Consider the following 139,261-nt stretch of genomic DNA (forward strand, 5'->3'; position numbering starts at 1 on the left):
CCTCTTACCCCCCTTGGGCCTTCACCTGAGTCCCACTCCCTGCCCTCCCCTTGAGTGCCCGGCCCTCCCCACACTCCACTCAGCAGGTGGGGGGATGGGCACATATCCAGACTGAGGCCTGAGAACGGGGGGGCAGGGCTGAGCTTCATCCTTGGCTGGGGTTCCAGGGACGTTGCCTGAATGAGGGAGCTAACTGGAATTAAATGACCGCATCGGTTCTGGAAGGCGGCCCAAGGGCGTGCGCGGTGCCGCATTCGGCTCGGAGGCCAGGCTTCCGAGTGTCTGCAGGCTTCGCTCACTTGTTGGCATGCAGACCGCTCAGAAATTGGATTCCAAAGCTAATTTCTAGAGAGATAATCCTATCAGGGGCTTCCGTGATTCAGAGGCTTCCACGGAGCAAAGGCCGTCTGGAAGGCTGCTCCCCTCCAGGGCTCTGAGCCCCCGAGGACCCCTGTGCACCCACATCCCACGTGGCGCCCAGCACCCCCCCCCTCCCTGGCCGCCACACCTCCCACAGGGCCTGTTCCCCGGCTCTCCCCCTCCCCCCCGCCCCGTGCCCCATCCAGAAGTCTGCCCTCTCTCCCGTCCTGACCTTCCTGCAGTGCACCCAGGAGCGTCGAACCACCCTGAACTCCCTGGCTCCAGTGGCATTCCGTCCTGCACCGCGTCAGTGGGGTCACGGGAGCCAGGACAAACTCTCCAGTCTCCACAGTCCCACGTTTAATAGGCACATGGCTGCCCAGCCACCGGTGACATTTCATGGTCTTTCTTACAGGGACCCTTGACCCAGTTACCCTGTGACTCAGTGTTGGCCAACGGGACAAAAGCAGAAAGGGATGAGCACTGCTTTGGCAAAGATCTTCAAACCAGTGCACACGAGCTCCTTTTGCCCTCTTCCTCCTTCCAGATAGCCGAGATGCAGATGTGATGGCAGGGGCTGGTGCAGCCACTCTGTGCCCACTCTTAGAAGCCACGTTGAGCTGGTGCAGTCACCCCACCAGCCCGGCACTGCCTACCTTGGGACAGATTCTGTGTTACCCCAGATTTGATGGTGCCATATGGCCCGTGGGTACAGTGAGCCGGGGTCAGTAACACCCTGGCAGCCACTCAGGTTTCCGCCCTGACATCTCTAAGGGGCAAGACACAGACAGCACCCTGAGGTGCCGGTGGAGCACCATTTGCACCACCACCCTTCCCTCTCATACACACACACAAGTGTGACTGCCCACACTGCAGCCCCCAGGACACCAGTGGACTCCCTGTACGAGTGCGTGTCACTGGCGATGTGGGGTCCGCTCCTTGTCCTCTGCCCTCTGCTGCCTCGGGCAGCAGCCCAGCTCCGTTCAGAGAGAAGGAGGGAGAATGCAGAGGACACCAGGTCACCACATGCAAAGATGGAGGTGCTGTGTCCTTGTGGTCACCTTCGGTTGGCAGCAACTGGCCCCGCGTCCCCAGGCCCTGGAGGTGTGGGCTGGGGAATGTGGGACCACTTGACCCTTCGGGGGGCCCTGTGTGACCCCTGAGTTTCTGGGAGAAAGCGACCCTCTCCACGTGAGTATCACAGCCTCCACTGCGTCTCCGGTGGAGTTGCCTGACGTGGAAAATCACAGGAGGGAACCGCTGCACACTCACTGGGCGGCCCTGACGTGACAAAGGTCATTTGCTGACAGGAAACCAGAATGGAGAAAGCACTTCCAGGGCAAGTGAGACGCTTCCCAGAACGTAGAGGCGGACCAGCCCCCCGTGGCGGGCGCAGCGGCCACCCTGGGAGTCGCGGGAAGAGGTGGAATTAAAGTGAGCCACAGATTGGTGAAGATGTTGGCACATTGGGCCATGCGGAGTTTTTACAATCCTGCACTTTGGACAAAAGGGAAAATTACATAATGGTTATCATTAGCTGAATGGTTGTTCCTACACCCAATTAGCGAATGTTGAGCACTGGTCTAAAAAGCCATCTGCAGGGTCCTCGAGTCACCCCTCAGTCTGGCTCTGCCCGGTGACGAGCTCGGTGGCCCACGCGCGTCCCCACCTTGAGCCTCTGTTCTGGTCGGACGACAGAACCTGGTGCCACCCCTCTTCCCCCCAAAGTGGCCTTCTCCTCTCCACCCCCTGCTCCCTGCCAGCCCCCGCCCCAGGCCTCCCCACAAGGCCCCCTTTGTCGAGCTCTCTGCCCCTCTCTCCTGCCCAGGGCCGCCTTGCCGCCCCTCTGCCCGTGGGACCCAGCCTCCTGGTGTCCACCTCACTGCTGGCGAGGATGGCTTTGCCCTGTCAGCTGTCCCGTGACCTCGAGCAAATGATCCATCTGTGCGACAGGCCGGCCCCAGCTCTCAGGCTCCATTGATTATGTTCCCTGGAAATGACCCCCTAGCCAGGGGCCTTGGCCTTCGGGGTGTCCGTGTCCCAGCTTAGCTCTGGGACGTGGGGACGGTACAGTGACAAGTGCACGGGCACGTGGGAGGGAGGGCGAGCTCAGGGGGTGGGCGGGCAGGCGGGCTGGTGTGAGGGGAGCTGCGGGCTGGGGCTGCGTGGCGGCCGAGACAAAGGGCCACACGCCAGCTCGGGGAGCAGCAGTCCAAGAGCGAGTGCGGTGGCAGGGCCGCGCTCCCTCGCCCCAGCTCCCTGCCTGCGCCGCTCCCCGCCGCCCCAGGGCTCCTCCAGCTTCCACCTCCGTGTGGCCTCCACCCTCCGAGTCCGCCTCCTCTCCCCTCGCTGGGAAGGACGCCCACGGGGGGCTGTAGTGCTCCCCGACCCAGGGTGACCCCGAGATCCTAGTCACACCTGCCAAGACCCTTTTCCAGAGGATGTCATGCCCACAGTCCCATCCCCCCCCCCCATCAGAGCCCCTGTCAACCCCAGAAAGGAAGGACCGAGAGGCAAGTCCAGGCCGGTGCAGAGTCTGTGAAAGAGCGCGGAGACGTGGCCCTGCGGGGTGGCCCTGTGGGGTGGCCCTGCGGGGTGGCGGGCCGCTGACCAGGCCCATTAGCATGTGCTGCTGGGCAGTTTAATGGAATGAGCGTTCCGGTCCAGCTTCACTGGTTACGGCAGCTTTTCCATTGTTTTGTCATGGAAATTCCTAGTGGAGTCAGCAGAATCCGGGGGCGCACCGAGCAGCTGCTGTGAAGAGCACCATTACCCTCAGCCATTTGCCCAGGGGATCGCCTGCCACTCGGGGATGAGGCCTGGGGCCAGCCTGTGGCTGCGGATGCCGGTCACCGAGCTCTTCCCGGGCAGAAGGCTTTCTCACCCGGAGCTGAGCACAGGTGTGGATGGAAAGAGACTGCCACCCCAGGACCCGGGTGCCGGGGCGGGCGGGGGAATGCACACTGCCCCCCATCCTCTCCCAGCCCCCCCACCTCCTCGCAGGGCCCCCGCCTGCTCTGGGTGAACCCCAAAGACAGAGAGGAGCCAGGAGGCATTGAGACCACCCATGGGGTCCCACAGCGATGCGTCACAATCACCACACATTGTCCAAACCCACGGGAGGCGCGAGCCCAGGAGGGACCCCCGAGGAGAACGATGGCTTTGCTGATGGCAGTTCACTGTGACAAATGCCTTGCTCCGGTGGGGAGGATGCGGATAACTGGGGAGGCTGTGCCTGTGGCGGGGGGATCTCCACTTTCCACTGAACTTTGCGGTAACCCTAAAGCTGCTCTGAAAAGATGAAATCAAGAAGAGGAGGAGGGGAGAGTGAGCGGGGGCAGGAGGGGAAAGGTGAACTGGGTGGAAGAGCTGGAGACCCCACTGCGAAACCGGCCCAGGCAGCGCTGGCCCCCGAAGGCCCCTGGCGCAGCCCCAGCTGGAACCCAGGGCCGCAGCGAGCGTGCAGACGAAGCCCTTGGTGGTTTACCGGTAAACCCGGACGTGCGGTCGGTGCCAGCGGAGGCCTGCTCCCGAGCCTGGCGTCTGCAGCGCCCGTAATGACTCGTAAATCTCCTAATCCTGTGTCTTCAATCTGGCAGAATCGAATGCCCAGCTACTTGCAAAGCAAATGCTTAAAACAAACGAGAGAACTGTCCCCAGGTGGAACTGTCCCAAGGCTGAAGCTGGGGGCGCGGGTCCACTGAGCAGCTCCTCCTCCTGCCCTGCCTGCTTCCAGGGCAGCTGGTGGCTCTGAACTCGAAAGTGACGGGAGTGCCCAGGCCCCTCTGTGACACGTCCCCCCTGAGCCCCGCACCTCCTTGGGAGGATGGGGGAGGGGAGGGTGAGGCTGGCTCCCCCAGGCCCTCTTGGGGTGGGTGGGGTTCTGGGGGTGGGCAGAGGCACAGTCAGATGCTGGGAGCACTCCAGCTGCGACACCATGGTGCCCGGGAGAAGATAAACGGTCAGTGACTTCCCACCCTGCTGCCCTCGGCGCCCACTGAGGAGGGAGATTCTGGGATGCAGAGCCGGAGAGAGGCCTGCAGACTGAGCTCTGGGCGCAGCTGGAGGACAGGGCGGGTCCGAGGCTCCCTGAGGGACAGGACGGGAACCAGGCCCAGCCTCGCGTCTCCTGTGACAGCTTCTGATGCAGACTCGGGCATTGGTGCAGGGCGTGTGCAGGCACTTGTGCAGGAGGCCACAGCCTCAGAATCTACCACAGGGGACCGGCCTCCAGGGCGGGAGCCGAGCCCGGGGCACCTGGTCTTCCTCAGCGGTGGAGGGAGCGAGGGGGGAGACGGAGCGGACCCGCCGAGGACTGAACAGAGGCAGTTAAAGGGCCGGCAGTGGGAGGTGTTCACAGCCGGAGGCGCCAGGGGCAGAACCCCGTGGGTGCCACGCTTGCTCAGAAAGGGGCGGTGCCCCCGACGGCAAAGGGCCCCTCGCAGTCCCAGAGTTCCGACACGGATTGTGCGGACCCCCCTTCTGGCCACAGAAACCATGAGTTTGCAAGTATCGTTGAAAACCCATTGGGACCCAAACACCACCCGACTCAGTACAATCGGGGGTAACCGTGAAATCGTACGAAAGGATGAGGGACTTCCAGCAGAAGGAGAATGAACACAGCACCTTCCGGGGAGGGGGGCGGGGGGGCTGCTGGAGCAGCCCGAGGGGTCGGAGGTCTAAACTGTAGAGCCGCGCCCCCAAGGCGGGAAGGCCAGAAACCAGCAACCTGCAGCCGCTCGCCGCCTCGGGGGAGGAAAGGGTGGTGAGGGTGAGTTTCGGAAGCCGTGTGCCGAGGGCGCGAGCGCAGACAGAGGCTGGGTGTTTGTGAATGTCCACGGGCCCCGGCCGAGGCCCAGACGAAGGGAGAGGCCGGGTGGAGCAGACGACCCTCGGCGGCACGGAGTCCAGCGAGGCCCGGAACAGGCGGGAGCCGTGGCCCCTCTCGCGGGGCGGAAGCAGTTAAGCGACCTGTCTCTCCATCTGGAACACACTGGATTTTACACAACCCCTGGGTGCGGAAACGACTCCTGCCCCGAGCGTTTCGTGACGTCAGCGGGTGGGTTTCTAAGTGTGCCTGTTGCTCGACCGTTCACAGCCCCCCGTCAGCCAGGCAGAGGGCGAGCGTGCGGTGGGCGCAGGGCTGCTTGGCTCAATGGCTGACCTTCGAGACCTGCCTGCTGGCCACAGCCGGGTGTCCCAGCCCCTTGCACATCTGCGGCCAACATTTCTCCCCTGGTCCAGGTGTGCAGGGCGATGTTTGGTTCTTTTTCAGTCACGGTCTGGGGTCGCCCCCCAACCCCATGTGCCCCGGCCACGGGCTTCGTTTCGAAAGCCCGTTCCATTGCCTGNAAATCGTACGAAAGGATGAGGGACTTCCAGCAGAAGGAGAATGAACACAGCACCTTCCGGGGAGGGGGGCGGGGGGGCTGCTGGAGCAGCCCGAGGGGTCGGAGGTCTAAACTGTAGAGCCGCGCCCCCAAGGCGGGAAGGCCGGAAACCAGGAACCTGCAGCCGCTCGCCGCCTCGGGGGAGGAAAGGGTGGTGAGGGTGAGTTTCCGAAGCCGTGCGCCGAGGGCGCGAGCGCAGACAGAGGCTGGGTGTTTGTGAATGTCCACGGGGCCCGGCCGAGGCCCAGACGAAGGGAGAGGCCGGGTGGAGCAGACGACCCTCGGCGGCACGGAGCCCAGCGAGGCCCGGAACTGGCGGGAGCCGTGGCCCCTCTCGCGGGGCGGAAGCAGTTAAGCGACCTGTCTCTCCATCTGGAACACACTGGATTTTACACAACCCCTGGGTGCGGAAACGACTCCCGCCCCGAGCGTTTCGTGTTGTCAGCGGGTGGGTCTCTAAGTGTGCCTGTTGCTCGACCATTCACAGCCCCCCGTCAGCCAGGCAGAGGGGCGAGTGTGCGGTGGGCGCAGGGCTGCTTGGCTCAATGGCTGACCTTTGAGACCTGCCTGCTGGCCACAGCCGGGTGTCCCAGCCCCTTGCACATCTGCGGCCGACATTTCTCCCCTGGTCCAGGTGTGCAGGGCGATGTTTGGTTCTTTTTCAGTCAGGGTCTGGGGTCTCCCCCCAACCCCATGTGCCCCGGCCACGGGCTTCGTTTCGAAAGCCCGTTCCATTGCCTGTCTCCCCTACATCGACTACAGTCGTGAGGTCTGTGTCCACGAAACTGGGGTGCGTCGGCGGCATTCCGGTGTGGGAAGGAGCATGCTGTGTGGAATGAACAGGGGAAGGCGGGGGAAACGAGGCCGGAGGGGAGTCCGCGTTCCCGAGCCCTGGAGTGGCAGGGAGGAGGGGAGGACAGAGTCCTCAGGGGGACTGTCCATTCCCCAGGGGGTCACCGCAGCCACAAACGCAGCCCCGGGAAGCACGGAGGCAAGCAGGTCGGTCCTGCCTGGGAGAATGCGGGGGAGGTGTCTGTGTGGGGGGTGGGGGAAGCTGGAGAGGTGGGGAAAGGCAGGAGGGCTTCCTGGCAGCGTGAACAGCAAAGGGAGCAAAGGATCCCAGGGAGAAACGGACAGGAAGTGGGAAAGATGAGAACACAGAGGGAGAAGGGGACTGTGTAACAGGCTGGCTCCGAGCTCCAGGAAGGAAAAACAAGGACAGGGACCCCCCAATGTGAAAGATGACACCCCCTCCTGGGGATGTGAGGAGCAGGTCCAGGAGGGTCTTGGGGGATGTGGGATCACCAGGGGCTCAGGGGCCTAGGTCTCACTACTCTTACTTCCTCACTGTATTTTCCTCAGGGTCCATAGAGCTGCCAGTGTGCCAACCATTGCATCTGCTTTCCCAGAAGAGGGGACTTCCCAGAGTCCCACTCTGCACTCTGGCTGTGCCTGCCTGCAGAGTCTGCTGGGAAATGCCGGCCTGGAGAGCAGTGCCTGTCCACCCTACATGAACCCAAAGCTCCCTAAGGAAGAAAAGGATGGGGGGCTGGGAACACCAAGGAGCAGCCTCTCCTCACCAGAGATCCGATCCTGGGGGCCACAAGAGAGAAGGTCCACTTTCCAGGAGAAACCCTCTGGAGACCACCCCCCGGGGCCGCTGCCCACTTCCATGGGCCGAGGACTGTGCCAGTGACCTGAGGGTCCTGGGGTTCAGTAGGCATGTGCCCTCCGGGAGCTGGATTGCTCTCTGAAACGCCCCCTCCCCCCTCCCCCCCGGGGGATGTCAGACGCAGCACCAGATCCTGCCTCCACCCCCGGAAGTGGCAGGCAAACTGCTGGGCTGCGAAACACATTTCCTCAGCGTCTCTGGCTCATTTGGGTTAGGCTCAGGCTGCTGCAGAGTGGAGAGTGCTGAGGCATTTCTGGCCACAGGCAGGACCGCCCTGACCCAGGCAGGTCCGAGGACTCTCAGTGGGCCTGGCCTCCCGCCCGCCTGCAGGGGACGAGCCTGCCTGCCCCTCCTCGCTGTGTCCCAGAGCAGAGCAAAGCCCCCTCGCACGGGAAACTCTCTCATCGATGAGGAACGGTGCCTGCCCGGTGACCGCGAGTCCGTGTGAAGTGCTGACAGGCACGAACTCTCTGGACCGTCTGTGCAGCGAACCAGCTGAACCTGAGGCCAACAGCCCGAGGGGCGTGTGGGGCTGAGAATTTTTCTAGGCAACAGGGTGATTAAAAGTAACAAAGAGCCACGGGAAACCCTGGCAGGTGAAGCACCCGGTTCCTGCAGCTGACCAGCTGTCTTGCTCCCACGCTCACAGCCTGCAGGGCGCTATCACCTCCCGCTCACGCCAGGGCGACCAGGGTGCCGGGGGCAGAGGACTTGCACCTCCAGGTGCAGCTGAGGCTGGCAGGGGGCGGTGCGGGGTCTGCACCCCTGAGGCCCGCCTTCTCTCTGCTCCCGGTGTCCCCTGCGGGGTGGACACACCTGTGGCTTCCGGGGGAAGCCTCAATCCAGGAGGGTCCCAGTGGGTGGAGGAGTGTCCATGGGCATGAAATGCCCTCAACGCTTCAAAGATTGATACTAAAAAAGAAGGTGGAGCAGCTCCAGTGTCATTCTTAGAATTGGTGACATGTGGCAGGGATACAAACCGGGTAATTGGAGCTGAAATGAGAAAATCGGGTAATTGGATGAAATGGGAAGATGATGAAAACATCGGTATGTCACCTGTTTGTTTCACCGCACGGGTGTGACCAGCGGGGAACCCTGAATGACACGGCTGGCTCGAGTTGCGTTCCCCGTGCACAGCTCGCTGGAGTCCCATCCAAGGACACGTGGGGCTCACTCCTATCCCAGTCGCTGTGGAACTCAGCTCTGCTGGCCCCGGCTGGGCACCCCGACACCCGAGTGCCCCTCCCACAGCCATGACAAAGGACCAGGCGCACCAGCCCGCCGTCTCCATCTCCAGGGGAAGGACGCCGAGCACCTGGATGTGTCCCAGGGGCTGTGGAGTGCAGCGCCCTCCCCTGCCCTCCCGAAGGGCCTGGCAGGAGAGCTGGCGGGGTGGCCCTGCCCCGGTGAACTCGGCACAGGTGTGGAGTGCGTCTCCGCGTGGCCCCCTGTGAGTGCCCTTGGGGATGGAGCGAGGAGGGGGCCGATCCGGGTGCAGTGTGCACCACACAGTGTCTCCCAGCGGCCCCCGCCCTGGCGGTCCTGCAGCAGCTCTGGCCCCAGCTCTCACACACGGGGGGCCAGCAGCCCCCCCCAGCCTGCTCCTGGACCTCGATGTCCTCCCCTCTGGCCTCTCCTGCTCGCCCTGAGCCCCGACAACTGGCTCTTCGCAGCGTTTGCCCAATCCCATCGTCAGAAGCCTCTCAAGTGTGTTAGAGGCCCTCCCTGGCAGCTCTGGACTCGGCAGTGAGTCTCCCCGTGTCCATCTGTCCACCTAGACGACGCCCTTCACTGAGGAGGGCGCTTACGGCTGCTCTGCTCACCTCAGAAACAGGGTTCTTTCACAGAGTCACGGGGGACGCACACTGGGGACCGTGTGCAGGAGGGTGCCCAGCGTCCTGGCCAAGGTTATTGGAGCAGAAACAAAGGGGCCTGGTGTCTGTCTGAGACAGAGGGGGGTTGGGGGCGGGGCTCAGCTTGGCCTGGCCGCAGAAGCCCAGCCTCCGGGGCCACACCACGCCCAGGACAGGGGCCACAGAGCTGCTGGGTTGTCACCCCAGCATTGGCCTCAGGACCCCAGCAATCCAGCTGGTCCCGCTCCCAGCTACGTTCTGCCTGCAGGCTCCGAGCACAGGGTTCTCAGCGCTTCGCTCTTCCAGGCGCTGTTGCTGGTGTTACTGAGGACTGTCTGCCGTCCTTGCCTCCCTCCAGTAGGCCAGCACTAGGTGGGCTTTGGAACGTGACAGCGGACATTGCTCAGGGGACATTGCAGGGAAGAGAGAGAGAGAGAGAGAGAAATAGATATCTCTGCATCTGTCTGTCTATCCATCTGTGCATTCATGTATCCGCTCATCCTCCATCCACCATCCATCCATCCATCCGTTTATCCATCCTTCTCTCCATCCACCCACCCATCATCCGTCCATAGGGATGTTCAGCCTCCTGGTCACTAGTGAGGCGGAAGTGGCCCTCTGAGCGCCACACCTTCCTGTCCCGACTCCGTGACAACCGTGCCGAAGGAGGTGAGGTCCCTCGGGATCCCTTCACAGAAGTCCCCATCGGGGCCCTCTGTGTCCGTGAAAATAAAGACACAGAATCACCTCTAAAATCAGGGGGAAGGAAATAAGAAAGATGGATGGTTGCCAGTTCATGTTTAAAGATAGAAAACAACTCAACTGTTAATTTTAAAATAAATTACAGAAACCAGAAAACGCCATCTCCCGGAACTAAGGGACCCGACCGCTGTTTCAGAGATGCTGCCTCCTTGCCCATGGGCAGTTCCATTCCTGGTTGCGCGACTGAGTCGGGAGATTTATCAGCGTCTCTAGGAGGTGTTTCCCTCGCATCTCGGAACAGAGATGCGTCAGACATGCTCACTTACTGCCGTTGTTTCCACGTTGCTTGTGTTTTGTCTTACTCTGTGATGGATGACGTTGCTTTTCTTGCGATTCCGCTCTCCGCACTTGCTGTTGGACCGTGGCAGGCACGGGAAAGTGCCTCCCCGTCTGGGACCCACAGTCGCCTCCCTGCCCCGACTGGGAGGCGTCCCCGGAGGCCACGCTGGGAGGGGCTGGGGTGGGGGGAAGGCAGAGGTGCAGGAATGAGGCTGCCTGAGGGCCTCTGTGGAGAAGAGAGACGGCCAGCAGGCCGGTCCACAGTAGCGTCCATTGCAGCCAACACGCTGGCTTGTGGGACAGACGGCCCAGCAGGTTGGCTGGGAGGCGGGAGCAGATGTGGGCAAGGGGTGCACAGTCACGGGGGGACTCAGTGCAGCTCGGTTCCAGGGCAGCACTGATACACACACCCCAGTGTTGTGTGCAGACAAGTGCATGAGTGTGATCACGTGTGTGCACACACACAGGTGAGCAGACACACATGTGTGCACATGGATGGCCAGACAGTTACCTCCAAGGGAGGCAGCCCAAAGTCTGACAGTTTCCCTCGGAGACCCGGTTGCCCCCGCCGGCCCCTCCCCACCACGGGGCCCAGGGCTGGAGTGTGAGGACAGCAGTGGCCTGTCCCCTTCCAGACCAGCCTGGCATCCAGCGCCCTGGCCCAGGACCCAAGGCTGTCTCTCCTGGATCCTACGGTGGCCCAAGCCAGGCTGCCACACGACCCTCAGCCGAGCCGCAGGCCTCCCCGGATGCTTCCAGGGAGGAGCAGGGTCCCCGCTCCGCTGTGGTGCCCCTCTCCTGTATCCGAGCCAGCACCTGCCCTGGGGCCCTGGCTTTGAGTTGTCGGCCCCCAAAGTCCTGCCAGGGACCCAGCGGGGGTGAGCGATGGGACAGAAGCCTGCCCTTGCCTGCGTGGCACTGCCCCTCCTTCCAGAGCGCCCGTCTTGCTCGCCGGAGAAGCCCCGTTACCCAGGGGCCCCGGCAGGCACTCTCAGGGCGGGACCACGTGGCCGAGGGAGCGTGCCCAGGAGGGGCCATCGGCTCGATCTCTTTGCTGGAGTCGTGACTGTCTTATTTTTGTGAAAATGACATACACGCATTGAAAAAATTACATACGGAAAGAGGAAATCACCCCCGAACCTCCTCATCGGAAAGGAGCTTATCTTCCTGAGACAGAAACGTCCCCAGGGAGCCCCAGGCAGGTGGGTGGGAGCCAGGCAGGAGGGCGGAGCAGAAGGCATTCCATACATACCTTTCCAGTTAGGTAATTTAACTTCAATTATAGTTAATACAGAAAAACAATTTGAAGCGAAACAAAGGGAATTGCTCATCTACGATTCTTTACCGTAGAAATGTTAGTTCCTGAAGATCTTTTTTAGGAAAAAATACAAGAAGCAATGATGAATTTGAGAGGCTAATACCTGCATGTGTGAGCATGTGCGTGCGTGTGCCTTAGTGTGCACACCTGGGTGCCTTAGTGTGTGAGTGTGCAAGTGAGTATGAGCGTGTGCACCTGGGCACATGAGTGCGTGCGAGTGAGTGTGTGGGGGTGAGTGTGGGTGCTTGCACGTCTCCCTTGTTTTCTGCTGCCCGGGCTGCTCTGGATTGGGGTCGGCGCGCCCCCCTCCCCCAGCACCTGCTCTGCCTCCACGGGAGACTTGCCACCTCCGTTTATGTGATTTTCAGCTCGGTGGCCCCAAGGCCATTGCATCTTCATCCCGAACTTGAATGCATGTTAATCCACACGGACGGGCACACCGGGGCTTTCTGCGGTACCTCCTCCCTCACCGTCCATCTGTTCGTGCGAGGCGCGCTGGGCGGTGCCGCTCAACACTGCTTCCGCAGGGGCTTAGTCTCCTGAGCTTTCTCTTAGGTGGGAGATCATTCCTCTACATACGTAAAATGTTAACCCTGTTTGCCTGTCTGCGTGAAAGAATCCCAGCGGGCTATCGCCGGGTGCGGTCCAGGGCCCCTCCCCCCTACCACACGTCCCTCCATGTCTCCTGATGGCAGCAGCCGCTGCCCGCACACACGCTCACACTCAGGCCTCTGGTCCCAGGCCACCCACCACAGCACATGCGCTGGAACCTTCTGGAAGCTTTCCCGCCACGCGTGCAGTACCCACCGCTTGGAGGGCAGCCGCATGCCCTCAGGGTAGAGCTGGCTCCTGTGCGTGTGTGTGTCCTTTGTCTGCTGGTCCTTGAGCCCTGCCCTCCTGCGGACATTCTGGGGACCCTCCTCCTGAACCTCAATGTCAGAGCAGCCAGTTCCCTTTGGGGTCGGGGGGCAAGTGAGGCAGCGCCCCTGCTGAGCGGCTATGTCCACCGGACTGAGGTTCCTGGTCAAGGCTTGGGACAGGGGGCTCCAACCACACACACGCTCAAACCCGTTCTGGTCCTTCCCCCACCTCATCACTCACTCAAAAACTCTTACTTCAATTTCCTTCCAATTGATCTATTGCCCAACAGTCCCCTAACTTACATTACAAAAATAATTCCCGCCATCGCCATCCATCACGAACGAACGCGCAGCTGGGACGGTGAGCGTGGCCGTGGCAGCGGTCAGATCAGACGGATGGACTCTAATCACCGCGCCTCCGTCACTGTCACGGCTGTCAGCAGCTGCACGCCCCCCGCGGGCTCCAGGATGGGTGGCCCGCCCAGCACCCCCGGCAGGGCCTGGGCACTGGAGTCCTGTCCCCCATCTCTGCCCGGTCCCCGCCAACCCACAACTTGCAGCGGTCATCCCCTTTTCAACCTGTGGCTCTGCTGGGGTCCCCTGGGTGCCTGTCCTGTCCCTGCAGCATCCATGGGAGGGACATTCTACTCCGGAGGCCCCCCCTTCTGTGGGTCCGAGATGGAGTGGACCACTTCCCACACTTGGCCCCAAGGACGGCCTGCCCGCGCTGTCCAGACAAATGGCTCCTTTGGGCAGAGAGACAGCATGGTTCTTGGCTGCTGCCGTGGGGCCCCAGGCTGAGGCGGCCGTGCCAGCAGCTGGTCCAGCTGCGGTGGCCCCACTGTCCTCCCCCCCAGTCGGTTGGCTGGCACTCGAATGAGGAGAGCCACAGTGGAAGCCACACCCCTTCTTTCCTCTGCCCTTCCCCCGGGCCTTCCTGGTGCTCCCAGGGGAGGGGGTGCCCCAGGCAGGCCCACAGCCACGCGCGCCCTCTGCTGAGCGCGAAGTCCCAGCTCCTGACTGGCCGATGGACAGTGGCGGGTCGTTTTGGGGATTGTGCTCTGCTTTTCTTTCTGCAGCAGGTCCTAGCCTAGGTGGGCTGTGGGCTGTGTGTCCAGTGGGCCCGGTGCCAGCAGAACTCCCCCCCCCCCCCCGACGCAGCGATGGGCAGGTGGTGAAAGGCACCAGGCAAGACCACAGGCCCTCAGAGGCTGCCAGGGTGCCCCATCTGTGCACCAGAGCTCTGGGTTCCCGCGCAGCCGGGGGACATCTCCCTGGGTGCTGTCATGGAGATGAGCTCCTGGGTCAGGTGATCTGGGGCAGGGGCGGAGGGGGCGGGAAGTGCAGTTCCACCTGGGAGGAGGCCTTTCTCCGCCCTGCGCAGGCTGTCCCCCCAGGGCACAGGAGGAGTGGGCCAGGGGTCGGGGACCAGCCTTGGCCGCCAGCTCCCTCAGGAGGGGAAACCCTCCCGGGAGGCTTGGTGGCTGCCCTGCTCCCCTGGCGTCTCAGACACAATGACAAGAAGAAGGGACACATCGATTTCTGCGGGAAGAGCATCGGGCTTATTGACCAGAGCTCTCCACCGACACCCGGCAGCAAGGTCAGAGGCCCCCTTGGTGCGAGCGGCCGCGCGTCCGCGGAGTGGAGTCAATATTCGCTCTCCCGGGCTGTCACTCAGTGGCCGGCCGCCACCGTCCACCCTCAAGGTTAATCCAGTCACCCAGGCAGGAGGGCAGAGTCTGGGAGGGGACAGCGCCTGCGGCCGCAGCCATAGCCACACCCAGAAAGCCGGACACCCTGGCCTGCGGCCCAAGGGCAGCCCAAGGTCAGACACTCTGCTGTGGGCAAGTCCAGCTTCCTTCTTAACTCAGAGAAGCCCCTTCCTGGAACCCAGGGCTCCGCCCCTCACTCCCCGCCTTCTGGTCTTTCACCCCATCCGCCCCCACCTCCTGTCTTTCCCAAATGTCCCCACACTGCTGCTTCCCACGGCTGCTCCAGGCCACAGCCCGGCGGGGAGGCACAGGGCCCCCGCGCAGCGCCTGGTGCATTCCTGCAGCCCTGCGCCCTCCCCACTGGCCTGTCCTTCCAGCAGATAGCCTCGCCTGGCCTGGGCGCTGAGGGCCGGCCTGGGTCAGCGCAGGGGCCCGGGGGAGCCTGCCCCTGGCTTTCCCACTGGCATTGTCTGGACGACGCTGACCCTGGTCACAGCGGCTGAGGGTTTCCATCTGCCTGAAGCTCGCGTCTCCCCAGACGGACTGCATCTCGTCATGGCCGTGGTCTCTGCGAATCCATTTCCTGGTGACACACGGACCAGGGACATGGAGGAAGAGGAAAACCACCCCGGGGCGGGACACGTTCCGGACCCCTGAGGTGTGGCCAGGGCAGGTATTGGGGGCCAGGAGGGGCTGGGATCTAAGAGTGCCAGCTGGGGACCTCAGGCTGAGACACGGTGCTGACATAGCCGGGTCCCAAAGTACTTACGGCACTTATGGGAGGGAGGGAGGGAGGAAGGGAGGGTGCGGGTGGCCAGAGCTAGGAGCCACCCTGCTGGGCGCTGTCCACCAGGATGGAGTGAGCGGGGACCTCAGGGGTCTCCCAGGACCCCGGCCCCACCCCACCCTCACGAGGAGTCACGCTAACGCTCTGGTCGTCTGACTGAATTTCGGAACTGGGAATATTTGAGTCAATCAAGAAATTCAGTTAGCTGCATGTCCCCCGGGGCTGCACAACCAGGCGGTACTTGTCCCGGCTTTCAGGGACACCGTTGGTGGGTTCATGAACTGAAACTCGATGTTCATTGACTACGGGGCGACAGGAGCGAAGGATCCACTAAAATACTCTCCTCAGGACAACATTTTTACTCAGCCTGCTGCCCCGTGTGTCCTCTCTGGACGCGTGTCCTTCTGGGGGCCCAGTGGGCCTGGACACAGGCAGCCAGGCTGCGGGTGCCGCTGCAGCTTGGCCTCCGTTCTGAGAAATGGGTGACGGCTGGCGGTCCCCACCACTGCAAGGGCCCTGGGCCCTGTCACAGATAGACTGTCCTGCTCGGGGGTGGGGCCTCGCTCTCCCTGGGCTGGAGGCCCGGCTACAGGAAGAGGCCCCCCAGCTGTACCGAGGGCCACCTGCAGGCTCCCGGAGAGAAGGGGGCCAGGCAGGGAACGGCAGAGTGGACCCCCGGGTGCAACCCTCCAGTTCCGTGGTGAGTGGGCTCTGGTGTCTGATGTCACCTGCGGTGACGCCAGGTGACAGTGTGGGGTCCCGGCAGGCTGCTGAGAGTGTGGGTGGTAAGTGTTCTCAGTGTACGCACACACACACTTACACACTCATCAACTCACAAACTCACACACGCCCACACCTTCATTCGGTTGGGCACATACACTTTTGCACACACGTGCACACCCATATACCTACACTCCCTGCACGTTTGCACACACACACATTCAAGTCTTACACATTTACACACACACACACCCCAACCCTGATGCACCAGAGCCCTGGCTGGGCCCCCAGGGCCCCTGGCCCCCAGAGGCACAGTGGGGGGCCAGCACTGGCTCGGTTTTAAATGTCCTAGGAGCCACGTTCAGAAAAATGGAAAGGAACAGGTGAAGAGGGTTTTTAGCATACGTCCCTGAAGCTGATACGTCCCACACTGGGCTGAGGGGCGCCCAGGACAGCGTGCAGAGGGAGCGAGGGAGCGAGCGAACGGGGAAGAGACCACACGTGCTCGGCCACCGCAGCTCAGGATGCCCGGGGGCCGAGGTGCTGGGTGTGCTGACCTGGAATGCAGAGGCCTGGGCCTCACCCGGGCGCTTGTGGCGGGGTCTCCTGGACACGTGCACCTGAGCGGCCCGGGCACAGCAGTGACAGAAGGGCAGGGAGGTGGCCCCTGGTGGCCAGGCCCCAGCCCTCAGGGCCTTGAGCAGTGGAGCGTGGGTCCTGGAGCCTGAAGGGCCCGGCACGGTGGCTGGGGGCAGGGAGCTTCTCTGGGAGGCCCTTCCTGTGAGGCCAGGGCTTGGGCCCCCGAGGGCCGCCCCCCGTGCCCTGGCCCCAGCACTGAGCAGTGCAGACAGCTGGGGGCCCCTTGGGTCTCGGGGCGCTGAAACCTGGCTGGCAGTCGCCGTCTCCAAGGGTGACGGCAGCAAGAGCCCCTGAGGCTACAGCGGGACCCGGGGCAGTGGGGGCTGGGCACTCCGTATTCCAGAAAAATGGGGGGTGATGGGCGCTCAGAGCTAAAGGGGCCTGGCAGCCGGTTCAATGGCCAGAGGCCCCAGGCGGCCTCCCTGGGCGGAGACACCAAGTGGGACTGTGTGGGGTCGTGGTGTGCAAGGGCCAGCTGTGTCCTGGCTCCTGCCCCTTGGCTGCCTCTCCTGTGACCAACCAAAGGCTGGTGCCCAGCCTGAGGGCCCGGAGCCCCTAACACTGTCCCCAGGTGTCCCCAGGTGTGCGGGCAGGGAGTGTGCGCCCCTACCTGGATCCTACAAGCTCAGCTCGCAGACTAGGGAGCCGGGGCCCACCTGCAGACACAGCCTGGGGCCCCAGATCTGCCCCCACCCCTGTCCTAGTTACGTCCCCCCGTCCCAGTGAGGCTTCCCCTAGACCCCAGGGGGCCCACAGAGGAAGGAGTCTTTGCAAGAAATCTAATTTTGGGCCCAAACAAGGCCTGTGTAGAAAGCTGCTCCAGGACAGGGTGTGACAACGCACAGCAGCTGGTTTCGGGGACAAGGGAGGCAGGGTCTCGTCCACACACCAACAAAGAGGGAAAACGCCAAGGAGTCGAATGTAACAGAAAAGTGCCAGGGGCTGGGCGAGAACGAGGTGAAGACAGTCACGGCGGAAAGTGGATTTGAGCCGATGGAACGCTCAGCAGAACGGTCTCGTGAAGACTGTGGTTTTACGTGAATTTGTAAGCTCAGCACAGTCACACTAGAAAATGCAGAGGGATTAGAAGAGGTGACAAAAACTTCTGTGTGTGCACCACATGTGTGTGCACAGATGTGTGCAGGTGCACACCTGCATTGTGCACGTACACATGTGCCACGGTGCTGTGCACGTGTGTATACTGGCAAGGTGTGTGTGTGCTGTGCATGCGTGCACATATGTCTTTGCTGTTTTGCGTATGTTGTGTTGTATGTGTTGCTTGAATTGTGTGCATGCATGTCTGCATCATGTGTGTGCTGTGTGCACATGTCCCAGACTGTTCCTGGGCTATAGGGAAGCGGGCCCACCAGCTTCCATTTTTCCCCAGAACCGGACTTTCTCTCAGGCTCCGGGAAATCACCTGTCCCAACAGGAGGCTCTGGCAGAAGCCACCTCCCATGGCCCTCCACCTGCCACCCCCAGCACTCTGTGGGTGACAGATGCTCCCTGCTGTCACGGGTTCCTGGGGGCCGTGAGCCCTGTCACAGAGAGACCATGTCTGTGGCCCAGCAGCTGCCGGCAACGTGCCATCCGGTCACTGGTTCCACAGGAGCCGCAGGAACGAGCCCGGACACCCTGGGCAGCCCCTCCGTGCCGCGTGAAGGACCAGGGCGTGCTGCTTGGGGATGCTCAGGCGGGACAGGAAGCTCAGGGTTCCCACTATCCACCCAGAGCCCCGGGACACCTCCCCGAGACAGCCTGGAGCCCCGGTCAGGACTGAGGGCGGTGGTGGCCAGGGCACAGGGAGGACATGGGAGGGCAGACCGAGCTCAGCCCCGCAGTGCAGGGTCCGGCTCTGCCCTCGTCTTGGATGAGGCCCCGTGACCTGTTGTCTGGGCCCCACCCCCCGGCGAGTGCACATCTGTGCCTGCGCCAGATTGGACAGACGTGTGGGCAGCTGCGGCCGTGGCGTGAGGAGCCACAGCCTCCAAGTCATGAAAAGTTTTGTTTTAATACATGGAAAAGGTGCCGGAGCCCACGATGCACCCAGCCAGGTCCCCAGGCCACAGGGCTGTCACAGTGCCTGGGTGGCTGTTGATAGTCTGTGGGACCTGCTTGGTAGGTGGGAAGCTCTGTCCAAGTCTGTCCGTGTGGTTAGAGCCCGGCCTGGTGGGTGGGACAGGCTTGCAGCCGTCTGGGACACCGCCCCCAGGCAGGCCGCCACGGCCTGCGAATCGCTGTGTAGACGCCTGGCTGCAGAGACAGCACCAGCAGGCTGTGACCGGACAGTGGCCAGCTGTGCCTCCGGGCCTTGGGCGGCCAGCCGGTCAGGTCTCAAAAAGGCAGGCAGAGACCTGCCGAGTGTGGCTCCGGCCCTGAGGGAGGGCAAGCCCATCACACTCGGTCACACACTCAGCTGTTGGGCACCGGGCACGGCGGGGGGGGGGGGGGATGGGGGCGGCTGCCAGATAGGTGGCAGGAAGCAGGCTGGGGCCTGTCCATTCCTGGGGCTGCAGCGTGGGAACGAAGCCCCCGTTTCAGCCTGTGCCAGACCACGGTTTCGGCGCGCTCTCAAGGTGTGTGACCATCTCCTCGCCCTAGTCCCAAACACCTCACCCCTGAAGGCCACCGTGCCCAAGGCTGGCACTCCACCCCCGGCCCCCATGCCTGCTTTCTCTCCTGGGGGCTTCCTGGAAGCTCCACGTGAGTGGGGTGAGACCGCATGGGGCCGTGGGGTCAGGGGCTTTCACCGGGGGTGGGCTGGGGGTTCCTTCTTGCCACCACCTACGCCAGCACTGGGTTTGCTCCTGCCAGAAACCACCCCATCACCCGGGCGGGCCACCTCTGCCCCTTCTCTCCCTGGTGCTCCCCGCCCCCACTCTAGAAGGGGCTGTGTGGTTCCCGAGACCACGCAGTAACTTCCCTATTCTTCATGGAGTGCTCACGTCTCTTCTGAGAATGACCATCGTGGCCACTGGCGGTCTGACCCGCTGACCGCACGGCGCCTTCGCTGATGGTCTGACGCTGGGCCTGCTGACCGCTTGCCGGTCTGACCATCACAGACAAGGCAGAGGCCAGCCAGTTCGGAGCTGATTCCTGGCATCTCTCTTCATACATTTTTAGAACAAAGTTCTGGAAATGAAATTTCTAGGTCACTTCCTGCCCGTCTCTGGGATTTGGGATGACTTGTTGAAGTGCCCTCGAGCACAGGGGAGGCAGCTTGCGTCCGTCCCCCACGGCTGTGCGCGTGAGTCCCTGCAGAAGGGTGCGCTTGCCTGTGAGGCTGCACAGCCGGGAGCCACGGGGTCCTCTGGGAGGCGCCCACACGGCTTTGCACGTGTCCTGCCCGCCAGTGGCCACGGTGGCTCACACAGACCCCGGAGCTCGCGGGGGGTGGGGGGCGCGTCTAATGCAGCGGGAGCAGACTCCCGTCTCCTGCAGGAGGGAGAGGACGACGGAGGGGGACGGGCGTGGGAGTAGGGGCGGTGAAGGAGCCAGCACCCAAGGGGGTCGCCCTGGGGGTGAGCACGGGAGCCCACAGGATGCCCCGCCCCCTCCGGACCTGTTGCGGGTTCTGGGCCCTCTGCCTCCCCTCCTCTCCTGTTTTTCTCCTAATATTTATTTCTGTGCTTCTTCTAACACAGCCCAAGCAAAGTCGTTCGTCTCTGCCTAAAACTGCCCTAAGCGAGCTGCTCCCCAGGTGCTGGCACAGCCTGCCCTGAGGCGGGTCTGTGACCCAGCTGCAGGGTGTCTCCCGGGACACACTTCCAGAAGGAGCTAGGTGGGTGCAGGATGCCCAGGACGGGCGGAGGAAGGAGGGAAGCCACGCGGTTCGACACAGACAGGCCCAGGGCTGCAGACTGCCGGCCCCACACCACCCCCACCTCCCCCACGGGCTCTGGGCTCCCGCAGCATGTGCCGCCGGGCCCCGGCAGAGCCGTCCCTGTCCCTCAGAGGGGACCGTAGGCCCAGGGCAGACCCCCTGGCGGGTGGGGACAGGCCGGGCAGGAGGCCAGTGTGCAGCGTGGTGGAGACTCCCGCAGCTGGGAGACCCCGGGCCTCCCAGGACACAGGCCCTTCCCCGGGCAGACGAGGCAGCAGGAAGCACTGGGGGTGTCAGGGGCGGGGGCAGGGGCGTCCCGGCAGGCTCTACCAGGCGCCTGGGGGAAATGCTGACTCCGCACCCCCGAGGTTGCTGTGGGGACTGGCCCAGGAATCTGCATTCTACCGGGACCCTGTGAGTCCCCCGAGTGGCCGCCATGCACGTGACCCCAAAGCCAGGGAGAAAACGACAGAGGTTTATTCGCTCCGCCCAGAGCCCAGACTGGGAACCGAGGTGTGCGGGGCCCCGCGTTCCTTCCTGCCTTGTCCAGGGCCCAGGGCCCCAGCTGCCCCTGGCCTGGGGGGCATCCCCTCTTCACCCGCTGTCCTCTTGTGTTGCCTCTGATGAGACACGCATCACTGGGGAGAGGGCCCCCACCCAGGCAGGACGGCCTTACCCAAGAGCCTTTGCTGACCTGAGCAGACTTGAACTTGAACGGATGTGAGGTCACCAGTCACAAGTGTTGGGTCAGGATGCAGACACACCTTTCGGGACTGCTGTTCAGCATACTACATGCCTCCCTGAGCCGGGAGCTGAGTGAACGTGGCTGACTGGGGTGGCTGTCACCGAGCACAGCTGGACCACGGGGGTGGGTGGGATTCAACACAGGGGCAGATCTTGGGGACACACGTGCTCCAGACCCCACAGTGCTGGGTGGAGACTCCCCCCCAGGGAGGCGAGGTGGTCAGAGATGGGGGCCCTGGGGTGGCGCTTGGGCACCGCCGGCCACAGGGGACACTGTGCCAGCTCCATGGGGGGTCCTGGGATAAGCTGGGCATGGCCACCAAAGCAGGGGGACAGGAGGTGTGAGAAGGAAGTGGTGACAGCAGGTGTGGGTAGGGCCCCCTGACACAAGTGACAGCCCCGTACTTCGCCTCCCGGTCCTCACATGCACGCTATAGGACAGCATGCCCCTCCCCGACCCGTCACCAGAGTCCCCTAGGGCCTCTCGGGCAGCACTGTGCGGGGGGACCCCTCACTCTCCCTGTTGCCTCGGTGGCTCCGGTCACAGGGGAGCCCGGCGGCCCCCTCAGCCCTTCACGCACTCACCCCTGACGGAGTCTGTCCCTGTTCACGGAGAACGAGGAATTCCCAGCTAATATCCCGGAGGAGGGACAAGGCTTTGAGAACACGTTTCCACAGTCGTTGATCTCCCTCCGTCTTCGGGAAGGAAGGGCTGATGCGTGGAAAGGCCTCCGACTGGCTGCTGCGTTCCACAGCTAGACACACTTCTCGCCTCGGCCCACTGTGACGAGGGCCCTGCCCGCTGGTGGGGACCGAGTCCACCAGGACACCGCACACAGCTGGGGGCCTCAGTCTCCTCACTGCCTCGTGCAGGGGGGACCAAACGCCCCCGAAGGAAGAGGCCTCAGCCACACAGCCTGTCCTGTGTGACCACGAGGGCCGTGTGACAGCATCCAGGCAACGGTGTGAGCAGACACAGCCGTAAAACGGGAGCGGGGGCGGGGGGCGAGCGTGACCTGCAGTTTATCACACAGGTGCTGGTGGACGAAAGGTAATTAAGATGCACCCAAGCCTCTGTGTTACTTCACCGGGATTTACTGAAGGCGTGTTTTATACGTTATGTGCATTTCATGTGTTTTCATATCAGTGTGTCTGAGAATGATGACACCCAACATTTGTCAATGAGACTGTAAATAGCTGCAAAAATGTCACGTTCATGGTATTCCATGTATTAAAACAAAACTCTACATCATTGTCTAACATTATGCAACGGGATCTAAATATACAGCGATCGCCTAAATTTTTAAAGCATCAGTAAATTCTTGATTTACAGCTGAAATTGAAACTGAGCATGCATTTTTTTTACCTTTTATATTTCCAGTCTGGTTCTCCACGAAACCTTGGCCTAATAATAATATACAGGGCAAAAGTCAGTTTATAGTTGTGCACACGCAAAACACAGAGTTTACGCTCATATCGCAATTTATTAATTACTGTATTATTTTCCACAGGACAACTGTAATCCCACTTCCGCCCACCGGGTAGTTTTGCTTCGAGGGCTTTGCTAGCGCTCGCGCAGTTCCCCTCACAACGTGGATAAATGTGGACGCGAGTCGATGCTTCCAGCACCCGTGGGCTTCAACCACTGGAAGTTGTCCTCGGGTGAACTGTCGTTACCACTTCTGTTAGCAACACGAGGTTAAAAGCTCGCGGAACTATCACGCATCTGACAAAGAATCAGTGAACATGAAGAGTCATTTTCCAAAACCTTGCATCCCATCGCACGACGTCCGCGGCCCTAGCCCGACCCCTCCGCAATCAGGCCCACGCGGCGCAGCGTTTTTATCCCTTCCTCATTTTTATTATTATTTTCTAATCTGAAGGCCGCAGGATGTGCTCCTGCGCAGAAGACGCGAGCAGAGGGCACGTGGTCATTACCTGTGCCCCGGCCCGGGAAGTGCAGCAGCAGCGACCGGCCCGCCTGCCACAGCGCCCCGCCCCGCGCCGGGTCCCTGAGTGACAGCCTGCCCTCCCGCAGGCTCCCTTCCCTGGCGCCGCCGCCTGCCTGGGCTCTGGGGCTGCCGAGGCTGAGACACAGCGGCAACGTAAACCTCCTCCTACCTGGGGGGATGGCCGGTACCCCAAGCCCAGAGGCCCACAGTGTTGCCCTGGAAGTGGAGGGTTCGACCGCAGCCCCGCGAGGTCCAGCCCAGCACTGGCATCACGCCTCGGCCCGTGAGCCACCCCGAGTGGCCCAGTCACCCGTGAGGGGCAACAGTAGCTTGGCTGCGGTTGTCCAAAGCCACTAGTGCTCAGGACTTGTGTGACACAGTGGGGACTGTGCACCACCCTGCGGGAGAAGGATGAGGACCCCTGCTACAGGGGCTCCAGGCGGCTCCCTGGGCTCGGACTTAAAGACGAGGAGCCTCGCCCCCAAGGCTGCCCCGGCGACTCTCCCCAACCTCGTCCGGGGGCAGCGGGCCCTGAGTGGTCCGCCTGCACGGGGTCCTGCAACAGGGCAGCCCGGATGGAGGAGTCCCTGGATCCGTCTCAACCAATAGGACTGAGGCTTTCCCCATCCAATCAGAGCTGTGGCACTCTACCCCGCCCCCAACATCTCCAGCAACCAATCATAGCTGTGCTGCTATAGCCCCCATCTTCACCCACCAATCAGAGAGACTTCATTCTGACCAATTAGGACAATTATTTTTGGACCAGTCGAATTGCAAGGATTTGGAGCCCTCATTTGCATGAAGATGGCCCCGCCAGGGCGGGGACTTCTGTCTGTATAAGCCAGCTGCCCTTGGGCTCCAAGAACACAGTTTCTTTTTTCTATCCGTGTGTATCTGTGTTCTCCAGCTGGAGCTGAGCCCGGGAATGTGCGGTGGCAGCAGGGCCCACCAGGGCTGGCGCGGGGAAGGCAGCCCGCGGCAGACAAGAGCAGACCACAGTGGTTTCGCCAAAGCGGGGCGTCTGCGGAGCCTCCCCATCGCCACGCTGCACCCCCATTGAGCTGTTCGCAGGGAGTAATTTCTTTCTGTGCCGCGTTCCTCTTGGGGACCCCTGTGGACAGGCTGTATAATCAGACATTATAGCTTAAAAAGTAAGATCGATTTATCGTTAAATTATTAAAACTAAGTTGTTACTAGAATGACTTGAAGTTTCAGTAATGGATGTGATAGTTTAGTGTGAAGGGAAAAATTTAGAACCTGCCCGAAGGTGCAGTCACTTGTTAGCCAGTCGGGAGAAACCGGAGTCCGCGTTCTCACTTGAGCCTTCGCTGTAGAACGAAGCTTCGGACGCTTCCGCCTGGGGCCGCGCGCGGCCTGCGGTTCGTGCTGAGACTTTTTCCCTCGCACGGCCCGTTAGCTGGGAATGAATTTCTGGGGGTCGTGCCAACAGCAAACATGGCACGGAGGCAGTGTGCGGCCGCAGAGCCGTGGCGGGGACCACCTGGCCCTGGGAAGACGCATCCCTGCTACCGGACAGCCTTTCCCAGCACAGGAGGTACATTCCCCGCCTTCATCCGAAAACGTCTCATCTCTGCTTTTCTCCTGGACGCTGGTTATAAAATTATGGATGGACACACCTTTCCTTCGGGCCTCAGGGGTGTCCTTCCACCGTGTCCCCTTGCTTCTGCTGCCCTCCCCCGCCACCCCAAGAAATCTGATTGGCGCAGTCACCCTGCTTTGTGGGGGGATTCGTCTTTGTCCCTGGCTCCTTTCCAATTCTGGTCCTGTGGTGGCTCTTCCCAGATTCTCTCCGTGGGGGCCCTGTTTCCACCCTGCTGTGCTCCAGGATGGCCCCCCGTTCTCAGCCTGCAACTGGCGCGGGGCCTGGGCATCTGTCCCCACGTCCCTCCCCACCTGGGGGGAAACCCAGGCAGCTCTGGCTTCCATTTTTGCTGATTCTTTCTAAAAAAAATGCAATTTTTTAAAATGAAGCCTCCATTTTTTTGGTTCTTTTCACAAATTCTTGATGCCATCTCAGCAGTTTTCCAGATCCGTGCTAGGTTGCTGGTGGCCTTTTCTGTTCTTGTTTAAACGTCCCAAACACGTGCTTTTTGTAGGCGCCGTGCCCCCCATCTCCCAGCTCGCCTGTGCCACCTGTGTCCCCAGGGGTCCTCAGGGCAGCGTGCGGCCTGTGGTGCTCTGTCTCTGGGGCCCGGGAGCTGGTGTCCTGTTGGCTGATCTGGCCCACGCTCGACCTGGGTGGAGAGGGGCTCTCGGGGACACTCGAGTTTGCTGCAGCAGGTGCCCATGGCACTGGGTGTCGAGAGGCCTTCTCACCTCATTTTTTGTCATTTCGGTTTTGCCAGTAGGGTGTGCGGCTCAGCTGGCAGTGCCGGTGGGTGTCTCTCCCCTCCCTCTCCACGCCCACCCTGGCTGCACTCTCAGCCTTCACCACACTCCCCACCTGGGGCGGGGCGGGGCAGGGAGGGGGCGCTCAGCTGATCCTTAACTGATCGTTCGGAGCCTGACATAGCGCTGCTCATACGGAACTGGAGGTGCAGAGTGCAGGAGGACTTGGGGGGCAAAGCTGCTATCGGGCCGGCGACCTGTACAGAAATGGAAGCAACTGCCTCCCTTCAAAGAAGCCCACAGGGAGCAGGCTAGTGTGTCTGTCAGTCTGTCTGTCTGTTGGGCAGGGGGATGGGAGGGTCAGCGGATGTGCGCCTCTGCTCTGAAAGCCCACTGGGCACACTGGGTGGAACTCCGGGTGCTCTTGTCGCCCGTCACGAAGGCGCTGCATGGGGGTTGGGACCTTCCGATAATTTTAATCTCCTGAAAGCGTATCTGCATGGTAATTTTTAATTTCAGGGAGTGCTGGAATCCACTTTGTGCTCTGGAGACTGGCAGTGATCTTGCTGCCCCCACTCCCCTGACCGTGTGAGGCCCTTGGGGGTGTCACAGGACCAGAGTGGCGGGATTTGCAGTGATGTAACTTCAGACTCACACACCGGATGCCCTGACTTTCTGGGGGGGTCGGTGCCTGAGGTTTGGCTCCCCAGCTGGTCCCTGCACTGCTGGTCATGCCCTGTCTGCCTCCAGCCAGGTCCTGTCCCCACCCTGCTTCCGAGTGGCTGTGGCCAGCCCTTGTCACCAGGCACCTTGGTGATGTTGGCTTTGCAGCGGACACTTGGCCTCACCTCTGGCTGGGCCCCAGCTGCGTTCAGTTGTGGCTTCTGGGCCGTGTCCTTGACCCTCACGACGAAGAATCCGGAAGCAGAGTCTGTTCACAGCCCCTGAAGAGGTCACTGGAAGCCCCTGGGAGCGTTGAGGGGTCCACAGGCTGGACCTGCCTTGGTGGTAGAGAGAGGTGGGTCTTGGGTGAAGTTGGCTACCTCAACCGTCACTGTGAGAAGTGGCAAGGGACCTGACTCAGTGAGGCCTCTGGGTGCTGGCGGGCGGTTTCACAGGGGGGTGCCCACAGGGCTGCTCCCCTCCCTGAGGTGCTCCTCCTCTCCTGCATGGCTGTCCCCTCCCCAGACTCCGCCCTGTCCATGGGGACGCTGCAGGCTCCAGGCTTCGTAAGCCAGGACCAGGCCGTGACGGCACGTGAGGCTCAGGTGTCCTGGCAGCTGAGCCTCGTGCTCAGGGAGGTCTGTCCCGGCCCCGTGGAGGAAAACGCACCCCACTCCGGCCAAAGCACAGGGCCCCTCCTTGGACTTGGCAGGTGGGCTCAGGGGCCGGCGGAATGAGTCCCGTGAAGTCAGACCCACAGAAGAAGGGTTTGTGAGAAACAGTAAATTTCCATGTTTAAGCCACAAAGTTTGCTGGTCGTTTGTCCCCAAACAGAAAGAGCGTGAGAGACGCCCCCCACCTGGGGCTTCGAGCCTACTGCCTGGACCCCTGCAGGGACATGCAGGGAGACCCCGGAGCAGGGAAGATGCTGGACTCCAGCCTCCATCCGACAGCAGCAAGGAGGGGGCATGAGGGGCTGTGCCCCACTCCACAGAGCTTGGGGGCAGGGGAGCGCCACGGTGGCCTGCGGCTGGAGGAGAGGAAGGCAGGGAGGGCCCGAGGGCCCCGGGGGGTGACAGGGCCCAGCAGAGTGCCCCGGCACCTGCCCCCACCCCAGGCGGGGACCCCCCCCACGTTCCCCCTCATGTCTGCCATTCGCCTTCATAATAGGAGCTGACAGAATGCAAATGAGTTTCTAAAGGAACCAGCAAAAGTGGCAATTTTTCTCGTTTAATCTTCAGATGAGCTGTCGGTCTCTGCGAGCACAGCCTCATTAGAATTCAGAGACTAATTCCGTCCATCAGCACGAGATCACAGGTTCGAGGGGGGTCGGGGGGTTCTCTCCGCACCCACATGGGGAGAAGCGAGGGCGGAGACAGCCAGCCACAACCCTCGGTGCCCAGAGACCGTGGGGCATCCTGAGAGGGGGCAGCGTCAGTCCTGCCTGGCTGAACCAGCCCATGCACCGCGCTCCCGGCAGCCTTGTAAGGCCCGGCAGAGCCTGGTCTGTGAGCTGCCCAAGAAAGGGTGCCCCATCCTGGGGGTCGCAGTGACCCTCCAACAAGCAACAAGGAGGGGTCCCACCCCGTGGACGGACCCCTCAGCCCCGGCCAGAGTCCGGCACGCCGCCCAGGCATTTCACTTGGCCTCCACAGGCCAGCACTCTGGCACTGACCCCCTTGCACACGGAGGACGTGACCACTCTGGCAGGGGTGGCTTCTCCAAGGTGCCGGGCCCTCCGTCCCGTGGCAGGGAGGGGCTCGACCCCTGAGTCCTTGTGACTCTAGAATCTGCGTCCTGGTCTCCATGGCCAGGGCCTCTCAGCGTCCACACAGAGTGTCCAGGGGCTCCTGGGCAGGTTTCTCTGCTCAGGTCTGATGGGCCCAGCGGAGCCTCCGCCTGCTGGTGCCCCACTGGTCCCCTGGCCTCCTCATGCCTGCTTGCTGGCCCGTCCACCTTAGGTGGGGGGCTGCCCAAGGGGCCGCACTGAGGCACGGGAGGGCTGCTGGCAACCAGGTTTGGGAAATCCCAAAGACCTCCAGAAGGCGGAAGTCAGTGGGAGACACACGCAAGCGGAAGGCGGAGGCGGGCAGGCGGGCTCGGGGCCGCCCCCCGCTGCCTGGGTGCCACGCTCCGAGGCCCCCACTAGGGAAGGCGCCCCTGCGCCTCTCACTCCCCCGCCCTGATTCCACAAGGTGCCGTTGCTGGCAGCTCGAGGCTGCGCGGAGAGCGCTGATGGGTGTCCATGGCGTCTCAAGGAGAAGGCAATCTTTTAACGTTCCCGAGAGGCCTGTGCCGAAACCCTCCGGTGTTGACGTGTCGGAGGAGGCGGCTCCCTGCACGTCCGCCTGCAGACAGCGTTCAATTGGCTGGCGAGAAAAGGGCTCCGGGGGGAGGCCCAGCACAGCCACACCTGGCTTTGGGTGGGGGGAGTAGGGGGCAGGCCAGCTTAATGAAGGGCTGGGGTTCCCACACCCAGGCAGCTCTCGGGGGCCTGATGACACAGGCTAGGGCCCGCCTTCGAAGACAGATGAGAACCCAGGCTGTGCCCCGGGCCCCCAAGGCAGGCCCCGACCCAGGCAGGGTGGTGGGTCCTCCCGGGACAGTCAGGGCTCCTGGCTCTGAACTGGGGACTTGAGTTTCAGAAGCTCGTGCCCCCCACCCAGGCTTCGGCCCATGTCGGCCAGCGTCCGGATGGCCCCCTGCACCCTGTGGCCAGGTGGAACCTGCCCCCGGCTGGAAGCTGGCCCAGCCCTGAGCGCAGCCGGAAGGCACATGCAGCCATTGGACGTCACTCTGGAGGGGCGGTGCTGACCTGGCCGCACCTGAGACCTGTGACCCTCCCCTGACCTGGCCGCCCTTGTGAGCGTGGGGTCCATCCCCGCGTGTGAGGCCACTGCCTCCCGTTCATCCAGCCCTGTGAAGTCCACAGGGACCAGTGGGCCCCCAGGATGGCAGAGCCCTGGTCGGAACTGCTGGACAGACCGAGCCCCATAGTCCCTGGTCCCGTCCCCGCTGGGGGTGGAGAAGATGGTGTCCCCCAGGTGAGACCCCACACAAGCACCCAGGCCCCTCTGCCCACTCCTGGCTGCCCATAGCTGCGGTGTCTGCTGGTCCCCTGTCCCCACCAGTGGTCAGCTGTGGCCACATGGGAGAAGCCATGGTCTCAGCCGTCCTGCCTGGGGCGTGGCACCATTTCCGTGTGCCTTCCTGGGGGCCGTGTCCAAGCCTGCCAGTCACTCGTGTGGACGAGGAAAGCACCCCCACCCCAGGCCAGGGACAAAGTCCCCTCTGGGCGTGTCTCCCGACCCAAGGTCCCCACTGAACAGGGTCTGTCAGCCTGCTTAGCTCCCAGGGGGCCCATGCAGCCCTCCCGGAGTGTCCTGGGGTCATCCTGCCCCCAGGCAGCCCTGTGGGAAGGGCCCCCTGTCCCCTGGGATGCAGTCGCCCATGTGGCCTGCTGGCTCCGGCCATGACTGTCAACTGTCCTGTAGGCCCCTCCCAGGGACCCCTGTCCTCTGGGCAGACGCGGAGGTCATGCGGCTGCTGTTGGTCAGGGACCGGGTGGAGGCCCTGCCCCCTTTCGACCCAGGAAGGCGCCTGCCTGACCTCTCCGGGGGTCGGGTTTGGGGAGAGGGTGGCTGGACAGACGCTGACTCTCCAATGCATCTGCTCCGCGGGCTCCGCTGGCCCCCGCAGGGGCTCGGGGTGAGGCAGCTCTGCCCCTTCTCCTTGCTCCTCGGTTACCACGGGTTACCGGGAGACTTCTGCCTGCACATCCAAGCCGCCCCCCGGCAGGCTGGGCTCAGCCCCTCGGGGCTGCCCATCGCTTCTCTGAGGTCAGAGCCCCGAGTCCATCCCCAGGGCTCCCAGCAGGGGTGCTGTGCCCTCTCACTGAGTCCCTCCTGCCGGCCCTCCACCCCCATCCCCGCAGCCTCACCCTCTGCTTCTCGGTGAGCTTTAGGCTTGGGCGAGCCTTCCCACCTTCCTTCCCCCTGTTTATGACTTCATAGTGTGGGACAGGCCTGCCCTCTTCCCAGTAGACGCCCCGATCCCAGGCTGCCTCGTTCCCCCCGAGCTCCCTGAGAGCCCCCAGCACCCTCCCTGAGCGGGGCAGCCGTGGAGAAAGGGTCACCGGAAGTGGTAGAGACGTTCCAGCTGCCTTGGGCGTGGAACCTGCATCTCTCAGCATGGTGCCACCTGGGGACCCCACACCCTGTCCAGGGGACCCCCAGTCAGCTGGCCTGTGGCCCCAGCCTAGGTCACAGATTTCAGGGTTGACATTGTCCCTCGGCAGAGCTCCCCACCCCTCACTGTCGCTCTGCCTGGCACTGTGTCCCTCCCCATGACACCATGCTGTCCACGCTGGCTCCCTGTCCACTGTCTGTGGGCCCTACCATGGCTCCACGGCTTCTTCCGCTCCCCGAGTCGTCAGAACCACGGACAGCGCCACCAACCCTGGGGGGACGGGGCGGGCCAACACAGGGAGTTCAGGGAGGGAGGGCCTTGTCCCCCCAGGGTGGCCACCTGCTTTGGTGAGGGAGGCAGCCTGCGCCCTGCATCTCGTTGACCTTGTGCAGGTTGGGTGACCCCCTGGGGTGCAAGTGTGGTAAACCAGCTGCCTCCTGCTCACAGGTGCGCCATTCCCACGGCCCCACCGAAGGTTAGTTCTGCAAGTTCTTGAACTTGGCAAACACAGACAGGGCTGCTCGCAGGTGGGAGATGAGCACATTTATTGCCCCACGAAACCTCACGCAGCCCAGGGGACAGCAGTGGAGTCCCTTGTGGCCCAGACTCAGCGATGGCCAAAGGGAAGGTCACGGGCAGGAGGGCTGGGACGGGATCGTGGCAAAGACAACTCAGGAAATTCTCAGGGTGACCGAAGGCCCATGTGCCAGGCAGGCGGCCCCCTCGGGAGGACGGACACGCCCATGACGGAGCTACAGCAGCGCGGCTGCCGCGCAGGGTGGCACCAGCGTCCCACAGGGGCCCAGGCTGGACCTTGCAGGAGCCAGAGTCTGCATGGGGCATACTGTCAGGGTGTGGTCACCGCAGTCTACGTGATGTTCAGCTTGGCTCCCACAGACCCTGGGCCCCTTCCTGGTGTCAGATTCAAAGCTGGGGTCCAGAAATCGGGTGTCAGGGACATCTTCCTACAGGATGGGGGTGGGGCAGCTCTGGGTGGGGTGCAATGTGCTCAGTCCCCTGGTGTGGCCTGGGGACGGAGGAGGAGCGTCTCGTCTGGTGAAGACGCCTCCTCGGAGTCGGAGACAGGACAGGTCCGTCCTCTCCCCATCAGGACAATGCATTCGTTCCCCACACTCAGCCTCTGGAACCCAGAGCCCCAGCCCCTTATCCTGTCCCTCCCCGCCCCCGAGCCCACGCAGATGGTCATGCACACTCTCGGTCGCCTGTGGAGCCGCCCTGCCCCCAAACACACTGCACCTCACTCCTCACGTCCTGGGGGTTGGCAGATGCGACCCTCCTGACAGTCTTGGGACCAGAAGTGCCCCTGAGGGTGTTGCTCTGATTTCAATGTTTCGAATCAAACTGTGTCCCCAGAATTCACATGTTGAGGTGCAGCTGGACTCAGAGACAGGAGGGAGGTGGCCACGGGCCAAGAAATGCCGGGACTGCCGGACAGTGAGTAGGGGTCCTGCCCCAGAGTGTCGTAGGGTAGCTGGTCCGCTGACACCTGGGTTCCGGGCTCCAGCCTTCACCCCGAGCGGGTTAGGCTTCCCCAGCCAGTCACGGCAGCCCCCCATTTATGACACTAAACAGGATTGCACGTAATCCGACAGCTGTGCCCCTGCGGAGACAGACATTCAGCGGAAACATGGAGATCGGTGACCACAGGTTCCAAGGAGGTCCCGCCCCTGAGCCCTGGAGTGACTGTCGGCAGGGCAGAGTCCATTGGGTCCTGCGGAGGGGACTCCCGCCACGCCCAGCACGGCGGCGCCTTTCCCAGAGACCGACTGCACGGAGGACAGGAAGCCGGACCCTGGAGGAAGATGCTGTCCAGGTCCCCTCCGTCACGGATCTGCGAATACTGCTTCTCCAGGGGGCCCTCTGCCACCTGGGAGGCGGCCACGGGGAGCCAGCGTTGTGCTGGAAATACCCCACGCTGTGACCTGGTTGACGAGGGTCACGTGGGAGTGTCCGCAGATGCAGCAGACCACACCCCCGAGGCGTGTCCGTTCTGAGGAGCTGTGCTCACAGGAAGCGCTCCCACCCTGCGGAAAAGCAGAAAGCCATCCTGGGCTGGCCTCCGCCCTCACCTTGCTGCCTGCCGGGGCCCCTGAGGGGCCGAGGCCTCTGGCCCTGCCGCCTAAAATTCCGGCCTGAGTGTGGAGAGAAAATGGGAAGCGGGACTTGCTTCTCCTGGAAGCCGCTCTGCGAACATCCCTTATGGCCCTGGAAAGCTGAGCCGCGTGCTGGAGGAAAGTGTTCGCCAAATAGTATCGGGTAAAGAACTTCTGACCAACATGGACAAAGAATTTTTAAAACTCACCAATGAGAAATCACCCCATTTAAAAAGTGGGCCAAGGACATGGGCTAAAAACCTCGGGGCTGAGGGTGTCAGCAGGACAAAGGGGATGGGACAGTGTGTGAGCCTGTCCTCTGTGGGGCAAACGACTTTCCCTGGGGGGTGGGCTGCCCCCTGACCTGCGGGACATGCAGGTGACTGGGCGATCCAGCGAAGGCAGGCGGGTGGGGGCAGCGTCTCCCTGTCCGGCGGGAGGTCCGGCCGGCCAGGGAACGAGAGGTGGAGACGTCGGTGGGGACTCACGGGGTCCCCGATCTGGACACGAGGGGCATGTGTGGAGGGGTGCACGCTGGCTGTGCCACACCCTGTTCCTTCACCCTGTGAGCTGAGAAGAGCTGGCAGGAGCGGGGGCCCTGCAGCACCGAGCCCCTCGTAGTCGGGGTGTCTGACCGCTCCCCCTGGTGGGACACCGGGCTCCTCCAGCCCTGGGCAGATTCAGGGACTAGGAAGGACAGACCACGTGGGGCAGCCCGCAGTGCCAGCCGGAAGCGGGAAAGAACCCAAGAGGCAAAGAAACACAGCGATGGGCGCTCAGGGACCCCGGAGCCCCCCTCTGTGTGGCCGAGGCTGGAACGAGGGGCCACAAAGTCAGTTAGTGTGTGGCTGTGGCCAAGACCCTAAAAAAAACCCTATGAATCCAAGCCATACAAGTAACTGGCAGAGCAACTGATGAGGGAGAAGAGACAGAACTCCCGGGAAAAACAATTATGAGTCATGACTCCTGTCCTTGACCGTGGCCCTGCCGAGGGACTCCCTGCCAAAGAGGACAGGTGCAGAGGAGAAACCTGGGGAGTGCTCAGGGCGGCAGCTTGGCGGGCCCCCCCAGCTCGGTGACCCGGGTCCAGTTCACGGTGATAAATCATGCTGACAGCCCGGGCCCTGGGGGGCTCCCTCCGAAGCAGTGACGACGCCAGACACGTCCACGCACAAACCCTGCCAGCTCTCCCCGAGCTGCCAAGGCCTATGAGGAAGGTCTCAGACAGTGTCACCCCCAGGCAGAGCCCAGGACCCATGCCACCAAATGTCACGTTGGACCCGACGCAGGGGCCTGGCACAGATAAAATCCAAGGAGTGCTGAGTAAACCACAGGCTTCAGGTAGCAGGCTTGTCGGCATGGGTTCATTAATCGTTCTAATTGCATTAGGCTTGTGCAGGCCATTAACGAGAAACTGCTGCACCGTACGTGGGGACCGCCTGGGCACTGTTCACAGTTGTCCTGTGAATCTAAAACTGCTCAAAAAACAAAGCTCCTTTCAAAAAAAAAAAATCAAAGCCAACCTCCATGGTAACAGCCCCCCGTCTACAGTGGCCGTTGGTCCGGTGGGAGCTGGGAGAGGCTCCCCGCGCAGGGCGGAGCTGGCATGGCCGTGGCCCCGTCCGGCCCGGGTCTGGCGCACGGCTCCCGTCCTGTNCGTTCTAATTGCATTAGGCTTGTGCAGGCCATTAACGAGAAACTGCTGCACCGTACGTGGGGACCGCCTGGGCACTGTTCACAGTTGTCCTGTGAATCTAAAACTGCTCAAAAAACAAAGCTCCTTTCAAAAAAAAAAAATCAAAGCCAACCTCCATGGTAACAGCCCCCGTCTACAGTGGCCGTTGGTCCGGTGGGAGCTGGGAGAGGCTCCCCGCGCAGGGCGGAGCTGGCGGCCCCTCCCGTCCTGTTCGCTGGGTGTTATGTTATCTGAGTTTCCTGGCTTCAGAGCGCTCTCTCGCCTCTGTGCTGTTCCTCATGCTGGTCCCTGCTTCGAGAATTCCCATCACCACCCCGCTCTGGACTCTGGCCTGCGCTCCCGAGGCCTGGTGAGTACTGGGCAGCTCCCGCAGCCTCTCGGGGTGCCTCTCCAAGATCATGGCCGCCAGGGTGGCCTCTGGGTCCAGGGTGAGGTCTTCTCTGCAGGGTCTGCCCAGGGCCAGCCCCCAGCTGGCAGTTTCTTCTCGTCAGGAGTGTGGGCCAGGCAGCCACGGCGGTGAGGGTCTGGACACCATGTCCTGTGGGGACATCAGGGGAACCTGGGGGGTGAAGAGAGACCACTTCCAAAGGAGGGGACTCTGCAGCCAGGTCCCCGGGGATGGAGCCTGGGGGTCTTGTGCTGCCAACACAGACAGAAGGGAACTGTGAGCAGCAGGCTCGTTGTCTGACGCTCCAGAGCCTGTGACCCCAAGAGTCTCACTCTGGCTATGGGCATGCGTGGCACCTGGGAGTCCAGGTGTCTCTCAGCTCCTGGAGGACCCGGCACTGTCAGGGTCCGCCAGTGGCTGGGGAGCACCGTCCATCTGCAGGATGTGGGTCCCACAGGAGAGCAGAGGGGCTGTGTCCCCCCAAGTGCCGACCCCGAGCCCCACACTCCACAGTTCCCTGCAGAACAGCCCCCATGGAAGGCACAGTGCCCGCCTCCCTGCACTGAGGTGCCGGGATGTCTTTGTGTCCTGTAAGCCCGGGGCCCTCCCGTCCCAGCCCCAGGCACAGTCTCCGGGCGGCCAGGCTCGCCTGGCTCACCTGCTCCTCGCCCACACAGCTCCTGCTTCCTGCCTGGCCTCCCTTTTCCCGGGGCCTCCACCCTGGGCCCCCACAGTGTGTGTGCATGTCCCCTGCCCTTGTCCTGCCATCAGCGCTGGCCCCGTGGGCTCCTCATCCACAGTGTCCCAGCAACACCTGTGCAGGTAGACAGCCCACGGCTCTGAACACGTCACAGCACCTGCCACAGTGTGCCCCCAGGAGCCAAGTGGCAGCCTCTCCCACTCCCCCCATTGCACATGGGGAGGACCCTCCTTCCCCCTCAGACGGTGAAGGGCACACAGCCTGCACACACAGTGTGAGGGTGGCCTGGGCACCTCGGTGTCAGTGGCAGGGACCCTGCACCTTCCCAGAGCAGAGCAGGACCTGCCCCCTGTACCACGTACTTGCTGAGGCCCCGGGCTGCTGCCCTCACAGACAGGAAACTGCAGCCAGCCTCACCGAGGGAGGGTAGTGGGTGCTGCCCAGGGCTGCGACTCAGACCGGCTTTAGCTCTGGCTCCGGGTCCAGCTGTGGGTGGGCCAGGGAGCCAGGGGCCGGGCGGAGGGACTGGCTGTGGGTCTGGGATGCAGGAGGTAGCCTGTGTGTGCCCACCCCCCGTGAGAATGCTCCCCAGAACACGGGCCCTCCATGGAGCCAGCTGCTTCGGGGGCACCCCACACAATCCAGGAGACCCCGAAGTCCGCCAGGCCAGGGAGAATCGCACCCCACTCTCATTCCTTCAGGAGGAGGGGGCGGGCCCAGGACGCAGCTTGCCAGCGTGGCGCACACACTGGGCCAGGAGGTACACGTCACCTGAGGTCGCCAGCATCACTGGGCTAGAGGGCGGCAGGAGAGCCGGGAGGAAGGGGGAGCCGCTGTGCAGAGAGGAAGGAGGCAGAGGAGGGAGCCCAGTGCGCTCCCTGCCCCGCTGTTCCTGCTCCCCAACCCCCGCCCTCGGCCTGGCCTGGACCTGGGGGGTGGGGCGGGCCACTCCAGAGGGCCTGGGTTTGACCCCTGGAGGTCAGCCACCACGGGAGCCACCGCCCCCCCGCAGGGTGGGCAGGGGGGTGCAGCCGCAGGTGCCAGACGCAGAGGACCACCCTGGCCTCGCAGCCATCAGGAATCAGCACGGGGGCCGGCACGCGAGACCCTCCTGGCACTCTGTCCCTGTCACGAGATGTCAGAATCCCAGCGCACCTGAGCCCCTCATGTGGGAAACGCTTGTTCTCCCGGGGGAATCTGTCTACTGGTGCACGGGGCTCGCGAAGCCTTGGTTGGAGCAGAGCCCCCGGAACCTGGACACCCATTCCCAGAGCCTGGTCCGAGACCGTGGTGGTGGTCACAGCAGTGGTCTTGGCCCCTCCGGGATGTGGCCTTTGGATGGTCCCTCCAGGAGCAGGTCCTCTGCCAGAGGCCCGAGGACGTGGCCGGGCCAAGAAGGATGGGCCCAGAGACAGGAGGGAAGGACCCGGTCCTCCGGGACCTGTGGGTGTGACCTGCCACCTGAGCCAGGGGCGAGTTTTGTGAACAGACGACGCATTACATCGCTGGGGCTGTTGTGTTTTTAATTCTGGAATTAACGACCCGAGAGTCTTCTACCTAATTTACGAGAAGCCCCATCCCTGCTGAGTCCCAGGTGACTCATCAGAAAGTGACATCTGTAACACAGAGTGACTTAGTCCGAAGGGAGTGCGACGGGGCCTGCGGCCGGTGAGGCTCTGATGGCTGGTTGGGGCGAGCTGACCTTGGGGGCGGCTCAGGGTGGTGGGTGGTCTTGGGGAAGCTTTGGAGAGGGTGCGCTGGCAGGGGCGACGCCCGGAAGGTGCCCGTGTGGCCCTGCCGGTCGGGAGGTGGCCTGCACCCAGACGCTGTGCCTGGCTCACGTCTAGCCGGGGTGGCAGCCATGGCCGTGGGCATCGCAGGGCCGTGGGCGCTGTTGGCATCGTGGCCCCGAGCTATTCCCTCCGGAGGCCATTCTTGGCACCGAGCGCTGGGGTAGGATGGGGCTCCGCCCCCACCACAGAGGCACGTCAGCGGCAGGCGCACAGGGAAGCAGGGTCTGCGGGCAGCCCGGTGTCTGTGGCCTGCCGGTTCAGCTTTCAGAGGCTGCCGCTGAGCCCCAGGGCTGGGGGTGGAGCCCGCCATCCTTCGGCCTGGAGCTGATAGGGACGGCGAGGAGAGAGGACGCACCTGGGGGCCAGCGAGCCCTGGGGAGCCGACATGTGCTGATGTCCAGTTGAATCTTAAATAAGTTGCTCAGAGAATTTTGCAAAGTCCAAGGTTACAAGAAAATAAAGGCAAATGGCCCATTTTATGATTTCCCATCGGCCGCCACCCCATGTAGGCGGGCACCTCAGTGCAGGGACGCTTCTCCCCCCGTCCACCTCCGTGCCGGCCTGGGAGCAGTGCCCACACTTGCCCTCGAGGTCAGTTCCCTGCGGGTGGGGCCGGCGTCCCTGGCCCAGTGGGGAGAGGAGGCCCCATCTGAGGAACAGTCCTGGGCCCCTGCTGGTCCAGCTGGGACCCCGCTCTGCTCCCTGCTGCCCAGCGTCTTCCCAAGTGCAGGCCCCTCAGCGGCCAGCGACCTGCGACCCCCGAGGCAGGGCACCCGCTCGTCTGCCCAGCCCCACCCGGTCCCCAGCACCCACCTCCCACCTGGTCTTCCACCCCCTCCAGGCCCCTGCACACATCCACTCCCGTTTCCCAGCTGACCTGAGCCCAGGAGGCTCCTTGATCCTCAGGCCTGTGCACCTGTCCCCTCCCAGCTGTCCCCACATCTCCTCCGTCACCCCTAACCATTGGGAGGCCTCCCAGGTCGCACTCGGCATCGTGCTCCGACCCTGCCTACTCCTGTTGGTTCTGTTCCCCATGGTGCCTTCGTCCCCCACCGCAATGCTGTCCGCGCGGGGGCAAGCGGGCCTGAGGCCCCGGATCGATGCTCCTCCCTCAGGGCCCAGGACAGAGGCGGACAGAGCCGTCCCCCGTACTTGCTGCCCCAGCGCCCGGTCCCAGGAGTCCCCCTCCGAGATGCATCGAAACCTGTTAGAACATCTTGTACCACGAGTTGCTATGTGGCGGCTGCCTTCTCCGGCGATGCAGGCGACAGCCAGGGGCCTGAAAACAAGTGACTTTACAGGGAAAGTGTCACACTCGCCAGGGGCCCGCCTGCGCCCCGCACGCCGGCCGAGTCGGTGACAGCAAAGTCCTGGAACCGCAGGCAGATGGACAGACTCCCCGCTGAACTGCAGGACGGTAACCATGGCTTGGGCAGGGAGTCCGGGCGTCTCTGGGAGCGTCTAAAATACACGCGTCACAGACCCATCACCAGGAAACCGATGGCAGGTCTCCGCCTCCCGGGTCTTCCCCACGTGTGCAGGGAACACACGTGGAAACCGGCCGGGACCAGGCTGCACGTCAGACCTCCACACGTCCCGGAACCAACAATTTTACCACGACACGGAGTGCACTTTGTGAACGCGACTCTGTGACCATCAGTGACAGAGAGAGAACTCCAAACAGCCGCGTGGCCCACCGTCCACCCACGCCACTCAGCCGAGGGAGGGGCCGTGCACAGGCTCCCATACCCAGCAGCGTGCGAGGCCCTCCAGGGAAGCGCGAGACGCCAAAGCCCGCCCCCAAGGTTGTGCACTGCCCGGTGTCTGCAGGTGACGACTTGGGGAAAACTGAGGGAGGGTCAGCGTTTGCCAGCGGCTGGAGGTGGGGGCAGGGGGGCGGTGAGAAAAGGTGCCGGCGGCAGGCTCCGAAAGCTGAACTGGCAGGCCACAGTCGGGAGAGCAAGGCTGGGGGGCGCGGACGCCTTGCTCTCTTGGCTGTGCCGTTGGGGACATGGACCTGCGGGGGGGGGCATGATATTGCAGAGAGTGCAGTGTGTGCACACACACACCACATGCACCACACACATCACTCACACACACCACACACACACAACACACATCACCCACATACATCACCCACACATAACACACACACACCACACATCATCCACACGCACCACACATCACTCACACCCGAACACCCACACGGAGTACAGGGAAGCAAGGACTCTGACTGGGGGGAGGGGCAGTGTCTGGGGGTTGGAGGGGCCAGGAGGAGCCCAGCAGCCCCCACCCCCCGTCTGTCTTCAGAGATGGCGAGATTTTGCCCCCCACACGCCATCTACCTCTGAAATCTCCCTGACCCTCCACTCACAAGACAGCAGAGCATTTTTTAATCGGTGATCTTTTCAAAAAACAGAAAAAGGTATAAAGAAAAGGAACAAAATTTCTGAATCCAAGAAACAGGCTAATGAACGACAGCTAATTGAGCGGTTCTAAGAAAGCTGGATCCCCGGTGACCATCGGGAATGCGGAGAACCGGCGGCACTGCAGAGTTCCCAGGGGCTGAGGGAAAGGGGGAGGAAAGGGGGGGCGCGGGGTGCCCGTCAGGGAGGAAGGAGGGTGCCCAGGGGCGGTGCCTCTGCCTGGGAGCTGAAACCGGGAGCCAGCGACTCCCTCAATCCCCGCAGGACCCACTGTTCGTCTCCGCCCCACACCCTCCCCCCCCTGCACCAGCCGGGAGATGTGTTTCCAGTAGACGGCCGAACGGAGACCAGTACGACGCGTGTGCCGCGTGAAACACTGACACGCGGCTGGAAGGCACACCTTCCTCTTAGGCAGGGAACGGGGGAGACGGCGCTTGGGGGAGGGGCGGCCCAGGAGGAGAGGCTGGGAGAACTGACAGGGGCGTTCCCAGGAATGGCGTGTTCCACTCTCCTTGTAGTGAAGTTCACGGTCGGGGAGATCCGCCGGTGTGACCTTCAGACTCTGCCTCTTCACCAGGAGCTGTCCATCGGTCACTGATGTCCCCCACAGAGAGGACAGAGGTCAGAACAGCATCCCAGCAGTGTCATCCGGGGGAAACGGGGCCTCACAGGCAGTGGGAGCCTCGGGAGGGCATCAAATCCCCCAATAAGGAAGAAAAAGACACCCCGGCTGGTGTGACTCAGTGGACTGAGCACCAGCCTGAGAACCAAAGGGTCTTGGGTTCTATTCCCGGTCAGGACACGTGCCTGAGTTTGGGCCAGGTCCCCAGCAGGGGGCGCTCGAGCAGCAACCACACACTGATGTTTCTTCCCCTCTCTTCCTCCCTCCCTCCCCTCCGTCTAAAATAAATAAAACGGTTTAAAGAAGAAAAAGACCGAAATGAAACCGGAGCCCGAAGCCGCCCACAAGACAAGGGGCGGGTGGAGAACAGCACAGCAGCTGTGGGGAGTTAGAAGCGCGTCCGCCAGAAAGCAAAGCTCGGCAGAGATTCTGCAAGCCTGTGTGAGGCAAGAAGTTAGCAACGCTGAAGACGAGATAAAAAAAAAAAACCAAAGAAAAATGAGAACACCAGCCCTGCAGGTCTGGTATCCAGATTCTAGAAGTTGTGGAAGGGATCAAACCATCCAAAAATTCAGGAATTACTGAACTCAGGAATGCATCAAAAAATCTCAGAACTAAGGGACAGAAGTCCATGGATTAGAAGGAGCCCCCACCCGGGGGCTCACATGAATGGGGGCCAGTCCGCACGCAGGCTCGTCACTCGGGCCCTGGGCCCCAGGATCCTGCTCCCAGTGAAAGGTCACAGGTCAGAGGGACGGTGGGTCACGGGGGCCTCGACCCCCTGCAGCAGCTCGGACCTCGAGAAACCAGTGGGCAACGCCAACCTCAGAGGAAGAGGTTTCCAACCAGACTTCTTGATCCAAACCCTTGAGTGTGGTTTAACACTCAACAGGCAGAGAGGAAGGCGCGTGGGCCGCCGTCCCACTCTGCGAGGCGGGGCCCTGGTGTCTTGCATCCCACGGACTCCTCCTCAAGCAGCTCCGGTGGCTGGGCCTCAGCCAGTAGCAAACAGGGCAATGCGGGCCCGACGCAGGGGGCTGGTGAAGGGACGCCTATGCAGACAGGTGACCCCAGTGCGCAGGTAGCCCCCTGACCCCTGGCACACCTGGTCCCTGTCCGTTTCTGTGCTGGACGGGCCCTGTGCTCTGGTCTGCCTCCCCGCATCCTGGGCGGTTCAGAGCAGCCGGTCTGTCCCCCACCCTGCAGGGGACGGTGTGCCCTGGGTACCCACCACGCACCACACAAGGCCCTTGGGCTGCGCACCTCCACCTGCAGAGCAGCTGGGTGCCCTTCCCTCACCGAGCCAGCTCTGTCCTTCGTGCTCAGCTTCTAAACCTAAATGACACAGTGTTTCGGGTGCATTCTGATTCCGGAGCACTCTAAGAGAGGTACGAAGATGACTCCGTATACCAAGTCCCGGCCACCCTGAGTCTGGGGAGAGAGAACGGGAAGAGAAAGTTGGGGGGAGGGTGTGGGGGTTCGGAAGGGGCTGCTGGGGACCAAGACTTTAGCACGTTGATGCCGCCGGCCCATGACGCAGCTGTCCTGGGGCAGCCAGGACCCCACACCTATGCCCAGACCTCCTGTGAGGGCACCCGGCGTCCCACCTGCTGGGCTCGGTAAGGCATCGCACCACGGATGGGTCCCGGAACCAGGGGCAGTGGGGCCCCCGGAGCTGAACAGGTGTCAAAGGGCCTGACTCTGGACAGACCCCACCGGGCCACAGCCCTGTCACTCAGGGGCAGAGAGCACCTGCCCCCCACCCCCATCCCCACCCCGGGATGGGAAGGGAAGGGCTTCCCGTCGATCCGGCTTCACAGCCGACCTGTGGCTGCACGCCGACGTCCCCAAAGCCTGGGACTGTCAGACGGCTGTCGCCACTCTGGGGGCTTCACAGTGAGCCTCCTCTTCTGCCCCCCACGGGCTCGGCACTAGTCATGTCACCTCCGAGGAACGAGAGCGGTCCCCTCTCCTTCGTAATCCCAGAGGCGGGGCAGGCTCTGGAGCAAGGGCTGCTTTGTGGAGCTCAATGTGGGGGGCCGGCCAGCGCCCCTGCACCGGATCCGCGTCCAGCCCTCCGAGCCACGGACGGGAGGCAGGGCCCAGGCTCTGAGCCGCTGGCTCTGCCCAGGGCTGGAAATCCAGGGCCCTTGGGGCTCGACGCTTCCAGCAAACACAGCGAAGGGCCTGCGCACAGCAGGTACACAGTGTCTGGGAACAGTCCTGCAGTGTCCCCTGCCTCCCTGTGGCCGCCACCCCTGGGGCGAGGACAGGGCAGTGCCCAGCAGCCACAGAATGGGTACCCTGGTGAAGTTCATTGCCGTGGGGAGACAGCGAGTCGTCAGGCAGGCAAAGGAGACCTGAAACGGAGGCTCCAGGACATGTGGTCATGGGGAGGGTGGGCTGCGGCCCCGTCTGTGAAGAGGGCCCAGGTGGGTCCTGTGCCGAGATGAGGTCCGGCCCTGGGCCTCCCTCCCTCCCCGCTGCCCCTCCTCGCTCTGGGCCCACTTCCTCCCTCCCCCATGCACCTGCTCCCATCTCTCGCCTGTACCCACCTCCCCTTGTCTCTCTGCCTCTCTGTCCGAGTGGCTGTGGCTAGCCACGCGAGCTCCGCGCTGTCCCCGCCGCCGGCCACACCTGCCTCGGCCCCTCTCCCCAGACACCGCGGCCAGCGAACAGAAGCCATGCTTATCAAAGGGTTTTTTCCTTTATTTTCATAATTTAGCTGAATCAACACAAAATCAAATACTGTAAAACAAGAAAAGAAATGGCTGTAACACCTTAAATCTCCCGGCCTCTGCCCTTGAAGGTGCCTACGCTCCCTGTCTGACGAAGCAGGTCGGGGGGAGGTGGTGACGACCGGGCGGACCGGGCGGAGACATCTGGGCAGCAGCCACCTCGGAGGGCCTCCGGCCCGTGGCGGGGGACAGCGCCCCGGGCGGATGCACCACGGCCTCTGTGCCAAGAAACCCTCTCCTCTGCCGGAGCCTTCACCCCAAGACACATGCCAAAGTCTGTGGTGGCTGAAAGGTAAATGAGATACTCATGGACGCGGGGACGGGTCTTACATAAATGGGTTTCTGTCCTGTTTAGTCTACAGGTGGCGGGGGTTGTTGCTATATAGTTGCTTCCCCCCTTTTTTAGTAGCAGAGAACTAACATAATGTTCCTGTTAACTGGACTCTTAGGTAGTATACTTCACCGGAACTCGGGGGAACGGAGGGGCCTGGCAGAGGGGGGCCGGGGGAGCAGGAGACACGACTGTCCCCTCGTTGGGCCTGGTGGCCCTGCCTCCCAGGGGGCCAAGAGACGGCAGGGTGCCTGCCGTTCTGCACACCCAGGCCCAGGCCCCGGCCCTGACCTCCTGCGGTGAAGACCGAGGACAATCCGGGCGTCTGAGCAGACAGGGAGGGGAGGACGGCACGCTGCCCTCCAGGTCATGACAAGCTACACAGGACGTGACCCACCAGGAGAGGTGACGTCCAAGCACTGTACGTGCAGTGGCCACCTAGATGGAGGCCGAGGGGACAGGCTCTGCACGGAAGCCAGGCGCAGGGACTCGGCCTCTCTCCGGCGCCCCCGCCCCCGCCCGCCTGTGGGCAATGGCGCCGCTCTGGCCCTCTGCTCGCTGCCCTCCACATCCTGCCCGCTGCGCCCGCTCCCAGGTCTAGGGGCTGCTCCCCCGTGCCCACCCGACGCTCCGGGGGACGCGTGGACTCGGCCAGGGCTGCCACGTGGACTGTTAAATAGGATTTTCTACAAATATACAACATATAAAAACTGTTAAATATATAACTTTAGGCTTTGCAAAATACATTTAATGATCTCTTTCAAACGAGTGTTACTTCAGTTTCCTTTAATTGGCTTTCGGGAGCTAAATGGTGCATCGGATGAGACAGCAGTCGCGGGAGACGGACCCAACATGCTCGTGGCGAGTACCGGATTATCCCACTATCGGAAATGGAGCGTGGAGGCGTGTCTAACTGGTTAAAACAGTGAGTTTAGTACGGTCAGGTCCATCTACGTACAGAGGAGCCGGCCGGCCCGCCATCCGTGTCCTGGGGCGGCACGCAGGCTCCGTGCAGGGTCGTCGCCCCGTGTTCCTTCCGCAGGGCGGCGCCGTCCTCCCGCGGCTCGGCCCCCCTCGGGGCACACCGCAGTGTCCGGGTGCTGGGGGCCTCTGTCAGGGCCGCCCTCTCCGCCCTGTGGGCGCCACCAGTGTGTCTCTGCCCTGGTGCCCCCAGTCGGACCCGGGGACTCGGGCGTGGGGGGCGCGTCCACGTTAAAATAGATTTGCTCTTTGGTCTATTGAGTATGTACTGAAAGGGTAAGAAAATAAACGTGATTCGGACAGTCTGGGGCACAAGGAGAGGCCGCTTCTGCGCCCGCGAGTCAGTCCCCCGGACCGGCGCTGTCCTCGCCTCTCCGGGCTGCTGCCCCGCTGGCCGCCGCCACCTCCTCCTGTTTGTCCACGTCGTCCTCCGCCGTGGGGGGTACAGCCAATGTCCAGCCAGGGAGGGCAGGCGAGTTGGGACTCCCGGGGACCCGGGGCGCCCCCTGCATCCCAGGCCGACTCCTTCTGCAGCTGGACGGACTCAGCGCAGGCAGCCCAGGGCGCGGGCTGTCCGTGTCGGGCTGTGAGGAAACGGCGGGCGGGCGGATGGCCCAGAGTGGGGAGCGTCTGTGGCAGGAGGGCCTCGCCCCGGTGTGGCCTCTCCGGGCAGCCAAGGCCCCTCATGGGCCCCTCTGGGGCTGCGTGTGTCAGGAGACCTGAGAGGCAAGAGAAGACAACAGTCAGCCCCCCGGACACGCAGGGTCCTCGTCAGGAAGGTCCCCGGGCCAGCCCGGCTGGCACAGAGCCCTGGACAGCTGCCGGCTGACCTCCTCGAGGTCAGGACCAGGACACCAGACTAGATGGAGACTTGCCTGCCTTTGTGCCCTGGGTGTGGGTGTGGTCCCCTCCACAGGTTTCCTTCACGGGCCCCCCACTGCCCCCTCCACTGCAGGCTCTGCAAGCCCCACAGAGCAGGGGGAGGTGTGGTAGTGCCCCTGGAAGGCAGTGGAACTGGGGAGGCGGGCATGTCCCTGGCCCGTGAGGCGCCCGGCATCCCAGAGTCTGGGGACCGCAGTGGACTGAGATGACAGTCCCGTGTCACGGCTCTGAGACAGCAGAAATACCTTCAATGGGAGAGACAGAAAGCCACAGTCCTCCAGAGCTCTGTGCCTGGCACCCTCCCACCCGTGTCCCTGCTGGGCTGCTGGCTCCCAGGGCTGCTGGCCCTCCTGGTCCGGGGGGCCACGTGACTGGGCCATTGAGGCGCCGCCCATCCCTGACCCAGGCCCAAAGCTCCAGGCTTATGTGCCAAGGAGCAGGGCCAGTGCCAGTCGGGAGCCCCCATACCCAGAAGGACCGGATGAGCCTGTGGCGCCAGCACAACCCCCGAGGTTCCTCCTGGACTCGGCATTTGTCCCCTGCTACGGCCCTGGCCAGCAGAGGACAGCATGACAGGGGGCGATGTGGAAGGTGACCGACCACCCCGACAGCCGCACCGGTCCCTACAGACTGGGGTGGGGCAGGAGGGGTGGGGGTCCCGGGTGGAGCTGTCAGACCCCAGAATGCACGGTGGGGGGCACAGTGGGGGCTCTAGAAATCCAGCAGTTGCCCCCCCCCCCCACGTTCCTTCTCCGGCAGCACCTGCTGTCAGGAAAACCGCAGTCCGATCAAGAGGCTTCACGGTGGCCCCTAGGCCCGCCGCTCCGTCTCCGCTCTCGAGCAGCGGGTGTGCCGGTGGTCCTGGAGCCTGGACGCGCAGGCCCATCCCTGGAGCAGCCGGTGTGAGGTGCAGCCCCTGCGGCGGGTGGCCTAGCACCCCTGCGAGAGGCCCTCCTGTGAGCGTGTCCGTGGGACAGACCCAGCTCCTGGCTCAGGTCCCACAGCGAGTCTTGGTGAGGGTGGGGGTTGCCCGGCAGGAGCCCCCGGGAGCCTGCAGGGCTGTGAACGCTCCGTCTGCCCAGGGAGGGGCCGGGGCCTGGGGAGGGTGCGGCGCGTGGAGCTGCCCACTGAGGACATGCGCTTCCCAGTCCAGAGCTCCCCCTACCCGTGTTTACGACAGGGACATCCAGGGCGGGTCCTGGCTCCCCTCCAACCACAGTAAGCCCCTCCCCAAACCAGCCTGGAACCCCAGGCTCACGGCCAAGTCCTTGCTCAGTCTCAGGGTTTCAGGGGATGGCCCCCTAGCGGGTCTCCTGCATGACGACAGCCCTCCCCTTCACAGAGGGCCCTTCCACAGCCCCTCTGCTCGAGAAGGAACCCCCCGCTCGGCACAGAGCAGGTGGGTGGGGGCCCTTGGCTGGGCTCCATCTACTCTGCAGGTGGGGCCAGGTGGCCGGTCCCTGGGCTCGGTCTCACGCCACCCACGCAGGACGAGAGCAGGAGCAGCCCCCAGCCCCTCAGAGTTCACGCTCAGAGCAGCTCAGCCCTGCCCATGACCTTGGTGGGGGGCCTGGCAGGGACCCGAAGTGTCTTCATGCCTCTCAGCTGCCACGCCCCACAGGGACGCCACCAGCCCAGCCCCACCCGCCAGGCCACCTCCCCAGAGCCTCGCTCCTTCCTGGAACCGCCGGCTGTCCGGGCAGCGGGTGTTGCCAGGTGCAGCACGGGCCCCGCAGCCTTGCAGTCACGTCCTCTTTGTCCCTTGGCTAAGCTCCCCAGGCAGCCTGGCCTTTGCAGTCCTGTCCCAGCCCGCACTGATTGCCGCAGCTCCCCCAGCAGCCCCGGGGGACCATGGCCGTGGTCACTGTGGCTCGAGGCGGACTCCTGTCCCCAGGCACAGGCAGCGAGATCAGGGGACGTGGAGGTGCCAGAGCCCACGGGAGGCGTGGGAACGCTGGGTCACAGGTGACTCTGGGCTCAACTTTCTACACAACTGTCGCTGTTCCCTGCTGGAGGGGGGCGCAGGCACATTCTCTGGCTCTCCCAACGGACGTCGGCCGGCTGAGCACTTTCCACCAAGGTCGGCGAAGCCACGTTCTGACCAGCAGCCTCGGGAGGAAGTTAAAGCCGCTGCTGAGCCAGACGACGGGCCCCCGGCCGAGTTTCAGCCAGACTCCTGGCAGGGCCTCTCGCCACGCTCCTGGTGGCTGTCCCATATTGAGTTTTAGGAACTCTCAGCCTACTCCGCCAGGTGCCCCCCTGTGGCGATGCAGACGTGGGGGAGCGGCGGGTACAGCCTCAGGCCGGGCAGCCGCCACCTGCCCCCACCCACTGCGCCCTCCCCAGCCGGAGGCGGGAGCTACCACGGGCTCTCGGGGTATTTCATGTCCTGCCGCTGCTGTTCGCGGTGCTCTGTCCTCTCCCGTCTGCTCACTTCGATTTTACATAAAACCGCTGGAGGCGCCGCGCACACCTCCCCGGGAGTAAGAAGGCTGCCCGCCGGCTTTGGTCCGTGGCGTCTGTGTGGGGCTCCACGGGTGGGTGGAGGTGTCTGCACGGCCCGCAGCCTTGGCGGGTGGACTCTCACTCATCCCGTGCGGGGTTGGCAGACACGCGCCGGGAGGGGTCGCGCCGTGTGCACTGCGCCTTTGTGGGCCGTGATGTCCCTCCTGCCAGGACTCCGCTCTGTCACGACCGTGTGGACTGGTCCCTAACGGCAGATATGTGAACGAGCAAGGCTGCCTGCCAATAAAACTTTATTTACACCGACGGGTAGGGGTGGATTTGCTGGCCTCCAGTCTGGGCCGCGGCTTGTCCACAGCTGTGGAACTTGAAGCCAAATGTCAGCACAGACCCATCCGGGACCCTGACCGGTCCCACTCTGTCAACTCCACCATCACCTCCCCGGGCACCTAGGCGGGCTCTCCAGGCAGCGGCACCTGCGTAGCTCGTCTGTAAATAGTGACGGTCGAATTCCTCACCCGCACATTCATGTCGTGGCCTTGCCAGAGTGGCCAAATGTGGGCGTTCACGGGGGCAGCCGCAGGCCCGCAGGCACCAGGTGGGCTCAGGTCTAGGGGGGTGCCGGGCTCCCAGGGTCTGCTGGGGGCGCTGCTCTCGCTCGGTGATGTTTCCTGGGGGTGAGTCTGATGTCCACCTGCGACTTCTCCTGGGTTCGGACACACTTAATTTCCCTCCTGAGAGAGCCCGTCCTCCTGCCGATTCTGAAACATCGACACGCGCTTTTGTCTCTCACATCCCGACCACCACAGGGCAGCGGTTTTGCTCTTCCAAGGACAGCAGGGTGCCTGCCACGGGCTGTGGCTTTACGCAGGCACAGGTGACCAGTGTCCCTGCCACCTCTGCCACGGGGGGGGGCACATTCCAGGGGGTGGGGCCCCCAGATGCACGAGCAAAGCCCTGAACTGCCAGGTGCGTGGACCTCACGGGCCCTGGGCCGGGTGACGTTTGCCTGGCCCACGGCACAGACTCATGGTCTTTGCCGAACGAGGCGAGTTCGCCAAGAACTTGTGTGTTCTGGGGGACCTGGCCTCTGGGCTTCACTCCTCCCTAAAGAGAATGGGTGGATTTTCCAGTATTTTGGGAAAAGATACCTACAGTCAACATTTCTAAGCACATGCCTGTTAAACCCAAGTCTGGAATTCCTACTGGAGAATGGTAACGTTTTTCTACTTTCTTAGTTATTTTTGCTAATTTCCCCCCAGAAAGTCACCCATTTAATCAAAGTGTCCAGACACAGCGATGGATACACACTGTGCACACGCCCTCTTGGACTGCTCCAGACCCCAGCACACGCCTGTGTCTGCCTTCCTCTCCAGTTCATTCTCTCACTTAAAAGAGTGTGCACAGCAGAGCTCACTTCTTAGAGCTCATGCTGTCTCTGTTCTGTGTCCCGGTTCCGTCTCCCTTTCGTAGGGTGCGCTTTTCCACCCCCTCTGAGGGCGTCTGCCCACGTGGGCGCAGCGGCAGGTCCGTCTCTCAGGGGCCCCGCACTTGGCTGGTGCGCCCCCTCACGGCCTCCGCGCTCTGCTCTCACCCGGGTCGGCTGTGGGTGCTCTTACAGGGCTGCACGTATTTGGCTATTTTAAAACTCTATTTAAAAAAAAAACACATAGAGAACAAAACGTGGAAAAAAGACGACGAACAAGACGAACATGAACCCCACTCGACAGCCTCTGCCTTTTGGGACAGAAGGCTCACCCACGCACACCGCCGTCACTGCGGGCAGCGAATCCTGCCACGGATGGCAGGTTCCGGCGGAGCCCTGGTTCCTTTCTCTGCCCCACGCCCACGGCCACAGTGTCCCCGCATTTCCTCCCACTGCAGTGCAGGAGAAACCCGGTCCTCCTGCTAGTGGTGGCTGTACGTGACCTTCACAGTGAGGCCGCTCCTGCCCCAGCCGCTGTCCCACGGTGGCCTCTAGTCCACGACGCGACGTGGCAGGAAGTGGCTCTTCCCCCGCAGCAGCCCCGTCCCAGGCTTCGGTAATCTAACCAGAGGCTGCGGGTTGGGTCACGGTCACACCCAAGGATGCTCCGCAGCACAGAGTCCTGGGACCCGCAGCCGGGTCTGTGCCGGACGCCCACCTCTTCCACGAGGCCCCTCCCGCCGTCCACGGCAGAGTGACATTTCTCTGATGGCCTCAAGCGTCCCCTTCACTCACCTTCAGGGAAGGGGTGCAGGTGGACTCTTTCTAAATGCCTGCCGTCTGCCCACCGTCCTGTCTACGCCCTTTGCCCCGACAGTGACATCAGGGGGGACTGTCCCTGCACCCGGGCCCTGCTCGGGGCCCTCCGTCCGTCCTGTCTCGGGGCCTCCGTGGGTTCGAGGGTGGCCTGGCCCGCCGTGCCCTCGTGGGACCTGCACTCTGTCCTCCTGTCCTCACCTGCTCCCTCCGCCAGCACCTGCCAACCTACGGCTTTGTTCCCCAACCCCAACTTCTGGGTACGGGATGCCAAGGTCTGCCCCGATTTTCTATTTTTTAAATCGGGATTTTCTTCAGTCCCCAAAGTTTCTCCCCACCGCTCCGTTCTGACCCTAATCTCATCGTTCTCCCTGGCCCTGCTATCATGGTTTCCAGGACCTTATCTCTCAGGAGAGGTGCCCATCCCCGGCCCCCAGGCCCACCTCCCACCTCCTCCTCTCTCCGGCTCCGTTTCCGTGCCCCTCCCCCCCCAACAGTCCCCAGGGTGGAGGCTGGCCCTGGTCACGGTGCTGACTCCCAGCAGGGATGTCTCCTCCGCTGGCAGCTTCCAGCGCCATCTCACATTCCAGGCATCTCCACACACCTGCCCTCCTTTGCCTGCAGCCGGCCGGCTGTCTCTGCTCTGCCTGGTGCTCTTTCCCTTCTGGTTCCTGGGTCCCGTGTCCCAGAGGCTGCAGCCTCAAGTTTCCCCTGCCATCAGCGAGCACAGGCCCACACGTGTTTCCTGTCTCAGGGCTGACCCACCTTCCCAGCGGCTGCCCCTCTCTGTGGACAGTGCCAACGCGTCCAGATCGAGCCGTGAGCCTGCTGCTAAAGGTGAGTGACCGTGGGAGCTGGACGGAGGCTGTGGCCCCGTGTGTCCTGGGAGCGTGGCCACTGCTCTTGGTCATGGACTTGGTGCTGGAGCCTTCCTCTCCCCCGCGGTGGCTGGGGCTGCCACGCGGAGAGGGCGGAACTCGGAGACGTCAACTTGGGGACAGGCTGGGAGAGACCGGACCCTGGGCGCTCGGGCTGCCGACAGACCAGGGGGTCCAGGCACCTCTGGGCTGCACGAGGCTGGACTTTCCTCTGCCCGTGTGCCCTTCTCCCCGCTGCGCTTAGGGGACAGTGCGGTTCGCCCTCGCCCCTGTGAGACGATACACTGCGCGTGACACCCTCCACAGAAGGACAAGGACGTCGTCACCAGCAGCAGGAGACCAGCCTTCCAGTCCTGCTGGAACTTCTGTCCGCCAGGCTCCCGACGCCTGAAGCCGGAGATCGGCATTAACTCGGGGGCCAGCTGGGAATCCAGGGTCCCTTGGAGCTGTGAGTCCTTACAGCTCGGGATCTCAGGGGACCCCTGGCTCCGGCCCCTCGGTGAAGGCCAGGATGGGGAGGTGGCCAGCCCTGGACACGCCCATGGCCCCTGGTGGGCAGGCCGCAGGGTGCCAGCCGCGTGTCTGGGATGGACGTCCGGCCCATTTGGCAGCTGGTTCTCGGCGCTTCCTCTACGGCTGAGTCCGGTGGCCACGGCAGGGCTCAGCCTTCCCTTCCACTGCTGACTCGGGGGAACAGCCACGGCACCAGGGCACCCAGCCTGCACTGCCCCACCCAGTGTTTCTTTCCATTTCCTCAGCAAACACTCTCACCTTCCTGTTCTCAGCAAGGAGCCCAGCTCTGGGGCCATTGTTCTGGCCCATCTGCCCCCAATGGAGGCCCGGCCAGGCTTCCTGGGGGTGCTGTGGGTTCCCGCCCAACACCCAGTGTGGGGTCCAACGGGGGTTGTGGGGGTGGGGGCAGGCAGCCCAGGTGGCTGGTCTCCTGGGCACGCCACCTTCCTCTCCGTGGCATCGGGACCTCCGCCCTGTGGCGATGACGAGCTCCCTGAGGTTGCCGGCTCCTCTCCTGGGCACAGGCTGCCTCCGGGTGGACCACTCTCCACTCTCAGAGCGACTCAAACCACCACCGTTGGGAGACACATCCAGACGGGCACCGCCGGCACCGCCTCCAGTCGCTGAATCGGCCAAAGGCACCCGCGAAGGGGCACGGGCTGGGCCGGACCCGGGTGTGTGGGTGTCTGGGCCCCTTTCTGCTCAGAGGACGAAGACTGTCCCACTCACAACAGGGTCGCGGACGCACCGGCCAGACGCACTCCGTTTGCACTCTGGAGCCTCCAGGCCGCTGCTGGTACTACAGAGATGTGGGGCGGGGTCTTGGGGAGCACCGGAGGACGGCAGGGGAGTCTTCCGGTGTCACCTCTCCCCCCGAGGGTCCGGGGAGCCTTTCCGTCCTGGGCTCTGGGCCTGCGCCCCACGCCGCGAGGCCCTGGGGGCGGGGGCTCTGTCCACTCGTTCCACCCGTGGCGAGTGTGCTCACGTGGACACGCATGCCTTTGAGTCCTGGGAATTTCTGCAGAAAACCTCTCGGAAAGCTTCTTCTGTTTTTCTTTCCTTCTGGACATTCTCCAGGCCCTCTGCACTGATCTTCCATTTCTCCCCTTTCCTGTTTCCTGATTCCTTAGAGAAATTCTATTCTGCGGCTACTGGAATTTCAACAAACTCTGTTACATTCACATGTTCACATCGGTGTATCCTCTGCATGCAAACACGTATGTGTGTGTGTGTGCATCTATGTGCTCTTTGCAAAAGTGTGTTTTAAATACCAAATTGCAGTTAGCCCCTGCGTGGGGGGCACCTTTGGGATCCCCCAATACGGTGCCCTCCTGCTGCAGCTGGCCTCCTGACCTGCAGACCAGACAGCAGTCTGTGGGTACAGGTGGGGGTTGGGGAAAGGGTCGACATCAGGCCGTTGGCCAGGCCACGGCGGCCCCTCCCGGTGTCTAATGGAGACCCCTGGATGGCCCGCCCACGTCACACCTGGCTGCACCCGGAGACTCTGAGGCTGGGGCAGAACTCGGACATCCCGGGGGCCTACGTGACTGGGGACCGCTGCTGCCTCGCAGCCCGGCGGTGGCTCTGCTCCGGGAGGTGTGTTTCGGTGGTGGCGACTCCCCTGAAGCCCCGTTCTGTTATCCCGGGAACTCTCCGGGCCCCCACCGGGGTCCTCTCCCACGCAGCACAGAATCCAAATGCGGTGCCTATAGCTGCCTTGAAAACGGACTTCAGTCTGGTGGTTTACTCAGGTTTAGGGCACTTTACGCGGTAAAGTGTGTTTGCAGAGAGCACTGATTAGAATATCCCGGAATGCCAACACCTGGCACATTCGGCAGCTGACATCCGTGGGGAGGGGCGCCCGGCTGGCGGGAGGAGGTTCCGCTCCCCGCGTGGCCCTGAGTCCCAGCTTCCTTCCCTCCTCCCAGGCAGGGGGCCTCCCGCGCCTGTGGCCGGGAGGGGACGCTGCTCTTGACCGTGGGCGCAACCTGCACAGTCCACCTGGGCTGTCCTGCCCGACACAGACGAAGGTCCATGCAGCAGAGGGGAGAGAAGCCGGAGCCTGAACCAGCAGCAGAGACCAGGGGCGCATGTACCCCCGCAGCTGCGCGGAGACCACGTGCCTCTCGGAGCGGGGCCCCACCCTCTGACGCACGACGTGCTGCGGCGCTCTCGCCCCGCCTCTTCCTCCTCCTCCAACCTGGCTGTGATCCGCTACATTAACCCCAGGACCACGAAGGGTGACGGCTGCCCATTGAAGAGCGGTGGCTGGGTAGATGCAAACGTCCGCGCATGTCTGGGCCCACACCACGTCGATCAATGCATCGATCCATCCATCGCACACATCTGGGGGGCCCGGGCATCAGGGTCCGGAAGCGGGACCCCTGAGGCCCCGAGTCTGCCCCCTAGCGGCTCAGTCTGGGGGCGCAGAGGAGTGGGCAGCCGCTGTCCCCATGGACAAGGATGACAAGGTGGAGACAGGGGCTGTCCCCTGCAGGCGTGGCTGTGGCTGGAGGGCAGAGCTGGACGGAGCACTCGGCCACAGGGATGGAACTGGCAGCCAGAAGGCCGAGCCACCACGAGGTCCCCGATAGCCCATCTTCCAGAAAACCAGTTTACGTTGATGAGAAACCCCCGGTTCTGATCCTCCACCTGACAGTTGGACGCGGGTCTGAAAGCAGGACTGCTTGCTCCAGTGGGGAGGTGTTGGGGCCAAGAGCTCAACCCGCCTTTCCAGAGATCTTTGGAAGCATGAGGCCCCCCGCCAGGGCCAGGGGTTCCCCTGGAGCCACAGGCCCCTCCCAGACCCTTGAGGAGAAACTGAGCACACTGGTCCCCTTGTGTCACCCCACCGCCACTCCCTGCTCCTGGGAGACAGGCAGTCCAGCTTGGCCAAGCTCACTGTGCCCAGGAGAGGGGGGCGGTGCCTCCCAGGGCGAGCAGTGTCCCCTCTGGGGCGTCGAGGACCCTGAGAGTGAGCGCCTCCCCCTGACTTGCCCAGGTGTGGCAGGTGTCCATCCTGCACCTGGGCCATTGGCTTCTCCTGCTGCCAAGGGTTGGGGGCTGCAGGGCCAGGCAGACCCGGCAGATGGACACCCAGCTCCAGGGCCCACCAACCACAGGCTATCTGGGGTTGCCCGCCCCTCCCAGGTGCACAGTCCATGGCTGTGAGCCCTGAGGCCTGTGCAGCCAAGGGGGATGAGCATGTTCTAGTCTTGGCAGGTGATTGGAGTGAAGGAAGGGCCTCAGAGGTGTTCCCATGGGGAGGGGCCGGGCCTGCCAAGGGGCTGTGCGTGGTGGCTGGGTGCCCCTGCCCCCACCCTCTGCAGGCAGCCAAGCCCCAGGACCTCCGTGGGGCTGGGGCACAGACCTTGGGGAGCAAGGCAGAGCTTGGGGCCAGAGAGGCAAAGCCTCAGTTCACTGGGGAGAACATGGAGGGGTGCAGCCAGGGGCCCACCCAAGCCTCACTACAGGCCTGCCCCCTGTGGCCATGCCCCCAGGCCCTTGACGGCCCCAGGCCATCTGGAGCCTCGGCTCTGAGCCTCACCTCCTCCAGGCGTTCACTCAGAGGCCCCTGTCCCTGCTAGCTCTCCTGGTCTGGGGCTTCCCTGGACCCCTGGATGTCCCCACACGAACGTGCTTGTGGGGCCCCTGGATCTGAGGATGGTGGCCATGCAGCACAGGGTCTGCTCGTCTCCAGGTCCTTGACCTTCAGTGGCAGAGCACAGAGGGGACCCCAGGTCCAGGTGTGCCCCAGAAGCCCAGATGGTGGGCCCGGCACACCTGGCAGGTGTGGGGACAGAATTGCTCCCCTCTGCCTCGAACACCGAAAAGCACAGGTGCGAGGCTCCAAGGTGCTGGCCCAGCACTTTCTATGGCCACTGCACTCCAGCAGGTCACCCCAGCCGCCCGCGGTGCCAAGGACCCAAAGCCCCACAAACACCAGAGACCTCCGGCCAGTGAGGGTCCAACAGAGCGTGGCCTGGCCCGGGTGCACCCTGGGCCAAGGCCCCAACACCACAGCCGGTCCTCAGAAGGGGTCTGGGGCTCGGGGGCTCTCCCGGGGCGGCCGCACCCAGCCAGTCTCTTGACCAGACTGTAAAAACAGCCCGAAACAATTCAGGCCCAGAAGGGGCAGATGTTCCCCTTGTCCTGTGCACTCCCTGCGGAGACCCTCTGCAGGGCCCAGGTCTCCTGATCCCTTTGGGGTCTCTTCCTCTGTCCTAAGTGCCACCATGCAGAGCCTGGGCAGGAGGACACGCCTGGACAGTAACCCCAAGCCTCCCCAGTCCTCTCTTTAAAGGACCCTTCTCCCTGGGGGCGGGTCCCTGAAGCCCCTCTGTGGGGCGGGGGGACCTGGGAGCGCTCTGACATCTCCTCCAGAAACCAGACGACGCCCACCAGTGATCTTTCCCGGGGAAGCACAGACCGCACTTCTGTCTGGCAAGCCTGGAGGGCCGTTCTGTCCAGCCCCGCGCAGTGACCATCTGACAGGACTAGGACAGCTGGGGACGGACTGACGCGGCCCCGCAGGGAGGTGTGGAGGTTCGGGAAAATGAGGGGCCGGTGGCCACCAGCTTCCTCTGGTCCAGGCATTGCTGGGGCGCCGCACGGCCCGCTCTGCCCACCCCCGGGGCCACTACGTACCGTGGTGGTCTTTATGCGCCCGCCGGGCTGCGTGCACGTCCAGCCCGACTGGTTGATGAGCAGGTCGCAGCCCTCCCCCTCGAGGCAGGGCCGCATATCACACCACTGCTTGGTCCTGATGATCCGGGCTGTGGGGGAAGAGACAGTGGTCCGTTAGTCCCTGCGGCCGGGGACCCGATGCTGCCCTGCCACTCGGCTCCCAGGGACTGGCCCGGAGGGCCAGATGTCCACCGGGGGTCCCTGCCGCCCGGGTCACTGCTCCTCCCCCTGGTCACCCAGCTTCTCATGGCCCTCCCACCAAGTCCGTCTGCTGGCAGGACTGAGGGCAGAGCAGACAGCCGGGGGCGCTGCCATGGTCCCTCCCCGGGAGGGAAGGCTCAGTCCTCTCCTTTGTCTGCCCCCCCACCCCGGGGGACCAGGAAGGGGGCTCCCGTTCAGCACGCCCACGTTCAGGTGCAGTGAGGAGAGTGTGTCCTCCCCTGGGGCCTGGGGGTGGTGCCGGGAAGGAGGCTGAGGGAAGGGGGCGCCCTCTGCCGTCAGGCCGACCCTCTGGCAGACCTCACAGGGACCCCACCCCCCTCCCCCAGCCTCACAGTTGACCCAACGCTGCTCCAAGGCAGCGACATCAAGGCCCCAAAACCAAGGGCCCTGAGCCCTCCTCACCTTGGGGGATGAGTGGGGGACAGGACTGGGCACACCTGGTGGCTGCCCCCTGCTGCACAGGGAGGGACAGCCGGCAGGAGAGAGCCTGCCCCTCCCTCCTGGCCCCTCCCTCCTGGCCCCTCCCTCCTGGCCCCTCCCTCCTGGCCCCTCCCTCCTGGCCCCTCCCTCCTGGCCCCTCCCTCCTGGCCCCTCCCGGACGCTGCGTGGCCAGCCAGGAGGTTCCGACGGAAAACTCCAGAAGCCAGTGATCCCTGTGGTGAAGGCCAATTGCCTTCCCACCACTGTCAGGCCCTAGGGAACTCCAGCGACCTCCCACCGTCCGCCAACTAGGACAGAGCGCCAGCCTCCACACCCCGACGGCACAGCCACACTTGGAATCGGGGTCTGTGGAAGGCGGGGCTCCGGATAGAGCCAGGCATTCAGATCGGATCAACACACCCCAGGGAGCATTTCAGCGCAAAGTCACGTTACTCCCACCCCCACACAGCGCCCTGCCCCCCGCGTGGACCCTGCTGCTGGGGAGCAGGGGAATCTGGAACTCTCTCGAAAAGGGAGGCTGGGGAGTTGGGTCCAGGTGCCCAGACAGACATGTCTTCATGTGTCTGCCCCCTGCCCCCAACGAGCCAATGCGGTGCCTGTGCCGGATGTCCCTGCCCAAGCAGAGGTGGCAGGTGACAGAGCTCTGGGAGAGGGGCACTGGGAGGGAAGGCCTGGGGCCACTCCCGGGAGACCTAACGGAGGGGAGCCACCCGGGAGGCCAGTCGCTCTGCCCATTCTGGAGGCCTAGTGGGGCCGCCTGAAGCAGGGTCTCTGGCTCCACGGGGCAGGGGCCTGGGGTGAGTGGTCACACCCGCCGGTGCACAGCCTGTGGGCTGGGGGACACCTGTGCATGCCGGCCAGCCCTGCCCCTGGCCCAGCCAGGCCATCTCCTCACCCACAGGAGCAGGGAGGCTGTCCCATGGCTGATCAGCGACCAGCTGCTTCCTGGGCCCTGTGGTGGACAGGCCCGTGTCCACCCAAGAGTCCTAGGCCGAGGCCCTAAGCCCCATAGATGTGCTTGAAGACGGGACCCCTCAGGAAGCAATTCAGGGTAACTGAGGTCACAGGGGGTCCTGATCTGAAAGCACGGGTCTCCTCCCAGTGTCTCCTGTCTCCTTCCTGCCCCAGGAGGTCACATCAAGGACACAGGCCATCGGCCACCCAGGAACAGCGCTCCGACCCCACGCCCAGTGGGAGACCCCTTGATCCCTCGCTTCCGGCCTCTGGAACTGCGAGGCAAACCCGTCTGTTGTTGAAGCCCCACCCCCGGGTCTGTGGTCCTCTCTCTGTAGCCTGAGAGGACGAGAGGCTGGAGTCAGCCAGGGGGGGCTCCGGGACGTGCCCGGGGTCCCGCCCCCGGAGAGGCAGCCCGGACCACTGCGGCCTCGGGCCTCGAGGGCAAGAGCTGGCACCCAGCAGATGGGAGGGGAGGGACACGGCCCTCTGTCCCAGGGAGGCGGCCAGGTGAACATGGGTGACGACGTCCAGGGCGTGGGGGAGGGAGGGGATGGGGTCCCAATGGCATGAGGCTGGGGGACCGGGCTGGTCTCCCCCTGCTACAGCCACATGGCACACACACACACACGTGTGTGTCCCATGCACAAACCATGTGAAGCAGCACACGTGGCCTACACCCACCCACATACATATACACTCCCATGCACACACAGCCATGGGTGTGCGGCCGCTGGAGGGCTGGACTGCCTGGCACACAGCGGGCAGGCTGACGTGCTCGCAGAAGGAACAGACACTGTCCCTGCCGGGCCGGGGGCCTGGTGTGCCAGGACCAGCCCTTTGGGGGGCGCTGCAGGCCGGAGCGGAGCACACATCGCCTTTGTTTGTCGGGAGCTGGGCTCTCCCAGCCGGAGCCCACTTCCTGCTGGGGGCGGTCGGAGGCCCGCTGCCGGGCCACCACGTCCCAGGGACAAAAGGGCCTTTCATGCCCACACGTCACAACTTCATCTCCTTTGGCCCAGACTTTGCAGCAGCTCCTGGCCTGGGGACAGTGTCCCCTAAGGGCCGACGGTGCTGAGTGATGGTGGCTGATGGCTGTGGACAGTGGTCACAGCCTGTTGGTGTGTCAGAGCCCTGAGGGGCTCTGTGGCGGGTCAGGAGCATGGGGCCATTTCTGGCCTGTCCCCAGGCCCAGCGGGGCGCAAGCGTGTGCAGTCCAGGCCTATGCGGCACCGGGACACAGCCCTGCCTGGCCTCTGGTGGCGTCACTCCCCTCCCCTCCTAGATCACGCCCCCGCCCCCCCCACGCTGAACCCCACACACATCCACGAGTGCACACAAGCCCACAGCGTATATCCAGGGGACACTGGCCGGTGGGCTTTGCTCTTTTTTCCAGGGGAGACCCCAGGGGCTCGGGCTCCAGCCAGGGCAACTGCTCCTTTCTGGGCTCCGAGCCTCCCTGTGCAAGGACCTTCGGGTGGCCGATGACAAAAGTCCTCAAGGACAGAGGGCTGGGACACAGGAGAGCACGGAGCACTCAGGGGGGTGGGCAGAGGCGGGCGTGGGGACTTGGGTGCGTGCGTCTCTCGACTCGCTCGCCCGCCCACAAACCGGAGGAACTGGGCCACCGGACGGACGGTCCTGCTGAGTCCTGGAGCCGGTCTGGCGCGCGTCCACGGGCAGCGGCTGTGGCCGAGGAGGCACATGGCGCTGAGCCGGCCTGGGCAGATGGGCAGGGACAGGCCGTGCCGGTTGCCGGGGACGCGCGGGGACGCGCGGGGACGGCGGCTCGCTTCGGGCCGGGCCCTTGCTGTGCGCAGACCGCGCGGCCCCTGGGAATCAGCCGTCTCTTCCTCTCCATCGACGCATGACTCTGCTCACTTTACTCAGCAGCTCGGAAGATGAGTCAGCAGAGCAGAACCAGCAGGACTCCGGGGGGAGCCGGGGACACGTCCTCAGACCAGGTCACAAAGGACGGGGAGGTGGCTCTCTGGCAGTCTCCGGCCCAGACGGATACGTGCCCAAGCTGTCCCAGGTCTTGCTGGTGACAGAGGAGTCAGGCAACACACAGAAAAGGGGGCAGCTGACATTTAATATGCATGTATACATACTAATTATATGTATACGTGCATATTAAATTATATACACACACACATATGTACTCATCCCCACACGCAATTACACACACTGACCCCCAAGTCACAGGCAGGTCAGATGCCCCGAGGGTTCCGGAAGAATCTACCGTGTGAAGACCGAGCCCGGCCTGCTGCAGACACGCTGTGAGGTCCCCAGGGGGCCCCACCTCCCACCGTTTTTCGCTACGGCCCCTCGGGCAGTGGCACCAGCACCGACAGGAGGCCCGAGGGCTGGGGGTCAGAGGGTGCCCCAGTGGCCCCACCCCCAGGAGCCCAGTCCCAGGCTGGCCCTGGGGACACAGAGGAATCAGGTGAGCTCGGACGGGAGTGGTGCACAGGGAAGTGACAGGCACACTGGGGCACTGAGGGCTGGGGGTGGTTGGCCCTTGGAGCCCACCTGCCCAGCTGGCTGCCTGGGGCCAGGGAAGTGCACACAAACCCAGAACCCACGCTGGGGGTCCCCAGGCCTGGAAGGCATTTATCCTGCTCCCCCACCCCTACCCGAAGTGCCTTCTGAGCTCCTGAGTCACACTGAAATGTCCCTGCCTGGACACTCCCGGTGAGCGAGCCAGTGGGACGGCACAGGGCTTCCGGCCCTCGAGGGGCCGGGGGAGGGGGCCGGGGGAGCTGCTGCGGGGGAGGGGCTGCGGTGCTGGCTGGGGCCCCGTGGGGCCCGAGTACTACTCATTCAGCGCTGCGATGACTACTGACCCCACGTACAAGGACTCGATGAGTCTTACCTTCGTGTCACAGGTGGGGGTGGGGAAGCTCAGAAAGGCCAGAGCCATGGCCACGGGCACACAGCTGGGAAGTGCCACAGGGGCCTCCTGGTGTGGCCAGCCCGACGGAGCCCCGTGCTCTCTGTAAGCCTGTGGCCTGAGGCCTGGGATCTCTGGGGCGCACCGACCCCCCAGAGGGCCGACAAGACGGGGAAGAGGGACACACTGACTCGCCCGGGGAGTGAGGGCCCCATCCTGAACCCAAGGTCTGGTGTCCGCACCACTCATAGCTCTGCGCCCCAGTTTCCCTGTCTGTCCAAAGGGGTGACTGCACCTCTATGGGGGCCTTTGGGGGGACTGAGTGGGTCAGTAGGAAAGCAGATGCTGCCAAGTCATGATTTACTCAGGACAGCAGAGCCCTGAGGGTCGCCCCGCCCCAGGCTGCTGCCAGCCGGTGGGTGGGGCCTGGGGACAACTTGTCCCGGGCCACCTTTCTGGGGGACAGCCCCTAGGGCGACGGTCTGCCAGGCAAGCATGTCCCGACCGTCCCAGTGTCCTGGAAGGGACAGGCTGTGGCCGCCAGCACCACTGCCGCCCACGGGCCAGCCTTTTGGAGGGGGTGCAGGGCCACCTGCTGGGAACGAAAGCTTGCCTGGGGGGCTGCCAGGGTGACTCCAGGCCCGAGGGACAGCCAGTGGGTTACATGAACTGGGACTCAGTGGCCAGATGGGGCCTGACTGAGCAACACACACACATTCCCATCCCCATCGCGTCTCCATGGAGACACCGGCACTCTCTTCCTCTCCATGTCTCAGGACCTGGGAGCTCTCCTTGACATGTCCATCCCTGCATCTGCTCCTTCCTGTGGGGCTGTGGGGCCCCAGGGGGTTCAGGAGGGGGGAAGGTAGGGGGCTGGAGGCCTGGCTTAGTAGAGGGCTGACAGTGCCCGTCCCTGCACAAGGGGCCCCCCATCCAACACCCTCCACCTGCCACAGGCCCGCCTCGCCCTGGAGAAGGTGGGCAGAGCTGGAGGAAGGGCCCTGAGAGACCCAGAAGCCCACGCCGCCCAGGCCGCATCTGCAAACCTGCAGCGGGAGCTCTGTGGGTGCCAGGTCCTGGCAGGGATGCGGGGGGAGGAGACTGCAAGGACCCGAGCCACTGTCCCCAGCCCCAAGGGCCATTTCCCATCACGCTCCACAGGTCACCTGAGGCAGGTCTGTGTCAGGGAGCCGGGGAGGTCAAGGGTCTCCCTTCAGGCCTCCCTCCCACCCGCGCGAGAAGCAGCTGGGGAGCCCCGCCCCCACCTCTGGAGCAGCCTGGGGGGCCAGGGGCTTCCAGGCCTGGCCGGCTTCGCACCCCAGGAGCCTGAGAGCAGGAAGAGAAGGGCACCGTCCCCCGCTCTCAATGCCAAACCCTTTCATCACCGAGGAAAAGAAAAACCCACAAGACCCAGATGTGTCTTAAAATCAGACTGAATTTTCCTGCTACGACTTCACCAGTCTCGATGATTCTTTTTTCTTTAAATAGTCACAGTAGAATGCATTAATTTCTCAAGATGGCCCTCTGATTATCAGTGTGATTCATTAGCTGCCCGGGACCTGCCCCGGCCCCCAGCTCGAAGGAAGGGAAAGGCTCGGGCGGCGACTGCTGGACGGCGCCGCAGAACCACTCCAAGTGATCTGATTAGACGGAGGGGAGTGAGAACTCCACTGTCACGAGCTACCTGCTTCATTATTTCATTAGGATTAAGCAATGTAAGTACAGGGAAGGCAAACCCACTCCAATCATTTCTCTTGGGTAATTTTCCACAAATTGACAGAAGCTACACAGAGGGAGAGAAAGAGAGGCCGCCAGCCTTTGATTTTGACGTGGGGAGAGAAAAGCGTGCCCCTCCGGTTGGGGGCGTGGGGTGCTGTGTGGGGGGCACCGTCAGCCGTGGCACAGCCAGGGTCTCCTGGGGACACACGTTCCTTCACCCAGAGGCGGACGCTGCTTCATTGAGGGAGGCTGACCCGGGGGAAGGGGGCACAGTGCGAGCCCAGGAGCGGGGTCCTGCCCCGAGGGGGAGTCCCTTCGAAGGCCCAGCACACAGAGTGCTTTCCTGGGGGACCCCGCCCGGCCAACACACACCCGTGTCCTGCTGAGCCGCAGCCTCATCCCCTGTCACAGAGGGTCTCACTGGGAGGCCCAGGACATGTTTAGAAACAGTCCTTTGTCCATCTATGCCACTGTCTTGTCTGTCCATCCATCGACCACTCCTCTTCCCAATCTGACCATCCATCCAATTATCCACTTCTCCATTCACATAGCTCCCCATCCACCCACCCTCCCACCCACACAGCCACCATGCCGGCATCCACCCACTTGCCCATCCCCCACCCAAACCTTTGGGGTGTCTGGCACCAGGAAACCCAGACCTGGCCTTCACCCCTCAGTGGTCAGAGATGCTGGGAGCCTCAGACAGGGTCTTGCCTGCTGGGAAGGGCCAAGGAGTGGCTCGGGGACTCCTGCCCCGGCCTGTCTGCAGCAGCTTCAGGGGGAGGGGCAGGTGGGGGAGGCTGAGCAGGCAGACTCTGCGCCGGCCCCCCGCAAGGCTCACTTCTGATGCCCGCCCCCGTTTGAGCCTCTCCGGAGGCCCCCAGGGAGGCCCGCCCACAAGCTGTGGCAGAGGGAACCGGCAGCGTCCCCAGGCGCTGTGACAGGTTGAAAGTGGAGCCACGAAGAAGCAACCTGTGTGCACCTGTCCCGAGGTGAAGGGCGGGGCAGGCCGGTGGGGAGGGGGGCTTGGATCGCTGTTAAGAGACGCAGGACCGTCCAGCGCTCACGGAACCAGAGGTCCCAGAGGCTCCTGGAGGACTTTCTCCACAGTTGACCTCTCCGCCTGTCCAAGGTCACTGCCGAACCAGGACAGCCGCGTCCATTCCCCACCCGACCCAGCTGGTGACAGCTGGTGTTGCTCAGACTACGTAAGTCAGGGCACCAGGGACGGGCGGAGCAGCCTGACGCAGGGCACACCCACACTCTGAGGTCTGTGCCCCCCACTCGGGAGTGACCAGCCCAGGGCTCAGGACAGTGGGCTACACGGGGAACGAGGCCATCTGGAATCCGCGACCAGGACTTGCCCCCGACCCCTGAGCTGACACAAGGCTGGGTGTCCGCTGGGGAGTGGGAGGTGGGCTGCGTCAGGGTGAACCCCACAACCTGCTGGGTCTGCTGGAAGCGGAACGCCGCTCCTTCTGGATCCAAGAGCTTCGCACGTGTTCCGTCTCAGACTCTGAAAAAGGCGTCTCTGTCGAAGTGGCCACGAGCCCAGAGCGGTTGGACCTCGGCTCTTGGGGCAAAGGGGAGGCACGGACTGTCCGGCAGCAGTGGCCACGGTTTTAATCCCGACCTACACGCCGTCTCTGCGTCACCACGGTCCTCGGAGAACCTTTCCCACAAGCATCAGCCCTGTCCCGAGGGTGTGCGGCAGGTCCCGTCCTGTTGTGGGACCGAGACCGCGCTGCCCATGCCCACTGGCCCCATCTCCCGCCTCCCCACCTGCGTCCTTGTCCCCGACACGCATCCCACCCCTCGCAAGGCGGGTCTGGCCCTTCCTCCCCACACAGAGGCCGCTCTCGGACCCTCCTCTGGTCGGGGGTCCCTGCGTTGTCCCGGGGGTGCCCCCCAATGGGTGAGGCCCAGTAACACCCGGATTTGTGCACCGACTTGGGAAGTCCGGGCCCCCCACGATCTGCGTCCCTCTAGGACACAGGTGGCAAACACAAGGTGCGTGGACTGAATCCCACCCTCCACCTTGTTTTATCTGGCCCAGCACTTTGGTTCTACCCGGCGGCAGCACTGGGCTCTCCCTTAACTGTTAAGGAGTAGTTACATTTACACAGTCCTAAAATGAGACTCGGCCCTTGGAGGGAACTGTGAGGCTGACGTGGCCCCCGATGACAATAAGTTTGACACCCTGGGCCGGTTCCACACTGCTGGACGCCCTGGCTGCAGTGTCTGCCCTGTGCCCCTCCCAGGCCTCGCCCACAAGTGGCCTGTATGCCCCCCACCATGGAAAGGAGGTGCTGGGGCGGCACCTGTCAGCTGGGAACAGCCACGTGGAGCTCTCTGGGAATAAAGGAACCTTCGTGGCTGGGCTGGTCATCGGCAAACCCGTGAGAGTCAGAAAGTACCCGCCCTCAGCTCCATGGCCCAGAGGAACGAGAACGGGGGGGCGAGCCGGCGAGGGGCACCCAGGCCGCCCGCTGCACCCCCGCCTCGGCCGCTACCCCCCAGCCAGGGGAGGGCGGGCCCCCCGCAGCCTTCCTCAGGACGAGGGGCTGTGGGGGTGTCCCCCTAGTTTCCGGGCGGAGAGGGGTGGGGTAGGTGTCCTGTTGGGCTGGGGGCTGCCCCGCTCTGCAGCTCTGGGGCCAGAGGCGATGGCGGGCTTCGGGGTCCTGGCTGTGCCCCCCCAGTTCCTACATGGGGGGAGCACATTCCCAACACCAGGTGCGTGGATGGAAACTCATGGAGCCTCGTGGAAGGTGAGGGCCAGTACGGGGCCCAGGGTGCCTGTCCCCCGGGGGACGCTGCCCTGACCATGCTCCAGGCCCTCCTGCCCCCTGGGTGCACCTCCCTGCCACAGGCGGTGACAGAGGCCCAGGACACAGCCTGTCCTGGCCAAGGCCACCCATAGGTGAGCCCCGCCCCGCCCCCTGCCCGGTACCTGTGGAGCTGCTGGCTGGGACACATGTCCTTAAATGACCAGCAGGCATGTAGGGGTCGGGCCACATCTGTGGGACCAGGGTTGCAAAGGTGTCATCGGGGCCTGAGCTCGGTCCTTGGCTCCCGTCTCCCCCATGCACGCACGCAAGCCTCTGCCTATAGCACATGGAGTGTGGCAGAACGAGGTCCCGCTTCCCAGCTGCTCCCTGACACCTGCGGACTCCCCTGTGCGGGGCCTCTGACTCGGGAGGGCGGCCTGCTGCCCGGGCAGAGGCCCCCAGCACCCACCTGCTCACCAGCCTGGTTCTCCTGGCTTAGAAACGGCCGGGCGGCCTGGGAGGGAAGGCGGCAGAGGGGAGCAGAGGCGGAGGGACCGCAGGGGAGGCAGAGACAAGTGTGTGCAGCGGCCGGTCAGCGTTTTTCGAAGGACACGCGTCCTCAGGGCGGGTCAGCGGGACGCAGCTTACGGAAGCCAGCTGCAGGAGGCACAGAGCCCTCAGGAGTGGCGATCGAGAGCAGAGCCAGAGGGGAGGCCCACGGAGGCAACGCCCTCGAGGGCTTTAGACCCGATCCCAACCCTCCCGGGACAGGGCACCGTCGGCCTCCGCAGGGGCAGGCGGGGGCTCCGTCCTGTGCGCGAGCGACCTGGAGCCCCTGGCCCACGGCACCCCGTCTCCACGAGAGTCGCAGACGCCACACACGCCCGGGCGCCGTGAGGGCCGCTGGGCACACAGGTGCTTGCTCCCAGGATGGCGCGGGCAACGGCGGGGGTGGGGGGAGCAGATCGCACTCGGGACCCTTCCATCTGCCCACGGAGCGTCTCCACAGCCAGGCCTCCAAACCCAGAGTCGGAGAGGAAGTCTGGGGGGCAGGCCCTGCGTCGGGACGGGGCACACAGGCCAGATGCACGCCGTCGGGGGCGGGGCGCGAGGTGCCAGGAGAAGCAGCCCAGATACCCTGCAACGCACGCCACGCTCTGGGGGACGTTTGCCCAACTTCCAGCAACGCTGGCAACCTCTTGGTTTTTTTTACTCTAGTTTTCTGAGCCATTGGAGGAAAATCAAAACTCCCAAAAGAGCTAATAGCAGTTTTCTTGGGGTGTGAAAAAATACATTTCCATTTTCTTCTTCACACTGTACTTCTCTCTGCCGTCCAAGTCACCCACCGTCGATAACCCGACACTTGACATTCACCGCTAGTTCTAAAGGGCTGTTACTCAGGGTGTCACGTCACACGCCAGCCCAGAAAGCAGAACAGTTTCCCACCAGGCCCCCTCCCAGCGTCCAGCGGGGAAGGTCTAATGACCGGGAGTGAAACGCAAGCTGAGAACGAGGGGTGCTGGCCCAGCAGAGGGGTGGTTACGGATGGGGGCGTCCCGTGAGCTGAGACTGGTAGACATGATGAAACCTACCACTTACCGACGGTCCTTGGAGCAGGCTCACCACACCCACTTCACAGATAAGAAAACCGAGGCTCGGAGGGGTTAAGGGGCTGCTTCCCAGACACACAGTTACTAAGGGCAAGACTCACGACAGAAGCCTGGTAACTGGGTACAAAGTTTGGACCTCCCCCAGGTGCTGGGGGTCTGTTGGGTCTTGGGAAGAGGCAGCTTCTGTCTTTTCCCAAAAACCTGGGCTCTGGACTCTAAGACGGAGACACAGGAGAGGGGCGCTCCTGGGGTGCTCCAGGGGGGAGCTGTTTTGGGGGTGCAGTGTGGGTCTCAGGCTTCAGGATGGCCGGCGAGTCTCGGACACCCCCGCCTGCTGGTGCCTGGACTACTGCAGACTTGCCACCGTGCAGCTGGGGCCCCACGGAGCACGTGTGGTGCTGACACGGGTGCCTGGCATGTCCTAGCCCTCCTGGGGGCGCTTCCAGATAAATGCCCGTGGGACACCTCTTCAGAGGAAAGACACCCTCCATCAGAGGACTGCGTTTATTTGATATGAAACCACCATTGAGGATGAGCAACCCAAAAAGTGCACAGAGCAACAGGCAGTCTATTACGGGGGGCCACGGACCACAGTGAGGTCACAAGGGGGCCCTAGAGCCCGCCCCTTCAAGTGAGTTTCAGCCACCCAGAACAGAGCCCCGCACTGTGCTCCGAAATGCCACCTTCGTGTGGGACTCAAGCAGGCTGACGGCCGGCCAGGTCTAGGGCACGGATGGAGCCCGGGGCCCCGTCTCCCAGGCCCGACTCACTGCGTGGAATGAGAGGCCGGCTCCAGCACAGGGCTGCCTGGCCCTGGGGTCTGAGAGGCCTGGGCTCACAGCCTGAGCATCGGCCATGTCTGTGCAAAGTCCCAGTGAAGTGGGCGCTGAGGGCAGTGCCATCTGCCACAGAGGGGGCAGGCACTGCGCAACAGCTCCCCCACCCTGCACGGCCCTCTCCTGAGCCATCCGAGACCGTCCGCTAGGAAGACCACCAGACCTGGGCTGGACACAGCGAGGGGGACGTCGGGGACAGGGGAGCATCCGTTCCTTCCTCACTGTGAATCCCACCCTGAGATGTTCCTGCAGGTGGTGTAGGCGGAAGGAAGCAGAGAGAAAGAGTCTGTGAGAGCTTCAGCACCTGGGCGGGGGAGGGCGCATGTCCACAGGACCCTGTGCGTGTTGCCTGCCCAGCTCTCGGCTGCTGGGACGCCTGGGGACGCTGAGGTGGGTAGGCGCAAGGTGACCGAGGCGAGGCCCATCTCTTCCACTCTGCCTCAGAAACCTGTCCTTTACACGAAGAACTTCACACGCAGTCACGGGGAGTGAACAAGGCCAGAACTTCTCCCTCACCGAGGCTGGGTCTGTCAGACACCCACGTGGGGAGAAAAAAACACAGGGAGATCAGTCTCGGGCCACGTGCAACATCGATCACAGAAGTGGATCCCAGACAGAGAGCCGCAGTGCGTGGACAGCACGGAGACGTCCCCATGTCTTGAACAGGACACAAAACCCGAAATGTAAGAAGAAAAGATGGACAAAGTCAGCGTAGCGAAAAGTAAAAAGTTCTGATTTGTGTTCATCCGATCACACACACCCACAAGGAAACGAAAAGTCCGGGCTGGGAGGAGGTGTGAGCAGGACAAGGAGCCAGCTGGGAGGTCAATGCACCAACCAGAAAGCGCTCCTACTAACCATTTAAAAGGCCGACAGAGAACCCCACAAAAGTGGGCAGAAGACTGGAACAGACACCTCGCAGAAGGTGCTGTCCTGCTGACCCAGAGCCCGTGGGGACAGGTGCAGCCTCATGACCCAGCCGAGAAGCGCAGGTCGGCACTGCAGGAAAACGGCAGCCTGCAGCCAGTAGGGGTGCCTAAGGTGAAAAACCTGACAATAACAAGGGCTGACGAGGACTCGGAGCAAGGGGAACTTTCCAACCCTGCTGGCAGCCGGTTCAACCGTACAGCTGCTGTGAGGAACACTTTGGCAGCTGACTCGCACCCCGCCCCTTCCGGGGACAAGCCTGTGACAAATGAGTGCAGACATCTGCCCCAACTTGCAGCTGAATGCATGCACGGCCGCTGTATTCACAACGACTAAAAGTTCAAAGTAACCGAAATGCCCATCTTTTGTAGAACAAACTGTGGCACAAGCATACGGTGAGCTCTGCACAGCGATAAGAGTAACAGGATGCCGCTACACGCTAGATCGTCGACCTCACGGACACAAGTGGAAGTCCCCAGGAGCCAAGGCTAGCACTGTCTGGTCCCATTTCGGCGAAGTCCCGAACAAGCAAATCTGTGGGGACGGAAGTCGGGACCCTGGACACCGAGCAGGCCGGCCCTCACGGTCTGTGTGCGTGCCTGTGCGCATACTGCAGGTTGACTTTTTTAAAAAAATATTTTATTTATTTATCTTTAGAGGGGAAGGGAAGGAGAGAGGTAGAGAAACATCAATGTATGGTTGCTTCTTGTGCATCCCCTGCTGGAAACTGGCCCCTGGCAGGAACTGGCCTGCAACCCAGGCATGTGCCCTGACTGGTAATTGAACCGCGATTGTCTGGCTCACAGGCCCGTGCTCAATCCACTGAGCTACACCAGCCAGGGCTCTGCAGGTTGACTTTTTAAACAAGAAGCAAACCTGTTCTGCATTTCTAAGTCCCACGCCGGGTTCTGTAATCTTTTCCGAACACGTCTGCGTGAGCATTTCTGCGAGTCTGTGCAACTGCGGGGTCCCCGGCGCTGGCCGATGTGAAAGGAACATTTCATGAGACGTGACCACCTGTTCTTTGGGTTTTTTAGCCAAGGTGTCGGGACGCTTCCTCAATGCTGGCTTCAGAATCTGCTCTCAAAGGAGATCCAGCCCCTTAAAAAATGCACCTGCAATTCTGGTGTGCTGCCACCAGGAGGCGGTGGAGCCGGAGTTGCCTGGGGAAACGCTAAGGCCTCTGGGCCAGGTTCTGCAGCTCACGCTTTGCACAGGTCTGTCCCTCTTACTGTCTGTCACAAGTCAAGCCTTGGTGAGACGAGCACAGGGCAGGGGGGGTGACCGGTCGGGGTCACTTGGGCAGGCACAGAACCCTCAGGGTGATTAACGCCAGGCGGGGCCTCCACCCCCACCTCCGGGCGCGGCATGCTTCTCGGGAGTTTAGGGACTCAGAGCGTGAGTCTCGCCCTTCCCGTGGCGAGGAAACTGTGAAATCCACCAGCTGGACTGTGAACCGGAGACACTCGAAACAACAAACAGAAAAGGCCCATCGGAAACGGCCAGGCTCACGCAGGTGCCCTTCTTGCTGACCCCAGAAGCCGTCCTCGTCCCATGGCCCTGACTCCCGAGGGCCCCCACGTCCCCCCTCGGCTCCTCCTGACACCTCAGGCTCGGCGGGGTCGGCCACCCCTCGTCTCCCATCCGCCAGGGGTCCCTCCTGCGTGAGCCCCGGCCGCCTGACGCCGCCGGCCCCAAGGAGTTAAACCGGGAGCTGGATCCACCTCACTCCCTGCCCTGGGGGCCCCTGCCTTCCCCACTCCGCCTCCCAGAGAGGTGCCGAGGTGGCTGCCACCGGGCTCTGAGTGGCGGTCCCACCCTGGACCGCTGCAGTTGGGGCCCCAGCCCTGCCCTGTGCCCTCAGCTGCCCTCTCCTCCCTCCTGGCCGACCTCACCCACTTTCAGCCCCAGCCAGGGCTGCCTCCAGGCCCCAGTCACTTGCCTGACCCTGCAGGCACCTGCACCCAGGCCCACAGGTGAGCACACACCCGTGGGTGGAAGGAGCATTGCAGACTGAGATGGGGACCCCTTACATGGGTACACTGGTCTCTGCCCCTGGGCTTGGGCTCCCAGCCAGGGCAGCTGCGGTCTTTCCTGCCACGGCTCCTCGTCGCCCATGACCAGACCCACCCTCCAGAATCGCTCATCTCCCGTCACTGCTGCTTTGGTCACCTGCCTGACCTCTCCCAGCATTCTCTCTTGCTGCCTGGAACTCAGTGTCCAGAGAGCAGCACAGAGATCTTTCTGGAAAGCTGTCAGATGCCGCCCAGGCTCCTAGCACGTGGGAATCGGTCCCTGTGCCGCCGGCCTGTGGAGCCCACCCAGGTGCAGGGACCTGCCCCCGCCTCCTCTAGGGCTCAGGCTCCACAGCCCCGGGAGGCTGAGAAGGGGTCCCGTGGGCCCCGAAAGTGGGCAGAGCAGTCCTTCTGTCCCCTCCAGGAGCCGGGAGGGTGTGGGGGGCCACACTCCCCATCGCCCCACGTCCACCATCAAAGCGTCTGCCAAGGTCAAAGTAACATTGTTTCGCCCCAGTTTCCCCGGCTTTGATCTGCTCTCAGCACGCTGTTTGATGTCGCCGGGAAATCTCGAATGACATCAAAGACGGCACGAGGTTCTGTGAGCATCAAAGAACAGCCTGTTTGCGGAGGGGCGGACGCCGGTGGGAGCCCGCAGGTCTGGGCCTGGGCCCGGCGTCCGTCCCTCGGCGGAGCCCCCCACCACCAAGGGCTGGGGGTGCCCCACGCATGCCCAGGACAGGAGCCGGGCTTCTGGGTCTCGAGAACAGGGAGCCCACAGGGAGGACAGCAGTGTCCCCACCATCTCTGGTGCAGGTGCGCTCTGGCGTCCTTCCCAGAGGCCACGGCATGACCCGAAGTGTGCCAGGCCCCCATCCGGCCCCTGCTCTCCCAAGCAGAGGTGGGGCTCCCTGAGGGAGGGGGCCCAGGGTGACAGGTCTCACCGCCCCCAATGGGGACATCCGTGATGTCCCTGTGCTACAGGGGCAGAGCAGACGGAGAGGCCCACGGATCTGGCCATCAGTGCAGGATCCCCGCGCCCCTCCAAGAGCAGAGTCATGAGTGTCCTGCTGAGGCTGCAATCAGGGCCCCCGCCCCCCGCTGGGCCGCATCAGCTCCCGGTTCCTGGAGAGAATTCCCTCAAAGACATTTCCAACATGTTTCTCCTCGTGCAGGCTGATGACTCTCAGGAGCTGATTAAAAAGTGTGAGAGGAGGGAGGCGATGTTATTAGCACAGGGCGTCCTGGGCACTTCGAGTGATTATTAAGAACCTGGATGGTGCTGCTGGAGGACAGGAGCTGCGGGGTGCCCCGCGCCCCCTCCGCTCCCCCAGAGCCACCGCACACCGGCTCCCGCAGGGCTACCTCGCCAGGTGTCATGCAGGCGTCAGGACTCAGTGACAGACGGCCCCCGGGCACCTGTCACAGCCCCGGCACTGCGCCGTGTGCTGGAGGCTCTGGAGGATCCAGGTGGTCCCCATCCTCTGGCCCCCGGGCTGGCCGGGGGGCCCTGGTGTGGCGGCGAGGTGGCCTCGAGCTAGCGGGGCAGGAAAGGGCTCTCGGGCTAACTCCGCCCTGGCTCCGTTCCATGTACAAGTCCGACGTTTCTTTCCCTTTTTAAAAATTTTATGTATTTAGTTTTAGAGGGAGGAGAAGGGAGGGAGAAAGAGAGGGAGAGAAACATCCATGGGTGGTTGCCTGGCCCACAACCCAGGCATGTGCCCTGACTGGGAATCGAACCTGCAACCCTTTGGTTCACAGGCTGGTGCTCCATCCACTGAGCTACACCAGCCGGGGCAAATCCGACATTTCTTTTGTTCAGTTTATCCTGGTGTGCATTCTTCCTTTTGAGGCTATCGTAAACGGAACGACTTCCTCGAGATCATTTGCGACCCCTGTAGGGAAATGCGATTGATTTTGCGTCTTGATTGCGCACCCCGCAGCCTCTCCAAGCTCCTCCATTAGGGTTCTGAGGGCGCGGGTTCCCTTAGACACTCAGCTCCGCTGGTCATGCCGTCTGTGGGGCGGTCGACGTCCCCCTTCCCCATCAGGGTGACTGTGACTCGCTTGCCCACCCGCTGCTCCGCCCTGACCCCCAGGGCCACGCCCGGTGGCCGTGTGGGGCACAGGCCGCCCGTTCCCGGTCTCTGGGCGGAAGCACAGGTCCTCCCGGCCGAGTGTGACGTGGTCTGACGTGTCCGCAGACGCCCGCCACACCGCGCGCGCTCTCCTCCCTCACTGGCGGAGTTTTGATGGGGAACACGCGTTGGGCTCTGCGAATGGTTTACTCTGCAGTGATGGAGGTGATGGGAATCTGTCCTTCGTTCAGTCACTCTGGTCTGCGTTGGCTTCCGTGTGTCGGCTCTGCTGCGTCCCCTGGAGACCAAACAAACGCACTTGGTTGCCATGAGCAACCTGGTGCATCGGCGACGGGCTTCGCCTGCTGGTGTCTCCGGGAGGGTCTGGTCTTCGCCCTTGGACGTGCGGTTTCCTTGCGCTGCCTGTGTCTAAGGGTCTCGGTATCGGGGGGACGCCAGCCTGTGGCACGGTTAGAAAGTGCCTCCTCCTCTCCTACTTGTTTGGAAGAATTTGAGGAGAACTGGGGTTTGTGCCTCTTTAAACTGGGTAGGATTCCCCATGAAGCTGCCGGGTCCTGTTCTGGCCGGGAGGTCACTGCGTTGCTCTGCTCCCAGGCCTGTTCAGACCTCCCATCTTGTCCCGAGCCACTGTGTGGGCCTGTGGGGGCGTGTCCAGGCCACCCGCGTCACCCAATTCGCCAGCACAGGTGTGGGCAGGGTCCCTCTTACCCGTCTCCGCTTCTGAAGAGCAGGTAATACAAGGGGAGTCCTCTCTCCCACTCCTGGGTCAGAGGACGCCCCCGTCACCAGGGCAGCTCCAACTTCACTCACTTCCTGTTTCCAAGAGCTGCCCTTTGGTTCGGTGGGTACTGGTGGGTTTCCAGGCTCCATGTCTTTGATTTCCGTTCTAATGCTCCCTTCCGTTTTCCGGTGTCTTCAGGTGGCACCCTTGTCGTTTGTTGACAGCTAAGTTCACGTCACTTAATNTACCCGTCTCCGCTTCTGAAGAGCAGGTAATACAAGGGGAGTCCTCTCTCCCACTCCTGGGTCAGAGGACGCCCCCGTCACCAGGGCAGCTCCAACTTCACTCACTTCCTGTTTCCAAGAGCTGCCCTTTGGTTCGGTGGGTACTGGTGGGTTTCCAGGCTCCATGTCTTTGATTTCCGTTCTAATGCTCCCTTCCGTTTTCCTGTGTCTTCAGGTGGCACCCTTGTCATTTGTTGACAGCTAAGTTCACATCACTTAATCTCTAGTCACAGCCACATTTAACAGCGAGCTCACAGAATTTCTGAAAATCCCACCGTGATTCTTGTGCCTGGCCGAGGCTGGCCACAGCCCACCTGGGACAGGTCTCGCCCCCGCAGAGAGGTCGCGTCCGGGGCAGCCTCGCCCACAGCTCAGAGCAGAGGCCACAGGGCAGCACCTGGGACGGGCCCGAGTTTCCGAACACGTGCAAATGCACGCTCTCCCGGGTGCTGCCCCCTCTCCTCTCCTCACCCTGCCCACCAGGTCAGAGCCCTTTCCTCACGGGAGGTGGGGGGGCGAGGGAGCAGGCAGGGCCGTACCTTTGTTCCTGATGGCGTCCGAGTTGGAACAGCGCCAAGATGGCACACACAGGCACGGTGCGCTTCTGGGGAACGGCACACCCCGAAATGCTTGGGGCTCGGGGATGTGCCAGGAGTCCCCTCCCATCTTCAGCCCCTCCTTTCAGGAAGAGGAGACCTTCTGGGGAACTCCTCTTCACCCCTCAGCACCCCGCTGAGATGCTGCCCCCTGCATGCAGCGCTGCCAGTCTGGGGCAGGAAGACACTGGTGCGCCCTGGGGTCCCGCACCCCTGCCCAGGAGGTGGCCCAGCCCCACGGCCCCGCCTGTGGGCCAGATCAGGCGTTTTAGGGACCAGTCTCCCTCACGCCGTCCCTGCACTGGGAGAGTGTGCACCTTATTTAAACGAATGAGCAAGCGAGTCAGCTAATGAATGAGCAATGAGCTGACCACAGAGGCAGCTGGGCCCTGTCTTCCAAGCTCACATATTTACCAGGCCCATCGGGGTCGGCGTGAACCGCCCGATGTGCGGCCCGCTCGCCCGAGCTCCCACCCCACCCGGCGTGGCCCTGGCCTGCTCTGTAGCAGACACGGCCCCCACGCGAGGAGACTTATTATGCACACAGCGCAACACAACAGAAAAGCAAAAATTAAATTAGGTGGCGGCCTGGAAAGTGCCCACTGTGCAAAAACCGCGAGCTGACTCATTTGTCTGGCCTCCCTTGAAAATGGCCAGGCTTTAATTTGGGTCCCTGGGCCCCAGCTCCTGGGGCGCTGGCTGGCTCCGGGGAGAGGGGAGAGGGCCTGGCTTCAGATGTGCAGACCCAGATTCAATCAGTCATCCGCAGTGAGCCCCTCTCCTGGGGGCCGCTGGAGCTGGCGAGGACAGAGGAAGGCCAGGGGCAGGCTCCGAGCCCAGGCTCTCTCCCACCGGCGGGGGGAGAACCAATCGGCTCAGCAACGGCGTCGCACCTGTGAGCCGGCACAGTCTCGGGAGCGGAGCTGTGGCAGGAGGTGGCGAGAATCGATTCCGTTCGCCAGGAGCCGAGATCCCCGCCCCCTGGGCCCACCGTGGCCGTGGAACTGAGTGGGCAGAGTGGGAGCTGGTGTCCAGAGGGAGGCGCAGGCTGCACTCGGGCTGTGTGACCCCACACCTCCCGTGGGGGGCTGGTTAACAGGTGTGGCAGGGACATTTTTAATGAGGACAGGTGACGTCTGCCCAGAAGCAAGGCCAGCTCCACGGTGGCCCGGCACCAGGTTTGGGAGGGCGGTAGACCTGGGCGGGCGAGCACACTGCGGAGGGGACAGACGTCTGGCACATCTGACCTTCCCACTGTGTTAGGGGTCAACGTGACCTCGATGGGTCTCATCAAAGAAAAAGAAAAAGAAAACAAACCCAGCCACAGGGACGTGTCCAAGACCCTGAGAGTGTCGCCCCCAAGGCAGCATCAGCCTCCATCCATGGTCTCCTGAGGGACCCCGATGGCCCCAGAGCCCTTCAGGCCTGGCAGCACAGAGCGGTGGCACCTGGCCGTGGGGACCTCGGGGAAGCAGAGGCTGGGCCTGTGAGTCCCCTGGCCCCCAGACCACGGGTGGGCACCCGGCTCTGTGGGCGCGTCTCTGCCAGGCTGGCCCGAGGCAGCCTGCTCGGTCCCCGGTGCACAGGGCGCCAGTCGGAAGTCCCGGTCTCTCCCTCCCCAACCTCTTCCCTTCCCTTCCTGCGGGAGGGCCAGGGCCTGAGTGCCCAGCCGTGGGCCCCAGGCCGACCCGCAGCACAGCCACGTCCCTGGACAGCCTGAGGACCGGCTCAGCCACGACACCAGCAAAGTCCCTGGTCCATGAGTCCCCACTCCTACGGCCGCCTAAGGCTCAGCTGATCCCTTCCTGAGGGGCCTTTCTCACCCCACCCAGGGCACCAGCACTTCCCCAAGGTGACACCCCCTTGCCACACAGCCCCCAGCACTACGGGTGCGTCTCCGAGCGGTGCACAGCCAGCCCTGAGCCTGGCACCTTGAGGGACCTGCGTGCCCGTACTCGGTGCACAGACCCCGGGTCCCAGGGCCGCCCTTCCCCCTTCAGACCGCTCGTGACTCTGTTCCCACCAGCAGGTGTGAGGCCCTGCCCCGAGCGTGCATAGCGAGTGTGAACGCAGCAAGGCTGTCACCCGTGTGTCTCCCACTGGAAGGCCCCACTCCCGTGGCCCTGCGGGAGGTCGCCCGGCCCCTCCCATGGCACTGGCTGGGTAGCTTGTCCTCACAGTCTCTGAGGGGCGGACGCAGCCTGCGAGTGCCTGACAGCAGTCACACCGCATGGTGACGAGCCAGAGATGACCTGTGATGGACACCCTGGCAGCCGGCACGGCCCGTCCTGCAGGAGGCATGCCCCCCGCTCCCCTCGGCCCACAGGGGCGTCACGGGCCTCAGCTCCCGGGCCAGTCCATCGGCCAGAGCTCACTGGGGACCCGATCCCCGCCACCCTGGACGCCACCCCCACAGGCACAAGCCGGCGCTGCCCCCGGGGGCTGCCATGCCCCACAGAGCCCTCCCAGGGGTCCCTGGGCCCTCACCATCCACGCAGGCGGGCCGGGCTCTCGTGGTGCCCGCGATCTGCCCCTTTCTGCACGCACAGCGGGCTGTCTGCCGGGCGATCGTCCTCCGGGGCTGGCTGCTGTCCCGGTCCAGGGTCACGATCTCACAGGTGCCGGCGGCCAGCTGACCTGCAAGAGAGGCACAGACGTGGGCCGAGTGGCTGGGCCCTGGAGACCAGCCACCGGCCACCTGGCCCTGCACTGGATGCCGCAGCGGGGCCTGCAGGGGCCGCCATCCTTGGCAGCTGGGACGATCCTGCCGGGGACACACCCCGCAGAAGCCGCGCACCCGATCTGGCCAGCGAGCCCCACTTTTACATGGGGGAACGTTTGCTCATGGCCCTGCCGGGGCGGACAGGAAATGAAACGTGGCCTCGTCGCCGTCACCTGGAAATAAAAGGCCACCTCATGGTGGAGGGGCCCGTCGGCTGCCAGGAGGCCTGATGCAGGGACCCCGGGCAGCTCCCGGCAAACTGTCTGAGCCCCAGCTGGGCCACCTGGGGTCCCATGGCCATGCTGGAGAGGGTGGGGGAGCCAGCACAGGCCTCCTGCAAGCCAAGAGCGGGGACCCCTCCCCCGAAGCCCCATGGGGGGCTGTCGTGCTCTCCTCTGCCCCCACAGGCTGCCTCCCACACACGAGCACGAGGCGCACAGAGAGGGAGACTCCCAGACGCTCCCGGCTCCAGGAAGCCAGAACCACACTCCTGGCCGATGGGCTCGGAGCAAGGCCGGCAGAGCTTCGTGCAGGCAGGGCCGGGGCACGAACCCGCCGAGGCCCAGAGACACACAGACTCACAGCCACACAGAGGCCGCACGCAGCGTGCATGTCCCCTGAGGACAAGTGCACATCCACACGGAAGCACTCCTACCGTGCACACGTGGCTGGAGCAGACACGCATGCACACGGGCACACACGGACATTCTCCTAAAACTCACACGGACAGTGCAGACACACATAGGAGCTCACGGGCTACCTGGACGTGCCCGTCACCCCTGTTGTCCCATGTGGGCGCTGCCCCTGCTCCCTGTTCTCGGCCGTCCCAGGACCCTGGAGGGAGGGGACGAGCCCAGTGGCCTTGGCCTGGCTCCGGGACCAGAGTGCAGAGAAGGGACCCATCTAGTGTGAAGGGGACCACCCAGCGAGGTCAGCTGGCTTCCTCACCCAGACTGGTCCCTGCACCCCCAGAAGAGTGCGGTCCCCAAGGCCAGCAGGGCCGGTCTCCCAGCAGAGGGGCAGTCCTGCGCTCCCCAAGACGCCACTCTCCCCAGAAAACCCATGCCCGACCCGGGGTACGGGCTGTTGTGTAAGTGGATGGCACCTGAGGTGTCACGGGGACTGCCGCTCAGGCGGTGTGGCGGGGCCTCCTGGGCAGTGGGGGCCCCTCCTTCACCCCGTGGCTGGCACCCTGGGGCCTCGCTGCAGGTTCGGGCTGCGGATTCTGACTCAGGCCTGCTCATCGCACACAAAAGCACACACTGTTCGGAACAAGGCAAAAACACGGAGACACGGAAATAAGTAAGAAGATAAGCGAACGCAGTGGAGAGAAGTGTCCGGGGCAGCGAAGTAACGCTTTTCCGGGGACAGAAGTAGCAGAGCCCCAGAGACCCGACGGCGGGTCCCCCGGGTCTGGGAGGGGCTGAGCAGGTGGCGTGGTGACCGAGGGCAGGCCTGGCCCTGACTCGCAGACTGGCAGCCACGTGGGCGCCGCCCGGGCTGCTGTGGAGGCTCTGCAGGCCGACGGGGCCGCTCTGCTATTCCTGGTCCTTGCGGCCGCCTACCCACAGACACCTGTGGTGGGCGGCGGCAGTGGCCAGCGGAGGTCCGTCCCCTGGGGCTCCAGAAGCCCTGGTTGCTAAGCAACGAAGCAAACAGCCAGCCCTGCGCCCCCTTCCCCCGCGAAGGCACTAACAGACAGGGGTTTGGGCATCGGCGCCCACCCGGCTGTGAGGAGCACCTGCCCCACATGTGGCCACCAGCTGAGCTGGACCCCGGAGAGAGGCTCTTCGTCCAGGGCACCCCTCAGGCAGGCGGTCCCCCATCCCCAGGGCCCGGGATTCTGGACCACACCCCACAGACCAGTGGTCCTGGGGGTGAAACGACCAGACCACCAGGCCCCTCGTCCCTCCACTTCTCACAAGCTCACTGGTCACTGTGGGCGAAGGTCCACGTCGTCCACCCTGGTGAGGTTAGGATCCCTTGCCCACAGCTGCCAGGGCCCTATTTCCAAACCTGGTCCCATCCACAGGCTGGGGTGGGACCCAAACGCAGCTCTGTGGGGAGCACCGCCCAGCTTACCAAAGGGAGAACCAGCCCGAGAGCGGGGAAAATGCCCGACCCGCCGCGAGCACGCACCTGCCCGGTGCTCCTGGCGATGTGTCCCCCGTATCTTCGTTGATAACCAGCTGACAAGGCTCAGAGTTTGGCTGGGATCTCACCATGGCCCCTCTGTCCCTCCACCCAGTGTTCCCGTGGCGGCACAGCTGCCCCCCTCCAGGGCCCCCTCATCCTCACCCCTCAGTGCCGGGTGCTGGGGGGCTCCTGCAGACCCACCTGCCTCCGCAGCCTCCCTGCCCTGTGCAGGGACCACGCCTCCAGGCTGGGCGGGGTCTGGGACGTTGTCCCCGACTCCTGGGGGAGCCAACAGATGCCCACACCTGCGTCCGCAGAAGGCTCAGTGGCAGCCCAGGACGCCTGGAGGCTGGTGTCTGTGCTGAGGGGTAAGGGCGGGCAGGGCGGCAGCCCACAGGCCCGAAACAGAGGCAGAGAGAAATCTGAGGCCCCTGGGGGGCCAGGAAGAGGCCATGTCCTCAGACACTTGGTGGCAGGCCACCTGGCTGAAGATGGATTCAGGTGCCCCACTGGCGGCCGCCCCAGCCGTGGGGACGCTCGGTGCCCAGGAGAATCAGCTGGGTCCGAGGCAGCTTCCACGCCCCCACCCGCCCTGCCGAGCAGCTGATCCCTCTGGGGAACCCAGCACGGAGTCGGGGTCCCAGCCCTGCAGTGCAGGCACGGAGGGCAGCCGTCTGCCTTGGGACGCCGCACGGTCAGAGTCCGTCTGTCCATCCACACCTCCCTGGAGTGCTGAGCCCCTGACCCTGGCCTAACAGAGCTTGGCCATCCCCCATCGTCCTGAAGAGGAACCAGGGCCTTGGGGGTGGGGGGTGCAGAGCCAGGCCCCCCCAGGGTCTAGGCGGCTCCGGGCCGAGGTGGCGGTGGCAGGACGGTCTGCTGCCACTGTCAGGACACACACAGAGGGTGGGGGGGCCAGGCCATGGTTAGGGTTCTCTGTCTGTTTGGCCCTGGGCACATCCGGGAGGGTGCAAGCCCCAGGCCGCTGCTAAGCTGGACGGAACGAGGCCACACGGAGCCTCAGTCACCCCTCAGTGCCGTGTCCGCAGGCCTTGCAGAGCTGGCTCTGGGGGGTCACGTCGCATCCCCGGGGTCAGGATCTGTGACTTTGGGGCTCAGACAGGGCGCGGCAGGGAGTGGGCATGGACACCAGGACCGCAGCGCCCAGTGCCATGGGTCAGGGACCTGCCCAGCTGCTGCGTGCGAGGTCACGTCCTGTCACGTTCTGTTTAGTCTCGGAGCCAGACCAGAGAACCAAGCTGCACTTGGACACCAGCCCCTCGGGACGCCCACCCGACGCCCAAACATGGGCTGCGGCCACCGTGACAATGTCCCCCACGCAAGCTGTGCCGGGGGTGTCAGGTAGATGCAGTCCAGGCCCCTCGGCTCCGACAGACGGAGGGCAGAGGTCAGTTCGGGGCGGCTTGGCCGGGCCTGGGCCCTCCATCCTCGTTGCACCCTGTGCGCGGCAGACAAGCCGTGTAATCTCACTGGGTGATGACACAAATGGGCAGGGACGTCTGACGGGCTGGATGACAGAGCGGACTCCGAGTGACTCTGACAGGTGCACACTTGGCTGGTGGTTAGCTGTCCCCGGCATCACCACAGTGTGTAGACTGGGAGGAACAGGGGGGCCGCCGGCAGGGTGGGGCCGGCCTGAGACCGGGCCTCTGTGGGGAGGGGAGGGTCCCGCCTGAAGCCCAGCCCGAAGCCTCCTTACATGCACGCGCAGCCCAGCCTGGGTCAAGACCTGGGTCCCAGAGGAGGGGTCTCAGCCTCCTGTAGCCCCCACCCTGGGCCTGGAGTATGTGGGGACCCCAATGAGGAGGCCGCACTGGGGAAGCAGCATAGGGTCCAGGAGGGAGGGTGGGCGGGGCGGGGTGGCCACGGGCTGAGGAAGCTTCTAGAAGAACGGGTGCCTGGGGGGTGGAGGGCAGCGTTGGCGACAGGGGAGGCCCGGTGGCCTGGGGCGCCCACCAGGTCTGCACACGCCGCCCCTGCCTTCCATACTCAGGCACCTGCAGCTGGGGAGCTGGGCCTCGCAGGGCTGACTCGGAGACACGACACCGCAGTGACCAGGGTGCAGGTTTCCGATAGCACTTGTGGAGGACTCATCAGGACAACGGAGCCAGGGACAAAGCCCCAGACCTGAGGAGGCCCCGGGGCTGGGTCCTGGGGGAGGCAGGGGGTGGGGAGCTGGGTGTCCTCCCGAGTAACCAAAAGACAGCAAGTGCTTTGCAAGGCAACCCCGATGCAAACTCCACCACAGCGAGGGCACCACCCGTGGGTCACACCGCAGACAGGACAGCAGGGCCCCGGCGCCCCCCCGGGGGAGGGGGGTGGGTTGGAGGGGGCGATCCTGCAATGGCGTTGTGTCCCACGGCCCTGCCTCCCCTCCCTGGGTGGCTCAGGCCAGCACCCCCCCCTGGGCACTGTCCACAATGCTGACTCTGTGGGCACGGTCCTGCCACTAGGGCAGGAGACCACTCGGCCCCACCGCCCTGGGTGGGCACCCCCGACTCACGCCCCGCATCTGGCTGGGCTCATTTTTGAAGTGCTCCACCGTGAGAAGACATCATTTGCAAAATCCGTAGGAACCTATTTAAGGAAATCACTCATGGCAACAAGACGGGGCCTGCATGGTGGACGAGGGCGGGAGAGCTACTCGGCCGGGATGGTGGGGGGGCGGGGGGGGGCGAGCGGTGGCTCCCCGTTGCTCAAACAGGGCCCCGCCTACTCGGGGCGTCACATCACGACACGGAAGCGGCCCCAGGCAGGCGCTGTGCTCATAGAACTCGGCAAGGCCTGGCTGTGGCCACGCCGGCAAAGGCGCCCGGCCTGGGCGAGGCGGTGAGGCCGCTGTGGTCCCTACCTTTATCCCAGGCAGAACCCACCTGCCAACCTGGTTGGAGGCCATGCGGTGCTCTCCTTCCAGCACAGGCCAGGTGTAGGTGCAAGCACAAGCGGCCTGTGCGTCTCTGGAGGTGGTTCAGGCCGGTCCTCTTCCTCTGCGCTCAGCAACCCTCACCCGCACGCCGCCCAGCTACCCAGGGACGCCACGGCAGCAACAGCGGCCGTTCCCCAGCACCGGGCGCGGAGCCCTCGGCCCCTCCTGGCCGGAGCAAACTGCCGGAGCTGACATTGGGGATGTCCTGGCCCCGGCACAGCCCATCCCCTCCCGGACGCCCACGGAAGACGGCGGTGACTGGGGCTCAGCTGCCGCTCCAGCCCGCCCCACACGAGGGCTGTCCCCCGGCTGCAGGCTCGGGGCCCTCCCTCTGCGGCCCTGGCGCATGACGGGCTGGGGCTCCCACTCCAGTAGGAGCCCGAGTCCCCTCCCCTGCAGAACCGGGCCTCCCTGACCCACAGCCAGCCTCTCTGGCCACCGCGGGAGACGTCGCTCCTCATCGGAGCTATGTCCACTCTCCCTGTGACACTGTGCTCCCAAATTAAGTGACCGGTGTTTGACTTGATCCCTAGTCATATAGACACTTAGCACGGGGATTAAAAACCGAAGGAGGAAACGCTCTGCGAGATCAGACAGCGCATCACAGTCTCAATATTTGAGTTGCCCTGAAGTGGAGTTCGCTGTTAAACCCCGACATCCCATTCTGTCGCACCGAGCCTTCCGCAGAGCCAGCTGGGCATGCGTGGCCCATCACCAAGCCCCGTTCTCCGAGGAACGGTGCGGGGCGGCCGGGGATTATCTCCGCACAACAGTGAGAGCGGCAGATAGGGGGACCAAGTGGCATCCGGATGGCGCAGAAGGGCCCCTCCACAGCCCAGGCCTCCAGGGGGCGGCGGCCGGCCCAGGGGCTGTGGGGCCAGCCCTGCCCACCAGAGTGTAAGGAAGGGTCTGGGAACTCCAGGACGGCCCCTCCCTGAGGGAAGGCCGTGCCAGCGGTCAAGGTCAGACCCCAGCCTGCAGGCCGGGGCATGGGAGATGTGCTGGTGGGAACCCTGGGGCAGAGCGACCAGCACCTGAGACCCAGAGCCGGCCCCTGCAGACATCTCTATGACCCCACGACCCCTACCTCCTGACCTTAAGGAGGGGTTGAGCCTCCCAGGGCCCAGCCTGCAGCTCCTGTCGGAGGGTGGTGGGGAGAACAGGGTGACGGAGGCCAGGCCCTCCCTGGAACATTCCTGAAGGGAAGCTGAGGAACCCACGCTGCACTGTGAAAGGCAGGCCCACAGTGAGAAGCCTGGGCTCCCTGTCCTCTCGGACCCAGGCCCCCTGCCCAGGAGCAAGTATGTCCTGGGACTGGCTGGTGGCCTCACCCAGCCACAGTCCTGCTCAGCCCTGGCCACCAGCAAGGGAGGTGGTTTCAGGGCTCCCCCAGGCTGTCCAGGGGCCCCGCTGCCCAGTTTCAGGTGGAGAAAGAAAAGGGGCTGAGCAGCTGACCCTGCGGACCTCCAGTGCCTGCCTCCCCCTGCCCACCCCTCTACCCCGGTGCTGGGGTGCCCCCAGGCCACAGCCCCACCCCCTGGCTCCTACCCAGGTTGTGGCTGGACGGAGAGTGAGCGAAGGAGATGGGACACAGCCTTCTTCTTGAGGCAGGGCATGCACACGGCCCGTCGCTAAGGCCTGGCCCCATCCAGCTGGCGCCCGGTCAATTATCCCCGTTAATGCGCCCATTAATGAGGCGCTGCCTGCAGCCCCGGGCCGGCCGAACACTGCTGGCTCGCAGAGTAAACACTGGCAATCACGCTGCGGTTTATGGCTTCGCAAAGGTCAGGAAAAGGCACGCCCCGCCTCCCTCTGCGGACGCACGGCCCTTGGCCAACTGCTGGCCGGAGGGGGGGTGGCGGGGCGAGGCAGCTCCTGTTGGCCTGGGGACAGCCCACGAGATGAAGGGAGACCTGGGTGGCCAGGGGGACTCCCAGCACAGCCTGGCTTGTCTTCCAGCCCCCAGGCTCAGAGGAAGCGAGGCCCACTGTGAGGGGGCTGGCCGGACCCCAGAGCGCCCACCTGCTCCTCGGACCAAATCACCACCTCCCGCAGGAGGGGCCACGCTGGCAGGTGTGGGCTCCCTCTTCCCCAGCTGCCAGAGTCCCCTCTCAGGTGCACTTTCGTCTCCAGGGGAGGGGCCCTGGTGCCCTGGGCCCTGGGAGGGCCTTGCATCCGCCCGGTCGGTAAGGTGGCACCAGTGAGCCTGTGGGAAGACCTGCTGTCCATGTAACTCCCCAACCCTGTGGCAGGCACAGTGGGCAAAAACAGGAGTCCCCGACATCCCTGAATCCCTGATCTCCACAGAGCTGTCTGGGGCAGTGGCCACTGGTCGTGGAAAGAAGGGACCTGCCCCGGGGACCTGTCCTGGCTTCCCCGGCCTCCACCACCAGGAGGACAGACGGTGGCTGCAGGACAGCTGCCCCCCCCACCCCCCCACACTCCAGAACATCACACAGGGCACACCCTGGCTGCCACAGGCCCCGCCTCCACTGCAGGCCCCGCCTCCACTGCAGGCCCAGGGCTGGCATCTGCCCTGCCCACCCCCGCCTGGCTCCCAGCATGACAGCCGATGCTTCTGGCTGGAATGGAGCAACTGGGACACCCCTCTGTCCCCAGGGCAGGTGGCACCTGAGGCTCCTGGGGCTGCCCCCCACCCCCAGGCTGACCTGGCCTCCTGGCTGGGGGAGGGGTCACGCCCCACGTACGGGGGCGGGGGGGGGGCACTGGTCAGGAGCCCAACAAGCAAACACTGGATCTGGAGCCAGACCCGACACCTCCCACAAAAATCAGCTCAGAATGGATGTGAAAAGAAAGCCAGTAACGTGAAACTTCTAGAAGAAAACAGGAGAAACCCTACGTGACCTTCAGTGTGGCAGTAAGTGGTTGAATAACATCCCGAAAGCATGACCCACCAAATAGAGAAATTGACAAATCAAACTTTGACGTTAAAAACTCCTGTTCTCAACAGCCACCCTGAGTAACGCGCCCCCACGTAAAAGCAGGCGGACGGCAGACACCCCTCCCCGGCGGCCGGTCAGCATTCGGCAAGACACCAGACCTCACTGCCACCAGGAAATCTCCAGCGGCAACGAGGGCGAAAGGCCACCGCACACCCGTTAGAGTGGCCGAAGCCCCCAGACCCGCTCGTCACGGAGGGCTGGCGAGACCGGAGCCGTGGGACGTGAGCTCGCCCCGGGTGGCACGGATACGGCGCAGCCACTGCAGAGGCCGAGTGGGGGACTCGCTTCTCACAGGACTGGAGGCGCTCTCCCCGCACGACCGGGCGGTCACCGTGCTCGGTATCAACGCCCCCTGCTCACTGACTCGAGCACCGTGTCCTCTCTAGACGCTGCACGCGAGTGTTCACAGTAGCTCCTACCCCCAACTCCGACGGCCGAGTCGGCCGAGCGTCCTCCTGAAGGTGAAGGAGTGAACCTGGCCCCACTGCGATGAAGAGGAAGCCGCTCTGGCACCGCGAGAAGGTACAGGGGCGTCTTAGACACACGTGACTCCGTGGAAGGAGCCAGCCCGAAGGGCTGTGTGCGGTCTGATCCCAGCTGCCCGTCGTGCTGGCAGAGGAACCCCGGGGGACGAGAGCAACATCAGTGGCTGGGGGGTGTGGGGAGGGGAATCGAAGGCATTTTTCAGCTGGGAAACTGCTTTCTGGACGCTGCTGCAGTCGTGGGTTCTGCGTCTGTCAGAGCCCCGTTCCTTCGTCACTTGGAGGGCGACCTTCGGGTACAGCTCCTCGGCCATCTCTGAGGGCACCCGGGGTCCCAGGAGGAAGAGGGGGCGGCGGTCTCACCAGGTTAGGGAGTGTCACCCCACCCACCGAGGAGGTGCTGGCGGAGTCGGAGAGACCAAAGTAGGGGAACGGGAACAGCAAACACTTCTGATCCTGCTGGATGCCTGTCCCCATTCTCCCCTTGTCCCCACAGATGGGGACAGGTGGGCAGGAAGCAGAGGCTGGTGGCTGAGGTGTGGAGACAGCAGTGAGGTCTCCCGTCTGGCCGGATCCAGACTCGGGGTCCTGCCGAGACGCACATCCCAGCCGCCAGCAGACGGTCCGGGAGCACCAGCGCCCCACGGGCCACCCCAGCGAGAAGCAGGCATCCTCAGAAACAGCTTATTTTGGGACTGGGGACGAAACCCAGAGCCTGTAGCACCGTGTGGTGCCGGCAAGTCAGGGAGCACCGGAATGGAAACGGAAGTCAGGGGTGCACCCGGGGCAGCTCCCGGGGCCGAGGCCGCGACCGGGAGCTGCCAGACGGAGAGGGGCGTGCGGGCCGTGGCCCACCTCTAATCACACGGGTGGCCGGACTGCCAACCAGCCTCCCGCACCAAAGCCTGGCCCATGCGGCGCTACCCACAGCAGGCGGGGTCCACCTCCCGGCTGGCCAGCATGGGCAGCACGTGTGACCCCTGATCCCCCCCAATCAGGGTGGGAAAGGTGGAAGGTAGAAACCACACAGTGGACAAGCCTGACAGACGCGCCTCAGGGTCCACACCTCAGGGACCAGCCAGCGTGAGGGCGGGTGCCCTTCCTCCGATGCCAGGACACGGACGTCACTCGGGTTCCTCCCGAAACCCGGGACTGCGGCCCAACCACCGCACCTTCTCCAAAACCTCCGCCCAGTTGGCCTCACATGCCAAGGCCACGGCCTCACATGCCAAGGCGTGTGAGGGAAACGGGCTCCGAGGCTGGAGGAGCCCCGGAGAGGTGAGGCCCAGACGTCTCGTGCCATCCTGGGCAGAGAGAGGTCAGGATGACCTCTCACCATCAGGTGACCTTTTCACCCCGGGGAAGGCCAGGGGCCTGGAGAACTCCGCGGACGGGCGCTCACTGGGGCTCACGCTGGCGCTGGCCCCGGTGCGGAGAGCCCGGCGCCCTGGGAGACGGGAGGGAGGACCGTGGGCGCGGGCACCTGCTGAGCCACCTTCGCGATTCTCTGTAAAAGCAGAGCCGTTCCAGGAAAGCAGTGTCCGTTATGCCCGAAGGAAAACGTGCCCATCACGCACCTGCCTGGGAGCCCAGCAGGCAGGACCCGGAGGCCGGGCCGGCCTCTGACTCGGGGGGATGGCCGCTGACCAGCGCCTGACTCGGGGAGACGTCCACTGGACCCTCCGTGGACCCTGTCCCCACACTGTCTGCAGCCCCCCCCCCCTGAAACGTGCTGCTGGGCCCTGGCCTATGAGCTCAGTCCCCGGCAGCGAGTGGCCGTGTCCCCTCACCCACCCGCCCACAGGAACCTTCAAAACACAACACATTCTGTGACTGTCGGTGAGCTGAGCCACCCTGGGCCAATGGCACACTGCACGGGCAAGGGCAGGTCCACACCAGGCTGTGACAGGGCCGGAGAGAGCCGGGGAGTCCTGCCCGCCTCCATCCAGGCTTCTGTGGGGACAGCCACAGTGGGGACTTCCCTGGTCTCCCCAGCAGGACCAGGGGACTGGGCATGTCCTCGGGGCTGGGGTCCCCGTGGGCTGGAGGCCAGAGACAGAGGACCCCGTGGAGGTCAGACGGCCCAGCTGGGCGCCACATGGGGGCAAAGGGAGAGTCTGGAGGTCACGCAATGAGCACTGCCCACACCTGAGGGCAGTGCTCCCTCGGTCCCCACTCACCCCACCTGCCAAAGGGAGGCAGCCTCACGCCCCAGTCCAGAGTAGTCCCCACCATGCAGCTGAGACACAGCCCCAACCTGCTGAGTCAGCCAGGCTGCGGGGGGCAGGACAAGTGCCTGCCGAGCTGGCCCTGTGTTGTCCTCCTGTAGTTACACCACCTCCTCCAGGAAGCCCCCTGTGACTTCACCTCCTCCCAACACTCACAGCCTCCTGTGTGGCTTGTGAGGACTCTGTCCTTGCCTAAGCTTAGGGGCTGCCCTCTCCTCTGGGCCCTGGCCTGCTTAGCCCAGGTTTGGAAGAGAGTCCTGGGAAGCCACTTGACTGGGGGGGCGCCACACTGGCCCGTGGCCCCTGGTGAGCAGCCCAACCACTGGCAAGGAGGGCCCACCCAACCCTCGGAGCCCACCCCCCACTCCCCGTTGGCCACTCTGAAGCAAAGACCCTTGTGGCTACCGCCTAGCCAGCGCCGACCGCCTCGGCCCCCTCCCACCTCGGACCTGAGCGAAGCAGGCGCCGCTTTCGAGACCCGTTTCAAACGCTCTGGGTCTCGCTCCCTCGCACGGAAGTTAAGGTTTCCATGTAACACACTAGTGCCCCGGACCCGGGCTCACCCAGAGCTGGACAAGGGCATGGTGTCCAGTGGGCGCCACCCGACTTGACGGCGTCCTTGCACACTCACTCCTGCCACTTAACGAGGCTACAGGACAGCACGTAGGACTTTGACTTATTTGGCTCGGAACTCAGCTGTCACTGGAGCCCATCTCCGTCCTTAAAGGGCCAGGGCCCGACCGACACCCCACCATCCGCCCCGTGGAGACGCAGGGTGCTAATTACCAACTCCTGGAGTCGTGCTCTGCCCCCAGGGCTCGGGGAGGTGGGCACCTTTGCCGGTGGGCAGGCTGCTCTCTGCAGGGTTGAGCCCGACGCCCACCCTCAGCCACGTCCCCTCCTGTCCCAGGCACATGGGGACCGCCTCTGAGGTCCCCACAGGCCCCTGTGTGGCTTGGCTGGGCCCCGAGAGCAGCGTCTGGCCCCTCTGCCCAGACAGCTGCCCGTCACTGTCGGCAGCCACGTGCCGATCTTCAAAGTGCGGCTCTCTCAGCAGCTTCCCTGCCCGGCAGACATCCCCGACTCCCCGTAGCTGTGCCCCCAGGCCCACCCCCCCCGGAACTGATGGCGAGATGCCCCGCCCCAGGGCCAGAGGGACAGGGGAGCCTGGAGTCCCCTGAAGTTGGGACGGTCTGATCAAGGCCCCCCCGGCTTTTATTGCCCCCTCCCTGAGAAGGCGTGAGGACGACTCACTGCCACCTGGGGCCGCGAGGCCTGCAGACCAGGAGCCCCCGACCACAGTGAGGCTGGGGCTCAGCACCCTGCAAGGTCACTGGGTCCAGAACACGCTTTTTTCCAGACTTGCCCATTGGACTTCGCTGGCCTGATGGGCGTAGCCAATGCAGAAGACCCCCGACGGTACCAAGCCAAGGTGGGTGTGGGCAGCCAGGGGCATTGGGGACCCTCTGGGCAGGACCTGGACACTCCCAGGAGGGAGCTGGGCTCCACCCGCCAACTCCATCGCAGGCTTAGTGACAACTGGCGTCCAGTGTCCGTGGGTGTGGCGGCCGGAGCTGCCTACCCAGGAGCCCGCCTGTCTGTGGTCACTACTGCACTGCCCACAGAGAGGAGGTGAGATGCCTGGAGACTGGTGGGCAGCTGATGAGAACAGGGGGCCCACACAGGTGCCCCCTGAGAACTGTGAGGAACCCCAAGGCACCAGGCTCGCACACGGCCCGTGAGGCTCCTCCACCCCATCTGGTCCTGCGTCTCTGGTGGTCAGACACACAGAGGCCTGCCACATCCTGTGCCTGACGAGGCCCTGGCCTCACTGGGAGGCCAAGGGCAGCCCCGGCCCCCTGGTGTCGCCCCTGCACGTCCCCAGGGCCTGGGGACAGACACCTGCGTGCCACTCGGATGGAGAAGGACAGCTTCTGGGCCTGGGGCAGCTGCGGGCACCGCGCGGGCGGGAAGAGGCCCCTGTTTGCTGGATCTTCCATGATCTGCCTCCTAGGAAACCGCAGCTCTTTAAAGGAGGGCTTCAGGAGACGGAGAAAATACCAACAAAAGTGGCTAAAAATAATGCTGCGTGGACCGACCAGTGCTCAGGAGACGCAGGCATGCCGCGGTGTGCCGCCCGCCACTCCCCGGCAGCCCTGGGGGCCTGACAACCGGGAGGAAGGCCCGGCCGGGCCTCGAGTGCAGGTCAGGGAGGGTCCCTGTGCCTGCTGATCTTGCGAACCCCCTGCTGTGGGCTGGGACATCCTGGGGCCCAGAATGCTCTGCCTGGTGACAGCACAGGGTGGGGGGAGGGGCCGATGGGTACTTGGGGAGCTGGTCAGACTGGGCCCATGAGACACTGCTCTGCAATTCGGTGGCCAGCTGGGCCCCAACCCCTCCCATCGGTCCACTCCGCAGGCCCCGGGCCCCCCAGCTGGACAGCCACCTGCCAGCCTTTGGCCACACTGGCCCTCTCCTGAAAAACTGGGAAGTTGCGGTCCCGCCCGGCCTCCATTCCCTAATCTGGGCTGGTCACGGAGGCTCCTGCTCCACAATGGAGCCTGCAAGCCCACCCTGGGGGCAGAGGCGGGGCCCAGGACCGCCTGGGCCCGTGGACTGGCTCCAGGCAGGGGTGATGGCCCCCATGGTGACAGGCCGGAGGGACGACCGCACACACAGGTCCCGCTGCTGCGCCGAGTGCCTCCCAGGCCCACTCCCTGCTCTGTCGCCACAGCCCGGGGTGCCCACCGCCACAGCCCCCACTGGTCCAGGGAGGAGACCGAGGTGCGGAGAACACAAGTCCCAACATCACATGACAGGAAGGGCCCAGACTCAACCGGGAAGTCAGCGAGACTGGAGTCTTGGCCCTCCGGGGACAGGCTCCCTCGCCCCCTGTGGTGGGCTGACATTGGTCCGCAAAGCTGAGTCTATTCTGACCCCCCAGCCTTGTTTGGAGCAAGTGACCCTGGGGATTGAACGAGGCATCTGGAAATGAGATTGTCCTGGATGTGGGTGGGACAAGGATGTGCCCCCCCGCCAGGAGACAAGAGGGGGGGATTTGCGATTCAGAGAGAAGGGGCCGCTCGAGCCAGGGCAGAGGGGCCGGTGATGCTGGTGGCAACCCCAGGGGCAGAGAGGGGCCTGGAAAGACCCAGAGCCTCCGGGGGAACCCGCCCAGCCGACCCTGGACTAGGGGACCACAAAGCCTGGCACTCTCGCCTGGTGGCCGGGTCACCCGCCTCGCCACCCTGGTCTGAGGGCGTTTCCATGCGGCCTGACGCCCGAGGGAGGGACAAGACCCCTCAGGGCCAGACCGGCAGTGACCGCCCCCACCTGAGCCCCCGCCCAGCTGGCCGAAGCCCCGGCCACCAGTGCAGCCTCAGACAGGTCCCCCAGTCCCCTGCCCCTCCTTGGCTGAGCCCCCCTGCACAAGCACGCAGTAGGTGCTCAGTAAACACCTGCCCGGCCAGCACGGTGCCTGTGCCACAGTTTCGCTGCGCCCCGTCACTTCACCGGGAGAAAGCGACTCCGGCCTGGCTGTGCAGGGGCAGCCAGCGCTGCTGCCATAAATAGGAAGTAACCATAAAAATAAACACATAGCCATTAAAGTGAGAAATGCCCGTCCGCACCCCCATAAAGCCATCTTCCGTGCCAGCAGCGGCGTGTGCCCTCGCCTCGGCAGACGCTGAATCGGTATGCACGGGGCACGCGGCGCATTTCCGCTGTCCACCCGGGCCCGGCCTCCTGGGGACACCGGCTTCTGCCGCAGCCTGCAGCCCATGGGTCCTCCCTTCCGTGGGTCCAGACGCCCCGACAGGAGACCCCTGACAGACAGACAGCCTGCTCGCCAGGCCCTCCGAGACGGACCCGCAGCCCTGCCACCTGTGTGGCCACCTGTGTGTGTCCCGTGGGTGCCTGGTGCTACCGGGTCACTTTGCACAGGCTGGTGGCCTAGAGCAGTGGCAATGGACCCCCCCACAGCCCGGGAGCCGCAAGGCCCACACCCTCCACGGGTCCGGGGTGGGAGCCCTGTGGTCTCTCCAGCTGACGGCGGCAGGTGTCCGTGGCTGGTGGCCACGTCGCTCCAGCCTCCGCCTCCGTCTTCACGTGGCCTCCCCCTGTGCCCCTCCTCTCGTCTTCAGATTTAGGGTGGGCCTAAGCCAGCAGGGCCTGGTCCGGAGTGCCTCGCCTTACCCATGCCTGCGGAGTTGCGGTTTCCGAGGGAGGCCTGTCCTCGGGTCCTCACATGCCCCACAGCTGCGCTCTGCTCACAAGCACACACACCCGAGCGAGGCACTGCCCCCACCCACCGCCCGCCTGGCATACAGCAGGCGACAACTACGCGCACGTCAGGCTAGGGTGGCGTGCCTGTCAGAGCCGTCTCCCAGGCAACCAGCCCTGGGCATGGGTGCCCAGGCTGTGCAGACAGAAGCCCCAAGCCGCCCGTCAGCGGGTCCCCGCTCCTCTCCGTGGAGCACGTCGGAGGGCCCCCCCTGCTGCTGGAGTGGCTAGTAAAACCCACCCTCCCCAGGCAGGAGCCGGTTTTGAAAAAATGTGTGTTTTTAAGGCAGGGGAGCCCCTCTGGGTGTGCACGGCGAGGAACACGCTGCCAGGGTGGGTGGGCAGGTGCGGTCTGGGGTGGCAGGTTCCAGCAGGCTCCGGACATGGCGCCCTCACCGTGACCTTCCACCGTGGCCTTCCCACACCCTGTCTGCGTCCCTGCCCGAGCCAGGGGCCTGAGCAGGTACCAGGCCCCGGGCTGCAGGCCCGTCTGTCAGGCGCCCCTCAGCCACCCCCAACTTCGGTTACCCTTTCCATCCTGCTGGGGAGGCGACCGAGGTTCCGAGTGGCCCAAAGACTTGTGTGGAATCAGCGGAAACCAGCTTCCTATTCCTGAAGGCCCTGCGGCCCAGCCTGCGCGACCCATGCCAGAGACAGGGTCTGCCAGCGTTTGGAATGGGGCAGGGGCGCAGGTGTGCAAGGAGCCCAGGCAGCCTCCACACCTTGGCCCACCTCGGGGCGCACCCAGCAGGACAGAAACACCCAAAGGCCTTCGAGTCAGCTCAGGGCTTGATGGCCAGAATCATGGCTGGGCTTCCTCTGTGAACGCACACCCTCCACAGGCCGTGGCATGGCTGTACGGGTGTGTGGAAACTTCTAGAAGCCCAGGCTACAGGAAGTCCAGCTGAGGGGACTGGCGGTTGGGGCCTCACCCTCAGTCTGCCCTCCTTCAGCATGTGGGGTGTGTGTACACGCGTGGGGGTGTGTCGGTACATGCATTGCATGTGCATGCACAGGTGTTTCTGAGCACCTGTGTGCACACGTGTGTGCGAGAGGAGGGGGCACAGCTGTGCCACACACCCAGAGAGGCGGGTCCACAGACAAATGGCTTCGGGATGAAGGACAGACGTCCCGAGGGGAGGGTGGGGAGGGGGGCGCCTGGGGTCCTAAGAGCCTGCGTGTGAGGCGCCGTGTAGATCTCGCTCCGGACCGTGTACTTCACCTGCCCTCCGGCCTCCCGTGTCACTGTGAACACGGGAGTGTGTCGTCCACAGAACTGCGCGTGTGCACACTCGCCAGCAGACACACCGTGTCGGGCCTTGTCCACTGTGCCTGGGGGGGCACCCGGCCTCCCCGGGGCCCTGGAAACCGGGAGCCACGTCACGCGTCACGCCTGTCACTGTCAAGCCACCCCCAGGCCCAGCCCCTCTTCGCTCTAAGTTTTACAGCTGGCAGACCCTCAGCGAGGAGCCGCCCCCGACGGCCAGTGTGGGTTTTGTTTGGAGTCCTTGTCACACGAACAGCGACGGCAAATGACCATGACAGCACAGGTTACTCTTCGTGCCTTTTCAACCCCACCCCTTGTGGCAGCCATGCGAGACACCTGGCCTCTCAAACCGTCTGTGGGGACGGGGGCCCGGTCAGGACCCTCTGCACGCAGCCTGGAGACTCCGGCCCGGGGCCGCCTGCAGCCCACGGGCATGTCCGGGTGGGGGCTGTGGGCTCAGCAACGCGTCTAGATCACAGGCAGCGAACACAGGGCCCGAGGACCGACCTTGTTTCCACCCGGCAACAGCGCCGAGCTCCTTGGCCCTAGTTAAGGAGTAGTTACGTTTACACAGTCCTACCACGACATTCGGCCCTTAGAAGGCAACTGCGAGGCTGATGTGGCCCCCGGGGACAATGAGTCTGACAGCCCTGCCCTAGAGCCCACAGGCCCCAGCACTGGGGCCTTCCACCCCCTGAAGTCACGGACCCTGAGAAAGGAGCAGGCGCAGCCTGGGGCCCAGACCCCCAGAGAAGCGCCTCCTGCTGTCAAAGCTTCTGGGGGCCCGGGGACCACCCCCGCAGGCCCCGCTTCACTGACCCCCGGGACGCTTGGCTAGAGCCGCAACGACCCTCTGCGAGCAACAAACATTCGTGGCGAGGCCGGTGGCAGCAGCCAGCAGTGTCAGCCCTCTGTCCTTGGTCCACCAATGGACGGATGGCGGCCACAGACACGCTGACGTGTAGCTTGCTGCTGTCCTGTGAGGGCTGTGGCCACCAGTGACCTGCGACCCTGCGGAGAAGCGTGCCCTTCACCGTTATGGGTTCGTCGGAGGACGCTTCCCTCCCGGGATCACTAGCTCAGCAAGTAAAGGAAAGGTGAGTCCTGTTGACTCAATCAGCCCTGGCCCCTGGCCCTGAGAGCCGAGGGTGACTCAGAGCGCAGGTCTGGAAGGGGGGCCAGGTCCCTGCAGAGGGGTCCGGAGGCACCTGCTCGTCCCCAATGCTCCCCTGCAGAAGGCTGCCCTGGCGGCTGCAGCCTGTTCCCAGCGGGCACGCTCCCTGCCACGGAAGGATTTAGAGAGAGACTGAGACCCCAGACCTCGCTGGCCTGGTTTGCTCCTGCCTCCCACGCCCCAAGGCCCCACACCTTCTCCGCCCAAGAAGCCAGGCCGGCAGGGGGTCAGCCTCCACGCCCTCTGCTCTGCCGACCGTCTTTATTCTTCCTGGTACATTAAGATCAAGATGAAAGCCGTCCCCCCCGCTTGGCGCTGTGATCCTGGGGAGACGGGAAAACTGGGAGAGAGCCCAGAACAGCCTTTGGGAGGGAGGTGGAAACAGTAATTCCAGTTGTTCCCTTAACTCCGTGTTCTGAGACCAAACACAGCTCAGGAGACGAGAGACGGGCCGAGGACGCCACCCCCCCGACTCCCCTCCGTGCGCTCTGCTCCTACTCACGCCGGGTCTCAAACCGGCCCCCAAGGCCCCCACCCCCAACTCTGACTGCAGTTCACAGAGCCTGGGCATCGGCATTCACCAGAGGTCATGGCTCCGGCTTGCAGGGGACCCTCGGGGCGGTGTGGGGGGAGGATGCTGAGGGACAAGCCTGGCCCCACATAGCACCATGGCCATGCCCGGGCTTCTCCCTGGCCGGGGGTGGGGGGCTCGGCAGGAGGAACCTTGACTTCCCACAAAGACCTCACCGGCCGAGGCCACAATCAGCGGCCACAAGGCGCCCTCCCTGGTTCACGGCCCCATGCATCTCCCAAATGCTGCCGATGGCCTGGCCGCAGGGGACGATTGGCCAGGGGCTGACCTGACTGCACACAGAGGGCGGATGGACACATGGCGGGGTCCCCGCTCTGTACCTCCGCACGCCGCACGCACTGGGGTGGCAGGAACGGAGAGGACAGCGGCTCCTTCTCCCTCACCCGCAGACGACAAGTCCGGTTGTCTGTCACCGGGCTCACTCCCTCCCCCCTGCTGGCCAGCGCACTGCTGGAAGAAAGTGGCTTGGAGCCTGCAGCCCACGGCCACCGGGGTTGGTCCCCACCCTCCCCAGGGCTCCTGACCCCCTGGGGCCGGAAGGGGCATCTCGAAGACCACAGAGCACCACTGCAGCCCCGGCCGATCAGAGAGACGGGACGGAGGGACAGAGGGACCCTGTCCCTCTGGAGTGAATGCGGCCACTCAGGGTGGACAAGGGATGTCCAAGGACACTGGAGAGCTCTGGGGAGGGGACGAGGCTGGGCCTCCCGGGGCAAGGGCTGAGGGATGCTGGGCTGTGTGAGCGCACCTGCTCCCAGCCCCGGTGCCGCTCCAGCCCTGCCCCGCCTCCGAGACCAGGGACCAGGCGCCTGTGTTTGTGGCAGGGCCAACACCGGGGTTTCCGTGGAGGGCTCTCCGGGGTCAGTCACGGAAGGAAAGGGCTCCCCACTCCGCGGGCGCCGTCGCCCTCCCAGACGCCGACCTGCCGAACGGCCATCTGCAGCTCCCAGGGACAGCTGCTCCTTTCTCTTGACCAACACACACCATCTGCAAGACTCGGGCTGCAGGGTGCAGTGCCCCCAGGGACACCAGGAGCCACAGCTCCCACGGGTGGGGGTGGGGGCGGTGTCTGGCCACAGGCCCCCAGGGCTTCTTTACTCTCTCTCTTGGTCACAGCTTTAAAATCAGAGACAATCACTTTCGTCGCAGAAGAGCCCCAAACACAGCAGGCACTGTGAACCTGAGAGAGAGAGGCGCTGGCTCTTCAGCACGTGTCCCCTTTTCAAAGTGGGTCCCCCAAAGAGGAAGGTCAGTGAGGCCAGGGTGGGAAGCTATGGCCCAGACAAGACCAAGCTGCAAAGGGACTCATGATTACCGGGTGGGCCCAGGCTCCCCTGGACACAGAACAGCCCTCTGGGGATGTGCCAGCCCCAGGGGGAGCCCCCCCCAGAGCCACCGTCTGCTGAAGCAGGTCAGTAAGCCAGTGGGGGGAGGGGCTGGCTTTGACTCCAGGAAGGCCTGGTCCCTCCCTTCCCGAGCAGGCCAGGCCTGGGCTCAACCACCTCTCTCTCCAGGGACCAGACCCAAATCAAGAGAGGGACTGGGACACCAGGCTGACGCAGCAGGTGACCAGGCCGGACTGGCCTCCCACACTTCCCTGCTTCCCAGGAAGCCAGCAGCTCATTAGTTAGGAGGGAAGCAGCTGAATGTTGCGAACCTTGCCTTTGTAGGGACAGGGAGCTAATGAGGGTTTGCCTGCATCGCCGGCCTCGCCAGCGCCCTTCTGTGCTGGGGAGTGGGGTGGGGACACGGTGCCTGGCGGCACTGGTGTCAGGGCGCCTCAGGGCAAGGGCGCACCAGCCATGGCGGTGGGGGAGCCGGTGGGGGCTGGCCTGACTGAGCTTTGGGTGCGCGGGGCCCATGTCCCAGGAGAGCCCACTCTGGGACCAGGAAGCTTCCAGGAGGCCCCAAGGGATTGCGGTGCTCACGCACCACCCCGGCCCCGGAACCAGGGCCCTTGGCGCCGGACTCCCCAGTCCCAGAGATGCCTCCAGCTGCGAGGGTCTGACCGTCAACATGTGCGTCTCAACCAAGTCCCACGAACGGAACCTCACAGCCCTGTGCTCAGCAGGCGCCGAGAGGACGCGGCAAACTTGGTGCGGGGCCCTGGCGCTCTGGGGGCGATGTCCCAGCTCCGGATCCAGCGGGTCCCCGACTAGGTCCGGAAGGCGACGCGGCAGCGGGGTGCAAGAGCGCAGGCCTCACCCTGGGCTCCCGCCGGCCCTCAGCCCGGCGCTCGGCCCGCAAGCGTGGAGCGCTGGTGCCATCTACCGAGGCCCGCGGAGTCGGGCCGGCGCTGCCGCCAACCGGCCGAGCGGGGCAGGGGACGGGCACCGCAGCCCCGGCCTGGGCCCGGACTCCCGGCGGTGCGGAGGCACCCAGGCCACCCATCGCCCGCCCGACCCCGCGGGCCGACCGCGAACCCCGATGTGCGCGGGCAGCGGGCGCCGCACGGACGCGGGTAGGGCTCGGTCACCCGCCCCTCCGGCCCCGCGGTAGCATTCCGCGAGCCCTGGCCGAGCGCGGCGGCAGAGGCGGCGGAACGTGCTGGAAGCCCGGTCGAGCGCAGGGACGGCGCCCGGGGACAATTACCTTCTTTCAGGAACTGCGCGTGGATCACCAGGACGAGGAAGCAGCAGAGCGCGGCGCCTGCGAGTGCCCAGAGCGCCTTCAGGAGCTGCATCGCGGAGTGCCCTCTCGGCCGACGCCCCCGAAGTCGCGCAGCGAAGGTCCAGGCGCCGCATCAGCGCCCCGCCGGGTGCAGCCGCCGCGGCCGCCCGCTTGCGCCCTCCATCCGCCGCCGGCGCCGCGTTCCGCCGCGACTGGAGGCGCCTCTCCGGGCGGCGATCCGCGTCTTTTTGGGCAGGGGGAGGGGAGCGGCGGGGGGGCGCGAGGAGGGGGCGGGCGGGGGCGGGGAGGTTAGCACAAAGTCTCGGGCCGCGGCGGCCGCCGGTCCGGCCACTCGGCCACCATCGCGCGTTGCGGGGCGCCGGGGGCCCGGGCGCGGGGGGGTGGCCGCCGCGGCCCCATGAATCAGCCCCGCCGCCGCCCCCGGAGCCGCGCGGCCAGCAGGGCCGGGACGGCGAGCCGCGGACTGCGCAACGGCCCGGGCGCTGGGGGGTCCTGCGCGGCCCCGGCCCTTCTCTGCTCGGCGGAGCCTTTCTCCGCCTCCTTCGCCGCCGCCGCCCGCGCTCGCTCCGGCCCGGGGCTCAGGGGGCCGCCGTGCCGCCACCAGCTCCTCGGAGGGCCGGGCTCGGGGCCGGGGCTGCGCGCAGGGCTCGGGGCTGCCGCACCATCGCCACCGCCGAGGCCCGTACGGCCCGGCCGAGCTCGCGCTGATCGAACTTGCGCGGCCCGGGGCTGGTGGGCCGGTTCCCTTCCCCCCTCCCCGGGACGAGGCCGGCCTCCGCGCCCCTCAGAGCCCGTGCCTCCGCCGCTGCGGCCGGACGAGGCCCGGGCCCGCGCTCCCGCGGTGCTCGCGCTGCTGGCTCTGCCGGTGCGGATGGCTGTGGTGGCGGCGGTGGTGGGGCAGCCGCGCCGACAGGTGGGGCCAGCGACGCTGCGCGCCTGGCCGCCCGCGGGACGCCGCTGCTCCGGCCGGGGGATGTGCGCCCGCCGCTGGCTCGGCTCCGCCGCTCCTGGGGAGGCGTCAGGAGGGGAGCGGGGACCAGGCCCGCGCGGCGATCGGACTCTGGCCCGCCGCCGTCCGCGCTCCGCCCGGCCGCCTATGCGCACTGGGCCGCGGAGGGGACCCGGGGGATCCCCGCCGCCCTGCAGCGCCCCCGCCTGGCGCGCCGGCGGGTCTGGCGGGGCCGGTCCAGCCGAAAACCGCGGGTCGGGCTCCACCTAGGTGCGCTGGTGCCTCACTGCAGAGCCGGCGGCGCGGGCGGGGGAGCGGATCTCGGGAAGCCGCCGGAACGCCCAGCCCCCTCGCATCCCACCGTCTCTGGAGGGACAGGGAATCAGGCCCAGTGGACATCGCACTGCCCAGGGATGACACTCGGTGGCTCCTGAAAGTCGACACCTCCTACTGGAAACGACACATGTCCCGGTCCCCGTGCGTGACATTCTAGCTGTGGCTGCCTGGCATCGGGTTGCACAGGCACGCGGTGTACGCCCAGGCGCCACTCCAGTCACACAGCGGGCACTTCCTGCCCCGACTCAGTCCCTTGTCTGGGAAGGGCCAGTGTTTGTTTCTGGCCAGTTCTCCTCACTGTCTCCTCCCCCAGGACCCCTGGGAGCACAGAGTCAGAGACCTCAAGGCACCTTTGACCTGAATTTCAAATGCCCAGCAAAGGGTTGGGGGCAGGGAGAGGGCAGGGAGGCCCCTCTGCCCCTACCTGTGCACCCCGCCCGTGTGGGACAAGGCCAGTGCCCTGCTGGGTCCTTGTGAGGTGAGGCAGGGCTGGAGAGCCGGGCACAGGGGCTGACACCAGGGCTGTGTCCTTCCTGCGGAGAGTCACATGCCAGGAAGGGGAAGAGGCCAGACCTGGAGGGCCCTTGGAGGTGAGACTGGTCAAACCCGGCCGTGTACAACTGAGGAAACGGAGACCTGAGCAGGCATGGACGCTTGTACCAATCCCAGCAATGACGGGCAGGCCTCTGCTCTTCTGGGTTGGTCCTTACTCTGCCAGATGCAGCCCTGAGTCCGAAGCGAGGCCATTGGCGAAGCCACTCCACACCTGTGGCTGCGTCACTGCCCAGGCTCCCCTGCATCCGGGGTTGGCTTCTGAGATGGGAAGGCTGGGCCCAAGCCCTTACCTGGAGATGTGGCCCCAGCCGCATGCTCACCAAACAGCTCAGGACCCAGCTGGGCATTCTTGCCCCTCCCTCCGTAGTCCCCCCTCAAACCCCCATTTCCTGCAAGCCCCTCACCTTACACCTCTGCCCCCCCCGCCACCCCCAGGCATTTTCCAGGGCTGCCCCAGCTGCAGTGACCAGCAGGAGCCGCCCTGCCCAGCAGGCACAGCCTGACCTCCGCCAAGGTCATGCATGGCCTTCGAGGCTCACCTGCAGTGGTGCTCACCACCCTGGTGGGAAGGCCCTGGGGGTGCTTGGCCCACGCACCCACCCAGCACTTCAAAGGGACACGGTCAAGGAGCAAAGCCTGCCCCTAGCATCACTGTGTCCCTAGTCAAGTGAGGATTATTTGAAATTTTGAAAATTTCACCACGGGTCCCGTGCCCCGTGTCGGGGGACCAGAGCACCCTCCGCCTGGCACCGAGGACTTCTCCTAGGGTGAGTGCGGGGCGTGCTGGCTGGCACCCTTAGCGGAGGGGCGGGTGGCGAGTGGGGAGCCCTGAGCAGCTCGGAGGCGGCGCTTCATTTGTGAGTTTCCGAGGTCAGCGCCGCTGAGCCTGCAGATGGCGAGCATCACGGTCTGGGTGTGAGTGAGGCTGTGCCGCTCACAACAGAATGACCTCCGTACCCCGTGACAGCTCCTGTGACGATCTCGGAACAGCACTCGCGTCCCCCCTCGTGTCAAGTTACCGCGGTCCCGCCAAAAGACATTTTATGTAATGTTCTGATAAAGAAGCAAGCACCTCACCTTATCAGAAAAGATTTCTCAACATTCGATAAAACTGCCTCTCGATATAATTGGTTTTCTTAGTAATCTCGTACATTTTATTCTCGTCTGCGAAGGGCTCCACGGGCTGCACAAGATCCTACAGAACAGGCTGGGAGCCCCGCGCAGTCGAGAGCGTGAGGCTTGGAGACCGGGCCAGAGGCAGGGCAGTGCCCAGGTGACGTGCCTGCCACTCCAGCATGGCTGCCCACAGGCCATCGCCTCTCCCAGGGTGGCCCACCTGTCCCACACCCTGCCGGTTCCCAGGGGCCCGCGGTCAGCCCTCTGAGTCAGGCAGGAAGCCTGCGGGGTCCTGATGACTAGTCACTGCCCCACTCACCCTGTCTTCCCAGAGTGAGGCCGGGCCACCAGGGCCACCAGAAGCGTGTCCCCCACCAGGCTGTGTTGGGAAAGAAGGCAGGTCCCGGACAGGTGTCCCTGAGGGACAAGTCGGCGGGGGTTCAGGGACAAGCACAATGATAATAATAATAAAACTTCTAGACGGCATCCTTCTCAAAGGAATTCAAGAGAAAGCAGTACCGAGGTAAAAAGGAAATGAAAAAAGAAGGGACTCGTGGACATGGACGTGACCGACCAACTCTAAGCTACGGAGGACGGGCTGAATGGTGACGTGGGTGTGACCAGAAACCGGGCTGCAGAATATAACACCTGAGATGACCCCCAAAGGGAGGGCAGGCGGACAGAGGTGTGGAAAGGGGGGTGACAGTTGAAGTGAGGGTGACAAACTCTCGTTTATTCGAAATCCCAAGGAGAGAGGCCACGGAGCAGAGAATGCAGTCGAAGAAAGAGACGCACGTCCGACCCCTGCAGGGCCCGCGGGGCCCAACCATGGCCCGGGCGGAGAGTCCTGGGACACCAACCACGCAGCAGCCACGGCCTGTGAACTGCGCAGTGGCCTGACTGTGAACACGGCGTTGGCGACGCTGGTCCCTGGCAGGCACCGGGGTTCGACGTTCGTGAGGGGAAGGCAGGGCCCCCAGGGGTTTATTCCCAGCTGCAGTGTCAGTAACCCTTCCCCACGGGCGTGCAAAGTGCCGTTTCCTGAGCGCATGGCCTAGGACGACACTCCAGCAGAGAGCAGAAGGAGGACATCGGGCAAGGGACCGGGGACAGAGGGACCCCCGGCCCCTGTGACGCTGCAGAAGTGACACGAGCTGTGAGAACGCGCCTCCGCACACGCCGGGCCCTCGCACCTGGAAGGCTTTCCTGCCTCCCATGAAGACTCGACGACCAACTTACACGCCTTTTCTCCGTGGTCCTGGCCACGAGTCGCACGTCTCTGGTGAACAGGGGTCACATCGTGAATGTTGTGTGTTACATCCGTGTCTTAAAATGAACACGTGGGCAAAGATCAGAAAAATAGGCACAGTACAAAAACCAGAAACCACAATGAGACACCACCTCACACCGGTCAGAATGGCCGCCATCAACGAGTCAGCAAACAGCGAGGGCTGGTGAGGACGTGGAGACAGGGGACTCCTCCCCACGGTCGGCGGGAAGGAGTGCAGGCTGGGGCAGCCACTGGGGAAAGCAGTGTGGAGCTTCCTCCAAATATTGCAAATGGACCTGCCTTTTCACCCAGCGATCCCCCTTTTGGGAATGCACCCAAAGGGACCCACGACCCGACTTCAGAAGAACACAAGCCCCTGTGTTCACGGCAGCGCTATTTACAACTGTTGAGCTATGGGAGCAGCCCGGGCCCGTCGGTAGGCGAGTGGGTAAAACAACTGGGGCACATTTACACAACGGAATACTACTCGGCTGCAAAAAAAGAAAAATTGACCGTTTGCCATGGTACGGATGGACCTGGAGAGCATTCTGCTGAGTGAAATAAGCCAGTCAGAGAAAGACAAACACCAGGTGATTTTGCTCATATGTGGAATCTAATGAACAAACTGGTCTAACAAGCAGAACAGAGACAGACTCACAGATGGAGAGCAGGTGACAGCTGAGGGCAGGGGGCGGGGCAGGGGTGGGGGGAGGGGGCAAAGAGGAAAAGGACTCTGACCACGGTGTGCTGCGTGCAGGGGTGGGTGGAAGGGGAATAATGGTCATTGAGAAAAATAGAATAAAAAACAAAACTAAAAAAATAAACAAGTAAATAGAAGATACTTCCATCTCGACCCCCTTTCCCATCGTGAAAGTCGGGGTGGAGTGTCGGGCAGAGGCTGGGCTGTGTTCCTAACACGACAGACCGGGGTCAGCGAGTGACAGAGAGACCACGGCCCCGCCAGTCACCGTGCTGGGTCCGAATGAGCCCACGACGACTTGGGGGCGAGGACGGGGCAGGGAGGGAGACAGAATCTCGCTTTTCACTCTGAAGCTTCCTTGGCAACATGAGTGTCTTTCAACACGGGAGTCTTCACGTTTTCTGTGACCTGGGAAACACTAGTGCCGTGAAAATGGCGAGAAGGGAGGTCGAGCTTGAAATATTGGCTGGAGAAGGCTGGGGTGGGGCTCCGGCCTGGGCCTGGTGGTGGGGCCCCGGGTTTGGGGCCAGGACGCCCACCTGTCCAGCCCCCTGCAGAGTACCTGGGCCCTGATAGGGAGGGCAGAGGCCGCAGCCCCAAGTGGGGGCCTCTCCTGAGAGCCGTCGCTGAGCCAGCACATGGAATTTGGCCCCAAAGGCATGGCATGTCTGCAGAAAGTCATGCATGTGCGTGCACACGTGTGCCACAAATATGCATGCAAACACACGGACACATAAGCCACACATGTCACTGTGAACACATGCATGCACACAGGACACATGAGCACACACTTCCGTGTGTGTATGTGCACACACGTGTCATGAACACACATGTGAGCACACCAGGGCCTGCAAGCATGTGTGCACACAGCTCACACACAAAGCCATGCACTCACGCACATGCGGCCTGGTGCCACGGTCTCTCCGGGTCCCGGGTGTGCAGGTGGGCTTCAGCCTCGGGACTCGTGCCCCTCACTGCCCTGACCTCGCAGGGGCCTCCTGCTCCAGCAGCCCCCTTCCCAGGGCCCAGGCCCCAGGCCCCAGAGGCCTGGAGCACCCCCAGCTGAGTGGGGTGCAGACGGAGCTGAGTGTCTTGGACCGCCAAGCTGCACCCGCACACCTGCCGAGATGCAGGTGACGTGCAACGCTGGCAGAGTGCAGGCGTGGCTGAGAGGAGAAAGGAAACGGAGGCCCAGCGTGGGGCAGGCTGGGCCGGGGTGCAGAGGGTGGCATGGCCTTGGCCTCCACCCATGGAGGGGGGCGATGTCACAGGTGGGGAGAGGCCACTGGGCCTGGTCACTGAGCCTGGGCATCACAGTCGCACAGCACCTGCAAGGGTCCCACCTGCTCAGCTTCCGCGCAGGGGCAGTGTGGGCCCAGGGGCCTCTCATGATGTGTGACAGGAGCATGGGCACAACATGCAGGGTGCATGCGTGAGGGGCATGCAACACACGGCAGCACATGCAACACAGGACAGGGCACACCACATGTGATGGGGCACTGAACACCTGTGGCCAGGCAGACACAACACACATACCTGTGCCACAGGGAACACACGACAACCATGTGGCACACAGCCGGGCACATGCGGTGCCACAACAGGAACATGTGTGCTGTGTGCACAGAGACATGTGGAACATGTGACAGGGGACTTGCACTGTGGTGAGACATGTGGCATGCATTGCAGGGACGCATGGAACACACATGACAAACATGTGGTGGGGCACATGCCCTACCTGTAGTGGGCACATGTGAGTGTGTGGCAGATGGCCCATGCAGCACCTCAACAAGGGCAGGCATGTGACACACATGACAGGAGGGCACCTGACACAGGCAGCCGAAGGCGGCATATGGCATGCATCTTAGGGAGAGTGCGAGCTGTGGAAGCCTTCCACGGGGTGACAGACCCCAGACTCACTGGAAGGTCAGCTCCAGGGCATGTGTGTGCTGTGCATGTGCTGGGCCTGTGCTGGGGTAACACTGTCCTTGGAGTCCCCTCTGTCCCTTGTCCATATGTCCATCCACCCACCCATTGCCCATCTGTTACTCATCCATTCAGCCAACCAGCCATCCATCACCCACCCATCACCTATCTACTCCTGCGCACGTCCGTCCATCTGTCCACCCATCCATCCACCCATCCATCAACAGTCCACCCATTCACCCAGCCATCATCCAGTTACCTGTTACGCATCCACCCACCACCCATTATCCATGCCCACCCATCCTTTCTTCCTTCGGTCCATCCCTCCACCCACCTGCCCAGGAGGCTGCAGGACAGAGGTCTAGTGTGGACAGGGAGGGGCCTGTCAGGGGGTGAGTCTGGGTGCAACCAGGCTTCCGCGTGGACCCCGGGCGCCCTCCTGAGGGCGGGAACGGCAGATTCTGCTCCACACAAGCACAGCAGGTCAGGCCGGGCGGGGCCGAGCTGCACGAGGGGACAGGCCGGAGGGGACAGGCCGGTGGGGATGGCGTCACACGCTGGCAAAGCTGCCGGCTTCCCCCCCCAGCTGCTATGATAAGAAACTTACTCCCTGTGCACAGCCCGAGGGTTAGATGGTCATCTGTGCTCCTGGGCACCCACCTGGAGGACAGCCCCTGCCCAACGCCACCAGCACCGAGCAGAGCCCCGTCGCACTGCCTTCCTGGCACACAGCCAGGGTCCTCACTCGTCCCCTGGGCCCACCCCAGGCCTGAGCCCCTGTGCCCCTCCTGCAGCCCCGTCCAGCCTCCCCCCTGACCCTGACCATCCCCCAGGAAAGCTCTACCCCAGGAGGGGCTGGGTCCTGCTGCCACCTGCTGGCCACCGCCCCCCGGTGGGGGGGAGACGGGAGGAAGAAAGCCAGGGACACTCTTGAGCCAGGACACTTCCAACTTGGGACCTGCCAGAGTCCAGATGCCCCACCCAGTAGCACAGGCTCCCAGCGGCTGCGCCGGCTACCCCGGCCCCGAGCCCTGCCCCCTCCTCCACAGGGTCACCTGCCCCGCTGGCCCTGAGCTCCTGGCAACTGCCTGGCTGCTCCCACCTGGGCGGAGTCTTGCAGCCCCCATGGATGACGGCTGGCCACGGCCTGTGGACGCCCTCCCTCGGGCCACCGGCATGAGCGCCCGTGTCCAGAGGCCGCTCAGGGAGCCAGAGGCAGCACGCCTGCCGCCCGCAGCCCCTTATCACAGGGGTGGGCTGCTGCACCGCCCCTCCAGGTGACGCGGATCCAGGAAGGACCAAGGGCCAGGGACCCAGTCAGGAGAAGGAGGAGGTCCTGGCAGCTGTCACCCCTCACACCACGGTCGGGGACACCAGCATCTCTCCCCTCTGTGGGCCCTGCCGTGTGCCCCCACCATGCCCCCCATCCGAGACTCAGCTGTGGGCCCAGACAGCGCCATGGAGGGACTGGCGATAGGGGTACCGTGGTCTCCAGGCTGGAACCGGCCCCGAGGGTCCCTGTCCAGGGTCCAGGCCACTACTGGAGGTGCCAACCTGCAAGGAGGCCGAGCTGCTCGATGTCACACAGCCACCCCGTCTGCATCAGGGCCCCTCTCCGGAACCCCCCCCCCCCCCCCCTTCTGCAAAGGCACAGGGGAGTGAGGTTTGGGATTTTAGCAGTGACAGTCACTGTGGCTGCTGACGTTCACTGCCAGGAGCTGGCATTGTCCCCAGAGCATTGTCACTAACTCCTGCGGAAGAGGCCCGGGCCCTGAGCCCCAGAGCCGACCAGGCAGGACCCCAGGGGCCACCAGCCTGAAGCCCAGCCTGCGGCCCCTCTGAGGCCCCCTGGCCACGGGACAGAAGTGACTGTGATCACATGCCACCTTTCCAGAGCGTGTGCGGTCTGGGACCCGACCCTGAGCCACCACGCGGAGAGCCGAGAACATCAACTTCTAAATAAGGTCGCAGCCCCGGCCAGAACATCAGAAATGGCTTATTGATTTTAAAAACACAGGGAGCATTGTTTGTGAAAGTGGTTGATGACCAGGGCCAACGCCTGCTCTGGGGACCCGCAGTCCTTGGCAGGCCGACGGGGAGGGCGGCTGCGGAGCGCCTCACACCTGGCCCGGGGCCCCCAGCGTTTGGGTGCAGTTTTCACCATCGCACGTAGGGAGACGCCCCCAGAGCCGCACCCTGGGGCTGAGCCCTGCAGGCTGGCATGCGCCCCGACAGGCCTCCCCATCCACCAAGCGGCTGGATGGTCACATAGCGGAGCAGCGTCACTGTGAGGGTGTCCTGCGTCCGGTGGAGGGAAGGCTTCGTCTGGGTCACCCTGCCTGTCACCAGCTCTGTGCAGCTGTCTCACGCAGGAGGGACGCTCTGAGTGTGGCGGTGGAGGCTCCGACCCGTGGGGCCTGGTCAGCCCAGCAGCCCCAGAGCCATGGCGCCCGCAGCTTTCCCGGTGAAACTTCGCAAGAAAGGCCATCTCCCACCACCGCCCCATGTGTGTGCCACGTGGCACAGGGAGACGGGGGCAGCCACTGCGAGACGTCAGGGAGGACACGGTCAGGGTCAGGAGGGTCCACAGAGGTGCGGGTGGCCGGGTCACTGGCTTGTCCTGGGAGGCAGTACACAGAAGCCGCTCGGGGCACGTGTCCTGGTTGGCCCGGTGACCAAGCACAGGACAAACAGGGACTTCGTTCCTAACAGCTGCCACGGACCAGACGCGGCGCTGGGAGAGAGCCTGGTGCGGCCTCATTTCAGAACGTCATTGTCTTGGAGGACACGTCCCTGTCAGCAACCTGCGGCCTGCAAGTGTGGAGGGTCCGCAGCTGCCTTACCCCCGAAGGCAAATGCTGTTAGAACAGCCGGTCGGCTCCGGAGGGGGCGCACGCATCCAGACTGGGGTTGAACTGCCCACGTGTGGGCCGCGGGAGTCCCGAAGCCCCCCGGGCAGGCAGCAGATGAGTGTGTGCCACGGAGACGCGGCCGGCGATTTGCCGGCTGCCGGCAAATTGGACCTAAGCCGGCATTATGATGCAGCCACGGAGAGGGCCTCGCGGTAATGGCTGCATTGGGATGGGGCACCGGTGGCCCTGGAAGCGAACGAGCTGACTTCAGCCTGGTCTCATCCCCCAGGGAGCCCGCCACGGTCCCTGTGCCCGGAGGGGGGCTGGCCTGACAGGCAGAACACGGCGGGGGCGGGGGCTCTGCTCACAAGGGAGGGGGAGACGGGCCACTACGGAGGCCGGGCCTTGGGGGGCCTTGTCCGTCTGGACACACTGGGGGCGCGAGGCCCGGTGTCTGTGTGTCTGTGCGGCGCGTGTGACTGCGGGAGCCAGGCCTGCCGGTCGAGGACAGGCACGTGAAGCGCCTTCACGGGACCAGGCGCCCCTCGACCTCCCCAGGGGGAATTGCTCTCACCCCCTGCCCCCGACCACTGAGCACAGGGCAGGGACAAGGGCGAGCACCGCGCCCCGGGCTGGGTGCCACAGACTCTCGATCCCCTGCTGTCCAGAAGCCCGGAGGTCCCTGGTCAAGGTGTCCCTGGGGCTGGCTCCTCCGAGGCCTCCCTCCTCAGCCTGCACACAGCCGCCCTCTCCCTGGGTCCCCACACGGTCCCTGTGCATATGTCCTCGTCCTGACCACCTCTTCTTAGAAGGACACCAGTCTCGCTGGACCAGGGCCACCCTAGTGACTCATTTTCACGGCCTTACCTCTTTCAAGGCCTTATTTCGAATATAGTCCCCCTGAGGGGGACATCAGCACGTGCACCTGGGGACACAGACAACCCACGACAGTCCCCAGTGCAGTGACTGCTGCTGCCACCAGCTGGCCCAGACCTGGCGCTCCGGCCCCGTGACCCCGGGGCAAAGATGCCAGACCCCACCGGGCCCTGCTGGCGGCTGCCACTGTGGGTGGTCTTCCGTCTCTTCTCCCAAGATTGGGCGGGGCGGGCCGACCCCAGGCAGGGAGGGTGCCATGCACTGCAGGGTCCCCTTGCTTCCCTGGGGCATGAGGGGCATGTGGGCCCCTCGGCGGGCGAGTGGGCTCTGGGGGCCGGGGGCAGAAAGGGCCCCAAGCCAGCTGCTTCAGACCAAGGCCGCTCCCCTCTCACAGACCAGGCACGGCGAGCAGACCGGCCTGGGCGCGGGTCCCCGATGGGCCAGGTGGCAGAGGCTGACCCACGTGTCTATGAACTGTGTGCAGAGCGGCAAGCGTGCAGACGTGTGCAGACGCCGAACAACGCCCTTCTGGACGCTCCGAGTCTACCTCACCCAATCGCTTCTCCCTGCCGTGCTCGGGAAAGAGACAGAGCAGTCCCAGAGCACCCCACGGGAGGGCCAGGGAGCTCAGGGGCTGCAGCGCCCCCCCAGGCCCCTTGGGGTCCCCCAGCGCCCAGGACAGACTCGGCTCCTCTGCCCAGACCCCCCACGGTGCTAGTCTGCAACTCAGGGACATATCGCCCCCCTGCCTCCGGTGGCTGGTGTCATGGTCACCTTTCAGACCTACCCGACCACGCACCCCCACCCTCCAGGGACCTCAGCAGGGTTCCCGGGCCCCAAACACCCCATGGACCCCACCCAAGCTTCAGGACTCCTGACGGAGGTGCCGAGGGTGAGGAGGGAGGAGGCCGGGCCCTCACCCAGCGCCAGCGCCTCGTCTGGCAGGCCGCTGCTCCCCGATGGTGGGGGGCCCGCAGGCCCGCAGCTCTGCCGTGGCTCTGCTCTTGGACTCCAGTCTTCCGGCGCACCCTGGCTCCCTCAGCTGTGGCGGAGGGGCTGGGACAAGGGTACCCCAGCAAAGCCACCCCCTTCTCCAAGCCCTTTGAGGACACCCCAGGCCGCGGTTGGTCCCCGGGGCTCTGCAGGGGTTAACGGTTTCCTTGCGTCCCAGTTCCCTTCCTTGTCTCCACGACACTGCACCTCTGTCTGAGAACACAGACGCAGGGGAAAGCGAGGCCAAGCCAGGAGACTGAGTGGGGGCGGGAAGCATGAGCATGTGGGCGGCGGCGAGGGAAGAGAAGGGACCAGACGCCTGCCTGGGGAGCCAAAGCCAGCCACCCAGCGGCTTACGGGCTGTGCGGAGCCCAAAGTCACCCTGCAACGCCGGCCTCCTCCTGCAGACATTCCCAGGCCCCCACCCCGATGCAGGCCTGGGGCTGACCTGGGGGCGTGGTGACCAGGGAGGGGCAGCTGCCCCGGGGCCTCAGTGGTCCCAGGACCGGAGTCCCCCGCCTTCCTCCCACACCCTGTGGCCACCACTGCAGACTCCAAATCCTGGCCTCCTCCGCCGAGGATACACCGACGGCGCCGTCCTGGCCAGAGCCCCTGCCAGGCGAGGCTCCCAGGGACACTGATCACAGTGTCTCTGCAGAGACCGCCCCCAAACCCACGTCTGGGGACCGACTCACCCCCATGTTTGTGGGAAGGAGCACAGTACCGGGGGTCTGGGTGCAAGGGGAGCTTGGCATCCAATAATTCTTAAATTACACCCCAGACGACGGGAAATTCTGAAATAACAATTTGGCGGTCTAATCTATTAAAACAATAGCTTTTAATATTCATTTGTTACTGGCAATAAATGGCCATAATAATGTGATGATTAGGCTGCGTGACCTTCACTGAACCTTAGCCGTCCTCGTTTGCATTCTCATTAAAACGACAGTTTCTGCCTCGTTCTTTGAAATCCACAATGCCCTCCTTCCCAGAATTTCCAAAGCCCTCCCTAAAGAGTAATTAACGCGTGTGATTAAAAATGTAATATGTTGGGAACATTTTTTACTTTACGAAGGTACCAGGTTAAAAGTTTTAATAGGCACTGTATTAATCATAAATCATTCTGATTAAAAAAACCCTCACGGAACGGGAAGTCGATGGGAAGCTCTGTTGTCAGGGTTGGGCTGATTTCTCTCCCGTCCCGATTTTTACTGATGGAAAGAAGTGACTGACTGAACTCAGTCAAACTCCTGCCCCTTCGGGCCTCAGCCCGCGCGCCGGAGACGCGGCCTCAGGGGACCCCACCAGAGCGTCCGAAGGCGTGTCTCTTCCCCTCCCCCTCAGTGCCCTGCCCCCGCAGCCCCTCTCCTCCCGCCAGGCCGTGCGGACCGCAGCCCCCCGGAGAGGCGCCCAGGCCCTGACGATGTTGGCCAAGGGCATGTCCAGGGTGTGGGCAGGGTTTGTCTCCCCAGGGTCCACCCACGGGGCAGCACTGGACCAGGCCACGACTCGGCACACAGCCTGGGTCACGGCGGCCTCCGCGGTTGTGGGGTGAATAGACGGACAGACGGATGGACGGACACGGAGCAGCATCTGGTGACATCCAGCTGCTCCCTGGTATCCAGGAGCCTGGCCAGGCCCCTCCGCACGTGATAAATATTTATTTGAGGTTTTCCCAGTTGTCAGCGTGATGAACGGACCCTGGACAAAATCGATGAATCGGGTAAGCCGAGTTAATCTACAGGGGACCCTCCTGAGGGCATGTCCACTCTGCCCGCCACTCGGAGCTCCGAGAGGGTGGAAGGGGAGGCTCCGATTCAGAGCCAGGCGCCTGGGGCGCGGGGCCAGAGACCGCGAGTTCCTGTCCGTCCCACGGCAAGGGGTGGGGCGGAGGGACAGGGCCCAGGATGGCGTCGGGTGTGGACCGGTGTGCCGGGAATGGAGACCCCGATCACAGAGGGAGGCCTTGAAAGGGACACGCCGGGACACGATCACCCTGTTCCCATGTTCTGCTTGGCCAGCGGCCCTCAGAAGGGGACCCCTCTGGAGTGGCGGGGCAGGTGCAGAGCCCAGGCCACCGGGGTCAGGCGTGAGTGGTGCCACTGTGCTCAAGCCCTTGTCCCCTTGTCCTTCATCGCAGCCGCCAGTGTCCACCTCAGCCCCTCACCTGGCCCAGAAGACCCCGAATTTGAGCTCGCACATCTGCCACCAACAGGCTCCTTGCGGCCGTGGGGTCGCTCCAGCCAGGGGAGCCAGTGGGGGGCGGCCGAGCTCCACCGGACTAGGGTCTCCAGGAGGGCGAGAGGGGGCTGTTGTCGCCTGCGTCTCCCTCCCTCCGGACCCTCCTTCCCAGAACGCCGCCCGGTCCACTACTGCGCCACGCACGTTAACGGCACACACGCTGCAGGGGAAACCTTGGGTGACGGACCCCGAGGCGTCTATATTTGGAGCTGCACTTCAAGTCAAATATCAGAGTCTGGAATAGAATTCTTGAGGGGCTGGTCCCTCAGCGTGCACCGAGGGGGAAGCCCCTCTGCCCGCCCACCTTGGGGTGGGGGTGCTCCTGGGCCAGCTTGCCGCGGACCACCTGGCCTGCCTTGCCCTGTCCCAGCGGGTGCATGCAGAGCAGAAGGCATCCCCACGTGGGGGCCCAGGGCTGCCCGGTGTCTGCTTTCACGGGGCTCCCCCTCCTGCCCAGTGAGACGCCAGGGGCGTGACCTCGCTCTTTCCCTCAGGGCCCAGAGGGCTCTGAAGGTGCCATCCCTGAGGGGACCCAGACCGGCCAGGTGGCTGAGGGCTCAGCGCACCAGGAAGCCACCTGTGGAATGCGCCGAGGCGGGAACGCCAGCTGACCCTCGGGGGTGCATTTTCTGCAGCTGGGCCTGGGCGCTTCGGTCTGGAGGGAGGGGTTGGGGTCGTCCCCTGATCGGAGCCCCAGACCAGGACCCTCGGTCCCCACTCCAGGACCCACTGGCTGAGTGGCCTGGGCACCATGCTGACCCCACCAGGGGTGCGAGGCAGGCAGGTGCGCCAGGCACTGGGACTGTCAGGAGCGGTTGAAGTGGGGTCAGCCTGGGGTGAGACACTCCCGCTGGGCCGGGTCTGTGGGCCTGGGCCGGAAGTCCCCGGGGCGGGTCCCTCCAGCCTAACGCTGGTCACCTTCCAATGAAGAGTGTGGGGAGCAATGGGGGGCCCAACCTCGCACCCAGGGAAGGTGGGGCTCGTGCTGCATCAGCCCCGTCTGCACAGGAGGAGGCACCGAGCCCGACACCTGCCTTCCCGTGACGTCAGCCCCGGGCACAAGACGCCTCCCCCGGCAGGACCACCTCCAGGCAGCGCCCAGCTCTGGGGGACCGGGCCCCCACACCCAGCGCCCTCTGGCCCCAACAGCCTCATCGAGCTCCGGGGAGCTCTCCAGGGTCCTGATCTCTCCTGCCTGCTGTCCGATAAGAGCAAAGCCCAGACACCTGTGCCCTGCCAACCTGGCCAACTCACACGGCCCCTGCTTCTCCTGGGTCCAACAGTGTCAGGATTTCTGTAGGAGAGCCCACTGGGCTTTGGAGACGAGCTGGTGGGGAAGGTGTCACCCCCCAGAAGTCCTCACTGCTTGCTGCGCCCTTGTGCCCAGCCTGGGTTCACCCGAGTCCCGCCGGAACCACTTCCCCTGTTGCTCCCGAGCAGGCCCACCTCCTCTCCTGGCTCCCAGCAGCCCGGGGTCCCCGACCCAGACCAGAGGCGTCTCCTCCGAACGCACCGAAGGGAGGAAGGAGGCATGTGACCCTGGACGTGCATCGAACTGGAAACCCTGCCCGCCCCGTGTCCACGTCCCCAGGGGAAAAACAGGTCCCACGGCGGTTCACACTCCCCAGGCCCTGGCGTTTGAGAAGTCACCCCACATTTGTGGCACCCCTCCCTCACTCCCTGCCCCACCCAGGGGCTCCCGATTGGTGAGCTCTCGCCTTGCCGCGGCCTGGGGCCTGCCTTCCTCACAGGCAGGTCTGCCCCTGGCCAGTCCCGGACTGGCTGTTTCGGTGGCTCCGGCCCTTGGTCAGCCGAGGTCTGGTTGGAACATTCTGTAGAGGCGTCTGCTCACAGTGCTGCAGGCCCCCGGCCCAGGGCGGCCCCGTGGCCTCTGCACTCTCACAGCCGGGCCACAGGAAGCCTGGATTCTCAACTCCGGGCGCGCAGCAGGACGGGTCAGACACCGGGGGGCCTTTCTGGGGTCCCGGCCCACGTGCTACACCCTCCGCCGGCCCCTCCCTGCAGCTCCCAGACCAAGGGCCGACACCTGAGAGGCCTCCTCGGGCCGGGACCCGTCCCCTTTCACCCCCTTTCACAGGCCATTTCAGGGCTTCTCTCTGACAGCTCTTTGGAGGCCTCTGCCCTGCCTGGGGGTTTGGGACATGGGGACCCATCACTCCCAAGTGCGAGACCTGTGGAGGGGCGGGATGTCAGCCACACACGGAGCCCCCCTCTGTGGCCAGGGGCCTCAGGACCAACCAGGCTCCCATGCCCAGCGTGGGGTGGTCCTTGGCCGTTCGGAGGAGGCAGGTAGGAGCAGGCAGGTGGGCGGTGCAGAGGGGCAGTGCACCCAGTGAGGGTCCACACAGGGCAGGTGTCCAAGCCCATCTCCTGGGACCCGCCAGCCTCAAGTTGGAGGTACTTCAACACTCCTTGACTCTTTCTCCTGGGGAGAGCTGGCCCTGGGTGGCACCTCACAGGTGTCACTGCACCACATGAGTCACTGCGTGTGAGTCACCTGGACCAGTGCCCGGTGCCCAGTAAGCTGTCAGGGCGCTGGCACTGGGAAGGGTGCTGTGAAGGGCCGAGCGCTCCCAGCAGCGGGCCTGGCCCTGTCATCCGTGAGTGCGCTGGGCCCTCACACCGCAGCGTGCCCACGGGCTGCAGCTCCGGCCACGACAAAGGCCACTGGGCAGTGAGGGCTGGGGATGGGTCCCCACCAGGCCAGGTGGCCAGTGCCCAGCCCCACCGGGCCCTGCCTCTGCCCCTGTCCCAGGCACCCCCACTCCCCGTAGTCATCACCACCAGGAGGAACAGATGTGACAAAAGTCAGCTGGAGCCTTCGGGGACACCTGAGCTGCTCTGGCTCGGTTCTGGCTGGTGTGGCCTTGTGTCCCCTTCCAATGCCACCCGACAAGGAGTGAGACCCAGATTCGAGTCAGGTCCTGCCTGAGGTGCGGGCAGACGCACGCACCGCCCCGAGGCGCGGGGTCCCGGGGGTCCGGACTTGCCCTGCAGCCCCCGTTCTGTGTCCACCGCCTGCTGCCACCAGTGGGCAGGCCCCTTGCTGGGGGCAGCGTCTGTGGACAGGCCGAGCGATGCAAACTTGCTGCGGTGTGGGCGTCCACAGGCCAGCCCGCCCTTGGCCTCTGGTGACCGCCGGAGGACGCCGCGGGGGAGGGTGAGCCCTGCCTCTGGCAGAGTCGGGGGAGGGAGAGGGCCACAAACCCGCTCACCCCTCGGACCACTCTCTGTCAGTCGGCTGGGCCATGGCCTCGCGTGGGTGGCACGGCATCACGTCACCCCTGTCCTCTTGTCCCCAGAGACGATGATGTCAGTGAGGACGACGAGCCAGCGTGTGGGAGGCGCCTGTCTTAGAGAGGGGCTGGAGCGAGCCGGCCACGGGCTGGACGGCCGAGAGGATGCCCTGGGCCCCCTCCCTGACGCTGCACTAGGCCGGGTCGCCTGCCTTGGCCAGCGGGGCGTCAGTGATGTGCAGAGACAGGAGGTGACCAGGGCTCAGCCCACGCTTCTGAGGCGAGGCCCTTGTGACTCCTGAGCCCGCCTGCCACCCGGACCCCTGCCCAGCCACAGCCCTGCCCCGGAGCCTGGCACCTGCCCTGGCTGACCCGCAGGCCCAGGGCTGAGCCACGCAGCCGACCCACCAACGTGGNTCAGTGAGGACGACGAGCCAGCGTGTGGGAGGCGCCTGTCTTAGAGAGGGGCTGGAGCGAGCCGGCCACGGGCTGGACGGCCGAGAGGATGCCCTGGGCCCCCTCCCTGACGCTGCACTAGGCTGGGTCGCCTGCCTTGGCCAGCGGGGCGTCGGTGATGTGCAGGGACAGGAGGTGACCAGGGCTCAGCCCACGCTTCTGAGGCGAGGCCCTTGTGACTCCTGAGCCCGCCTGCCACCTGGACCCCCGCCCAGCCACAGCCCTGCCCCGGAGCCTGGCACCTGCCCTGGCTGACCCGCAGGCCCAGGGCTGAGCCACGCAGCCGACCCACCAACGTGGAGGCTGGTGAACCACTGAGTCTTGACGACGGCTGACTGAGGGGGACACTCACTGGACCCCCGCCCAGCCACAGCCCTGCCCCGGAGCCTGGCACCTGCCCTGGCTGACCCGCAGGCCCAGGGCTGAGCCACGCAGCCGACCCACCAACGTGGAGGCTGGTGAACCACTGAGTCTTGACGACGGCTGACTGAGGGGGACACTCACACCACGTGTAGACCGGCCGTCCTGGGGAAGGGTGAGTACACTCAGCTCCACGGACCGGGTCCTCTGAGGGGGCAGAGAGGGGCGTGGGGAGGGGAGGCTCTCAGGACGGTGGCAGCAAGTGGCACCTCCAGTCAGGCTGCGATGCCCGCCACAGCGCTGTCACGGTTTACCTCCAGAAGGGACTTGCCAGGGACGAGGCACCTCCTGCTGCTCTCAGGACGTCCGGGCGGGGACATCAGGGTCCCCACCCCTGCTAGAGCACAGGAGGACCCCGGGGAAGCGGCGCGCATGGGCACAGGTGGTGGCATTTTAGTTTGGCTGATGGCTCTGTCACTAAAGGGCCGCCAGCATAAGGGAGGCTGTCACGGCACTTTCTGAGTTCCACGGGTCAGGGCCACCGCACCCACCTCATGGCAGCAGCTTCCAAACCTGAGTGAGCACCAGGCCCCTGGGGAGAGAAGGGAGACCTGCACCCCCAGGAATTTCAGATTCGGGAGCTGGGGCAGGGGGTTGGCGCCGGCGTGTCTGACGTGCCCCCAGCCGATGCCCGGGCTGCGGGTCCTGGGGCCCCAGGCCAAGGGTCGCCGGTTCAGAGAGGCATTGTGAGGGTGAAACGTGGTGTTGTCTGCAACGGGGCTCCCACAAGACGGGGCGTCACCAAGTGCGAGGTGCTATCAGCTTCTGTTACCACTTACTTAAAGTCTCCTGGCTGCCCAAACGCTGGCCCAGTGACCCGTGCAAAGCCCAAGGGCCCTGAGCCCTGCCTCTCACCTGGCAGCTCAGGTTCTGGAACACCTCCAGCAAACGGCCCTCGTTTTCCCAGAGGCCGCACCTGGAAAGGTAAGGTGACCAAAACCCCACCGGAAGGGCTGGGTCCGGGGCCCCCGGAACCCCGCAGTTCCCTTGATGGGTCCAGACCACGAGGCCAGGCACCCCTGCTACCAGCCCGGGGGCCCCTGCCTTCAGCTGCCGGGGTTTGAAGGGCAGGGAGGGGCCGCACCCCGACGCCCGCTGTCACGAGGGCCTCCCCGGAGGCGGCCGTGGTGACCAGGCTGCCGGCTGCACAGCTGCTCCCCGTGAAACCGGGGGCGCTGGCGGACGTCCGACCCTTCCCGTTTTGACGCGGCTCCCGCAGGGTTGGCAGCGCCCTCCCGGGAGCTGGGAACACGTTTTCTCTACCATTTCTAGTCTTCTTTTATTTATCAAACTTAGCTCCTCTTTTGGTGGAATTAAAACAGACTTGGACAGAGTCTGGAAAAATGAACTCCTTTCAAACAAGCCCCAGATTGAGACTGGCCAACTGGCTCCCGGCCGTCTAGGCCAACCTCTCGGAGGCTGGTGGCGGGCACAGCAGCTCAGACGGCGGCCGCCGCCCCCCCCCCCCCCCCCCCCCNCGGCGGCCGCCCCCCCCCCCCGCAGAGGCGCTGGGGCTTCGCGGGTGCCACCGGAGCCAGAGCTCCGGGACCCGCCAGACGGACACGGACACCGGCACCGGCGCCTGGGCCTTTCCAGAACCACAGGGGGAGCGTCTGACTGCTGCGTGCTGCCACGGCGGGGCAGGCAGTGCAAGCAGGGAGGCGCACCCAGGGTGCCGCTCTCAGGAGGGCGGAGGAACCAGGGATGCCAGATCCCCCCCTTCGCCGGGCTGTGCGACCAGCATGCTGACCCTCTGGGAAGGGAGAGGGACGGTGGTGGATTCAGGACTTTAGCCCCGAGCCTGACCCCTCCTGGACACTCGCCCCACATGGTACTCCGAACCCAGGTTCTGACACCGGACCCCCAGCCTCGCCCGTTTCTGGCCTCGCCGCCTGGGGTGCAGATGGACTGTGGTGATGGCCAGGACTCCACGAGTCTGACAGGCGGCCCTGTTGGGAGACTGAGCCTCACAGGTGTCCTCGTGACAGGAGGCACGGCACATGGTGACGGAAAACGTGACCGCCCCACTGGATGCTGCAAACCCTCCACGCTGATGCTGAGCACTCAAAAGTGGGGACCGTGGGCAAAAATGCCCCCAGCGCAACCCAGGGGGCTTCCCCTGCTGCTGGCCACACCCGCGGGTTCTGAGACCAGCCTGGGCAGTCGTTGCGGGGGACCAGCGTCTTTGCACACCCAGCCCTGGCTCTGCTGAGTCCCGGGGCCCGGCCCCTCCCAGGGGGAGGCTCAGTAGCCAGGACACACCCACCTCGGGGAAGGGCTCTCCTGACACCCAACTGGGTGGCCCAGTCCAAGTGAGCCCTGGCCTGGCCCAGGCGGTGGGCGCTGGAAGCCCCAGCATCCAGGGCTCCTCCCAGACCGGGCCCCAGTGGCCCCAGGACTCGAGAACACAGCGGAATGCCGGGGCACTGCCCAGATCCTGCCAGCCCCCCAGACTGCTCTCAGCCCCGGGGGCCACTTCAGAAAGGGCCCCTGCAGGAGGGGACTGCTGGCCGGGGCCTGCCTGGCACCAGGCTCTCCCCTCCGGGTGACACTTCCTCCCAAGTGTCCAGAAAGGTCATCTCCCGCCCGGGGAGCCACAGTCATCAAAGCCAAACGTGGTGTGGGGCGTCTCCCGCCCGGTGGGGCGCTTCTCTAGACTGGTGGCGTCTGGTGACAAGGGTGAGTGCCACCCACGCGTGCTCACGCCCGCAGAACCAAACCGGACTAAACGCTGGCAGAGACGACCTTGACCGGATCCCTGCAAACACTAGACTCAGGCGGGTGCCGGGTGCTGGGCCGGCGGGGGTCCAGGTGGAGCTGGGTTGCCCCAGCCCGCTCCCGAGGGTGGGCTCTGGGGGCCCCTGGGCAGCGCGAGGCAGCTCTGGAGGTGCCCTTGGCCAAGCCCACCCCTGTTCTGGGCCCCCCACACGCACGGCCCTTGTGCACATGTGGCTCGAACACCCCCAGGACGTGGGCAGAGAGCGGCCTCTGGTGCTCACACAGGCTCTTGGCCGGCTCATGGCACATCGGGCTGACCATCTGCTTCACGGGCGTGGGCAGGAGTGCTCCTCTCCTGGGGACAAAGGGAATGAGAGAGGGCACGTCCCACCCTCTGTGCCAGGCAGAGGGTCTCCCTACATCCCGTCGCTCAAGGCCAATGGCCCTGGAAGGGCTGTCTTAGAGGCAGGGCCGTGAGTGGCTGATGCTGAGATGCTGACCACCTGCTCCCATCCCGGCTGAGGGTCACGGCGGCCCCACCTGGGACCACGGCTGGCACCCAAACACCCGACGGGCAGGTCCTGCCTGCTGGGGATCCGCCCTCACTAGGTGGCCCTCGAGGGGCTTGGTCTGAAGGCAGGAGGTGCTGCCCCCCATCGACGGCGCCCCAGCCCCGGGCCCGGCGTTTGCTCGGAGCCCCTCCCACGAGACAGCCAGGAAAGGCCTGCGCTGGATGAGGACGGGCGCTGGGGGGGGGGGCTCGCCTGCTGCCCGGGGGCTGGACCGAGCTACGCGGTGGAGCGTCCCCTGAAAGGAGGCAGGAACACAGGGCACAGGGCCTTGGTCAGACACAGGGGGCTGCAGACTTAACCAGCAAAGAGGAGGTCACACTGCCGGGGGAGGGCCCCAGTCCAGCAAGACTGAGGTCCCCAATGGAAAAGGAGACGGGACAGACAGGTGGACCCTATGAGGACGGAGGCTCGTAGCTCAACGCGGCGGCACCGGGAAGGAGTCCCCCCTCCTCCCGCCGTGGGCCCTCCAAACAGCAGGTGGGCACAGGGCCCGGCACAGCCTGCAGAACACGACGTCTCCTGGGGCGCAGTGTCACCATGGCCCTGGGGGCAGCACCTGAAACCCAGAGTCTTCGGGGCCAAACGTCTGGCTCAGGGCAGAGGCCCCGGTGAAGGGGTGTGAGCCAGGACCCAAGACAAGGGGTGGCCCAGCCCCAGCACAGGCTGCCGGAGGGACTCCCACGCCCCATCGCAGCCTCTCAACACCGGGAGGAGCTACCGCAGCCCTGCTGTCGACAGAGGAGCGTCACCACGGAGAATTCACGCCTCAGCGGGAGCTGAGACGGCCCTGGGGTGTGGCCAGACACCAAGCACGGAGCTGCCTTCCCTGCAGGTGCGGCCCCAGCCAGAAAAGCCCTGAGACCAGGCCTGGGGCTCGGGGCCGTGGGAAGGGCGNCATGCAGAACACGACGTCTCCTGGGGCGCAGTGTCACCATGGCCCTGGGGGCAGCACCTGAAACCCAGAGTCTTCGGGGCCAAACGTCTGGCTCAGGGCAGAGGCCCCGGTGAAGGGGTGTGAGCCAGGACCCAAGACAAGGGGTGGCCCAGCCCCAGCACAGGCTGCCGGAGGGACTCCCACGCCCCATCGCAGCCTCTCAACACCGGGAGGAGCTACCGCAGCCCTGCTGTCGACAGAGGAGCCTCACCACGGAGAATTCACGCCTCAGCGGGAGCTGAGACGGCCCTGGGGTGCGGCCCCAGCCAGAAAAGCCCTGAGACCAGGCCTGGGGCTCGGGGCCGTGGGAAGGGCGATAGCTGGGCCTCAGACAGGTGGGGGCATGAAGGCTGGCCCTGCCTCTTCCTGGCTAGGTGTCCATGGACACCCCCAGCCCGGTCACCCATCCGCAGTGTGAGCCCCGTCCCAGGGCTCTTCAGAGGACTGGAGGTGCACCCACACACAAACCGCCCTTCACCAGCACCCGTCCCCAGGCACTGCCTGGCCGGGATTCCCAACGGCAGCTTCCACTGCTGGCGAGGAGAACGGCCGGCCAGGCCCGCGCAGAGCAGACCCGCTGCAGCGAGTGCACGGACCCCCGGACGCGGGGCATGGAGACCGGCTCCTGAGCTTCGCAGCACGCCCGTGACAGAGTTCCGCACACTGTCCGAAGAGTCTGTGGGCGACAGGGTCACCTCAGCACAGCAACTTGAGAAGGGAGGGGAGGGAAGGGAGCAGAAATTCCGGGCCGCGAAGGGCGCAAAGGTCGGCCTGAGGAGGTGGGTGCGCGGAGCCTGTGCAGACCCGCCTCTGGGAGCTGCTTGAGGAGGAAGTGGTCGGCTTGGCCAGAGCCGGGGGGCCCTGGGCTCCCCGGTACAAACGCCTCATGTGACGTGGGGGACACAGGAAGGGAGAGGTGGGGTGCCCTGGGCCCCTTGTCATGAGGTGGTCCGGGTTCTCGGGGCTCTGCCGGCCTCCAGGGAGGCCAGCCCTGGGCCACAGCACCCAGCAGATGGGTGGGCGGGGCCTCCTCGCTGTCACCTGCGTGCCTGCGGTGTCCTCCGGGCTCCGCACAGACCAGAGCAGAAGCCGGGGGTGGTGTGTGTGGGGGGGAGGGAAGAAGAACCATGGTGACATGGGGGCCCAGCCAAGGGACGGGAACAGCAGACACAGTCGGTGTCTTTGTTTCACACCAGGTGCCATCAGGAAGTCACGCAGCGTCTCCAACACCTGGTGGGAGACGGAGGCCGGTTGAGTGGCCGCGGCCCCAGCCCACCCTCCGCCCCCAGGCTGGGCCAGGTGCGCAGGAACCCACTCCGGCGCTGCCTTGGCCTCTGATTAGTTGGCAAATAAACCCATCTGGGGGCCTGCGGGGTCTCCGTGGCCACCTCTGCCGGCCCAGACTGAATGGCCGTGGCTGCATTTCCACAGAACCGGCCTCCTCTGTGAGATGGAGAAATGTCATTATTTACTGAGAAAATAAAGGTCGGAAACGGGCAATTGCTCGGCCGGTCACCCGAAGGCCCCGAGGAGCTCCTCCCTGCAGACACGGGCCTGGCCTGACCGCCGCTGGGAGACGGGAGACGCTTCCAGCCCCAAGGTCCCAGACCTCTGCGGACCGGCAGGGCGACAGACAAGTGGGAGTCCCCTGAGATGCGTTTGCTCGTGCCTGCGTGTGTGCGTGGGCTGCATCCCTTACAGGGCGAATACTGCGGAGACCTCCGAAGGAGGGGGTCATCGATGACGGAGCGTGTGTCTCCTGTGTGCCCCCCGGGGCCATGGAGGCTGCTGTGCTCCCACCCCGCAAGGTCCCATCACCAGGTCTCAGGAGTGGCTGCCAGGAGCTGAGCAACGCCGAGGTCCCCAGTTTGCTGCACGGTGTGGGTCAGGGAGCAGGGGCCCTGAGCTCACGTGTGGCTGTGCGTGTGCACAGGGGCCCGCTCCGTGTGCAGGGGGAGCAGACACGCACACGCACTGCACACACACGGCCCTTGTGTACACGTATGTCAGCACACACCCGAGACACACACAACACTCCGCCAAAACACACGGGCTGCCCGTCCTGCCTGCAGGTAGGTACCCAGCACTTGTACATGTTCCCTGTGCCCCCCCACACACGGTAGACTACACAGAGCACGCGCGTGTGTGTGGAGTCAGACACACGAGGCTAAAGAAGTGTTCCGACTTCCCAGGAGCCACACACAGGCACACACATGCACACGTGCACACACACAATCAGAACCAGAACACCCCGCCAGGGGAGGAAGGTGCCTCCAACCCCTGTCACCTCCCCTGGGCCCTGAAGCGTCCCAGCTGCTGGACCCAGGCCAGGCACTAAGGGGGTGAGTCCCAGCCCAGTCTCCCAGCCTCCTGGGATGGGAGCTGCCTGATAGGGGGTGGGGGACAGAAGAGGGGCGTGTGGCACTGCCACAGGCTGGGCTGGCAGAGCCGGCCAAGGGCAGGCAAAGTGATGAGGGAGACGGGAAGGGGACAGGAGGACAAGAGGGGCTCAGGCCCCCCCCCCCCAGGCCACGGCTCCGACTTCAGTGCCACTGGGAGCCCAGCACCCACCCCCGACCCCCCTGGTCCACGGCTCAAAGCCCCGCCGCAGGTACCCAGTAGCAGGCACCTCGTTTGATCTCTGTCCACCCCTCACCCCCTTAAGTTGGGTCCCCCAGAGACATGCCCCAGCTTCATACCCCGGGGTGCCCTGAGCCCCTGCCCTTGGAGCTACTTCGGATGCACCTGCCCCTGCGCAGGCCTGACCCCGGTGGTTGCTGTGTCCGGGCCCTGCCCTGGCCCCATGGCCCCAGCAGGCAGCACGCAGCCCCAGTCTTCTCCAGCCTCCCCAGCCTGGGGGGAGCAGCCCCCTAGTTCCCCAAAGAAGAGACATCTGACCTTGGGGCTCAACCCGGGGATGAGCTCTGACCACGGCCTCCCTCTCACCTGGCCCTGGGCTCCCGGCTCCTGCCTGGAGCTTGGGACCGTCCCTGGTACCTCGCACATCCCGTCGGCCCCACGGCAGACCATGCAAGATCACCTTCTGGGGGCCCTGGGCAGACCCCTCACCTGCCTGTCCCCACCTCACCTGTCCTCACCTCACATGCCTGTCTTCACCTTACCTGCCTGGCCCTGCCTAACCTGTGGTCATGTCACCTGCTGGGATGGTGACAGCTGGAAGGAAGGACGGTGGCATCTCCTCTGCTGGTCCCTCCACGTGCCCAGAGCTGCTGCCCCAGGAGCTCTGGCTCCCTGGCCTCCGCGGTAAAGGTTGGGGTGCTGACCCCCAGGCACACACCGCACCCTGAGGCCCTCTGGTCTTGTCCCCCCAAAAGGAGCTGAGCTGCGTCACACCAGGCCCTTCGCGCGCTCTGGCCACGTGTTCCCACCACATCTGCAGACACTGGCCTCTCTGCCCAGAGAGGACAGACAGCTGGGGGCGAGGGAATGAGAAGCAGGGGCACAGTGGAAAAGCGCTTCTCCCGTGGACGGCACAACGTGGAACGTCACTCTGACCGGCGACCTAGGTGCCCGGGGAGCCTTCTCAGGGGAAAGCGTGGTGTCCGGGTGCGAAGGCTGGGCCTCGGCTCAGCAGGCGGGGCTCCCAGGCCTGGGCAATCATCCATTCGTTCGTTCGTTTGTTCATCTCACACTATTTGTTTCAACTGCCCTGCGGGCTGGGTATCAGAAGGGGGGCTCCACGGGGCCCTGGGACTCAGCGGCTCTGCAGCGGCCACGGCCCTCCCCCTCCTGCCCCGCGTCCCACTCGGCTGAACTGGCCCCCAGATGGGGAGCGGGTGGGAGACCAGCAGGGACCTGAGGAGGGGCCATGGACTCCTGATTTCCCCAAGCGTGCACCTGACGCTCGCAACCAAACAGAGCTATGCTGGGCCTCCAGGAGGAGGGCTACCGAGTTCACAGGCAAAGGAATCACTTTTAAAACTTTCAAGGACGGCCCGGCTTCCTCCCTCCCAGCTCTCCCAGCTGATGTCATGGCTAATTTTTCCTAAGGACACGTTCAAGAAACAAAGCAAAACAAAGCAACCGTCACCTCGGCACCGACAGCAATGTATTTTGACAGCGCGTCTCTCCACCGATCCCTCTTCCCGGCAAGTGCCGCGGCGCCACGCGATCGCCCATTCTCCTCAGGGTGGAACTCCCAGACTCACGATGGCGGCGTGACCCACAGGCTGACGTGCTCACGGGGACACGGTCACTTCTTGGGAGGACCGGGAAGGAAGAGGGGACAAGAGGTGTCCCCGGGGGGTGGACAGCGCAGCTGGTGCCCAGCAGTCAGCTGTGCAAAGCCGCGAGCACTGCAGGACGCAGCCCCCGGACCAGGCGCCCCAGGGGCTCCTGGCTGCAGACGGTCGCTGCAGCTGGGCGCCCACCGCACCTGGCCCTGCCGTGCCTCCCGAGGAGGGAGCCCCCTCCCTGCGAAATGGCTTGGACCCGTCTTACGCGGGCGCACCACCCCCTCCGGGGCCTCCCTGCCTGGGGTGCTGCCACCCCAAGCCAAGGCTGCGACCTTGGCAGGCAGGTGTCCAGTGGATGGACCCTGCTCCCGTGGACCGCAGCCTCATGGGTGCCGGTCCTGTCTGAGCACAGCGGCGTGGCTCTCCCTGTAGGGCCTGGGGAGCCACGGGGGGGGTCCTGACCCCAGACCTCAGAATGGGGCTGTATTCCCAGAGGCGCCTTTTAGAAGACAGTGGTGGTGTCAGAAACCCTCTTTGTGGTGTGGTCCTCAGGGCAGGCAGAGGGTTCTGGAAGGAGGGTGGAGGGTGTGGGCACACAGGGGCAGCCAGCCAGACAGGCTCGGAGCCAGGAGGGAGTATCGAGTGCCGATCTCGGTGGCACGGGCCCTGGACCCTGCCAACCTCCTGCCCCAACCCAGGATGGCCCCCAGCCTGGCACTTCGGGCTCGGGGTTCAGGCTTGAGCTCTCTTGCCAGTTCAGGCTTCAGGGACGTGGGGGAATGGTCGCAATGAGCCAGTGGTGACGAGGGACAGCCTTGGGCACGGCCAGCTTCGAGGTCCCCAGCTGCGTCTCATTCCTTTGAGAACAACGCTCTCACTGGCCACTGCTCAGGAAATGATGAGCAGGTCCGGGTGGTGGGCCCGTGCAACGCAGTCCTCGGGGGTGGGGGACCACATGTCCGCGGTGTCCACAGGAGCCATGCGGGTGTCAAGCCTCAGGGACCCCCACAGAAGGGAGCTGCACTGTGGGTAAATATTCCTACATCATTAGTGACGCTCCCGACCCACCAGATTGATTTTAGATCAACCAGGGTCACAGGCTGCAGCGTGGGACGTGCTGGGCTTTGCGGGTGCCTGTGGGGAGCCGGAGGAAGATGATGGCCTCAGTGGTGGCGGGAGGGGTGGGGGCGGCGTGTGGTCCGGAGGGTCTTCTCTGTTCCCGTGGTGGATGCGGACGGAGATGATGAAGAGGAAGAGGATAGTGAGAGTGAAAGAGAGGGAGAGACTCGGGGGTGGAGAGAGAGGAGCCCCCTCCCTAGAAAGCGATCGGGGGAACTGCTGCCCTTGGTGGGGATGACGGGGAGGGGCAGGGACGCGGCCTCTGGGACTCCCCCAGGGTCTCCGTGGGTCCGGCTCCGCCGAAGCTCGTGTGTACCCTGCGGCGCCCAGCCAGGGCCACCAGTCAGCCCCACGCCAGCTCCGGGCTGCCGGCCACCCGGCGCCACTGTGGGACGAGAACAAGCTGCTCCCTCCAGCGCCGCTGTCTGGCCGTGACCTGTGGACTCTGCGGGATGCAGAGTCTTCCGTGGGGACACGCGGCGAGGACAGAGCCCGAAAGGGGGACCCCACCCTGGGCCTTCTCTACTGGGAGCTCTCGGAGCAGCCTGGAGCCCCTACTCCTGGACCAGGAGGCTCCCCAGCTGGGCCTTCCCTGGCCCCTCCAGCCCCGCCCCCCGGCCAGGCTGCTCGGAGCAGGGGCAGGACCCTGACCCGGCATCGGCCATAGTTCACAAGCCTGGTGTCCCACCTGGATTCACAGACGTCACCCTGGGGACAAAGGCCATTCAGCAGGGACCAGACACTTCAGTGACACGTGCAATACAGACAGATGACTCCCAGTGGTCAGGCTGCCCTCCCTGCCCTCCAGGCCTGGCACTGACCCCCGAGCTGACAACGAGCCCCCCACTCGGTGACTGCTGACGCCTGCTGACTGCCCTGGGCTCTGCAGACGGCCTGGGGACAGGAAAGAGGGGACAGAGGTGCAGGATGGACGGACGGCACGCAGCGCCCGGGGAGAGTCCCCACACTTACCGTGGGCCTGCGGGCTGTCCGTGCTCTGGAACTTTCCATTCCCCACTGCGTGAAGTTGCAAAGCAAACCCATACTCGGGGGAGATCTCCGCAGGGCACTAACCTCGTTTGTTCGAAGTGCCCAGACTCATGTTCACAGGCAGCATCGTGCCGTTATGTAAGTGAAGCCGGCAGATGACGAGAAGGGGACAGGTGGAGAAATGGGCCAGAGGACACCCAGGACAATGTCCTCCCTGCGTCAGGGCCCCACATCAGCAGGGGACAGGAGACGCCACCAGGACAGCAAAGTCCAGCCCGCTCCCTGGCCCTGCCCTGCAGACACAGTCCTGCCCAACAGAACCTTCCAGACCCGGGCTGCTGCACTCTCACCTCCAGGGGCCTTGGAGAGCTCTGTCTGCCTCCACACCTGTGGCCACCCCACAATCTGGGTGGAAAACAGGAGCAACAGAAAGGGATTGTCCCCGCCACCCTCAGGGTCGCCGTGGTCACCACAGTCCAGGGTGGTGGCGTGGCACTCTCCGGAGCAGAACCTCAGGAGCAGCTCAGTGTCCTCAGCCAGACCAGGTCCCAGGTCCCAGGTCCCGGGCAGACTAGACGACGCATTGGCACTTTCTGGGCCACCCAGGTCCGGGCAACCTGCCCCCAGGCGCCCTGTGTCGGGACCCTGGCCTCTAGCCCTCGGCACCCTGCTCAGCGGGGGGGGGGGGTCCTCACGCCCTCCTCCCTGAGACGAGCGTCTCAACCAGTAGAACTGGCCGCCAGTGGCCATGTCACCACCCAGGACCAAAGCTGTACTCACCGCCCTGGCCTCCCTAGGGCGTCCACATGGGCCATGGACGGAGGGGGTCCGAGAGGGGCTGGCTGGTCATGGCCATAGCAGGACAGCAGTGAGTCAGGAACAGGGAAGGTGCCCCCCACCCGGGCACACAGCTGCCTGGGGCTGGGCTTGGTCTGCAGCCACAGACTCCGCAGCTCCGGACCCTCATCCCACACCAGCACGGCGCGGCAGCTCCTGGGGCGCCTCGCCCAGGGCACACGCCCGGCGGCTCGCACAGCTGGAGTTTGCTTTCTTGGTCTGCAGCCCCAAGTCCAAGGTGAAGGTGTTGGCCGGGCTAGGTCCTTCTGAGGCCAAGAGGGAGGCTCTGCCCTGGCCGTGCCGGCTCCCGCAGTGTGCCGACGACCCTTGGCGTCTCTCTGGTCCCTGCTCCACCCTCACGTGCCCCCCACCACCGTGCGTGCCTGTGAGTCCTCTTCTCTCAGGGACCACACTCACTGGATCAGGGCGCACCCCACTCCAGAGTGACCCCATCTTAACTAGTCCAGTACATCTGCAAAGACCATATTTCCAGACACGGTCACATCTGCCACCCCAGGGGGACGTGACTTTTGAGAGGACGCTCTGCACCCCAGCGAAGTAGTCCTGCCGTCATGCCTGTCTCTGAGGGGAGATCGTGCGCGGAGAGGTGGAGTAAATGGCCTGAGCTCACCCAGCTGCGATGCAGCTGAGCCGAGACTGGGCTCAGACAGCGGACCGGCTCCTGCCTCTTGCCTCTCTGCAAAGGTCCACAGGGCTCAGCCACAGGCCAGCCTCGAGCCCGGTGGGGTGACAGAGGCCTCTCGAGGACGCAGCATCCTGCAGTCACACTGCGTTTCGGCCGAGCTGCCCCTGGGACCCGGTCCACAGCTCTCCTCCCACAGGGCCTTGGGCTTGAGTCCGGACACTGCGACCTGGACCCGGGACCGTGAGCCACGCCCCCCCACCTGGTCGCATAATAAACGGATTAGGGCGTTAGGATCAGAGTTATTAAAAGTGAAAAATCTTCCAGGGGAAGGTGGGGGGTTCTCGGAGCCTCTGTCTCCCGCAAACATGTAATGAAATTTAAATTGAATCTGGTTTAAAATCATTTACCTCTGGACATCATGTATCAGCACCCTGTGCATCGGCCGGGAAAGCAAATAACCTTTCCAGCAGAATGAAAAATTACTCTGTCTCTTTTGATTCCGTGTTAATTTTCAAATTTAAACGACCCCCAGAGCTCTCGGCTCGGGGGCAGCCCCTAAGGGCCGGGGGACGGCAGTGGTCCCGGCTCTCCCGCAGCCTCCCGCTCCCCACCTTGGGCTCCGGCCCCTCCCGGGTCCTGGCCGCTGGCCAGCTCCTTGCACCGGCAGGACGGCGGTGCTGCCCTCATCCTTGGGTGTGGACCTCGCCTCCCGCGCCCGGAGCAGAGGGGGAGCGCTCTCCCCTCACAGTGACTGTCTGCACCGTGCTGTGGGGGACGCTGGGCAGACCCCTCAGCCTTGTGGGGTCCTGGGGCAAACATCGTCTTCGGGGGTGGGGTCATAGGTTCTTCACCCATAAAGGACACCACCCCCCAGCCCGCCTGGCCCCTAAGGGGCACCGTGGGGCCGCTGAGGTGCCTGCTGGGCAGGAGGGGGCCTGGGTCATCCTGCCTACAGCCAGGAGTCACTGCTGGGACCCCATGTCCCTGTGAGGTCGCAGGTGGCAATGATGACGATGGGGGTGGACGAGGACAGCAGCTGGGCAGCCCTTCTGACAGAGTCACTGCCCTGCACTGACCCACCAATGCCCTGGGAGGAGCCCCAGGGACAAGCTGCCCCTGCCACCCTGGCCCTCACCACCCACACCAGCAACCGAGGCCAGGGAGGCAACTCGCCGGTGTCCCTGCAGGTCATCGGTGGGAACTGCACCAGCTCTGGTGCGTCGGGAAGGTCTGGCTGAAGACACCAGCATCCCTGAGGCCACAGCCCTCTCCCCTCGGAGCAGACAAACCGAGCCGCCACCCCGGCAGCCTCGGCTGCGGTCGGGGGCCGGGATGTGCTCCGTGCAGCCCAGGCCGGCTGCTCCCGACTGTCCTGGGCAGGGGGATGGACATCCAGCCACGGTCACCAAGAGAAAACCTTTGGTTCTGTGCCAGCCCCACAGGCGAGCCACTGGTCCTCAGTGCCCAGTCCTGGGTTGGCCCAGATTTGGGCTCTGAAGGATGGAAAGTCAGGGGCGTGCCCACCACGGGGGCTGGAGGCCCCGCAGGGAGCAGCCAAATGCTGTGCCGGGCCTGGGAGGTCTCCCTGAGTCCTATTCAACCGCTGGGAGCATCCGCCCAGCCCCCACCCCAAGGACAGTGGCTGACGTCCAGAGAAGACGGGGGGCCTAGGCCCCCCTCGAGGCCGGCTGCTATTTCTCAATTAGCCGACTAGACAAAGGGGCTTTTCACCAGGGCTGCCCCCCTGCGCGGTCACGTGGGAGCGTCCCCAGGCTGCAGACACAGGGGCTTTGCCGGGGTCTCCCCCCCGTGGTGCCTGCCCAGAGAAGACGGGAGGGGAAGGGCCGGGAAGAGGGAAGCAGAGGCTGGATGCGGCCCAGGGCTCCACCGGGCAGTCGCGCTCCCCTGCCCCAGAGGCCCAGAGCCGGGCCCGGGCAGCAGCTCCAGACGTCTGTGCCATCACAGGAGCCACCAGCACCCTGGGCGCAGCTACAGCGCCCACCCAGGGCCCAGGGCATGTCGAGGAGCAGGCGCCTGCACCCTGCAGCCCCACCGGGAGCCCTCAGATCCCTGAGAGGGAGGCGGGAAGCAGGACAGGGCTGGGCAAGTCCTCAGAGGTGGGTGGGTGGGTCCGGGAGTGTTGCCTCCTGGTGCCCAGCGCCCCCGCCCCGCCCACCGCAAGATCAGGACGCCTGGGTGGCCAGGCAGCTGGGCCTGGCTGCTCGGGGTGAGACAGAGAACGCCTGCCAAAGGTTCCAGAATCTTCCTCTGGATGTGCCCCCGTCTGGTCTGAGGAGCGTCTCTGCCTCTGTTTCATGAAAGCTGTGAGGTTGGGGGTCCCCGGGGGGCACCGGGGGGCTTCCCTGGTGGGCAGAAGAGGTGACGGGCAGCGACCAACTGTTCAGTGGGTGGGAGCCCTCCGGGGTGACAGGCGCCTTGGAGAACACGGCAGAGGCGGTGGCCATGCGGCACGGTGACTGCCACATACTCACGGAGCACACCCTTCAGAGGGTCAACTGTGCTGTGTGAAGCTCACGTCACCATGGAACCTCTTTCACAGCCGAGAGGACAGCCAAGCTCTGTGAAAGGGGCCTGGCCCCCAGGAAGCGCCGGCCCCCGTGGGTGGGCAGCCCCTCCCCCCGCAGGCTGGGTGTCCCTGAGGGGCCGGCTGCGCCCCTGAGCCCAACTCCGAGCGCAGGCGGCCGGCCCCTTCCTGCTGCTGTGGGCCCGCTGCCTGCATCAGCATTAGCCTCACTTCAATCACTCGAACCCGCGCGGCCCAGAGGTCCGGGGACGGGGACGGGGAACAGCCAGGAGCCAGCGAGGCAAGCGGGGCGCACTGTGCAGCGAGCACCAGGAAGGGTATCAGGAGGAGCCGTTAATACGCAGTTAAAAAATCCTTAATCTCTCCGAGCATATGCTGTTCCACCGAATTTTGATCAACTCAGATGTAAAACGTCTCCACGCCTGCACTCGGTTTCGCCGCCATCTGGTTTAATTAGTCCTCGGGTAGCAGCCGCCACGCTAATGGGGCCACCGCGCGCCCGCCCAGAGGGGCTGCCGCAGCTTCTCCAAGGTCGTCTCTCCGGGACGGGGAGGTCAGGCGGGGCTGGCCGGGGGTCTCTGTGCTCAGGCCCCTGGAGGAAGGACACCGCCCACAAAGGCTGATGCAGGCCTCAGGTGCCTGGGGGACTGAGGGAGCCTCCTGAGGGAGCCGGTCATGCCGCCCTCCACTCCACAGACTTTGATGCCCGTGCTCAGCACAGGTGGGCGCGATGGAGGCGGGGCAGGGGCAGGCCCCACCGCATTCCTGAACGTGGAAAAAACAGCGCTGGTCTTGCACCGTTTGCAAGTGAGAGATGACGGCCTGGGTGCCACCGTGGCTCTGTGACGGCCATGTGACGCTCTGAGACGGCCCTCAGGGGACAGAGAGCCACGCACCCAGAGGATTTTCACTTGTTGCTGTGGCTGCCGGGAAGCCTAGAGCTGAGCTTTGCGCTCGATTCCAGGAGCCCAGGCTGGCGAGTCTCATCTGGGACAAGTCACCGACTGACAACGGCGAGGGGAGGGGCCCAGCACGAAAGCCACCGGGGGGGATCCCAGAACCCTTGTCATGGGTGCCCCACGATGCTGGGCCAGGTCCTCGGAACGCGGCTGAGCACAGGTCCCCTTGATATGGTACGCTGCTGAGAGACACCAGATCGCTGCCACCCCATCTCACACCACTCTGCACACGGGACGCCCCGCGAACCCCACGCTGACGCCCAGGGAGAGCCGGCACTCCCAGTTCCAGGAGAGCTGTGAGGACTGCCAACTGCTGAAGTGACCGCAGTGCCAGGTCACGGGTCCTTAGAGCTTTTCCGATCAATTTGACAATGCCCGGTACCGCAGCATTAAATAATCCGTCAGCCTGTTCACCACACTGGGGTAGGTTCCCGGCACGCATCCCGGATTCCACAGCGCCCCTGCCGCCCCTCCTGACTTGCCCTGGCTACACCCACTGAGATGAGGGGTTTGCGGTTTGGAGTTTCAGAGATGCTGTGACCCTGCCATTTCTGACACCCGGGGACACGGGCCAGCGTGGGGCCACCTTTAGGAGTTTGGGGGGGCCCGCTGGTGGCAGAGTGAGGGCCCTACTGAGGCCCGAGACTCTGTCCCCAGGGAAGGGACTCAGTTTTGGCTCCGTCTCACCATGCGAGTTAAACTAAGCCTGACTGATGCCTGTGGGACAGAGCTCAGGGGACAGGCCTGTGTGCAGACCAGGTCCCCGGGACAGGTGGGCCTCCAAGGCAGCGGCCAGGACCTGGAGGAGGAGGACACATGCTCACCAGCCCGGGAGCACCAGGCCGCTGGCCCAGGTTGCTGGGGCAGGAGCCCTAGGCCAGCTGCCCGGGTGTGTCTCCTCTGGGGACCCCGGCAGCCAGGGCCACTCCCCACTCTACTTCCTGCAGGAAACGAAGGCACCCACAGTCCTGGCAGGCCGAGGGGCAGACGCCCACGTGGGCACCAACCACAGCACAAGCCTCTGGCCACGTGACGACCAGCTCGCGCTCCGGGCGGTCCCCAGCAGCCCAATGTGGCACCTCCAGAGGAGGAGCAGAGCCACGCTGGGCTGTGTTTAGGGTCCTGGCCAGCCCTAAAATCACATGGTGTCACCACTAGGCGTGTCTGCACCACAGGACCCAGCTCAGGCCTGGCTCCATCCCATCAGGGGACGCGTGGGCCGGGCGGGGCCAACTGGGGGCTCTGTGTAGGCAGGACACCTGTCTGGCCCCAGAGTGCCCTAAGTCGGTGTGGGCCCTCACCGTGCCGTTTGCCACCAGGAACCTCTCTGGGCCCAAAACCATGTTGGAGGCAGGTGGGCACCGCTCCTGGAGCCCCCAAGTCACCTGGGAATGATCTTGGCTGTGCGTCCTGGCTGCGGCAGCTGCTCGCCCGGCCCTCCTGTGCCCACCACAACCACCGGCCTGGTATCGTCCAGCCTGCGCACCGGGCAGCCCCGTGCCTCATCCCTGGGGGGCAGGGGCCCGCCCTGCGGCAGGTGGAGGAGGGGACAGCCGAGGGAGGCCTGCCATCCTCCGCGCTTCACTGCACGGCGCTGTGGCCCCATCCCCCATGCTTCCTTCCTTGCCCACGGGAGGGCCAGAGGGTTTCACAGTGGGGTCTGGCCAGCAGGGCAGCCTGCTCGAGGTGCCCGCGCACGGGGTCACGCACTGTGTGTTCTGAGCAGAATGGAGTGGGGCCAGTGCGGTCACTCTGGGCAGCAGGACCAGTAGACGAGGGCTGGCCACAGGGACCCCTGTGGGCCTTAAATGAGCCCGGCCTCCTCCCTCCGTCAGAGGGTTAGACAGCGGCTACAAGCCCTTCGACCCCCCGGGCAGGACACCAGACACAGCGAGTCCTCAAGGTCAGGGTCACAGAAACAGACACCCTAGGTCCACACCCCCTGCCTGCGAAACCAGCATTGAGCCTCGTTCCCATTCAAGTGTCGGTGGCAGACAGGGGCAGCTGACCTGGCCTGACAGGAGGACAGAAGGTCAGGCCCCACCTCTGCAGAGGGGTCGTGTGAGCACGGACTACAGGAGCGGGCGTGGACCCTGCTGACGCGCGGGGAAGCTCAGCACACGTGTGGCCAAGGAGGACAGCAGGACCATCCCAGGCCGCAGGTCAGCTCACCACGTCCACCTGCGTCGCAGGCACAGGCTGAGCCTGTGGCCAGAGGTCTCGCCTGCGAAGGCTCCGCCTACACACGGCGTGGGGTGGCCAGGACCCGGGGGCACCAGCTCCCCCAGCTCCAGGGGTCAGGGCTGCACTGAGCATCCGCAGTCACAGGTGGCCTGACCGCTACTGACCCCAGCCCAGCATGGCCTCCCGACTCCGGAGTCCCCTCCAGTGTGACGAGTGTCCCTCAGATGGTGCTCAGTACCCCCCCCGTGTTTTTTGGAAGCTCCCCCCATAATCGCTGGGGCCAAACTGGGCTCAAAGTGACACCTGGTGAAGGTTCCAGGCCCAGCTTGGGGACGGCTGGAGGCTCAGTGCCCTGGGTCCAGTGCGCACACTGCCCACACCCTCCAGGTCCCGGTAGGCAGTGCCGGTGTACGGAGTGGACAGAGCCCCTCGTCTCTGGTCTCCTGGCCGCTTCTCAGGGTGTAACAGAAACCATCTATCCCCCGCCCCCCGAGACAGTGTTGGCAGCCTGGGGTCTCCCACGGTCTCCATGACGACAGCATCGGGCGATGTGTCCTCTCCACAGGCCCCTGGGCTTTGGGCTAGTGGTGACCAGGGCCACTGATGTCTGCAAACACGGGTCCCTGTGCCTTCGAACCCTTGAGGCAAAGAGGAAGGTGAAGCCTGGGCATCCCTTTCCCGATGCGCTCGGCACCCACTCCGACGGACGCTCAGGCTTTGTAGATGGGAACCTGGTTTGTCTCCTGGCGGTGGCTCGTCCCAAACCAGGGTGTGCCGACATGGACGCAGAGGCCCCGCCGGCTGCCCACCACGAGGTCCCGATGATTCAGTGAGGAGTTCTGTTCTTGGTCGGGGGGACTGGTGTCTCACAGGGCGGGGTTCACAGGCACACGCGTGTCGGGGTCTCAGGGTGGAAACACTGTGCGACATCCGAGTGGTCTGGGAGGACTGCGTGAGCGGGACTTGGCAGCCCTCACACACCTGTCACGGTGGCGCAGCGGCCCGGGAACATCCGGAATGCCAGGAGCCCTCGACCCTCCGGGAAGCCCACGATGGGGTTAGCTGCGTTCCCGACATGCCGTCCACCGGGCAGGGCAATGTTGCAGGACCAAGTTCAGTGGAAAACACAGCCTGTGTTTTCCCCGAGCCTGGCCGCTTCTCAGACAACTTCTGAGATGTTAGCGTTTTAGGTGCCAAAACGCTGTGACTGGAAGCTCTCTCGAAAGCTGCTCCGCTCTCTGCCCGGGAACGCGGCACCGCGGCTTCTGGCTCCGGGCAGGCTTCACGACGCTGTCCTCAGCGCCAGGTGACACCGCACACACCTCTGATCTTGAAAACACACGAGCGTGATTCTCCCCCAACACTACCTGACACCCGCTGCGGGAGCCCCCAGGCTGGAGCATAGCCCGGTGCCCACTTGAGTCCTGCGGGGCTGAGCCAGCCAGGGAGACTCCTCCGCCCTCTCGCCAGCCGGGGGTCTGAGGGCGAGCTCACAGCCAGCCGTCGTGTGATGCTGCTTTGGAGATTCCTAAGCGCCAGCGGGCGCCCTGGCGTGGAGGTGAGGGGCCGCCGGCCGACATGCTGCCAGCCAGCACGCCGTGGCGCCGCCCCGACGGCTGGACATCCAAGACACAAAGGCAGGCAGACGGGACCAGGTGGGATGCACTGAGGCGGGAAGGGGAGTCTCCCAAAGTCCAGGACCCTGGCTGCCCACCCAAGTCTGCAGGGCTCCATTCCGGAGCCATCAGTAAACCTGGAGGCTGCGCTGGAGCCGGGTGACCCACCGAGGGATGGGGACGCGTTGCCCGCTCTGGAAACTCCCACGTGGTGGACAGCCGCCCAACGGCCTGGGGACAACGAGGGACTGTGGTGACCCTGGAGCACCGGCCGCCTTCCCCAGCCCACACGGGGGCCTCCACGCAGGGGAAGGAGAGCCACTCGGGCACCCTGACTCTGCCTGGCTCCCACGCCCAGCCCCCTCCCAGGACACCACGTGGGTTTGTGGGCCTAATGTCTGCCCCTAGACATGCGGGGGGTGGGGGAGTGAGGGCCTCCCCCCACCCCCACAGCCAGTGTTCATCTGTGCCTCCAACGCGCATGCACCTGTCCCCAGCCACAGCTCCTGGGTCCCTGAGCTGGCCACCCGTGGCCAAAACAGAGAGGTTGGCAGAGCTCAGCGCCCAGGGGGTGGCTGTATTCCCCTGACCCCATGCCTACGCCACCTCTCCCTGGCACCTCAGCACCCCCTTCCCTGGAGAGAGGAGCCTGGAGGGAAGGGCACCCAGAGCCACCCACACTGGGCAGGCCCCGCAGAGCGTGCCCAGCTGCCGGACCTCCCACAGAGGTGGCACACCTGAGTCCAGGTGCAGGAGGGGGGGAGACCTGCTGGCAAATGGAGCCGAGTGTCCCACAGCTGGAGCGGGGGCCAGGCCTGGGCGCCCATGAGGGGGTGAGCACCAGCCTAGGGCGTGGAGCCCAGGAGTCACCCATGCTGCCCAGTCCTGCGGGCGGGGTTGGGGGGGCAGCGGGCTCATCAGGAGGAGGCGGAGCAACCCAGGCAGGGGCCTTGCAGACTCTCGGAGGAGGCCTGGGTGGGATGGAGCGGCGGCCCAAGAAATCAGTTGCTGAGAGCCCCAGAGGATGGGAGCAAGGGCCTGACGCCAGGTGAGCCCGAGCGACGACGCCCCGAGCGACGATGCCCCTAAGGAGGGGGCTTTGGGCGGCTAGTGGGACAGCGTGGCTGGACCTTCTGAGATGTTCCTCTGTCGGGACCGCAGGCCTGGGCCTCCAGGGTGCCAGGGACACACCAGTCACCAGACGCCCCCCGTGGGCAGGCCAGCCCGGCCTAGGCCCCCCTCCTGGGGCCCCCCAGCCCTGCCCGAGGTGGCTGTGAGCCAGGGAAGGGGCCACTGGGAGCTGGAACCCCGCTGCAGGGTGACCACCAGGGAGACCACCCGCAGCTCACCTCTGAGTAGCTGAGTCCTGACGGGAAGGGCGGCACGCCCGCCAGGGTCGGCGGAAGGTTCCTTCTCCATGCAAGTGCACTTGGGTGGGGTCTCGTCTCATTAGCTCTGCAGCCCCCCGGGCAGAAGTGCGCTCCGCAGCCGTCCCTCGGGGGCCTGCCCGCCCGTGGAGGCTGCCGCTGTGTGCTCAGGGACCCCGGGTCATCCGTCCTGCCTGCCACCCAGTGCCCAGCCATTTGCTTGAAACTCAAATGGCTTGTCCAGCGGTTTCACCGTGAACCACAGGGAGACCCCTCTGGCTCCGGAGCCTTCGTCCCAGAGGATGTCCCGGTGCCCGTGTCACCGGCGGGGTTGGGGCTCGGAGCTCATTCCGGGATCGCCGGTCTGAAACCCCGGCACCTGCGGGACTCAGGTCTGTGTTTGCCCCTGTGGGCTCCCCGGCCTGGCAGGACCCCGGGCACCAGCGACCTCGGGTGTGGACACTGAGGCCGGCAGGTGGGAGGCACGGGAAGTGTGTCTCCGGTGTGTGCACACCGGTGCCGGTGCAAAACAAAACGACGGATTGGACGTGAGAGGGGAGCGGCCGGCACGGGGAGGAGAACCCCGGGCTTCGTCCCCAGTCGGTCCCCCTCTATCTGCAGAAGAAGCCATGGCCACACCTGTGCACCTGCCTGGCTGGGTAAGGACAAGCCAGGGAGGACGGCCTGTGGGAATGGCTGAGTCTCCACCTCCCCTCCTGGGTCCCGTGGGGTTTCCCAGGCTGTGGGCCATGGGGGCTCACACCAGAGGCCAGCTCCACACACGTGGGGCCCGAAGGTGCAAAGCTGTGTGCAGGGAGCCCCTGCGTCCTGTGTGTGCGTGTGTGTGTGCGTGTGTGGGAGAGCTGGCTGACCCACACGAGTGCCGCACACCCAGGCACCTGTCCCGAGTGGCTTCTCCGCGCCTCCCCCCTGGGGGGTGTGAGGATGGGGGCGGGGGCGGGACGTCTGTTTTCACCCTGAGGACAAGGGCGGAGCCTGGCGGGAAGATGGCGCTGTGAGCAGGGACCCTAACTCCCGACCAGGTGGCTGCAGGGTGGTGGCCTGAGGAGGGAGGGGCCCCAGGAGGAAGGGGCAAGCCGGACCTCCCGCAGGGCCCTGACACTCTGGGCGCCCCGTGGGTCTGAGGGCCGGGCCAGTGCCACCAGTGGGGCCAGCCCTAGACTCTGCCTCCCTTCCCGGGCCCCCGGCCCCCCGAGAACGGAAGTAAAGGCCGCACTCAGGCAGGCGAGGGTCCTGCTGGCAGAACATCCTGGAGGGGAAAGTACTCACAGCACCCATTCCACGGGCTCCAGAGCGAGCGTTCCAGAACCATGCCCAGGGACCCGGCTGCTGCTGGGCAGGGCGAGCGCAGGGAACACGTGTGAGGATGGTGGGAGGGGGGCCCAGGCTCCCCCGTCAGGCAGGATCGGGGATGTCTGATCGCCCCGGAATGTCGTCACCACCAGCAGCAGCACGGTCACGTGTGGGAGACGAGACGTGAAGGTGCAGAGGAGAGGCCGCGGGCCCTCAGGCCACAGGAGTGCGTGGGGACATGCGGACAGCCTGCCCGCCGGCACACGGCCTGGCCCACAGCTCCGGGAGCGGCTGGGGACGGCCGGGGTGTGTCTGGCGGAGAGGAACCAGGCAGGGTGATGCTAGGTGGGGACGGCGGCTGGGCAGGGTCCCCCACCCCTTCGGCAGAGCTCACCACAGGTGGCCATGGGGGTGGGGACTGGAGCTCCAGAAGACCAGGGAGACTCTGCCAGGGGACCCGCCCCCCAGGCCCAGGCCCAGGCCGCCTTCCCGAGGATGCGGCTGGCACAGGAAGTTGGAACTGGGCCTCCCGGGAGCCACGGGCCGGGGACTCCAGGGCCCGCTCCCCTCACTGGAGACAGAGGAGCTTCCACTCCAGTCTCCTGCCAACCGTGCTAATCGACACACGGATGCCATGGAGCCTGGGGAGCCCCTGCCCCCTCGCAGGTGACAGAGAGAATGAGAAGTGTTCCGATCCTCTGCCAACCGCTCGCCGGCTCCAGAAAGCCGAGCCGCCCCAACAGCTGCACCGCCATGAGGGGGGAGGCACGGGCCCAAGCCAGGGGCCGCGCAGTGCAGTGCGTGGAGGGTGGTGCAGGCGGGGGCTGAGCAGACCTGTGTGGCCTCCGGGACCCCCGGCCGGCCCAGGGCCCTCATGGAAGCCACCGGCCCACTAGGGCGGTGCCCCCACCCCCAGCCCCACAGGTCCGTGCGCAGCGTGCGAGGCAGTACGGAGAGAGGACGCCGAAGGCCCTGTCAGCCGCGGCCACCCCCAAACCAGCAGCCCGGTGGGCCTCCCAGTCCTCAGGGCCCCTCCGAGCCCGAGCCCCTAGCATGCAGGTGACCGGGGTCAGCCCGGCGAGTCTGCCTGTCACCTGGCTGTGGCCCGCGGCGCCCCGCGTGACAGGTGGCGTCCCGTAGAGGTTATTAGCCGCGTTTTAATGCAGAAACCAGCCCTTCTAAATCAGCGCAGCTGCGGAGCTATATAAAGAAATGGGGGTTTTATGTTCTGCTTTTTTGCCCTTTTCTAGAGCCACATTATCATAACATTTTCCCATAATTACATCATAAAAGTCACCTGGAAATACTTCAGGCCACGAGAGTTGATCTACATGTTTCATTCTGCGAGTGTGGAGTGGCAGGTCCTGAGTGGGGAGCCCCCAGGCAGGACCCAGTGGGAGGCAGGCCGGGCGAGCCACTCCACGGGCACTCGGCCCTCTGGCCCTGCTGGGGCCTGGGCCCTCCTGCCGCAGCTCCGGGGAAGGGGACAGGACCTGACCAGGGACCGGGGGTGCAGGGCAGGGCAAGGCAGGCAGCCTGCCCGGGCGTGCCCTGCCCCAGGGCCCTGCCCGCTGACACCTGGCTGTGGAGTTGGGCGCCCGGGAACCCCGCGGCGGCGGCGGTGGCGGCGAGTCTCTGGGACCAAGAGGCACAGACAGCTTGACACCGCCCCTCCAGAGCCTCAGAAATTCGACACGAACAGCGGGAGAGTGACGCGCCCTAATCTCCCCTAAATATGCAGTAAATTGTATTTGTAAAGGGGATGCAGCATCGGGGGCCTACGCTCAGTTAATATTCTAATGGATTAAGACAATTTTGAAGTTGTTTGTAATTTCGTCTCCTCGCTGCTGCAGAGGGCGCGGGACTCAGTGCAAAGACACCACTCGATGCTGAGGGACGTCTGTCTGTCTGTCCGTTCGAACAGGGGACGCCGAGCTGTCCCCTTGGACGCCCTGCATCTTCACTCGTGAGTTGTACGCGGAGTGCCAGTGTCCGAGTGGAGGTTCAGGGTGACAAGGCTCTCACCCTCCCGTGGCTTCGCCGCGCATCCTGGGCGTCACCCCGACCAGCACATCGAAGGCCCCGCTGCCCCCAAGGGCCACGTTGGGTTGGGGGGGGGGAGGCCGCCTAAATCAGTGCCTTCCAACCCAAGGTGACGGCAGAGGCTTCCCCCCACCAGCAGTGGCGGCCCGTTGCTCATCACTGCCCTAGTCAGCTCTACCAAGCGCCATCCCTGCTGCCAAGGGGACGCGCCCGGGGACCGAGGACGCATCTTAAAGAAAGCCACC

General features: G+C 64.5%; 1 protein-coding gene across 2 annotated transcripts; it reads right to left on the bottom strand.

Annotated features, from left to right (window-relative positions):
* Window positions 1-42,504: 42,504 nt before the first annotated feature.
* On the bottom strand, window positions 42,505-97,281 carry TAFA5 (TAFA chemokine like family member 5). Of its 2 annotated transcripts, none has more exons than XM_037049299.1 (4): window positions 96,994-97,279; window positions 76,097-76,246; window positions 55,486-55,613; window positions 42,505-44,579 (listed from the first exon to the last, which is right to left on the bottom strand). In XM_037049299.1, the coding sequence occupies exons 1-4, from the start codon at window positions 97,082-97,084 to the stop codon at window positions 44,571-44,573; spliced, it is 378 nt and encodes a 125-aa protein (XP_036905194.1). In that variant the 5' UTR covers window positions 97,085-97,279; the 3' UTR covers window positions 42,505-44,570. The 2 variants fall into 2 exon arrangements, with proteins under 2 accessions (XP_036905194.1, XP_036905190.1); XM_037049295.1 differs by lacking the exon at window positions 42,505-44,579 and adding an exon at window positions 54,039-54,547 and having other exon boundaries at window positions 96,994-97,281.
* Between the last annotated feature and the right edge of the window lie 41,980 nt (window positions 97,282-139,261).

The sequence above is a fragment of the Sturnira hondurensis genome, unplaced genomic scaffold (assembly GCF_014824575.4).
Source record: "Sturnira hondurensis isolate 20B ecotype Veracruz unplaced genomic scaffold, ASM1482457v3 Scaffold0000780, whole genome shotgun sequence".
NCBI classification, from domain to species: Eukaryota; Metazoa; Chordata; class Mammalia; order Chiroptera; family Phyllostomidae; genus Sturnira; species Sturnira hondurensis.

Bases quoted from the DNA above. Each gene is read 5' to 3' on its own strand.
- TAFA5 (XM_037049295.1), bottom strand. From the start codon at position 97,084: ATGCAGCTCCTGAAGGCGCTCTGGGCACTCGCAGGCGCCGCGCTCTGC. The intron at 76,247-96,993 runs GTAATTGTCCCC...CCTCTCTTGCAG, and splicing joins CGCGCAGTTCCTGAAAGAAG to GTCAGCTGGCCGCCGGCACC. The intron at 55,614-76,096 runs GTGAGGGCCCAG...CTTCCCCCACAG, and splicing joins CCGGCCCGCCTGCGTGGATG to CCCGGATCATCAGGACCAAG.